The sequence below is a fragment of the Ornithorhynchus anatinus genome, chromosome 6 (genome assembly GCF_004115215.2).
Source record: "Ornithorhynchus anatinus isolate Pmale09 chromosome 6, mOrnAna1.pri.v4, whole genome shotgun sequence".
NCBI lineage: Eukaryota > Metazoa > Chordata > Mammalia > Monotremata > Ornithorhynchidae > Ornithorhynchus > Ornithorhynchus anatinus.
In genome coordinates this window covers 34,874,093-34,978,624 of record NC_041733.1, presented here as the reverse complement: position 1 = coordinate 34,978,624, position 104,532 = coordinate 34,874,093, and the positions used below count along the sequence as shown (strand labels likewise).

The 104,532-nt window shown below is 50.0% G+C and overlaps 3 protein-coding genes across 8 annotated transcripts; 2 read left to right on the top strand and 1 right to left on the bottom strand.

The window, feature by feature from the left end:
* Positions 1-7,835: 7,835 nt before the first annotated feature.
* Positions 7,836-8,799, bottom strand: SOWAHD (sosondowah ankyrin repeat domain family member D). The gene has a single exon (XM_029067209.2). The coding sequence runs from the start codon at positions 8,538-8,540 to the stop codon at positions 7,836-7,838; it is 705 nt and encodes a 234-aa protein (XP_028923042.1). The 5' UTR covers positions 8,541-8,799.
* A 27,913-nt stretch (positions 8,800-36,712) lies between these two features.
* Positions 36,713-84,470, top strand: SEPTIN6 (septin 6). 5 transcript variants are annotated; one of them, XM_007669601.2, is made up of 11 exons: positions 40,086-40,250; positions 49,113-49,227; positions 58,246-58,441; positions 60,044-60,230; positions 60,829-60,990; positions 71,417-71,513; positions 72,186-72,354; positions 73,481-73,613; positions 74,920-75,110; positions 77,273-77,317; positions 83,466-84,470. In XM_007669601.2, the coding sequence occupies exons 1-10, from the start codon at positions 40,101-40,103 to the stop codon at positions 77,274-77,276; spliced, it is 1,404 nt and encodes a 467-aa protein (XP_007667791.2). In that variant the 5' UTR covers positions 40,086-40,100; the 3' UTR covers positions 77,277-77,317; positions 83,466-84,470. The 5 variants fall into 5 exon arrangements, with proteins under 5 accessions (XP_028923252.1, XP_007667791.2, XP_007667792.2 ...); XM_007669602.2 differs by lacking the exon at positions 83,466-84,470 and adding an exon at positions 80,846-81,413; XM_029067419.1 differs by lacking the exons at positions 40,086-40,250; positions 77,273-77,317; positions 83,466-84,470 and adding exons at positions 36,713-36,786; positions 80,846-81,413.
* Positions 84,471-88,831: 4,361 nt separating this feature from the next.
* On the top strand, positions 88,832-103,799 carry LOC100078683 (NF-kappa-B-repressing factor). Of its 2 annotated transcripts, XM_029067549.1 has the most exons (4): positions 88,930-89,010; positions 92,061-92,257; positions 98,601-98,731; positions 101,425-103,799. In XM_029067549.1, exons 3-4 carry the CDS (start codon positions 98,617-98,619, stop codon positions 103,350-103,352), a joined length of 2,043 nt encoding a protein of 680 aa, XP_028923382.1. In that variant the 5' UTR covers positions 88,930-89,010; positions 92,061-92,257; positions 98,601-98,616; the 3' UTR covers positions 103,353-103,799. The 2 variants fall into 2 exon arrangements, with proteins under 2 accessions (XP_028923383.1, XP_028923382.1); XM_029067550.1 differs by lacking the exon at positions 92,061-92,257 and having other exon boundaries at positions 88,832-89,010.
* The last annotated feature ends 733 nt before the right edge of the window (positions 103,800-104,532 follow it).

The window sequence follows — 104,532 nt, the reverse complement described above, 5'->3', positions numbered from 1 at the left end:
TCTAGTAATAGAAGTGGCAGGCAAAGAAAGATATGAAGAGTATCCATAGAGCAGATTATCAGTGAGGATTTTTTCCATTAAAAGGTTTGGATATTGCCCAAAATCTGGATCTTATTCAAGGCAGGTGGTGTGGAGAGAATTGAGGAAAGACTGTCAAGTTCCTGTTCAAGGAACCTGATGGGTCTGTTAACCCGTAACTGCCCTTTGGAGTCAGACTGTGGTCCAGCCAACCCAATAGTCTGTCTTCGGGTGGTTGTACTCAACAAATTTTGCGACTGGTTGGGCCGGTTGAGCAAAATTGGGTTTGGTACTTTGATGACCTGGACTAGCCCAACCTGATGTGAACTAACCAAATTCTGGTAAACAAGTGATTGATCCAGCCCAGGATTCTCAAAAAGGCAAGGGGCTGTTTGGAGAATTTTCCTCCCATAATTCGTCATCCCTCAATTTCTCCAGATCTCAAACTGATTGGTGTTTTATACGCACTTAGCCTCTTGAGGTAGTGTTTTTCCTCTGGTTCCAGATGTGGACAGACCAGGGTTTTATATAGGGGTGAAATTGTATTATCGGTGAGGGGGTTTTATATCTCTTCACCTGGGTGCTTTGCATTTCGATGGTCTTTATGACTGGTGTCCTCACTCAACTAGTGGCTTTAGAGAGCAAATGAGAATGGTCCAGAATCTTCCCAAGAATCGTTACTGAGAGTACGGGGTCCAGTTTGATTTTTCTCAGGGAGCCCTTGGTCATCTTGGAGCTCATTTGTCTTAGCTTTCTACCCAGGCAACTGGGGAGATTTTCCTGCAGTTTGTCCTTATCTGTGTGGCCTTTGACCATTTGGAAGAGGTTAATGTCAACTGGAAATTTTGAGCTTTCACTTTCAGAGTATATAAATGTTAAATATTTATTTGGATGACTGGTTGATGTAGATAATTTGTGTGGATTGCTATTCTGGTATTTAAGTACTTACTATGTGGCAAGGTCCATTCTAAACACCGGGGTAGATACAAGCTAATTGAGTCGAGCCTAGAACCTCTCACCCATGGGGTTCACAGTCTAAATAGGGAGAATTTGCAGTAACACTCCCCATTTTACACAAGTATGTACCCTGTGTCCCACTCTCCCCTTCCAGATCCCAGAAAAATCCAGTCAATTGTATTTACTGAGTAATTACTGTGTGCAGAGCACTGTAGTAAGCGCTTGGGAGAGTACGATATACAGGCATGTTCCATGCCCACAATGAGCTTCTAGTCTAGAAGGGAAGACAGACATTAATACAGATACAGATCTGAACATAAGTACTTCGGGCCTGGGAGGGAAAACGGATAAAGGGAGTGAGTCAGGGCGATGGGAAAGAAGGGAGTGGAAGAAAAGGAAAAGGCCTTAGTCTAGACTGAGGCTCATTGTGGGCAGGGAATGTGTCTTTTATATTGTGCTCTCCCAAGTGCTTACTACAGTGTTCTGCACAATATAAGTGCTCAAAAAGACAACTGACTAGTCAGAGAAGGCCTCTTGGAGATGTGCCTTCAATAAGACTGAAGGGAAGTCTAAGGGATGAGGGGATCTTCATGTAAGCAATATCGAAAAGGAATCAGCGATAAAACTATCGTAGGCTAATTGAGACTAGTGGAAGTAGGGTTCGTAGATATGTAAGCAGAGAACAAGTCATAATAATGACGATGCTATTTGTTTAAGAGCTTACTATATGCCAAGCACTGGGGTAGATAGGAGGTACTCAGGTTGGACACAGTCCCTGTCCCACTTGGGGCTGACAGTCTTCATTCCCATTTTATAGATGAAGCACAGAGAAGTGAATTGACTTGCCCAAGGTCACACCGCAGACAAGTGGCCGAGTGGGAATTAGATCCCATGACCTCCTGACTCCCAGGCACTGTGCACATAAGTGTTAGAGATGGCTAATGGATTTGTGTGGGAATTGACATGGAAGAAGGGTGCTCTCAGTGACCTGAATATTGGGTTTGGGGAGGGAGGTGATTTGAGTTTGAACAGCATGTGTGAGGGAACAGAATCAAGCAAGATGTAGGGGAAGAGCAGAAATGTGAGGTGGGGTGAGTTGGTGAAGAGTCAATTGAGGAGTTTTTGTTTGATGTGGGAGATTTGGAGGAGCAGAGAGATGTATGCCAAGCAGCGCTTTGAAAAGATGACGGACGATTCATGTGGGAAGATTGGAGAAGGGAGAGGTTAGAGGCAGGGAGACCAGGAAGGAGACTAATATAATAAATCTCTGAGTTGTAGCTGTTTGGAGAGGAGAGAACAAATTCTGGAGTTGCATCAGAAGAACTGACAGGATTTGACAGTAGGTTTGAATGTAGGAGTTCATTCATTCAGTCGTATTTATTGAGCACTTACTGTGTGCACAGCACTGTACTAAGCGCTTGGAAAGTACAACTCAGCAACAGAAAGAGACAATCCCTACCCAACAATGGGCTCACAGTCTAGAAGGAGTTGAAGGAGAGCAAGAGGTCCGGGTTAACATTGAGGTTGTGGGTTTCTGTGACGAGCAGGGGCAGGGGTTGGTGGTGGTATTGACTGAGATAGAAAGGCTGGCCGATTGAGGAGGGAGGATGAGTAGTTTGTTTTTGGACATGTGAAGTTGGAGGTGCCAGCCAGCTATCCCAAGAGGAGATTTTCTAGAGGCAAGCGGCGACGGGGTTGGCCGATGGGGGCTAGAGATGGAGATATGTGACCTGTCCACATAGATGTAGTAGCTGTAGCCTTGTGAATGGACAGACCCCTTACGAGGCTTCCAGATGGAAGAATAGGAGACCTGGAACCACCTTGCAGGGCAGCTTAATTAAGGGATCGGAGGCAGAAGCGCCGGCCAACGAAACCGAGTAGGAGAACCAGGTTAGTGCTGTGTCGGCAGAACGTAAGGCCCGATGGTGGTTATTCAAGGAGGACGCAGCAGAGAGATCGAGGTGGATTAGGACAGAAAGTCCCTTGGATTTAGCTATAAAGAGTGCCGTTTCAATGGAGTGAAAGGGTCAGAAGTCAACTGCATTTATATTATCCAGAGCGCTATTAGGAGCTTGGGAGAGTACAGTGCAATAGTTGGTAGACACGATCTCTCCCCACAAGGAGCTTACGGTCCAGAGAAGGAGACAAAGTAAATTATGGATGGGGGGGAGTGTAAGGTTGTGTACTTAAGTGCTATGGGTTGTAGGTCCAAGGACACAGGCGGATAGGGCAAATGAGGGCTTAATCAGGGAAGGCTTCTGGGGGGGAGATGTGATTTTAGGAGGGCTTTAAGAATGGTCATCTTTCAACTATGGCAAGGGAGGGAATTCCACACTAAAGGGAAGACATGGCAAGGGGTCTGGTGAGAATCGAGGTTCAGAAGTCGGTTGGCCTTAGGAGAAAAATGTACAGCCTAAATCGTAGGAGTAAAAGGAAGTGAAGGCAACGTGGCCTGGTGAACAGTCCTGCAAGTCAGGGCCTGGATTCTGATCCTGTCTCTTCTGCCTGCCAGCTGCTTTGTGACCTTGGGCAAATCACTTGTGTGCCTCGGTTTCTTCATCTGTAAAAGGGGGGTTAAAGCCTACCTAGACCGTGAGTTCCATTTGGCTGGGGACTGTCCCCCCTGCTGGGCCCATTGTGAGTGCTTAACAAATACCACCGTTATCATTGTTATGTAAATGACCCATTTCAGGTGTTTGGGTTGGGGTGGAAGCCAGGAGGTGCACTGTTAGCTGGAGAAGGTGGGATCGAGAGGGCTTTTTCCGTATGGGGGAGATGTGGGCATGTTTGAAGGAAGAAGGGAAGAAACCTACAGAGATTGAGGGGTTGAAGAGAGCAGTGAGGGGGGAGAGGGGAGAGGGCTGAGTGTTTTTAGGAGGCAGAGGAAGGGAGGGGTGAATTTAGGGAGTAGGCAGGAGCCTGGCCTGGAAAAGCAGCCGAAAAGTCAGAGAAAGATGAGGGGCGGAGGAAGAGTAATAATAATAATAATAATAATGTTGGTATTTGTTAAGCGCTTACTATGTGCCCAGCACTGTTCTAAGCGCTGGTGTAAGATACAGGGTAATCAGGTCGTCCCACGTGAGGCTCACAGTTAATCCTCAGTTTACAGATGAGGTAACTGAGGCACAGAGAAGTAAAGTGACTTGCCCACAGTCACGCAGCTGACAAGTGGCAGATCAGGATTCGAACTCATGACCTCTGACTTCCAAGCCCGTGCTCTTTCCACTGAGCCACGCTGCTCAGTAGAATGGTGAGGTGATAAAAGTTTGGGAAGCATAAACCATATGCTTTATGGTTTCAAATCTGGCAAAGTTTTGACAGGGTTTAGAGGAGGAAGCTAGGAATGAAGAATTTGGAGAAGTTGATGGGGATGGTGGCGGCGGGGGGGGATGGGGGGGATTCAGCCGGGGAGGAAAAGTCATCGAGCAGAAGAGCTGAGTTTACAGCAGTGAACTTGAAATGGCAGCGGTCGGTCCAGTGCCTGAACCCAGCTTCTTCAATTGAAAGGAATATTTGAGAGAACAAGGTTTTTGTTTTTTGTGTTTTTTGAGTGAGTTTATTTTTCTGCCAAATCTTAAGCAACTTTCCTGTTGATTTGGGCGGTTGCCGTTTGAATGAGAAGTGATTGCAAATCAAGTCAGAGCAGCTTATGAACTGTGGGTTTTTGGACAAAGCATTGAATTTTGGCACAAAACCAAGTCCTTCTTGATGGAGGGCAAGACAGGAGCCAGGGCTGCAATCAATCGCAGTGCAGTTCCTGAGATTAGGAACTCTGTGAATGAATTCATACCCCATACTCCTCCAGAGAAATCAGTATCCTTGCTTTGAGCGTTATCATTACATCAGGGTACCTGTCTTAGGTGAGGCTGACATGCCTCGACAGGTGAGGACTGAAGCAAACTTTCCTAGTAGCGACAGTATTTGGGAACCCCCTGCTGTGTGTGTAGAGCACTAGGAAAGAATATATAGGTTGAAATTGGACATAGAAGAGTATATTTATGGAAAGACATAAAATCCAACCACTTCATCTTCAAAGCCAGTTATACGAGTTCATGACTATAGCTTGGACTCAACACTTGAAAGAGATGGCTGAGAGTTTCGGCAGTGGTGTTTCTAAGCCTAGATGAGGAGTCAAAAATTAGAATGAACTCGGAAGGCTTCGCTGAGCCTCGTGACTTCTTTCCCAGGTTTACTCTTTGGTGCTACGTCCACTCGGACCCATATTCAAGTTTCACCCTGTTGATAGGTCATCCCTGCTAGAAAACATGAGTTAACTACTTGCGAAGTTGCATTTGGATTCTTTTTACTCTCTGTGGGTTAGTACCAGGACAGGGGTATCAGCTATAATGATCCCTTTGATGTCTGTTGCCTTTCTTCCTCAAAGCAGTTTCATCTATTATCTCCTTTTATTCTTCCAAAACTATCCTCTGAGGAAGCAAGGGGATGAGGATGATTATTCCCATTTTACAGATGGGGAAACTAAGGGCTGTGTCCTAGTAGGAATACTTGAACACGGCCTTTGGTTTCTCCACTCGATGCCAGTGCTGTGACAAAAACCTAATTTAAGGTCTGGATTTCATTCTGAGTCAAATACCCCAGTCCTCTTTAGTTAAGTCAAGTACGGTCTAGAGAGATGTGTAATTTCTTGTCTCCTTACTGGACAGCCCAAAATGACGTGGGTCCTCTGTTCACTGATTCTTTAGCATCACTCTCAAGGGATTTGCTTTTTTCCTGGGCCAAGCATCTTAACCATCATCCTTCCTTCAAAAAACACGTCAGAAATACCAACTGCCTGATGTCCGCCGGGGGTTTCGGTGTAGGAGTGTAATGTATAAGCTCTTGCCACCATTGCAGCCGAGCCTCTGTTTTATATTTATTGGAGAGGTAAGCCGTGCACTATGAGAAGCGGGGAAGTTGAATGTCACAGAGAAAAAAAAAACTACAGAAAGCACACATGGCCCAACCTCCCTGAAAATGTTTGTGAGAAAAGCATTCTCACATTGGTGTTGATTTCTTTTGAAGTGGCTTCTTCAGGGGCCAGAAACTCTTAAAGGTGTTTTCACTTTCTCTTTAGAGTTTTAAACTGCACAGCTGCTCTAAGTAGACTCCTTTTCACTAATCCTCAGTGTCACAGATTTCCCCCTGAGCCAGGAGCCTACTCAAAAGGCACCTGCCCCACTGTCATCACCCTAGCAGCTCCCCTCAGCATCCCCTCAGAGTGTGGGGCAGAAGGGTATTTCCAAGTGACTCTAACTAGCCCCCCTTCTCCATCCCTCATTGTGTGCCTAGCCTTTCCTCTCAAGCCCAGCCGCGGCTGTTAGCACCCCTGACACACAGTGGCTTTGACCCCTTGGGAAATGCAGAAATAATACTATCGTGTTGGTTTTCAAACCCCCCAATCCCACCCCTGTACAGGGAGTACTTGGTAAAGGAGAGGTCAGCTTCCCCATACTCGCTGGCTGGCTCCGGGTACAATGAATTGAAAATTATTGGGGACCGCCTTCCTTCCTAAGGGATAACTGTCCCTTTGTTTGGGTTTTCTACTCCTTATCTCTTATCTCTGACCCCTTAATTACTCAGGAGCAGTTCTTGGCATCCTTGAGAGTAAACACCCTAGTTTCATGGATTTTTTTTATGGGGTTCCACCTGAAAGCAACAAATACCACTGCAATTTAGGCATAAAACTTCAACAGTTCTGGTAAGGAAGGGTCTCTCCTTGGTGACAAAAAAAAAACACGTCAAAAAGCAGCAACCGCAGGCCCCACACCCCTGACAGTAGGAGTTGTTATTGATAATACTGCAAGATCTTTCAGATATCTCTTTATTTTCTCTCTGCGGTGGCAACCGACCCAACGCGTTATGGGTACCTAGAGCCTGGGACGGGACAGGAGGAGTCTGGTTCTGCACTGTGTTGATATTTTTTCTTTCCACCCAAAGGAAAGAAGAGGTTTAGTTCGTGGCTCAGTGGAAAGCGCTGGGGCTGGGGAGTCAGAGGTCATGGGTTCAAATCCCTGCTCCACTGCTTGTCAGCTGTGTGACTTGAGGCTAGTCGCTTCACTTCTATGCCTCAGTCACCTCATCTGGAAAATGGACATTAAGACTGTGAGCCCCATGTGGGACAACCTGATTCCCTTGTATCCTCCCCGGCGCTTAGAACAGTGCTTGGCACCTAGCGCTTAACAAATGCCATCATTACTATCCACAGGAAAGAAGAAGTTCAGTTGCGTCCAAAGGAAAGAGGAGGTTCAGTGGCGTCCACAGGAAAGAGGAGGTTCAGTTGCGTCCGAAGGAACGAGGAGGTTCAGTTGCGTCCGAAGGAACGAGGAGGTTCAGTTGCGTCCGAAGGAACGAGGAGGTTCAGTTCCGTCCGAAGGAACGAGGAGGTTCAGTTCCGTCCAAAGGAACGAGGAGGTTCAGTTCCAACCAAAGGAACGAGGAGGTTCAGTTCCATCCAAAGGAAAGAGGAGGTTCAGTTCCATCCAAAGGAAAGAGGAGGTTGAGTTCCATCCAAAGGAAAGAGGAGGTTGAGTTCCATCCAAAGGAAAGAGGAGGTTGAGTTCCATCGTCAGGGAAAGAAGAGGTGAAGGTCCGTTTATCCTGGAGGTGGCCCCCCCAAAATAATCAAGGCGTCAAGGGGGCACCTACTTTTCAGCGCTACCTCTTTCATCCCCACGAGATGTATCGGGTAAGCCTGGTGAAGAACCTCGGAAGGGCAGAGGGGTGGCCAGCCGTCCGGCCCCGGCAGACCCAAGCTGTTCGTTCAGTGGTACTTGCTGAGCGCTTCCTCTGTGCGGAGGAGTGTGCTAGGCGTTTGGGCAACGGAGGCGATCCCTGTCGTGGTGGGGCTCGGGAAGGCCCGGTCAGGGGTCGCGGAAGCGGGCCAAAACTTGGCGCAAGAAGCGGAGGCGGCGGGAGGCGGCGGGGGGCTGGGGGCTGGGGGTCCCGTCCCGCCTCTCCTCGGTGGCGGCGGGGGCGGCGGGGGCGGGTCCGCTGCAGTTGTTGTTGGCGTTCTGGGGTCGGGGCCGTTGGAGGGGGAGGTCCTCGGCCCCGGCCAGGTCTCGGAGGTCGGGGGAGGCGTGGGCGGGCAGGTAGTGGCAGGCGCGGCGGCCTCCGTGGTCGCGGCGGGTGGGGTCGGCGCCCAGCGCGCCCACCAGCACCTTGACGGCCAGCTCGTGGCCCTGGCCGGCCGCCAGGTGCAGCGGGGTCAGCCCGCCGCCGCCCGCCGCGCTGACCCCCAGCTCCGCGCCGCAGCCCTGCGCCCAACGCTGCGCCGCCACCAGCTCCTCGTGGCGACCGTGCTTGGCCAGCCAGTGCAGCGCCGAGTAGCCCGTCACCGGGTCGGGCCGCGCCAGCAGGGCCGGGACCGCCGCGCCCGCCAAGCCCGCCGCCGCCGCCGCCTCCCGCAGCAGGTCCAGCCGGCCCTCGGCGGCCGCCAGCATCCAGCCGTGCTCCCACGGCTCCAGGCCCAGGCGGCCCGACCGAGGACACCGGCCCCGGGGCCCCTCCGCCTCCGCCTCCGCCTCCGCCTCCGGGGGCCGATCCGCCCCCCCGGGGAGCCCGGCCATGCTCCCCGCCGCTCCCGGGAGGCCTCCCTCCCCGAGCAAGGACCGGCCTCCCCCAGCAAGGACCGGCCTCCCCCAGCAAGGACGGGCCTCCCCCAGCAAGGACGGGCCTCCCCCAGCAAGGACGGGCCTCCCCCAGCAAGGACCGGCCTCCCCCAGCAAGGACCGGCCTCCCCCAGCAAGGACGGGCCTCCCCCAGCAAGGACCGGCCTCCCCCCGCGCAAGGACCGGCCTCCCCCAGCAAAGCCCTGCCGCTGGGGAAGGAAGACGCCGCTCTTCTGCAACCACCGGAGGAGGGCCCGACGGCGGCAGCCTCTCACCTTGGACCTCCGCCCCCTCCCCGGCTCCGCCCACCCGCCCTCCCTCCTCCCCTCCATTCAATTCGAGAGTATTTAGTGAGCGTTTACTCTTGTGCCGAGCACTGTACAGTTCGGCCACTGAGATAGTCCCTGCCCATTGACCGGCTCGCAGTCTAATCGATACTGTTTTTTCAGTAGTATCTATGGAGCAATGACGGTGTGCAGAGCACTGTAATAAGCGCTTGGAATGGACAATTCGGCAACAGAGAGAGACGGGCCCTGCCCACTGACGGGCTCACAGTCTAATCGATACTGTTTTTTCAATAGTATCTATGGAACGCTAACGGTGTGCAGAGCACTGTAATAATAATGTTGCTATTAATAATGTTGGTATTTGTTAAGCGCTTACTATGTGCAGAACACTGTTCTAAGCGCTGGGGTAGACACAGGGGAATCAGGTTGTCCCACGTGGGGCTCACAGTCTAATCCCCTTTTTACAGATGAGGTCACTGAGGCACAGAGAAGTGAAGTGACTTGCCCATGGTCACACAGGTGACAAGTGGCAGAACCGGAATTCGAACCCATGACCTCTGACTCCGAAGGCCGGGCTCTTGCCACTGAGCCACGCTGTTGGTATTGGTTAGAGGAGCAGTGTGGCTCACTGGAAAGAGGCCAGGCTTGAGAGTCAGAGGTCGTGGATTCTAATCCCGCCTCCGCTGCTTGCTAGCTGTGGGACTTTGGGCAAGTCACTTCATTCATTCATTCATTCATTAATAGTATTTATTGAGCACTTACTATGTGCAGAGCACTGTACTAAGCGCTTGGAATGGACAAATCGGCAACAGAGAGAGACAGTCCCTGCCCATTGATGGGCTCACAGTCTAATCGACACAGTTTTTTCAATAGTATCTATGGAGCGCTCCTTCCCCTCTGCCTTCAAATATGCCCACGTCTCCCCCATCCTAAAAAAACCCGCTCTTGACCCCACTTCCCCCTCCAGTTATCGTCCTATCTCCCTACTACCCTTCCTTTCCAAAATCCTAGAACGAGTCGTCTACAATCGATGCCTAGAATTCCTTAACTCCCATTCTCTCCTAGACCCCCTCCGATCTGGCTTCCGTCCCCTCCACTCTACCGAGACTGCTCTCTCTAAGGTCACCCGTGACCTCCTTCTTGCCAAATCCAATGGCTCCTACTCCATTCTGATCCTCCTTGACCTCTCTGCTGCCTTTGACACTGTCGACCATCCCCTCCTCCTCCATACCTTATCTCACCTTGGCTTCACGGACTCTGTCCTCTCCCGGTTCTCCTCTTACCTCTCTGGCCGATCATTCTCGGTCTCCTACGCTGGAGCCTCCTCCCCCTCCCATCCTTTAACTGTTGGAGTTCCTCAAGGGTCAGTTCTTGGCCCTCTTCTGTTCTCCATTTACACTCACTCCCTCGGTGAACTCATCCGCTCTCACGGCTTTGACTACCATCTCTACGCAGATGACACGCAGATCTACATCTCCGCCCCTGTCCTCTCCCCTTCCCTTCGGGCTCGCATCTCCTCCCGCCTCCGGGACGTCTCCACCTGGATGTCGGCCCGCCACCTAAAACTCAACATGAGCGAGACCGAGCTCCTCATCTTCCCTCCCAAACCCGGTCCGCTCCCAGACTTCTCTATCACCGTGGATGGCACGACCATCCTTCCCGTCCCGCAGGCCCGCAATCTCGGTGTCATCCTTGACTCGTCCCTCTAGTTCACCCCACACATCCTATCCGTTACCGAGACCTGCCGGTTTCACCTCTACAATATCGCCAAGATACGCCCTTTCCTCTCCACCCAAATGGCTGCCTTACTATTACGGGCTCTCGTTATATCCCGGCTAGACTACCGTGTCGGCCTTCTCTCTGACCTCCCTTCCTCCTCTCTCTCCCCGCTCCGGTCTATTCTTCACTCCGCTGCCCGGCTCATCTTCCTGCAGAAACGATCTGGGCATGTCACTCCCCTTCTTAAACAACTCCAGTGGTTGCCTATCGACCTCCGCTCCAAACAAAAACTCCTCACTCTAGGCTTCGAGGCTCTCCGTCACCTTGCCCCTTCCTACCTCTCCTCCCTTCTCTCTTTCTACCGCCCACCCCGCACGCTCCGCTCCTCCGCCGCCCACCTCCTCGCCGTCCCTCGGTCTCGCCCATCCCGCCGTCGACCCCCGGGTCACGTCCTCCTGCGGTCCCGGAACGCCCTCCCTCCTCACCTCCGCCAAACTGATTCTCTTTCCCTCTTCAAAACCTTACTTAAAAATCACCTCCTCCAAGAGGCGTTCCCAGACTGAGCTCCTCTTCCCCCTCTACTCCCTCTGCCATCCCCCCTTTGCGTCTCCGCAGCTAAAGCCTCATTTTCCCCTTTTCCCTCTGCTCCTCCACCTCTCCCTTCCCATCCCCACAGCACTGTACTTGTCCGCTCAACTGTATATATTTTCGTTACCCTATTTATTTTGTTAATGAATTGTACATCGCCTTGATTCTATTTAGTTGCCATCGGTTTTTACGAGATGTTCTTCCCCTTGACGCTGTTTAGTGCCATCGTTCTCGTCTGTCCGTCTCCCCCGATTAGACCGTAAGCCCGTCAAACGGCAGGGACTGTCTCTATCTGTTGCCGACTTGTTCATCCCAAGCGCTTAGTACAGTGCTCTGCACATAGTAAGCGCTCAATAAATACTATTGAAGAAGAAATACTATTGAAGAAGCGCTGACGGTGTGCAGAGCACTGTAATAATAATAATAATGTTGGTATTGGTTAGAGGAGCAGCGTGGCTCAGGAGAAAGAGGCCGGGCTTGGGAGTCAGAGGTCGTGGATTTTAATCCCACCTCCGCCGCTTGCTAGCTGTGGGACTTTGGGCAAGTCACTTCATTCATTTAATAGTATTTATTGAGCGCTTACTATGTGCAGAGCACTGTACTCAGCGCTGGGGTAGATACGGGGTAATCAGGTTGTCCCACGTGAAGCTCACAATCTTAATCCCCATTTTACAGATGAGGTAACTGAGGCACAGAGAATTTAAGCGACTCGCCCACAGTCACACAGGTGACAAGTCGCAGAGCAGGGATTAGAACCCATGACCTCTGACTCCCAAGCCCAGGCTCTTTCCACTGAGCTACGAGAATCAAGGGTAGGTACACCTCATTAACAAAATAAATAGGGTCATAAATAATATATACAAATGAGCACCGTGCTGAGGAGAGGGAGAGGGGGAGGAGCAGAGGATGGGGTGGGGGGAAGCAGAGGGAAAGGGGGCTCAGCTGCAGGGGGAAGGGGAAGGAGCGGAGGGTGGAGCGGGAGCAGAGGGAAAAGGGGGTAGCTCAGTCTGGGAAGGCCTCTTGGAGGAGGTGAGCTCTCAGTTGGGCTTTGAAGAGGGGAAGAGAGTGAGTTTGGTGGACGTGAGGAGGGAGGGCCTTCCAGGACAGCGGTAGGACTTGGGCCAGAGATTGAAGGCGGGATAGGTGTGAACCGGGGACAGTGAGGAGGTGAGCGGCAGAGGAGTGGAGTGTATGGGGTGGGCTGTAGAAGGAGAAAAGGGAGGTGAGGTAGGAAGGGGCAAGGTGATGGAGAGCTTGGAAGCCAAAAGTGAGGAGTTTCTGTTCTGTGCAGAGGTTGATAGGCAACCACTGGAGGTTTTTAAGGAGCGGAGTGACATAATAATAAAGTTGGTATTTGTTAAGTGTTTACTATGTGCTGAGCACTGTTCTAAGTACCGGGGTAGATACAGGGTAAATAGGTTGTCCCACGTGAGGCTCACAGTCTTAATCCCCATTTTACAGATGAGGTAACTGAGGCACTGAGAAGTTAAGTGACTTGCCCACAGTCACACAGCTCACAGGTGGCAGAGCTGGGAATAGAACCCACAACCTCTGACTCCTAAGCCCGTGCTCTTACCATTGTGCCACGCTGCCCAGAGCATTTCTGTAGGAAGATGATCTGGGCAGCGGAATGAAGAATAGACTGGAGTGGGGAGAGACAGGAGGAAGGGAGATTAGAGAGGAGGCTGACACAATAATCCAGTTGGGATATTATGAGAGTTTGTACCAGCACAATAGCCATTTAGACGGAGAGGAAAGGGTGGATCTTGGCGTTATTGTTAAGGTGAGACCGGCAGGCATTGGTGACAGATTGGATGTGTGGGGTGAATGAGAGAGCCGAGTCAAGGATGACACCAAGGTTGCGGGACTGTGAGACGGGAAGGATGGTGGTGCCGTCCAGTGACAGGGAAGTCAGGGAGAGGACAGGGTTTGGGAGGGAAGATAAGGAGCTCTGTTTTAGACATGTTGAGTGGCCGGCAGACATCCAGATGGAGATGTCCTGGAGGCAGGAGGAGATACGAGCCTGGAGGGGGGCGGAGAGGATGGGGCAGAGATGTAGATCTGTGTGTCATCTGCATAGAGATGATAGTTGAAGCCGTGGGAGTGAATGAGTTCACCAAGGGAGTGAATAGAGATGGAGAACAAAAGAGGGCCAAGAACTGACCCTTGAGGAACCCCTACTGTTAGAGAATGGGAGGGGGAGGAGAAGCCCACAAAGGAGACCGAGAATGAACCTGGGCCAGAAAGATAAGAGGAGAACCAGGAGAGGACGGAGTCCCTGAAGCCAAGGTGAGATAAGGTGAGGAGGAGAAGGGGATGGTTGACGGATGTCAAAGTCAGGTGAGAGGTCAAGGAGGATTAAGATAGAGTAGGAGCCATGGGATTTGGCAAGAAGGAGGTCATGGGTGGCCTTTGAGAGAGCAGTCTCGGTGGGGTGGAGGGGACGGAAACCAAATTGGAGGGGGTCCAGAAAGCGTTGGAGTTGAGGAATTCAAGGCAGCGAGTGTAGACGACTCATTCTAGGAGTTTGGAAAGGAAGGGTAGGAGGGAGATAGGACAATAACTGGAAGGGGAAGTGGGGTCGAGAGTCCTCCCCCTGCCCCCCATCATTGCCCCAGACCAGGGTGGGGGGATCTTCTGCTTTCAGTTTCCTAACTTTAAACTCAACAGTCAGTCAAGCAGCCACTTCCTCTCTCTGGAAATCCCCCAAACCATAAACACCAAACCACCAAAGATTCCAGAACAAGCAAACATCTCCAGCTGTACTTTTTTCTTTCTTCAAAATGCCACTCTGGGAATGCAAGGCTGTGGAACACTTGGCCTGTTCATTTTCCTCACCGAGGAGCAGGCTATCGGTATTAATAAATAATAACTGTGTCCCAGTTTGGAGAATGCGAAGGTACGGCCCTAACTGGCCAGAATGCACTAGGACCCTCCCACTTTCACTCGGTGTCATTCGCAGAATACCGCAGCCCCACCCTAGTCTCACCCCTCCTCACATTGCAACTTCTCTGCTGTTACACCACAAGGGATGTGCCCTGGCCCTACTTAGGCTCTCAGTTGGTTGAATTCACAGGGGCATCTCAGATCTAGGACCTCTCAGAGCTAATCTGGACCTTTCTTTTAAGAATGTGCATGTGTGTGTGTGTGTGTGTGTGTGTGTTGGCTGGGGTTGGGGGTGAAGGCAGAGAATATTGAGAAGGAGATGATAAATGAGATCCTGAAATAGTATCTTATACTTAATTGTAATAACAATAACTCTGAGCACTGGGGTGGTTACAGGATAATCCAGTCAAATACAGTTCCTGTCCCTCATGGAGCTTATAGTCTAAATAGGAAGATGAACACGAGAAGTAGTATAGTCTAGTGGATAGAGCTTGGGCCTGAGAGTCAGAAGGACCTGGGTTCTAATTCTGGCTCCGCTACTTATCTGCTGTGGGACCTCAGGCAAGTCACTTAACTTTTCTGTGCCTCAGTTACCTCATCTGTGACTCCATGTGGGACATGAACTGCGTCCAACCTGATTAGCTGATATCTACCCCAGGGCTTAGAACAGTGCCTGGCACAGAGTAAGTGCTTAACAAATTCCATTTTAAAAAATGCATTTAATCCCCCATTTTACAGATGAGGGAACTGAGGTGGAGAAGTGAAGTGACTTGCCCGGGGTCACCCACCTGGCAAGTGGCACATTAGAACTCAGGTCCTCTGACTCCCACTCCTGTGCTTGTTCTACTAGGCCATGCTGCTCAAAGTGTCTGCCATAACTCTACCCTTGAACCAGAGAATAAGTTCATTATGGGCAGGGAATGTATCTATTATTATATTGTACTCTACCAAGTGCTTAGTACAGTGCTTTGCATAGAGTAAGCACTCAATAAATACGATTGAATGCATGAATGAATGAATGAGTGTGCCAGATCAGAAATGGACAGGATTGTCTCCTTTCAGGGTTTGGTGAGCCACCAGAGACGAGGATCCCCACAGCATGTTGGAAGCCTCAGCTTGTGCCGTTCCACAGGTGAACCAACCTCCGTGGACCCTGGGTCGAGGGGGTTGGGGGTGGGGCAGACTGCGGTCCCGGTCATTCTTCAGCTGCCACCCTTCCTTCTGACAGACCTCCTTTCAAAGGAAGTAAACTCTGGGAACACTTGCCTGGGCAACCCTGGGCGGTGGGGTCAAGGGAGAAGGTGCGCTTTCAAAAGAAGCCACAGTCAGGGCTGTAGAATGATAGGAGGGGCCGGTGGAAAGGGGGAGCTGTGCTGCTGCTGATAATCATTTATTCCCTTTAGTCAATCAATCAATCGTATTTATCAAGCCATTACTGTGTGCAGAGCACTGTAAGTCCATGGGAGAGTACGCTATAACAGAGTTCTTTCATTCAGTCGTATTTATTGAGCGCTTACTGTCTGCAGAGCACTGTACTCAGTGCTGGGGAGAGGGCAGTACAACAATAAACAGGCATAGTCCCTGCCCCCAAGGAGCTTACTGTCCGGGGTGGGGAAGCCAGATGTTAATATAAATAAATGACACAGATATGTCTGTAAGTGCTGTGGGGCTGGGAGACGGGGAGGAACAAAGGGAGCAAGTCAGGACAGTGCAGAAGGGAATGGGCAAAGAGGAAAAGGGGGGTTTAGGGAAGGCCTCTTGGAGGAGATATGCCTTCAATAAGGCTTTGAAGTAGGGGGGAGAGTGGGTAGACATGTTCCCTGTCCACAGAGAGTGAGCTGAGCCTACTCTCTTCACCCCAGAGGGATTGTCGAGGTTAAGGTTCTTAAGCACATTGAGATTCTGGGGAAAGACGCCCTCTCGAACTATGTGGCCTTACGTGGTTATGTTTGTCCATTGAGGACTGTGCTCTTCTAGAGGCTCTGGGAGTGAGTTTTTCCAACCAAAATCTTGCATTCCACCTCTCCAGCTGTCGTCCGTCACTGGGTTTTTTTATTCCCTGGGCTTTAAAACAGTTTGGCTAAGGGAGTCCAGGAAGTTGGCATTTTATTTGTTTCCTGGCTACTGTAGGTGTTCAGAACTGGTGGAAATCCAGGCGGATGTAATATTTGGTATGCTTTCATTATTAAAATCCCCAGCCAATTCAATCTCTGTGAAGATTCAGGCAAGCCCACTGCGTTGGATGGACCAGTTCGGCGGGTTTTGTGCTTTAGACGAGTTTCAGAGGGAATTAATGCCCATGCTGCTTCCGTAACCTCCCTTTAGCTCACCACGGTCACGGTATTTGGGAAATGTGGAGAAGGAAATCGTTTTATCCCGGGCAGTCCTGTGGCGTGCTGCTAACCATTCCAATTCACAGGCTTGGATACAGCGCCCTTCCGAAACGACTGTCTCAAGGAGGAAATTGTAAAGCCCTGGGGAATCATGTGGTTATATTCACCGGGAACGGCATCAGGCGGCTCACGCAGCAAACAGGACTGCGGAGCCTGATCTCTTAAGTCTTGATTTCATTTTTGAAGAAGGGAAATGTAGCAGATTCAGTGGGTGCTTGTCATGCAAAGAGGAGTGTGTACCCATCGTTTTCCCTTCTATAACCGACCCCGATTGTTGGATTTTTGCAGATTCAAGGGGCGCTCCTTAAAATGGCGCTCCAGGCTGCCCCTAAGGTGCTCGCTAAGCCTACCTCTGTGCTATGCTCCCTGACGGTGCCTTCCAGAGAACTGTACCCTGCTCTCCTAGTTTGATTTTTCTCTCCCTGGCTCAATCCCTCCGCTCCCTTCCCATGAAGATGATGAACTAGTGAGAGCAGGAAGGGTAGGCAAATTGGATTCTTTGCAGCTTGCCCTTTGGATACATCTAGTGCTCATTTTTAGGAAAGAGGGCCAAAGAGCTGGCTCTGCCTCTGTGTTTTCCCACCTACCCCTGTGCCTCCGGTCGGCCATGCTTAAACTGCAAAATCGGAACAATCTCTCAGTCATCTCTCTCTGACCTCGTCTTCCTTTTTATTTATGCCCTCAGGGCCACCCTGTTCTTTATGATTCCGCTCCTCCCACTGCTTTTTCCAAGACAAGGTGTACACTTCGGCTGGAATGTAGTAGCAACCAAACACTCTGGGGGATTGGTGATTCTTTTGGAATGAATTATTTCCTCCAGTCCTCACGCTGCTCAGCACCCCACCACCCCACACTTACCCTTCCTTCTTTCCGCATCTGCACAGGACAGTCCTGTTGACTGAGATGCCTTTACGGTCTCTGTACTTATTTTGTGAGCAAAGTAAGTTTGTTTAATCTTTTTAAAAAATTGCAAATTTTAGAAACAGACTAGGTCCTTCAGACTCTTGTCGATTTCAAAAAAGCACATATCTCCTCCGCCATCCAGGTCATCTCCACCTGGATGTCTGTCCGCCACCTAAAACTCAACATGTACAAGACAGAGCTCCTAATCTTCCCCTCTCAAACCCTGTCCTCTTCCTGACTTTCCCGTCACTGTGGATGGCACTACCATCCTTCCTGTCTCACAGGCCTGCAATCTCAGTATCATCCTTGACTCAGCTCTCTCATTCGCCCCACACATCCAATCCGTCACCAACACCTGCCGGTCACACCTTCACAGTATCGCCAAGATCTGCCTTTTTCTCTCCATACAAACTGCTATCGTGCTGGTACAACCTCTCATCATATCCCTACTAGATTATTGCATCAGCCTCCTCTCTGATCTCCTATCCTCCTGTCTCTCCCCACTCCAGTCTATACTTCACTCCGCTGCCCAGATTATCTTTCTACAGAAATGCTCTGGGCATGTCTCTCCTCTCCTCAGAAACCCCCAGTGGTTGCCTATCAATCTTCGTATGAAGCAAAACCTCCTCACTCTTGGCTTCAAAGCTCTCCATCACCTGGCCCCCTCCTACCTCACCTCCCTTCTCTCCTTCTATAGCCCACCCCGTACACTCTGCTCCTCTGCCACAAACTTCCTCACAGTGCCTCCTTCTCACCTGTCCCACCGCTGACCCTTGGCCCACCTCCTCCTGCTGACCTGGAATGCCCTCCCTCCTCACGTCCACCAAACTAACTCTCTTTTCTTCAAAGCCCTACTGAGAGCTCACTTCCTCCAGGAGACCTTCCCAGACTGAGTCCTCCCTTTCCCTTTACCCTTCCTCCCCTTATCATTCCCCCTCCCCCTCCCCCCCAGCACTTGTGTATATTTGTATATGTTATTTTTGCTATTTATTTTATTAATGATGTGTATATATCTATGATTCTATTTATCCATTTTAATAGTATTGATGCCTGTCTGCTTGTTTGGTTTTGCTGTCTGTCTCCCCCTTTTGGACTATGAGCCCATTGTGGGCAGGGATTGTCTCTGTTGCCGAATTGTCCATTCCAAGTGCTTAGTACAGTGCTCCGTACACCCTAAGCACTCAATAAATACGGTTGAATGAATGAATGAAACTGATGAATCTTTACCCTGGAAATGCCACCTGTATTTATCGCATTCCCCTCAGGGCTCAGAAGAAAATTGGCATTAAGAAGGATAGCCTTTGTGTAATTATTGGTATAAGACCCTTTTTGTTCGGAGAGACTCAGTAAACTACAAACACTCATCCATTTATTCCAAGGAGAGAGCCCATTGTACACAGAATAGTATAGATTAGAATAGAATGGCATAGAATCAATGAACTGAGAAATGGCTTCCTCCCTTCCCCTCTTCCTCTCTCCTCCCCCCAACCAGCCCAACCTTAGACAGAGGAATGCTTTATTTTTTTGTAAAGAAATTTAGACATCTCCAATAATGGAGATACCACACGCCCTTCCTTATTCAGCACTGCAGATGGGGAATCTGATTACTGCCACTCAATCGTTTGCTGAAATTTGAAGACTTGAATGGCATCCAAATTGGGGTGGATTTTTCACTAGCAACTTCCTAGTTGATCATCTAAAGAGACCCATTTTTGGATGGGTTGCTTACAAAACTGTTCACGCTCTTAATCTGCCCAGACTCTAAGAGAGAAGGACTATGCAACACCTGATAAAAACCAGATGAATCTCAATGTCTTCAATACAGTCCAGGTTTCTGCCCAATTTATGAAGAAAGGAAGGAGGACTTAGATTCTCAGAAAAGGATGGTGTAAGGTCCACTGTATGGTAGGCCGGTGGCCATTGTCCATCACAAGATGATCTATCCATTGTGCCAATATTGCTTTCCAGGGACCCGGCCACATCTCTGTAAAACATGGAGAAAATCCAGAAGTCCAGAGACCCGTAGGACCTCCTGAGGGGCAAACCAGAGTAATTTAAGCAAACGGAGTCTTCTGTATCCAAAACGAGCTAGTACCTTTCATTAGGTGCAACTGGGTGGAACCTAGAAGGGAGGTCTCCTCTCAACCTCCCCTACCTGCCAACCACAGTTCAGCCAGCCATGGGTCCTGGCTGCCAGAGGCGGCGAGTGGGGAGGCTGAGAAGAGTCACAGCTGCGCTTTCAGGCCGAGGAAGACGGGAGTCTGCCAGGTGCAAATCTCCCCCAAAAGGGGTGAAAGGCAATCTTGGCTAAAGCCGGCAGGTCTGTGAAAAGAGCTATGATTTTTGTAAAAAAATAAATGTCAAAACAAATAATAAGAAATTCTCTTTCCCTTGACCCACCAGCGTTCAAATTTCCCTGAGAAGCTCTTTTTATTTTTAAATGATATTTGGTAAATAACAATAATGGCTTAGTGGAAAGAGCCTGGGCTTGGGGGTCAGAGAACATGGGTTCTAATCCCAGCTCTGCCATTTGTCTGCTGTGTGACCTCAGGCAAGCCTCTTAACTTCTCTGGGCCTCAGTTACCTCATCTGTAAAATGAGGATTAAGACTGTGAGCCCCACGTGGGAACAACCTGATTACCTTGTATCTACCCAAGTGCTTGGAACAGTGTTTGACACATAGTAAGAGCCTAACAAATACCCTCATTATTCTTTGTTAAGCACTTACTATGTGTTAAGCACTGTTCTAAGCACTGGGGTAGATACAAGGTAATCAGGTTGTCCCATGTGGGGCTCACAGTCTTAATCCCCATTTTACAGATGAGGTAACTGAGGTTGCCCAAGGGCGCAGAGCAAACAAGTGGCAGAGCGGGGATTAGAACCCACGTCCTCTGACTCCCAAGCTCGTGCTCTTTCCACAAAGTCACATTGCTTCTCTGCTTAGTCCGTTTCAAACACTGTCCTAGTGGATAGATCACAGGCCTGGGACTCAGAAAGACCTGGGTTCTAATCCCGGCTCTGAGACTTGTCTGCTGTGTGACCTTGGGAACAGCAAGTCATTTCACTTCTCTGTGCCTCAGTTCTCTCATCTGCATAGTGGGGATTAAGACTGTGAGCCCCTTGTGGTAGAGGGACTGGATCCAACCCAGTTATCTTGTATCTACCCCAGCACATAGTACAGTGCCTGGCACACAGTAAGTGCTTAACAAATACCACGTGTTTATTCAACACTTTTCTAAGCGCTGGGGTAGGTACAAGTTAATTCACTCGGACACGGTCCTCATCCTGCATGGGACTCACAGTCTAAGTCAGTGGGGGAACAGGTAGTTAATTTCCATTTTACAGTTGAGGAAGTTGAGGCACAGAGAAGTTAAGTAATTTGTCCAAAGTCACCCAGCAAGCACCTGGCCGAATCGGGATTAGAACCCAGGTCCTTCTGTCTGCCAGGCCTGTGCCCTTTCCACCAGGCCACGCTGCTTCTCAATTTTATCCCTATTTTAGGGAGGTCGAGTGCGGGCCCGGGTCTTGGTGGGGTTAGGCAGGGATCCCCATCGATTAGACTGTAAGCCCGTCAAAGGGCAGGGTCTGTCTCTACCTGTTGCCGAACTGTACATTCCAAGCGCTTAGTACAGTGCTCTGCACATAGTAAGCGCTCAATCAATACTATTGAATGAATGAATCCCCATCAGCCGAAGCGGCGCGGCGCGGCGTTCCGGCAGGGAGAGCCACCAGGGGGCAGCAGCGAGCTGGCGGTCAAACAATTCCCGGCCCCCCAAATCCGCAGAAAGCCATTGATCCAAACCGACAGGAAGATGTAGGGGGAGCAGACCCAGAGAGAATAATAGGGAGGTTCGGGGCACTGGCGGAGATCGCCGTCTGGCTGTCCCCCGAAAGCAAGTTTCCTCCTATTTTTCCCCACCTTTAGGTGTTTAGTTTGAATCCGAGGCAGCTTTGGGTTGCAATTCCAGTCGTTCGGATAATCGACTTGGGTGGGGGGTGACCCCAGGAAGGGCTGGGCCTGCTCCCTGCGAGTGCAGACTCGGGGTGGGTGAGATCTGAGGTCTTGGGAAGACGTTCAAGTCCCTCTGATGGGGCAACAGGAAGAGGGGGAGGTCCCGGCTCTCTCGTCCTCCCCCCATTGGAATCAGCTTTTCCCCAGGGTCAAGGCTTGAGGGATGTTCAAACCACTTCCACCTATTTCCCTTTCCCCTCAACTCCCCCAGCTCCCCGGGCCGTTCTCAGACCCTGTTGATGGAGTCTTCCTTCCCTGTACAGAATCACTCAGAAACCTGTCCCTACCTCCTTCCTCTCTCCCACCCTTCTCAGCACTTAACCAGGAAGCAGTATGGGGCAGAATTTAGAAACAGCAAAAACAAGGGATAAGATAGGTAGATAGGTAAGTAGGTAGGTAGGTAAGTAGGACTGCTCACTTCTTCCCCACCCCTCCCACTCCCTTTCCTTTGACAGATGCTGGAGAGTCAATAGAAGCAGGGAAGACAATAGACTGTCAGCCCCTTTGTGGGCAGGGAATGCGTTTGATGTTATATCGTACTCTCCCAAGTGCTTAGTACAGCACTTTGCATACAGTAAGTGCTCAATAAATACGATTATTATTAATAATATCATTATTATTATGGTATGTGTTAAGGGCTTGCTATGTGCTAATTGCTGCACCAACCACTGGGTAATCCATCAGTGACATTTACTGAGTGCTTACTGTGTGTAGAGCTCTGTCCTAAGGGTTTGAGAGAGTACAGCAGAGTTGGTAGACACTTTCCTTGTCCACAGGGAGCTTACAGTCTAGAGAGGGAGGCAATATAAATAAATTGCAGATATGAAGTAAGCACCGAAGTAGATGCAAGATAGTCAGGTGAGTCCAGGTCCCAAATGGGGCTCATAGTCTAAGTAGGAGGGAGAACAGGTATTGAATTCCTGATTAAAAATAAAAATAATGATGATAATTGTGGTATTTGATAACCATTTATTATGTGCCAAGCACTGTACTAACCAGTGGGGTGGATATAAGCAAATCGAGTTGGACACAGGCCCTGTTCCACATGGGGCTCAGTCTCAATCCCCATTTTATTAATGAAGAAACTGAGACAAAGAAATTAAGTGACTCGTCTAAAGTCCTACAGCAGGCAAGTAGTGGACTGGCAGATTTGGGATTAGAACCCAGGTCCCCTGACTCCCAGATCTGTGCTCTTTCCACTAGGCCACGCTGCATTTGTGTTTTACCTAACTTTATGACAGTGGAATTGTCTTTTGTCTTCTCCATTAGACTGTAGACTCACAGAAATGAAGGATCCTGAGATACGGTACTTGTTAAGTGCTTACTATGTGCCAAGTCCTGTAGTAAGCATTGTGATAGATACAAGTGGATCAGGTTGGCTAAAGTCCCTGTCCACAGTCTAAGTAGAAAGGTGTAGGATTTAACCCCCATTTTACAGATGAGATAACTTTGAGGCACAGAGAAGTGAAGCAACTTGCCCAAGGTCACAGAGCAGTCACGTGTCAGAGCCAGGATTAGAACCCAGGTCCTCCAACTCCCAGACCTGTACTCTTTCCCCTGGGCCACACTGCTTCTCTGCACTGTCCTTTCTTTACAAGTTCCCGCAGGACCTCTGAGAGCATGCTTTGACAGGAAGAGCCGTTCTCTCCTCCTCCTCTCCCTGTGGCCCAGATGTGTGTGTTTTCCAGCCACTGTCACAGTTTCCTTGCCCAACACCCAACACCCATCTCCCAAGACTTTTTGGTTGAGTCCTTTGGCCCACCTTGTCCCATTCCCAACCTCACTCTTTTTTTCTTTTAAAAATGGTATTTGTTCAGCACTTACTATGTGTCAGACACTCTACTAAACACTGTAGTAAATATAAACTAATCAGGTTGGACACAGTCCATGTCCCACATGGGGCTTACAGTCTAAATCCCCATTTTCCCGATGAGGGAACTGAAGTCCAGAGAAGTGAAGTGACTTGCCCAAGGTCACACAGCAGACAAGTGGCAGAGCAGGAATTAGAACCCAGGTCCTTCTGACTCCCAAGTCCATGACCTATCCACTAGATCATGCTGCTTCCCTCTTTAAAATACCTTACGTTCCCTCAGCCGAGACTTGCCATGAAACAAATCGTGTGCCGCAGTGGCATTTAGCCTCCTCGGCTGGGCCTTTTGGAGACTGACTCCTTAGTGTGGGTGGGGAGCCACAGAGACAATCTTATCATCCTCAGGTAGTATTTAGAAAATGTCCTGGTGTCCAACCAAATATCCTTGACCAATCAATGAAGAATGGTAATGATTGACTCTATCTCTCATGGTGCTCTATCTCTGAGATAACCTGAAGAACAAGGGTCAGAATTTTAGAGGGATGGAACAGCTGGTCAAATGACTTCTCACTTTTGTCAGGTCCTGGAAGGGGTAGCTGATGGGCATCTTCAAACATGGATTAGATACTCATCTTTCTGGAGGGGCTCGCAAATCCCCTCTAGATAGAAGACGGCCTTCATGACCTCTGGGGTCCTCTGGGGACCTTTGACTCTCCGATGGTAATTTCTATCACACAGAAATTCCAACATTGGAATTTGCCCCACCCGTCCTTCTATGTGGATGGAGTGGGGGGGGGGGGGGTCTAGATTCAGAGGCACGCTGAAGGCCCCATGAATGTAAAATGGAATCGGCAGAGGATGTCTGAGACATAAAAGTCTAATAATCCTAGCTGTTTCGTTGCGCCTTCTGCCTCACAGAACTTGGCTGGTCCGCCCAGATCCTCTTGATCTCATGACCCCAGAGGAGAACTCAGCTTTCAGAAGTTTCCAAACCGACACAGGGCAAACAGTGGGCGCTTTCATGAATCTGCGGAAAGAAAGCGGGGCCTCCTTTGATGGAGTCCGCTGACCTCTGCCCAGCCGGGATCCTGGTATTCGATCCCCAGCTTTCATCTAAATTAGGAGCAATGCTTAAACGTAATACTAATAATTGATCACCCGAGCTGAGCGGAGCACAAATCAAGCCAGGTTCCTCTTGGTCTGTCTCCGCTCCTGAAAGAGGTCCTCTGTTATTCTCCGGGCAATCCGGGAAGTTAGATTCGTAGACCACAAATGTCTCAAAGAAGGTGAGAGTGGGGGTCTCAGTCTCCTCTCTGACAGCGTCTCCTGATGTTTGGAGTTTACTTCTGGCCCTAACAACCTTCCATATAGGCTGCCCCATCTGAGAGTTTGAGATCTGGGTTAATTGATTAGTAATCCGGGGTTGAAGCAAAGCCACTTTGGACAGTGAGAATTGATTCAGGTCAAGTAGGCTACCCTTCAACTTTTTCACATTTGTGGGTCAATTTACCCAAAATGTCCTAGGTGGAAAGTTTTTGGCTTTCTTAATATTTGTCCCTGCCTCTGCTGCTTTGAAACACAGCAGCAAAGCACTTCAGCGGATGGATTAAAAGGCTATCAGGTTTCCCGATAATTTCCAGGAGGGCCTCTGTGTTTTTTGCCCAAAAGCTATTTTTACCTCTTCCTTCAGCATCAGTCCAGGGAAGCCCAGGGGAGTGTTTTTCTCTCTAAAAGGAAATCCTACTGGGTCCGTGGGGTGGGTCTGGACACCATTATTGGAGGATCTTATCCGATATTCAAGGTTTGGTCTCTGACGTGCCCCGATATCCCATATCTCCCCTTAGAGTGTAAACCCCTGGTGGGGAGGTAATCTGTAGCTTGGTTATTCTGTACCAGATGCCTAGCATAGTGCACACTGCACCAAGTGGACACTCGATCAATGCTACCGCTGCAGTTAATACTACTTCTCCAAGCCTGCCCAAAACTCGCGGCGTCCCCGAAAGTGCCGCGTGAGCTCAGGGTCCCAAAACGACAACCGTGGCCCTAATAATACCCATCTTCACTGATTCATTTAGACAGCACCCTTTTCTGCTGCCAGAGAACCTTACTGCCACTTGGTTGATTAACCCAGGTGATTCAGCTGCGAGAGAGAGCGCCTTGGACAAATGAAATCCTTTTGAAGGCAGGGAGACTAGAGCAAATCAACGGAGCCTCATTGCAAGGCAACTGGAATGTCAACATCTTTATCGCTGCGATTGACTTTGTATCTTTTCAGTCAGTCATATTTATTGAGAACTTACTGTGTTCAGAGCACTGTACTAAGCAGCTAATAGAGTACAATATAACAATAAACAGGCACTTCCTCTGCCCACAATGAGCTTACGGTCTTCTTTGGACCTACCTGGAGTCCTGGCCCTTATTCAGAGCAGGGTTGCTACCACCTTTTCACCTCTGCTCTTCCAGAGTCTGTGTTTTTCCTGGAGCAGGGATAACTCAGTCGGGCGTATTTATTGAGCTAAGGATGGTGTACTTAGCACTTAGGAAAGTACAATAGCGCAGAGTTGGTAGATGCATTCCCTGTTCACAAGGAGCTTAAGGTCTGTGTAATACATTTTCATTCTGTTACTGTAATGATTTGGGGCCAAGTCTGGCTTGATTCCAGAAATGTAGAACTCTAGTTGTTTGAATACTTATTGAAAGCAGCTGAGTCAGGATTAAAACTCAGATCCTCTGACTCCCAGGCCTGTGCTCTTTCCACTAGGCCATGCTGGTCTCCCAACTTGCTTGCAGTACTGATTGCCTTGTCATTAGTGATGCTTGGAGCTGTTTTTACTCTTTCTTTCTTGTCTTACAGATTTTCAACTTGAAAATTTATCTCCAGGAATTGACTTTCAGACTCAAGCTAGAATACAGTGCTGTCTAATCAGTCAATCAGTGGTGTTTACTGAGCGCTTACTGTGTGCAGAGCACTGTACTAAGTGCTTGGGAGAGCACAGTGCAACAGCATTGGTAGTAATGTTCCCTGCCCATAGGGAGTTGACAGTCTAGAGAGGGAGCTAGACATTAATATAAATAAATAATTTACCGTATATAAGCGGTTGTTCCACCGTGGCCTTAAACTATTTCTTCTGTCCTCCGTACATTTAGTTCACCAATTTTTTTTCATCATATGTGGTCCATTCTTTCCACATCCCTGACCCAACCCAGAGCACAGTGTCAGTGCCAGGAGACTGGTGTCATTCTCGGACTTTGTCGTTTTGGATCCTTTCTGGCCACGTGATGTTGAGTGTAGGCCATAGGTTTGTGTAGCTCATGGAACCGGTCAAGGAGTCCATTGTGGCGTCTGCCTGGGAGAGGTCCAGGTGTCTTGGCCTTCGAGCAGTTGGATGGCACTGCATCCCAGTGGGCCTTTAGTTTAGGCTGGAGCCCAACACCAAGCCAGCCGCCACACCCTTGACAGTCTCCCGAAGAATGCTTTGCTTTCTCAATTCTATCTTCTACTTTTGTCTACAGTTTTATCCTTGGCTGCATAAGGAACATTATCAGCTAAGCACTTACTGTGTGCAGAGCTCAGTACTAGGCCTCAGGAAAGTACAGTACAACAGAGTCCAGAGACATGTTTCCTGCCCACAAAGCCACTTAGGGTCTACAGGGGGAGACCGACATTAAATTACATTAGGGAGGGGAGATAGTAGAGTATCAGAGGTGTGGGGCTGGGGTGAGTATCAAGGTGTTTAAGGGGTTCCCAGCCAAGTTCAGAGTCAATGCAGTGGAGAAGGCGGATGGGGAAATAAAGGGCTCAGTCTGGGAAGGCCTCTTGGAGGAGAATGTGTTTTTTAGGAGGATTTTGAAGGTCTACTGTTGGATTTGAAGAGGAAGCAGTTCCAAGTATCAGGGAGAAATGTGGGTGAGGGGTTGTGGCAAGAGAGACAAGACTGAGTTACAAAGAGTGAGTTGATGTTTAGAAGAACCCTCCATGTGTGGGTTAGGTTGTAATAGATCAGCAAGCTTAGCTTAGGTAGGAGCGGACACGGGGGGGAGGGAGAGAGAGAGAGAGAGAGAGAATGAGAATGAATTTGAGTGGAGAGGGGGATTAATTTGGAGGTAGATGGGCAGTGTGGAAACACAATGGTCAAGTTTTTCTTTCACAGCAGCCATTGGAGGGTCTCAGGAGTGGGGAAACTTGGACTGAGTGGTTTTTCAAAAAATTGATCTGGGCAGCAGGGTGAAGTAAGGATTGGAGAGGAGAGAGGCAGGAGGCATGGAGGTCAGTGAGGACTTTTTTTTGAGGAAACTTCCAATTGACAGTCAGTTAATCCATGGTATTTATTGAATGCTGTGGTATGCAGAGCACTGTACTAAGCACTTGGGAGGGTACACTAAAGCAGCAAGATAGATGAGATCAAGGTACAGTGAGAAGATTAGCATAAGGGAAGTGAAGTGTGCAGGCTGGTTTGTAGTAGGAAAGTAGTGAGGTGAGGTAGGACAGAGCAAGGTGATGGAGGGCTTAAAAGCCGACGGTAAGGAGTTTCTATTTGATGCGGAGGTGGATGGGCAACCACTGGAGGTTCTTGAGGAGTGGGGAAACCGTGGCCTGAATTGTTTTGTCGAAAAATGATCCAGGCAGCCAGAAGGAAAGTATGGACTGGAGTGGGGAGAGACAGAAAGAGGGAGGTCAGCGAAGAGGCTGTTAGATTAATTAAATTGGGAGAGAATAAGTGCTGGATTAAAATGGTAGCAGTTTGGATGGAGAGGAAAGGGCAAATTTTAGCGTTGTGAAGGTCCAACTGACAGGATTTAGTGATGGATTGAATATGTGGGTTGAACAAGAGAGAGGAGACAAGGATAACGTCAAGGTTACGGGCTTGTGAGACAGGAAGGATGGTGGTGCTGTCTACGGTGATGGGAAACTCAGGGGAAGGACAGGGTTTGGTTGGGAAGATAAGGAGTTCTGTTTAGACATGTTAAGCTTGAGGTGACGGGAGGACATGCAAGTAAAGATGTCTTGAAGGCAAGAGGAAATGCGAGACTGCAGAGAGGGAGAGAGATAAGGGCTGGGACTGTAGATTTGGGAATTGTCCGCATAGAGGTGGTAGTTGGAGCCATGCGAGTGAATGAGTTCTCCAAGGGAGTGAGTGAAGATGGAGAATAGAAGGGGATCCAGAACTGAACCTTGAAGGCACCCAAAGTTAGGGGGTGGGTGAGAGGCAGAGGAGAATCCTGCCAAAGAGACTGAGATGGAGCAGCCAGCCCCATGCTTAATCCATTCGGTCATGCTGCTCCTCTGCTGTAGAAAGCGCAGCTGCAGTGGAATGTAATCAGGGTTAGACTCTTGGAAACACTAAACAAGGAGAGGAAAGTCAGGGTTGACCCTCAGAAATTGGACTGGAGCATGAGCTCCAAGTATATACAGGCCAATATACAATGCAGTGCCAACAATGGGACTCTGGAGTCTGTCCAGTTTGAAATTAGAGTCTAGATGGTTTATTCAGGGCATGTAGATGAGTCTCAGAGATATGGGCCAGTGATGGACAGTCACTCCGTGGCCTAGGTGAATTTACTTTCTCCGGCTTCTAGTCTGCTGCTTTTCATATGGAGTAGGGAGGGGAGAGAGGAAAGGTGGCAAGGTTTTGGGCTGAGCGATGGGGATGGGATGTGTGAGGAACAAACTGACCTTAAAGATTAGAAACACCCACGTTTGGGTCTTTTAAATTCCTCTTGGAAACTCTTGGGCCTTTTCAGCCTTCCTCGGGAGGGCTGAGTTGAACCAGAGTGAGTCCCAAAGCATTACGGGGGTGGAACAATAGTTTTGCCTTCACAGCTAGAAACTCATGGTAGGGGAGTGGCGACAGCTCCAACGAGTTGATATTGCAGCTGCAATCCTCCTTTTGAGGTGTTTTTCCCAGAGATTAAATTGTTAAAAAAGAAAGAAGAGAAGCTGCATGAACTAATGGATAGAGCATGGACCTGGAAGTCAGAGGACCTGAGGTCTAACCCCGTCTCCACCACTTGTCTGCTGTGTGGCCTCAGGCAAGTCACTTAACTTCTCTGTGCCCCAGTTACCTCATCTGTAAAATGGGGATGAAGATTGTGAGCCCTCTGTGGGACATGGATTGTGTCTAACCTGATTACCTTGTATCTACCCGAGCGCTTAATTCATTGCCTGGCACATAGTACATGCTCAACAAATACTACTAAAAAAAAAACCCAAAAAACCCAGAAGTGGACTCTTCTCTTTCCCATTATGGGAATGGTTACAGCAAGTTGGGCAAGTAGAGTCACCTAAAAGAAAAATCCTGCTCTCAGACCTCCGTATCGGGAGACCCCACAACCCCCTATTTGCATTCCTTCAGCGTTTCCCCTTGGATGCCTCTGGGCTCCGTGATTTCTTCACATCCAGTTGATCAGTTTGGGATGGTTACCAAAATTTGCCCCTCAACCAATAAATCTATCATATATGTTGAGCTCAACTATGTGTGGAGTACCTTGATTTCATCGATCTCATCGCCGACCTCTCGTCCACATCCTACGTCTGGCCTGGAACTCTCTCCCTCTTCATATCAGACAGACAATTGCTCTCCCCCACTTCAAAACCTTATTGAAGGCACATCTTCTCCAAGAAGCCTTCCTTGACTAAGCCTTCCTCTCCTCTTCTCCCATTTTGTTCTGCGCCACTCTTACTTACTCCTTCATTCATCCTCCCTCTCATCCCCACAGCACATATGTATATATCTGTGCATATAACTATATCTGTAATTTATTTATCTAATTATTTATATTACTATCCATCTCCCCCTCTAGACTGTGAGATTGCTGTGGGCAGGAATGTGTCTGTTGTTAAATTGTTCTCTCCCAAGTGCTTAGTAATAATAATGTTGGTATTTGTTAAGCGCTTACTATGTGCCGAGCACTGTTCTAAGCGCTGGGGTAGACACAGGGGAATCAGGGTGTCCCACGTGGGGCTCACAGTCTGCACCCCCATTTTACAGATGAGGTAACTGAGGCAGCGAGAAGTTAAGTGACTTGCCCAAAGTCACACAGCTGACAAGTGACCGAGCCGGGATTCGAACCCATGACCTCTGACTCCAAAGCCCGTGCTCTTTCCACTGAGCCACGCTGCTTCTCAAAGTACAGTGCTTTGCACACAGTAAGCACTCAATAAATATGATTGAATGAATGGAATAGTGTAATAACAATAATAATAATAATGATGATGGTATTTGTTAAGCGCTTGCTATGCGCCAAGCACTGTTCTAAGTGCCGGGATAGATGCCAGGTAATCAGGTTGTCCCACGTGGCGCCCACAGTCTTAATCCCCATTTTACAGATGAGGTAACTGAGGCACAGAGAATTTAAGTGACTTGCCCACAGTCACACAGCTGATCAGTGTTGGGGAGACTACAATACTGCTCCCCAACTCTGCCCAGAAGCAACCATCCTTTGGGGAGCCCCCACTGCCTCCTCCCCTGTGCTCTGACTAGAGGTGAATGATCCTTCCCCCAGCCCCCCACCCCGGGCAACATTGCCCTTGTTCTCACTGTGTTACTTTTAGCTGCTACTTGCGCCCACACCTACTCACCCCGGCCATGTTGCTTGCTTATCTCCTCCTCTCCCCCTGAGTTTCCTCTCCTCTGTCCCCCACAACAGCTCCACCCTTCTCCAAATCGGCCATCCACAGGGCTCCCTCTGCCGCCTTGGAGACATTTGGGCCACGAGCCTCAGGACTCTCCTTGCCGCTAGCCTTTTGATTTAGATTTGATAGACTCATGGATAAGTCAACATTCGACCCTGGGCATCACCCGCTTATTAATAATATATTGTATCATATTATTATATTATTGCTATCACATGTTAATTGTTAACTTTTCTCAGTGCTGTCACTTACCTCACTGACTTCACCATGACCTTCCGACCCCCTTCCTCCCATCTGCCTTTCCCAATTCTCACCTTCCCCTTCCCCTCTCCCGCCCAGCTCTTTCCCTCACTTTTCACTGCCTCCTGCCCTCCTCCCCACCCCCTCCCTAGAATCACACTTTACCAGTGCCAACCCTCATCCCCCGCCAACCCTCATCCCCCTCTCCTTGCTTTCTTCCCCACCGAACCCCCTCCTCCCACCCCCTTCTTCCCTTCCTTCTTCCCCGCTCACACCCCATCCCAGTTCTCCTGTCCCGTCGCCACCCCTCATCCCCCTCTCCCCGCCCAGGCCGCCACCATCTCATTCCCATCCAAACCCTCCCCTCCCCCAGCTCCCCCTCTCCTCTGCCCCCACAGCTGCTGCCAAGTGTGGCCTATGGAACCCCTGCTTCATTATAGGTAAGCTCCCTTTCATCCTTGACCTTTTCCTTTCTCACTCTCTCCTCCTCCTCACCCTTACGGAAACCTGTCTTACCCCTGAGGTCACGGTCTCTTCTGCTGCTCTCTCCAGCGGAGGCCTCTCCTTCTCCCACTCCCCCAGACTCACTGGGAAAGGAGGAGGCATTGGCTTCCTTCTCGCACCCCAATGCTGCTTCCGCACTATTCCTCCTCCCCCTTCCCTCTCCTTCACCTCCTTTGAAGCCCATATCATTCGCCTCTAACACCCCCTCCAGATTCTTGTGGCTGTCATCTACCGCCCCCCTGCTCCCACCTCCAACTTCTTTAACCACCTTGACCCCTTTCTCACCTTCCTTATCTCCTTCTCCCTACCCACTCTGATCCTCGGAGACTTCGACATCCACCTGAATGTACTTGGTGACAACTCTGCCGCCCTCCTGCTATCGCTCCTCGACTGCCAACCTCCGGCTCCACCACACCTCGCCCACTCACCAACTTGGTCACACCCTCGATCGCATCATCTCTCACCGCTGCACTATCTCCACCCTCACCAACTCCAAAATCCCTCTCTCAGTCCATAACCTTCTCACCTGCCTCCTCTCTCACATTCCCTCCTTCTGCAAATCTGTACTATTCCCCCACAGAGACCTCTGCTCTTTTGACTCCATCCATTTCTCCCAAAGCATCACAAACCCCCCCTTGCCTCCCTATCCTGTCTTCCCACTCCCGATGATCAGATTACTGCTCTCAACTCCACCCTCTCTACTCAACTCAACTCGCTCGCTCCTCTTTCCCTCTGCCACTCTCGCTCCACTAACCCGCAGCCCTGGATCTCCGCCTCTGTCCGCCTCCTTCACTCTTATACTCGAGCTGCTGAGCGCTGCTGGTGAAAGTCTAAGCACCAAGCCAACCTTATTCACTTCAAATGTATCCTTTCCTGCCTTAACTCTGCCCTCTCCTCTGCCAGGCAAAACTACTTCTCTTCTCTCATTGATGCCCATGCCCATCACTCCCGCCAGTTGTTCTGGACTTTTAACTCTCTCCTCAGGCCCCCGTTCTTCCCCCTCCCCCCTCCCTCCTCCCTCAACCCCAACGATCTAGCCACTTACTTCATCACGAAAATTAACACAATCAGGTCTGAGTTCCCCAAAGTCACCCCTCCCTCTTCTCCATCTCCCTGGCTCCCAACTCTCTCCCCTACTTTCCCATCCTTCCCTGCAGTATCCTCAGAGGAGATCTCCTCCCTCCTCGCAAGTGCCGCCCCCTCCATCTGTGATTCGGACCCCATTCCTGCTCACCTTATAAAAACTCTCACCCCTTCCCTCCTCCCCTCCTTGACTTCTATCTTTAACAACTCACTCTCCAAAGACTTCCCTTCTGGATGTCTTCACTTGGATGTCTGCCCGCCACCTAAATCTCAACTTGTCTAAGACAGAGCTCCTTATCTTCCCGCCCAAACCCTGCCCGCTCCCTGACTTCCCTGTCCCTGTGGACAGCACGACCATCCTTCCGTCTCACTGGCCCGCAACCTCGATGTCATCCTTGACTCTGCTCTCTCATTCACCCCACACATCCAATTTCTCACCAAAACCTTCCAATCTCACCTTCACAACATCGCCAAGATCCGCCTTTTCCTCTTCATCCTAACGACTATCGTACTGGTACAAGCTCCCATCATATCCCGACTGGATTATTGTGTCAGCCTCCTTTCGGATCTCCCTTCCTCCTGTCTCTCCCCACTCCAGTCTATTCTTCATTCTGCTGCCCGGATCATCTTCCTATAGAAATGGTCTGGGCATGTCACTCCCCTCCTCAAAAACCTCCAGTGGTTGCCTGTCAGCCTTCACACGAAACAAAAACTCCTCACTCTTGGCTTCAGAGTTCTCCATTACCTTGCCCCCTCCTACCTCACCTCCCTTCTCTCTTTCTACTGCCCATCCTGTGTACTCCACTCCTCTGCCACTCACCTCCTCACGGTCCCCCATTCAGCCCTATCCTGCCATCGACCCCTGGCCCGTGTCCTACTGCTGTCCTGGAATGCCCTCCCTCCTCACCTCTGCCAAACTAACTTTCTTCCCCTCTTCAAAGCCCTACTGAGAGCTCACCTCCTCCAGGAGACCTTCCTAGACTGAGCCCCCTTTCCCTCTGCTCCTCCTCCCCTTCCCATTCCCCCTCCCATCCTCTGCTCATCCCCTCCCCTCAGCACTGTGCATATTTGTATATATTATCTATTACCCTATTTATTTTAATGAGGTGTATATCTCCATGATTCTATTTATCTTGATGATGTTGTTTTGTTCTGTTTTGCTTTGCCGTCTCCCCCGTTTAGACTGTGAGCCCATCCTTGGGTAGAAATTGTCTTTATTTGTTGCCGAATTGTACATTCCAAGTGCTTAGTACAGTGCTCTGCACATAGTAAGCACTCAATAAATACTATTGAATGAATGAATGGTAGGCATGGTCCCTGCCTACAAGGAGTTTAGAGTCTAGGAGGGGAGACAGACATTATTATAGATGCATTAGAGAGATGAAGTAAATGCTATGTGGCTGAAGCAGGGGGGAATAAAGGGTGCAAACCCAAGTGCAAGGGTGACACAGGAGAGGGAGTAGAGGAAATAAGGGCTTAATCAGGGAAGGCCTTTTGGTGAAGATGTGTTTTTAATAAGGCTCTCAACGTAGGGTGAGTGAGTGTCTTTTGGATATGAAGAGGAGGGGGTGTGCCGGGCCAGAGGCAGGACGTGGGCTAGGGGCTGGAGGTGGTAGATGTGATCCAGATAAATGAGTAGGGTGGCAGTAGAGGAGCCAAGTGTTTGGACTGGGTTGTAGTAGGAGAGCAGCGAGGTAAGATAGGAGGGGGTAAGGTGACTGAGTGCTTTAAAGCCAGTGGCAAGGAGTTTCTGTTTGATGCTGCTGTTCTTTTTATCTGTTTGATCCAAAGGAAAAAAAAAATGTTTAGGTGGAGTCGTTCTCTAGTATCTTCCTTAATCAAGACTCAACAGAAGAATTCACTGAGCCTCTTGGCTCTGACTTTGAATCCCTGAGGGCACCTTTTAACCCATGATCTCATCCAGTGGCCCCACTGAATCCCTTGCCACCTTCTGGCTTCTGATTTATGGGAAGACTATTTTGTTATTAGCTTTGGCATCTCCTGGAAGATATTCTGCAAACTCCTTTGTGACCTGCCTAATTTCCTGTTTGCTCCTGACTGCCCCTCTTTTTGAATGGGTTTTCCAGTTCCTTCTCACTTGGGTGAGCTTTCCATTTTTGAAAGGATGACCTTTTCCTTCTGGTCATCTCCCAGTTGGCCATACAGGGAAGAAAGGCGATAAATGGAAGAACTTCATTCGTTCATTCATATTTATTGAGTGTTTACTGGGTGCAGAGCACTGTACTAAGCACTTGGAATGTACAATTTGGCAACAGATAGAGACAATCAATCCCTGCCCCACAATGGGCTTGATAAATTCCTAGCAAATGCACCAATTTTCTGAGTGGCACATCCTGGGGTTTGGTCCTCGGGGGCGGTAAGGGGGGCGGAGGGGGCGATTTTTTGTGGGGGGGAAGGTTTTGAAGGAGGGAAGCTTAGCCGAGCAGAGCCTGGTGGCTTTGGTAGGCAGAGGTAAAGGTTTCAGCTGTGGTTTGGAAGTCAGAGAGTTGGAAGTGGGGGCAGTTGATGTTGGCTTGGGACACGCGGATCCAGGCTGGGGCTGGAGCTGTGGCTGGACAAGGGCCCGGGAGGCTGGAAAAGGAAGGGCCAGGGCTTGGGTTTGAGGCCCGAGAGCCTCGATAGTCCCCCTGCGGCCCCCCGGGGCCGGGGGGAGGGTGGTGCTGCCTCTGAACGAGGGCACAGGGGGCACAAGGGGCACCGGAGGTGGACAGGTGGCGGCTTGGGCAGGGCTGTGTATGATGTAGTGGATAGAGCCCGGAGTAAGAAGGACTTGGGTTCTAATCCCGGCTCCACCACTTATCAGCTTTGTGACCTTGAGCAAGTCACTTCACTTTTCTGGGCCTCAGTTCCCCTCTCTGTAAAATGGGAATTGAAAATGTGAGCCCCATATGGGACAGGGACTGTGTCCAACCCCGTTTGCTTGTCTCCACCCCAGGCTTAATACAGTGCCTGGCATCTAGTAAGCGCTTAACAAATAGTATCATTATTATTCTCAGCCCCCAGAGCCCCGGGGGGCCCCGGGGTCAGCCCTGCCCTCAGGGGTCCCCTCCCTCCCTCCCCTTCGGTCCTTCCGGCGGTCCCTGGGGTCGGGGGTTGGGGGACCCGGGGGTCAGGGCTGGGGGGTTAGGGCATTGGGGGACCCAGGGGTCAGGGCCGAGGGACTAGGGGTCTCGGGGGTCAGAGCTGGGGGGCTGGGGGATCTCGGGGTCAGGGGTGGGGTCCTGGGAGTTGGAGGTCCCGGGGGTCAGGGCCGGGGGTCCTGGGAATTGGGGGTCCCGGGGGTCATGGCCTGGGGGATGGAGATTGGGGGTCCCAGGGTCAGGGCCAGGGGGCTGAGGGTTGGGGGTCCTGGAATTGGGGGTCCCGGGGGTCAGGGCCTGGGGAATGGAGATTGGGGGTCCCAGGGTCAGGGCCAGGGGACTGAGGGTTGGGGGTCCTGGGGGTCAGGGCCTGGGGGCTGGAGGTTGGGGGTCCCAGGGCCGGGCCGGGGGGCTGAGGGTTGGGGGTCTCGGAGGTCAGGGCCGGGGGACTGGGGGCTGAGGGTTGGGGGTCCCGGGGTCAGGGCCGGGGGGCTGGGGGTCCCGGGGGGTCAGGGCTCAGGGCGGGGGGGGGGGGGGATGAGGTGGCCAGTTGGGCGAGGAGCGAGGCCAGTAGCAGGGGGCGGCGGCGGGAGAGAGGACCCCTTCCCTGCCCCTCTGCCCCTCCGGGAGGTTTTGGGGGCTGCGGGGCTGACGGCGGGGGAAGGAGGAGGAGGAAGGGGAGGGGAGGGGAGGGCCGCCCCCCCCGCCCCGTCCGCCGGCTGCGGATGTGAGAGAGGGTCAGGGGGCGTCCTCGTCCTCCCCGCCCAGCAGCCTTTGGTCGCGCCCAAAGTCTAACACTTTCTTTCTCTTTGTCGGCGGGGCTCGGGCTCGGGCTCAGGCTCGGGCTCCGGCTCCGGCTCCGGCTCCGCCTCGGCCCCGCGCTTCCTCTGCAGCCGCCACGCCGGCCCTGCCCCAACCCCGCGCAGCCGGACCCCCCATCCCCCCCGATCCCCCCCCGATCCCCCCCGATCCCCCCCGAGCCCCTCCATCCCGATCCCCCCCGGCCCCCAAGACGATGGCGGCGACGGAGATCGCCCGGCAGGCGGTGAGTGCGGTGCGGGCCCGCACGCCCGGTGGGGGGGGGGGGGGGCGGGAATCGGGGGGTCCGGCTGCGGGGGCTGCGGGGGGAGGGAGGGGCCCAGGCCCGGGTCCGGGGAGGCCCGACCCCCGGGGGACACCCGCGCTGCAGCCCCCGCAGCCCGCAGCCCGAGCCCCGCAGCCCCGCAGCCCCGCAGCCCCGGTCGGCGCTGGGGCGTTGCCGAGAGAAAGGCCCCCTTGGGGTCCATCGCGCCCCCCGTCCCCCTGTCCCCCCGACCTCGGGCAGCCCCCGGACACACTGACCGAACCCCGGGAGGACGGACAGACAGACCCACCCCCGGACAGACAGACCCACCCCGGGCAGACAGACAGACAGACCCTCCGACAGGCCACCCCCGACACCAGCCACCCTCCGGACAGACCCACCCCCGGACAGACCCACCCCTGGACAGACAGACCGACCCCCAGACAGACCGAACCCCGGACAGACAGATGGAACCCCGGGCAGACAGATCGAACCCCGGACAGGCCACCCCCAGACAAGCGACCCTCCGGACAGGCCCACCCCCGGACACACCGACCCCTGGGCCTCTGGACAGACCCCCCACCCCCGGCCAAGCGACCCCAGATAGGCCAGTCCTCGGACAGGTGACCCCCGGACAGACGGACCCCAGACAAGCGACCCTCTGGACCAACCACCCTGCCTCCCTGGATGTATGGCACCCGGTCATACGGACCCCCACATGTGGCCCGCAGACAGTCAGAGGGTCCCCGGACAGGTGACCCCACAGGCCAGCAGCCCCCAGACGGATGATGACCCCAGCGGGGACCTGAGCGGGCTGGGCCCTGCCACTGACCACCTGGGCTGGGCTGGGCTGGACGCTCCGGGCCTGGGGCTTGTATGGCCCCCTGACAGCCAGCCAGTCTGGCTCTAGGGGCATGTCTGGGTAAGCATCCTACTGCTTCCTAGATGTTTGCCTCCTCTTCTGGGTGTGGGTGATTTGGGGCACAGTATTATATGTGTCGTGTGTCTCTGGCAGTGTATGTACACCTCTACATGTGTGTGCACCGCACGTGTGCTTGTGGGACCCTGTTAGAATAGGCGGATGAATTTCTGACTCCTAGCGATGCTGATTCTTTATGCCTGTAAAGCATCAGTGTTCCCTTCCTAGAGGGCTGACGTCCATAAGGGCTTCTGTGAACGGATGCTTCTGGGTGCATGCTCAGCCTCATATATGTGTGAGCTACTTTGAATGTGCCTGGATGCTTTGTCCTGGTTGGGGAGGGGGAGAGGAGTGTGTGTGTGTGTGTGTGTGTGTGTGTGTGTGTGTGTGTGTGTGTGTGTGTGTGTGTGTGTGTGTGTGTGTGCGCACACATACACACAGGCAGGGGTGCTGGTTCAGCCTTAGAGAAAAAAGTCTTTCCAGAGGGTTGCAAACTGTGTATGTCTCTTATTGTTGGCACTGCCCCCGGAAAAATCTCCACGTTCCAACCAGAGTTTTCCAGCCTAGGACAGGCACAAAAATGTTTAAAAATGACCCAGGGCCTTTAACTCCTAGGGTCCAGATTAAAGTTTGGTGGAAAGGGAGAGAAGGCTTCAGTATTTGGGGTAGAACCTCCTTGTTCTTGTGAACAAGTAGAAGGTAGATGGAAATCAATCGTGTCCACTAGAGTGGAGTAGATGCGGGTGAGGAGGGAAATGAGATAAGAATCAGGAAATTCACTTCTGACTCTGTGTGTGTTTGAGTCCCCGCATGCCTGCAATCGTGTGTGCAAGTGTGCGGGGGAGAGGGGTTCTGGATGAATACTTGACGATTTTCATGATGTCTGCTCCCTAATCAGAGAAACAGAATTTAAGAGACATTGCCATTGTTAGCAGGGAAATGCCACAAAATATGATAATTTTGGGGGTTGACAATTTCTCAAGGAGAGCTGTTGTTTAGGTTTTTGCCTTGACTTTAACCATATGGCGCTTATGGGATAAATGGCTGGGGACACTTGATTGCTATGGATTAGATTTCCCTTCCTTCCCTGGGGCTAAATGATAGGTGGGATGAGGATAGTAATCTCTCTGTAGGTAGAGATTGCATCTACCAACTGTACCAACTCGTTTGTACCCTTTCAAGTGTTTCATATGGTGCTCTCACACAGTAAGCGCTCAACAAATACCATTGATTGATTGAAACACAGAGAAGGGAAGTGACTGAGCTCCCACACAATGACTGGGACAAAACCAGAATTAGAATCTATATCAAACGGCAGAGTTCATCTTGTCAAGGAGCCGTCAGTGCTACAGTGTGTGATCTTCTCTAGAAGTTGCAAAATAAACACTCACACACATGTTTATTTTTAGGATTAGAAATGATAGTGAACTAGATCCATGGGCATTTGCATGGCCAAAAAAGGCCATGGTGGGATTTACATCCCTAATTAATCAGTGGTATTTATTGAGCATCTACTGTATACAGAGTACTATACAAAAAGCACTTGGGAGAGTAAAACAGTTAGTAAACATGAATTGTTTTGTTTTGTTTTGTTTTGTTGTCTGTCTCCTCCATTTAGACTGTGAGCCCATTGTTGGGGAGGGATCGTCTCTATCTGTGCCGAATAGTACGTTCCAAGCACTTAGTATAGTGCTCTGTACATAGTAAGCACTCAATAAATACTATTGAATGAATGAATGAATTCTGTCCTCGAAGGACTTACAGCCTAGGGGAGGAAAAGAACAACAACTGCAAAAGTGACCATATAAGAGGAAGAGGGAAGAGGGGATATATGCATGAGTTGGTACCTACGAAAAAAGGCATGAAAGATATGTTCAGAAGTAGCAGTGCTATTTTTTTAAGTGCTTACTATGTGCAGAGCACTGATACTAAACACTGGGAAAGAACATATAGGTGAGAATTAGATGGGAAGCCTCCCTCAGGGGGCTCTCAGAATACACCTACTGAGAGGGTGAAGAAGCTATGAGGTATCAGTTGAGGTAATGTATTCCAGGGGAGATTAGAAATTAATTAGGGAAGGCCTCCTGGAGGAGGGCTTTGAAGATGAGGAGAGCTTTGTTTTGCCTGATTGACTGGGAAGTTACCTCCAAGGGAAGGGTGTGAGGAAGATGCCAGTGGTGGGAGAGACAGGCACAGTGAGTAGATTAGCTGGAGAGGAGCAAAAAGTGCAAGCCATGGTGTAATGGGAGAAGAGAGTGGATGAACAATGGAGATGGAGGTGACCGAATGCTTTCAAGCCAGTGGTTGAAGTGGGGAATGGTTAGGAATTTCTGCTTGATACAGAGAGGTATGGGCAGCCATTGGAAGTGTTTGAGGAATGGGGAGACAATTGACAGGGTTTATTGAGAGCGTGGCAGTCAAACTGGGCTGTGACAAGTGCCTGGACTATCACAGAGGCTGTTTGTCTGGAGAGGATCTTGGAAACAAGGAGGAAAATCCAGCTGGATTTAGATACGATGCACTTCAGGTACACACCAAGATGAACTTTTTTGTGTTAATAGGTTTGCTGTTGGCAACGCCTGATGCTATTTTCTGTTTTTGTTTTGACCTCCTCTGACAGTGCTGTTCTACAGGCTCATGTTGTGTTCACTCGTAGCTCTCGCCTCCTGAATCAGGACGGTTTTCACGAATGGGTCAAGAAAATGGTTACCCCAGGCAGATCTGTGGCTGGAAGGGGACCTTCAACATGAAGTTGGGGGGCTTCTTTTCAGTCTTACTGTTGACTCCCAATTCCTTCTCCCCAACTTCCCAACTGTGACTGTTGCTCTGGGCTAAAAATAAACTAGGCGGTTGTGGGGATGAGGGGAGAAAGGAAGTGCCTAGTGGAAGGGGAACATGCATTCTAGGGGGGTCAAGGAAGGGGCAAATGTGGACCTGGGACTCTCAGGTTTCCCCTGATTTGGCCCTCCTGAACCTTGATTTTGTCCTCCTGGGTATTTGCACACCCCTGGATCAAGCCATGGTATGAGGAATTCAGGGGGCAAGCTCTGATTGGGAACGGATGTCAGTTTGGTCACTTGTAAAGTAGGCTTTTGTGCCAGCTTACGTTCCTGGCCCTTCCCCAAAGCCCGGCTCACTCTGTTCATTTGCTGTGCCTGCTCGGCATTAGTGCATTAATTTGAGGCTCGGCTTCTCCCTCTAATTCAGAAGGAGTCAGTCAGTCAGAAGTATTTATTGAGCGTCTCTCTGCCGCAGGGAAGAATGAATTGGATGCAATGTTGCCAAATCCCTGAATGGGCTTTACAACTAGCTACAATAACCGGATGTAAAGGAGGCGAGGAGACCCGAGCAATTTAGTTGCAAGTTACTTTTTCCTGGAAACGAGTTAAGTGGTCCACTGCAGAACGGGGGCTCTTAAGCGAGGTGAGCGAAGAGCAACATGCAGGTCTGCCCCGGCTCTGCGGAGCATGCAGGAGGGTGACTCAGATTCGTCTCATGCTCTGTGTGCGATGGGAGCCACTGAAAAGTCAGGTGGAGGGCAAATCATCCTCCCAGGCATCTGTCACATTTTCGAAGCCATCTCATAATAGAAATAGGATGAAAATGACAGTTGGCTTGATATGGCGCCTTACTCCTGAAGGCTTTCCCCACTCACCGCCTGGTTCACCCATGCATCGGTAGGGAGGGGGGGTGTTGATTGATCCATTGAAGCCCTCATGGGGCGGGTGTCCTCATGACCGTAGCAGAGAGGAGTGCTCGTTTTGTGGCCGAGCCACCTGCCTCGTTGCAGGTAGGCCGGCCAACCCCTCTTGCTTCAGCAAAGCCGTAAGAGGACTATTCGCCTTCCCTGCTGTGTTGCTTCTGCCACCTGATCGTACCCCTTAAGCACCAGCTCTTTGCCCCATTTCCATCCCCGCAGCACTTGTGTACATATCTCTACACTCTCCCATTTCCCCTATCTGTAATTTATTTCAATGTCTGACTGCCCTTCTAGACTGGAAGCTCCTTGTGGTCAGGGATCATTTCTACCACCTCTACCGTGTCATCTTCTCCCAAGAGGTTAAATGTGCAGTGCTCTGCCCACAGTTTGTGCTCAATGAATACCATTGCTCGATTGATTGAGAAGGGAAGCCGCAAGCTGGGAGGAGGAGAGAAAGTCTGGGAGTAGAGGGTGGTGAGCTCAGCCCTGCAGAGCGGGGAGTGAGGGTGAGGGTGTTGGGTGTTATTTTTGGGGAGGGATGGGAGGATGGAAGAGGGTAATCTGAGGACTAGATGTGGTGGGTGACCTATGGGCCTAGGTTTGCTAGTCAGAGCCAAAATGTTTAAGAAGCTGTGAACCAGGCCGAGCTGGTTTTTTTTTTTTTTTTTTACTTCCTTGAAATATTTTTGCTTCAGGTTAGGGTATCTGGGTGGGGCTTGCCCTAAGTGTGGTTCCAAAATATCCACCCATCTCTTCCTCTCCCCTCTGCTCCCCTGCCCACCCCATTGCTGCAAGTTCCTCTGCTATGGTTGGGCCCCTGCTGGGTGTGCCGGGCCAGACCAGACCGCGGGGCCGAAATGCCACGGCCAAGCAGTGGGGGATGGTGAACCCCATTTTTGCGCCATAGTTGCACACAGCTCCATGTTGCTGCCACACTCTGCCCTGAGTGTTTCTTGGCTGTGTTGTCTTAGAAACGGAGTCCATGTCCTAGAAAGTGCTACCGGTGCTGCAAGGCTCTCATGTGGCAGAGGCAGAAAACACTTCTCTTCTTCCCCCATATCCTCTTCCTCTCACAACCCCCCACCCCTACCCCGCCCCCCGGCAATGGCCTTTTTTTCTGAGGACCACCCTAAAAGTGTAACATTCCTCCCTTACCTCAGACTGGTATATCAGGAAGGAGTCTAAGGAGATGGCAGCGAATGGGGGAAATATGTGCACAAAAATATATTTAAACATAGCACAGTCATGGGTTATGTGGGACTTTTTTTCTTTAAATATCTCAGATCCACCATCCATCTAATGATGGATTATTTTCAGTAGCAACTGGAGAGGAAGAATAATTAGAAACACAGACCCTTCCAGTTGGCAGGAAAAATAGTGAAGTGTTGGTTTCTTCCCGACCTGCGTAATGAAAGGGGGACCATAGACTTGTAACCATGCAAAGTAAAAATATTATCTTCCTCTTTAGTGGCTTCTCATAAGAGATATCTGTCTGCTGATTTAAACATCCAGCTCCAAGGCAGCCTGGTGTTTGGACAGTGAGGTGGGATCATTGTTCTCACTTCAAGGTGACCCGGAAAAGACGTTTAACCTTCTGAATGACAGAGGTCACCGCTTTGTATTTCTCCTGGGAGATGGCCCTTCTGACCCCTCCAGTGGCCCAGGGAGAGTCTTGCCTCTGCTGTGCAGCTGGTGGAGGTGGTGATGTTTATCAGGACCTCCGAGCCCCCTTCTTAATGTGAGAATCGTTCTCTGTTCCCCAGTGAATAGGGCCAGCTTGAAGCAGGGAGAGGCGTTGGTTGGCCTAAGGTCTCACGATGTCTTCCCCAGAGTCTGTTTGGATCAAGTGAGCCTAACTCTAGCCTGAATAAAAAGCCGGGGCCTGGCGGGAGAGAGGGGAGGTGTTTCTGCCTGGGCTTTGTTGCTATTTTTGGTGAGGCAGATGGAGATCAGAGCTGTTTGCTGGGCGGGACGGGTCTCTGTTATCCTTGACTCCTCTCTCTCTCTGTCATTCAACCCACATACTCAATCCAACAGCAAATCCTGTGGGTTCCACCTTCACAACATCACTAAAATCTGCCCTTTCCTTTCCATCGAAACTGCTACCGCGTTAACCCAATTTTTCCTATCCTGCATTGATTACTACATCAGCCTCCCTGCTGCTGACCTCCCGGCCTCCTGTCTCTCCTCACTCCAGTCCAGGCTTCACTCTGCTGGCCGGATAATTTTTCTACAGAAACTTCCAGGACATGTTTCCCCTCTTCTCAAGAACCTCCAGTGGTTGTCTATCCACGACCACATCAAACAGAAGCTACTTACATTGGCATTAAAGCACTCAATCACCTTGCCCCCTCCTACTATGCCTCGCTACTCTCCTACTATAACCCAGTCCCTACACTTCGCTTCTCTAATGCTACCCTTCTCACAATACCTCGATCTTGTCTATCTCACTGCCAACCTCTCACCCACGTCCTGCCTCCAGCCTTGAACGCCCTCCCTCCTCATATCCGACAGATATATTACTCTCCCTTCCTTCAAAGCCTTATTGAAAGCACATCTCCTCCAAGAAGGCTTCCTTGACTAAGCCTCCTTTCCTCTTCTCCCACTGCCTTCTGCCTTGCCCTGACCTGCTCCCTTTATTTGTCACCCCATCCCAACCCCATAGCATTGACGTGCCTATCTGTAATTTATTTATTTATATTAATATCTGTCTCCCCCTCTAGGCTATAAGCTCACTGTGGGCAGGGAATGTGTCTGTTTATTGTGGTAGTGTTCTCTCCCAAGCGCTTAGCGCAGTGCTCTGCACACAGTAAGCACTCAGTAAATACGATTGACTGACGACTGACTGGGCCTCTGGGTCTCAACCTGCCGCCCAGCAAGAAGCTGAGGTTCAGTCAATTAGAAACTAAATTTGTGTGTTTTCTTGGAAGGGGGAGGGGCATTCGCTCAGCCGCCAACAGAGATATGACATGTGGTGTAACTGTTCTCAGAAACCACAGGTGATGGGAAGGAGAAAACAGGAAGTGAGACAGGGTCTTGACACCCGCCCTACTCTCAGGCTTTTTCCTTAACTGTTTCTGCTTTCTGTTGACCGCTTCACCTGCAGGTCGTGCTATCCTGGTTAGCAAGAGCTGGGATATTGAGTCTAGCACATTGAGTGGCGAATCGCTCTCCTCTCTCTGGCTGTCGACCACCTACTCATGCCTGATCATAATAATTGTGGTCTTCGTTATATGCTTACTACTTGCCAAGCGCTCTGCTAAGCACTTGGGGTAGAGATACAGTACCATCGGATCAGGCCCAGACCCTGTTCCACTGGGGTCGCGCAGTCTAGGAGGGTGGGAAAACAGGTGCTTAATCCCCATTCTACAGATAAGGAGGCCGAAGCCTAGAGAAGTTTTGTCACTGGCTCACCGTCACATAGCAGGAGAGGGGCAGAGTTGGGATTTGAACCATGGTCTCCTGAGTCTCGGTCCTGTGCCCTTTTCAGTGGGCCACAGTGCTTCTGTCTTGCGTGGAACTCCCTCCCCCTTCATATCTGGCACACCAACAGTCTCTCTGTCTTCAAAGCCCTGTCGAAATCACATCTCTTCCAGGAAGCCTTACTTGACTAATCTCTCATCTCCCTATCCTCTTTCCCCCACTAATGCATCAAATCCTCACCTCCTAAGCTCTTAGGTATTCTTCTCACCCTCTCCCCCCCAAGGGACTTCTGCACATATCTTTAAACTCTGTTGCTTTCCCTACTTCATTTAACATCTGCTTCTTCCCGCTAGATAGTAAAATCTTGAGAGCAGGGTGCCCTGCTGACTGACTCTATCGCATTCTCCCAAGTGCTTAGTACAGTGCTGTACACAGAATATGCCCTCAGTATATTATTGGGGTTTTTTGTTTGTTTGCTTTTATGGTATTTGCTAAATGCTTACTATGTGTCAGGCACTGTGCTAAATGCTGAAGTAGTTACAAGCTAATCAAGTTGGACACAGTCCACGACCCACAGTGGGACTCACAGTCTTAATCCCCATTTTACAGATTAGGTAACTGAGGCACAGAGAAGATAAGTGACTTGCCCAAGGCCACACAGCAGACAAATGGCAGAGCCGGGTTTAGAATCCAGGTCCTCTGGCTCCCAGGCCTGTGCCGTTTCCACCAGGCCATGCTTCTTCCCTGTTGATTAAATTGGTGGCTGAGATAAGGAAAGAAAGATGGGATAGGCTCATTTCCATTTTTGGGATTAGCTGTGGACTGAATTATTATGGGTGTTTCTCTCTATGTGGGAAGAAGATGCCTTCATTTTCCATTTTATTTCAATCGCCTCTTACGCAGGTTCCTGAATGTGCTGAGGGCCCCTCTCATATATAGCATGAGGTTATTTTTTCTTTATTCCTCATTGGCCCAGAGTACTTGTTTTAGTGGTGGAAAAGCCAGACATGTTTTCCAGATTTTTTCCATCTAGTTTCCTTCCGTCTACTAAACAGATTGTAAACTTCTCAATTTACTATGGTATTTATCAAGAGTTTTTCCTTATGCCAAGCACGCTGATGAGTGGGCATAAATGCAGGATAATTAAGTCACCCCCCCCCCCAATTTATAGATGAGGAAACAGGCCTAGTGAGATGAGGTCACCACCCCAAGGGCAGAGGAGGGACATGAATTCAGGGAAACTGTCTTTTACTTCTACCGAATTCTTACTGGAGTGCCCTGCACCCAATCAGGGCTCAAAAAACCCTATTAATTTTGAGGAAGACCAGTGGTCTGGTGGTTAAGTCAGGAGATTCAGGCTAAGGTCCCATTTCCACTTTGAGTAAGAAGCCTAGGGAGCAGTGTGGCCTAGTGGAAAGAGCATGGACCTGTAAGCCAGAGGCCCTGTGTTCTAATTCCAGTTCCACCACTTACCTGCTATGTGACTTTGGGCAGGTCACTTAACTTCTCTGTGCCTCAGTTCCTTCACCTGAAAAATAGGGATTCGGTAACCGTTCTTCCTGTTTACACAGTGGGACCTGATTATCTTGTATCAGCGTTTAGAACAGTGCGTGGCATATAGTGAATGCCTAACAATTATTCTTGCACAAATCCTTCTGGATCTGTTGTCCCCTTCACTAACCTGCTCTGCCAATCTGGAGCCCCAAGCAGAGCTTCATTTTGTTCAGACAGCTAGAAACTCACCCACCTCTATTCCTCTGCCTGGCACCTCCCACTCACTCCTTTGACTTCTTGTGGGGAGAGCGACACTTCTTTGTAGCCAGGGGAGGAGGGGAGGCAAGTTTACTCTTTGATTTATATGCGGAATACAATCACCAATTGGGAGCCCTTTGAGATCCTTGGATCTCTGTCTGTCAACTTGTAGATTCCCAGGCAAGCGTGGTGAATGTCATGGGGTGACATCCTTGAAGGACTCAGTCCTGATGTCTCCAGTGGGAACAGGGAGTCACCCCACCCTCCTCCCTCTTGCTGTTCAGCTGAGAGGTTGAGTGTCCACCTTGGGAAAGCAGCGTGGCCCAGTGGAAAGAGCATGGGCCTGGAAGTTGGAGAACCTGGGCTCTCATCCTGGCTCCGCCACCTGTAAACTGTGTGACCTTGGACAAGTCACTTCTCTGTACCTCAGCTTCCTCAACTGTAAAATGGGATTCAAGACCAATTCTCCCTCCTACTTAGACTGTGAGCCCCATGTGGGAAAAGGACTGGTTCTGACCTGATTAACTTATATGTACCCCAGCACATAGGACAGTGCTTGACATACAGTAAGCACTTAACAAATACCATTATTATTACTAACTTCTCGGTGCCTCAGTTACCTCATCTGTAAAATGGGGATGAAGACTGTGAGCCCCACGTGGGACAACCTGCTTCCCCTGTGTCTACCCCAGCGCTTAGAACAGTGCTCGGCACATAGTAAGCGCTTAACAAATACCAACATTATTATTATTATTATTATTATTATTATTATTACATGGTGGGCCACTGGCTGACCAGGAACTGAGGAGCAGCCGGGACGGGGTTGCAGAGGGTAGTGGTAGAGAGCAGGAATGGAGTGTGTGTGAGGGGTGGTCAGGAGAGAGGCTGGCTCGGCAGAGAGCCAGGCACAGGCCTGCCTAGAGGAGTTTCCTCAGGCTCTCTCCCCACAATAAGAAGTCTCTTCCAAAGAAACGAGGTCCTCCCTGCAATTGGCAGTTCTTCCATTGGTCAACTCGTGGCTCAGGCCTGCGATGTTTGAAGAGCCGCGGTGCCGGCTATGGCTGAGAACAGGAAGAAACAGCCCGAGGTGATAAAACATGGTTCAGGAAAGCCCTTCCTGGGCTGTTCACGTGGCGGATGACTGCTGAGGAAGAAAATACAGTTGCTACTCAGTCCTTCCTTCCCTGCCAGGTCAGGAGAGAAGGGGCCCACAATGGAAATTGAATGGCTTTGTTTTCATCGGTGAAAAATGAGTGTTGGAGAATCAGGCCCCGAGAACACAGGATTGGGTTAGCATTGCAGTTTGCCCTCCAGGGCCCTTCCACAGCAGCTAAAACTGTGTCCTGGCCTCATCTAGTAGGGTCCCCTGGGTTTCCAATCAGGGCTGAGCAAAGTCTCGAGGGCTCTGGGGAGAGAAAGGCTGTTTAAACGGAGGCAAGTGGGCTCCTCGCTGATGCCGAAGGCCTTTATCCTAGAGGTTGCCTGTCAAAACGGCCCTTCTGTGGGACTGTGTGGAGAGAAGGGGGAGAGGAGAGGAAGAGGGAGAGAACAGCACATGGATGGAGTGAAGTCAACTAGACGAGGGTAATTCAGAAAAATCGAATGCTGGCATCAGCCCTGCCGCTCGAAGGAATCCCAACTGTGCCAGTTGGTGCCTGCCTTCCAAGTCCCCCGTACTAAATTGGGAATGCGATCTGTGACACAGAACTGCATGCACAGGATTGCTAAAAATTTGGCAAGAAGCATGTTGGCGGCCCGGTGGATTTTTACCACTCCCCCAACCCAGTCTCCTTACAGAATCAGTACAAATAATGCAGATATGGGCAGATCTTTGCCTTGATTGAAAAGGCTATGCAGCAGCCTGCATTTCCAGCGCTGCTCTGGGTGGGGAATGTGTCTGTTATATTGTACTCTCCCAAGCACTTAGTACAGTGCTCTGCACACAGTGAGTGCTCAATAAATACAGTTGATTCTAGTGTACTTTCCCTAGCACTTAATGCAGTGCTCTGCACACAGTAAGTGCTCAATAAATACAACCTATCGATTCTGTTATACTCTCCCAAGCGCTTAGTACCATGCTCTCTGCACATAGTACCCGCTCAATAAATACGATTGATGGGTGAATTGATTGACCGATTGATTGATTGAGATAAAGGAAACCCGGCCCCCCAGGGCAGGGAGCCTTTTGGCTGCCCCTAGGAGGAGGAGAAACTGGGGAACAGATGGCCCCTACGATTTAGGAGGCAACGACCTCAGGCTTATGCCCACTCCTGTCATCTTGCAGATCGGCCTCTCTGGGGCCGGGCTAGAAAAACAGGCCCGCCACTCGCTCCTCAGGGACGTTTTGTTTTCATCGTCTGGAGCCATCGTAAGCCTCGTGAAGCCGAGGGGGAGGTCTGCAGCCGAGGCGCTGAGATTTACGAGCTCACGCTCCGATCCAGGGGCCCGGAGGGGCGGCGAGGGGGGTGAGAGCCGGACGGTGACGTGACACATCTCTCTTGTTTTCTCATTCAGGGCGAAGGTTGCCGAACTGCCCCCCTCTCGGGACATGTGGGATTTGACAGTTTGCCTGACCAGCTGGTGAATAAATCAGTAAACCATGGCTTCTGCTTCAACATCCTGTGTGTGGGTGAGTATTTCCATATCGGGGAACGTCTATTATTGACTCTGGGTACTTAATAGTTGGAGGGAGCTTGGAGGTAATTAGGTTAAATAGAACGTCGTCGTTTGGATCTATTTAGTGTGTCATCTGTTGCTCTTGTTTTTGAGGACATCTGGTCCATTTTTTGGCAGTAATTAAATTATTTTGGCCAGCCCTAGCCATCGGCGTGAGAGGATATGGAACTGTATCGAGTGAGATCTCTGGACTCTGAATGTCCGAGCAGCCGGGTTGGGTGCTGGGCCTCCAAGCTATTTTTATTGCAGCTCTCCTTTTAGAGAATGGAAGCCACGCAAGCTGGAGCACAAGTTAATTGGCTTAGATCTCTCAGAAGAGCTAAGGAGCACTGTGGCTGGTGGGAAGAACACGGGCCTGGGAGTCAGAGGACTCGGGTTCTAATCCCAGCTCTGCTGCTTGCATGCTGTGGGATCTCGGGCAAGACACTTAAATTCTCTGTGCCTCAGGCTTCTCCTCCATGAAATGGGGATCAATACCTGCCCTTCCTCCTCCTTAGACTGTGAGGCCAAGGTGGGAGAGGGGCTGGGTCCGAGTTGATGATCTTGTAGCTAACCCAAGGTGTGGTTCGGTGCTTGGCATATAGTAAGCACTTAACAAACACCATAATTTTTGTTCAAGGAACAGGGAACCCTGTCTCCCTGTCCGTGGAGGCAGCAAGCTGGGTTTTCCTGAACGTTTTCTTTGTTTCCACTTTGGAATTCTTTTCCTGGTTAGGCCAGAAGTGAAGCAAAACCCATATCAAGTCGTGTCCCCCCAACCCTGTCTCCTCCTCGGCTCTTCCAGATTCCTCTGGCCCAATCTTTTGGAGAGTCAACAGCTGAGAACAGCAGCTGGGCCTGATGAGGCTCAGGTTGTATAGAGTGACTTCACCGTTCATCCAAGGCCAGGACAAAGCAGGAGCCCTGCCTTATCCAGCCCACCCTCAGCTTCCATTTCCAGCAGTTACTCTTGGAGTCATCTATGGCTTTGTGGACAATGAATCTTTTTTCTTATCGGTCTTTACAAATTCCCTAGTTTTGTGCGTCACTTGCACTCCACCACGTAAACAATTCCACCTGAGGCGGAGACATTTTTACCTAGCAAAGTTATTTCACTGGAACATCTTTCTAATGGTGCAGCCCACAGGTGAAAATCGTGGCAGTTAGTTTTCAAAGAAAGCCCTTTTCTCAGTGTTGCAGAGCAAAATGAACTACATGCCCTGGTCATTCTTTGGGAAGGCCAGGTGGCATGCCGGTGGCCAGCTGGTTTCAGCCAAAGCCAGTTGATTTTGCTTTCCCTTTCACAGAAGGGGCTTTGGAGAGAAAACAGTGATTGTAACTAAGCCAGCAAAGGTGTTGCTTACAGCATACTCGGAATGCTGATGTATACTAACCCCAGCTTGGGGTTGGAGGTGTCTTGAAAGTCCAGATGTAGGTGGAGAGCCCATTGAATTTGATATTTGAGTAACAGGAAACCTCTCAGGAGAGAGGGCTAGAGAGAGCAGCACCCGTCGCCCCAGGTAAGCTTGATCTCCTCCTCATTCACCTCCCCGGGAGGGAGGAATCCTAGAATAAATAACAGGCCTGGGTGGGACTTCCCAAAGGCATTTGGGTTTTCTGCTACCCTTAGGGCCGCACTGCAGCTCACCTGTCCTGGACAGATGGAGACCTGGTGAGGCTGCTTTGGCTGCCCACAGGTCTCTGTAGGTGAAATCAAGCCCTGTGGGTTGTGGAGTGTGAGAACAAGGGAGAAAAATGTAGGTTTCTGTTTGGCCCCATGGAGACCTCACATCTTTGATTGTCTTGTTGTCCTGTAACTCCTGCACTGCTCAGGGCAGCACACTAGGCCTGAGGAATGGTTAGTCCACTGACACCCTTGATTGACTCTCTGTGCACTGCACGTCCAGCCGAGGGTGGCAGCGGGAGTCAGCCGGCCAGGTGGGAGGCAGGAGGTTGCCCGGGTCTGGGCTCTCCATCTCTGCCAGAGACAAGAGTTCATCTGACTGATCACCTCCCCCAGGGATAGTTCCAGCAAAGCTATTGCTTGAGCTGCAGGGGTTAGAGCTGTCAATCAGCCAGCCCATCAGTGGCATTTGTTGAGCACTTATTGTACCAAGCATTTGGGCGGGTACAGTGCAGTGGAGTAGGTAGTCACAATCCCTGCCCACCAGGAGTTTACAGACTAGAGGGAAAGACAGACATCAAAGTAAATTACAGATGGGTATGTACACAGTACTCCGGGGTTGAATATCAGTGGATTGAGCACGGCCCTGGGTGTCAGAAGAACCTGGGTTCTAATCCTGGCTCTGCCACTTGTCTGCTGTGGGACCTTGGGCAAATTGCTTCACATCTTGGTGCCTTAATTACCTTCTCTGTAAAATGGGGATTAAGACTGTGAGGCCTAAGTAGCAACCCAATTTGCTTGTACCCCAGCACTTAGTACAGTGCCTGTCATATAGTAAGCACTTAATAAATACCATGATTATTATTATAGAGACCCAAGTACACAGGCAATGCAGAAAGGAGGCCTTAGGTAGGAAAATGAGGGCATAGTCAGTGAAGGCCTCTTGTAAGAGTTGTGATTTTATGAGGGCTTTGAAGGGGGAGGTGGACATGGTGGTCTGACGGATGTGGGGGGGTGGTGTTGCAGGCCACAGGGAGGGTGTGGGCATGGGGTCGGCAGTGAAATAGATGAGAGGGAGGTCAAGAGAATAAATTGGGTTAGAGGAGCCAGGTGTGTGGTTTGGACTATATTAGGAGATAAGCGAGGTAAGGTAGGAGGGGGCAAGATGATTGAGTGCTTTAAAGCCAGTGGTGAGTAGTTTCTGTGTGACTTGGAGGTGGATGGGCCACCACTTTAGGTTCTTGAAGAGTGGGGAATCATGGACAACAATTTTGCAGAAAAATGATCTGGGCAGCAAAGTGAAGTGTGGAAGGGAGGTCAGTGAGGTGGCTGGTGCAATAGTCAAGGTAGGATGTGATAAGGGCTTGGATCATTGTGGTAGCAGTTTGGGTCGAGAGGAAGGGTTGGGTTCTAGGGTTGTTGTGAAAGTAGAATTGACAGGATTTGATGCGGGTTGAATGAGAGCGGTGAGTCAGGGATAATGCCAAGATTTTGGCTTGTGAGATGGAGAGGATGGTGGTGTTTTCTAGAGTTTTGGGAAAGACTGTGAGAGGAGAGGGTTGGGTGGGAAGATGAGGAGTTCTGTTTTGAACATGTTAAGTCTGAGGTTTCAGTGGGACATCCAAATAGAGATGTCCCGAAGGCAAGAGGATATGTGAGTGTGCAGAGGAGAGAAGTCAGGGCTGGAGATGGAGATTGGGGAATCAGTTGTGTCAGGATGGTACAGTCAGTCACTGGGGCTTTCCAGCACCCGCTTAAGTCAAAGAAATCCCGAGTTCCTTCAATGAATGTTTAAGCATTTTGTCTTTAATATAAGCATCATTTCTCAGTTTTGTCCAAACAATCTCCTGGAACTCATGCCTGCTTGATCCTAAGAGGAGCAGAGGGTGGCCTACATCTGACCACCCTGCAGAGCTTATTCAGATTTGGAGGCGGCTCCACAGTGGCCTGGCTGGTCCCATCCACTGCCCTCCCTGCCACCTCCCCTTGGGGTCAAGCAGGGAGCCCGAGGAGGCCTGGGTCTCTTCAGTTTATTCTTTGCCGCCGTCCTGGAGGGTGCAACCAGAGATGTGGATGTAGGCATTAGAATGTGCTTCCACCCCTCTGGGAGATGCTACCAAGTCGGCATACTTGGAGCATCATCCAGAGTCCAAGAGACAGACGTTCTTTGAACAACTGACACCCAGCCCCCCGGCAACTGAATGCCCCCTACAGCCACGCACCCAAGGAGATGTTTGGCTGATTGTAGCCTGCTTTTGCTGCACTGGCCAGGCTCACGGGAGATTGGGAGGAAACTGAAGTATTGTATCCACCTGGACCAGGAAAGCAAAAATCTCTACTGGTAGCATAATAATAATAATAATAATAATAGCAATAGTAATGATAACTGTGGTACTTGTTAAGCACCAAGTATGTGCTAAGCACTAGATTAAGCACTGGGGGAGATGCAGTACAATCAGGTCGGACGCAGTCCTTGTCCCAAATAGGGCTCCACAATCTAACTAGGAGGGCGTAGGATTTAAGCCCCATTTTATAGATGAGGAAACTGAGTTACAAAGAAGTGAAGTGACTTGTCCAAGGTCACACAGCAGGCAAGTGGGGGAGCTAGGATTAGAACCCAGGTCCTCTGACTCTCAGGTCCATCCTCTTTCCACTGGCCACAGTGTTTGTAATACCTAGACATCACACACGCGCCATATTTGACTCCTAGAGCAGTTTCATCAGCAACCCTTACGGGCTGTGCTCAATAGCAATGGTTGGGGCAGAATCATAAATGGTAAAGTCTTAGAGCAGAGTCACTGGTCTAGCACTGAAGCTCTTCTCACCGCCACACATCTGGCCAGGGTGAGATGTGTGAGGAGAACGAATGACAGCAGGGAATGTGGCTGTTCTATTGTTATATTTTATTCTCCCAAATGCTTAATACAGTGCTCTGCACACAGTAAGCTCTCAGTAAATACAATGGACTCACTGACTGACAGGATACCCAAGCAGTGGCTAATCAGGTGTGATGGACATTGGGAAATCGAAAGCAAGGAGGCCAGAGGAAATGTTTTAAGGGTTTAGTCTGACAAAACCTCAGGCAATGCTGTATCCCAGATGAAAATTGGAAATCCATTGCTACAGAGGGACCATCACAGCATGCTGCTGTTGAGGAAGAAAGAAGTGACTGTTTGTTGAGCTGCAGCTCTGTAACGATGGTGAGACGGGGAGGCAGAAGAGAATATAGGAGAGAGAGAGAGAGAGCCTGTGTGTGTGTATGTATGGTGACTGGCACACAGGGTCCCACTTTGGCCTTTGTAGCCAAATATGCACCTGAAGGTGAATTTCACCTTCAGCAGTGACTTCTTTGAGTATGAAGGTCCTACTCGTGTGTGTGTGTGTTATTTGGGTAGATTTGTGTCTACACATGCAGTGGCAGTAAGTGCCCTGCCATAGAAGCTGTGCTCTGCCCTGCTGTTTGGAGACCAGAGGGTTGTTCCAGCCAGTCCTACAACATCACCTCACCTCGAGGGTTGGATCCCAGAGGATTCTGCCTGTCTTTCCAGGCACGTGCCACCGGAAGTGGATGGGCATTTTATTGTCTGCCGAGGCGTTGAGGGACCCGGGAGTGGCAGCTGCCGGGTTGGAGGTTGTGTGGGGATGCGGTCCTCCCTCAGGGGTTGGGGTGGAGGCTGGGGCAAGGCCCTAGACTGAGCAAGTCAACTAGCCAAAGCCATCACGCTAATGGAAAATTGGAAACGGGGACAGCCACCAGCTATGTGCTTGCTGCTTGTTCTACTTTTTCAAATGCTGCATGCATTAAGATTCCCCCGAGTCAGGCCTCGTTTCTTGTTTCCGGGTTGGCTAGTGTTTAGCATTTGATGTCCAGAACACTCCCCTTGGCAGCCATTTAGAGCTCACCTTCCCCACTGCTCCTCCCTGCAGCCCCGAGTAGAACCCCGGTCTCCCTTTGTGCAGCTGGGAAAAGCGAGATATCAGGATGGGGAGTGAGGGCCAGTTGCTAAGTGGGCAACCCTCCAGCCACCCCCCGGCCCCGGCCACCCCATCCATCCCTCAGGGAGAAACTTAGGGCTGACTGCCTCTGGCTGCTGGCTCCTCCAGTCATATTCTCTCTTTTGCCGGCTTGCCTCAAATTTCAAATATTTTCTGTCCCTGCAGAGGAAGCGTGGTCTCTGCTTTTTGCTGGGAACGAATTTCGCAGGCTCTAGTGGGAAACAGAGTCTTCCTGGCCGGGAGCCGTGGGAGCTGCTGGGCGTCTGGCGGCCGGGCCCAGCTGAGCGGGACCAGCAGGAGGCAGCCGGAGCAGCCTCTGCATGTGGCCGGGACCTGGGACCCCGGAGATGGGGCCACTGGCTTCGCCTGGTCCCTGGAGTTGGGACGTGGGGGAAACCTGCGTCAGTCAGTTGAGCTGAGAGTAGCTGAGAGGGGCTCCAGGAGCCCTGGGCTCAGCCAGTGCCCTTGTCCCACCTTGAGGCAGGGGGGATTGAGGCTTGGCTGTTGGGCCCAACTGAAGTGGTTTGATCCTCAATCCTGGGTCATGTCTTGGTCACTGCTGTAAAACCTTCCCGTTTCCTCTCAGAAAGTCAGAGTGAAGCAGCGTGGCTCAGTGGAAAGAGCACAGGCTTGGGAGTCAGAGATCATGGGTTCAAATCCCAGCTCAGCCACTTGTCAGCTGTGTGACTTTGGGCAAGTCACTTAACTTCTCTGTGCCTCAGTTACCCCATCTGTCAAATGGGGATAAAGACTGTTAGCCCCACGCGGGACAACCTGATCACCTTATATCCTCTCCAGCACTTAGAACAGTGCTTTGCACATAGTAAGTGCTTAATAAATGCCATCATTATTATTACTATGTCTCTCTTTCCTTCCTTCCTTGCCCCTCCCTCCCTTCCTCCAAAGGGATGGATCAGCACCTCTCTAGAGCCAGGAGAACAGCTTCTCCAGTCTCACCCGATGGCACACCGGAGGGGATGGGGAGGTGGTGGGGATGTGTGTGTGTCTGTGTGTCTGTGTGTGTGATGAGGGAAGGCCTCCTGGAGGAAATGGTCTTGCAGAAGGGCTGTGAAAATGGAAAGATCTCAGATCTGTCAGATATGAAGGAGGAGGGAGTCCCAGGCTGGGCAATGGCATGAGCAAGAGGTTGGTATGGTGAGAGAGTTGAGATTGAGGCCCATTGAGCGGATTGGCTTGAGAGAAATGCAGTGTGAGCTAAGGGAAAGTGGGACAAGACAGTAGATGGGTAAGAAGGCAAGAGCTACTTGAAGGCCTGTGAACTAGTGCCTGGATGTTTCTGATTGACGTGGGGAGGATCGGACAGCTCTTTGAGATTTGAGGGGGGAGACATAAGTAGAACAGTGTTTTAGAAAAATGCCCTGAGTAGCAGCGTGAGGCATTGACTGGAGAGGGGAGAGATAAGATTGGAGTCGGGGACCTCAGTGTGGAGGCCGATATGCTGGCTGTTGGGAAGGAGAGGAAGGGATGGGCCCTGGAGAAGTTTTGGAGAAAAAAAATGATAGTTTGCCCAACCTGGGATGATCCTATTGGAGCTCCATTGGGTTGACAGTTTGGGGCCTGGGCCCCGGCCCTGGGCTACTGGGGCTCCTCCCGGCTCAGGGGAGGCTGAAAGTGTGCCCAGGGAGCAGTGCAGCTCGGAGACCAGTGGGCATCCAAGGCCTTCCCATCATGTGCCGTGCTGTGCACCAAAGTGGTCATAGAATGACATCGCAGCTGTCCCGGACAGGGGAGGGCCAAAGTCATTCGGCTCGGCTTGGAGCCCCCGCTGGCCCGAGGGCCGGACTAAGCCGGAGCTCTGGCTCAGGCCCGAATGTATATCCTGGGGTCAGAGTCCTCCCAAAACTCTGAGCATCCCTCTGGATCTCGTCACACTGTGGGAAATGAACAGTTTCCTGATTCTGGCTTGCTTATGTAGGGTGCCAGCTTTTCTCTTTGAGGGTGGGGTCCCAGGAGTTGAACTAGGGAACAAATGAGAAGTATAGACACACAAGGGGTGAAGAGATACATGCAGATACACATGTACACTAAAAATACTGGCTGTAGCACCATACCTCCAGCCTCCCCACATCAGGCCACCTTAGTCCTGTGCCCCCAACTTGCCCCAGGCTAGCAGGCCTGCAAGGGACTAAGCAGAGGCCATGAGTTCTCCATAGATTTAGAAAATCGGGACGGTTTCAGTTGTGACTGGACACTGGGCACCAGCACTGTGAACCCTCTGTCCGGCTCTCTTCCACCTGACCTGTTGGATTTTGAGCCCAAGGGAGCTGGAAACTCTACCCCTCTAACCAGTGCCCTGTTGCTCTCCTCTTTACTGTGGGCCCTGCCTTAAAAATTGGAATTTTTATTGTTTCATTGTTATGTCAGAGACCCCTTGCCCTTATTCTGTTCTTAGATTGGGAGCCCTGTGGGGGTCAGGGACCTTGTCTAACACAGAAGCCATGGGGCTGATGGTTGCTACTGTCCCGCCGCCAACCACCCTGGTCCCCTCTGGGGTTAGTGTCCTTGGTCTTATGAATCCATTTTGTTTTCTCCAATAGTAATAGGCGTTGCAGCCATGTTTATTGAGCACCCCCTTGGGGAAGTGAACTTTACTAAGTGCTTGGGAAGTTTGGACAACTCAGTGGCACATTCTCTGCTCACATATAATAATAATAATTATGGTATTTGTTAAGCACTTACCCTGTGCCAAGCACTGTTCTAAGCACTGGGGTAGATACAAGGTAATCAGGGTGTCCCACGTGGGGCTCACAGTCTTAATCTCCATTTTACTGATGAGGTAACTGAGGCACAGAGAAGTTAATTGACTTGCCCAAAGTCACACAACTGATAAGTGGCAGAGTCGGGATTAGAACCCATGACCTCTGACTCTCCAGCCTGCACTCTTTCCACTAAGCCATCTGCACAAAGAGCTTAGACTCTAATGGGGGAGACAAAAATAGAGATAATATTTAAAGCTAGAGGGCTCAAAATAAATGAATTGAGCAGGCATGAATGTCCCCTGGTGTTTTATGAATGGGGTCTGCCCTGACTCTCCCATTGACAATCAGCTCTGCGAAGGCCCAAAAGGTGTCCTGTTCTTTCTTTGCGACTCCCCGCAGTCTCTAGGGCATTGTTCTTTTTTCAGTGAATGCTCCAGGCAGGGTCTGGTGATCCATTGAGGAGCCCGTCCAATTCCCGAGCAGGATATGTACACATCCCAGGGGAGATGCTCAAAGTCAGCAAAAGGGAGCGGGTGGGGAAGTGAATAGGCCGGATGATCCACTGACTAATTCTAACCCAGATTTGTCCCACTGTGGGCCGTGGCTGAGGGGGGCTGGGAAGCTTTCTAACCCATGGCCTCTTGACTTTCAGGGGAAACGGGGCTGGGCAAATCGACACTCATGGACACCCTGTTCAACACCAAGTTTGAAGGGGAACCGGCCTCCCACTCGCAGCCCGGGGTCCAGCTCAAGTCCAGCACCTATGACCTTCAGGAGAGTAACGTGAGCCTGAAGCTGACCGTTGTGAGCACGGTGGGCTTTGGGGACCAGATCAATAAGGAAGACAGGTGAGTGAGACTAACGCGTTATTGTCTACTTGGCTGTTCCAGGAGAAACCACTTTGGCTTTTGTCCTTTTTTGTTTTTTTCATTTTCCAACCTGGAAAAAAAAATATATATATATATATATTACAGATATGTACATTTCCAGATATACACACACACATATATATATATATATATATATATACATATATATATATACACACACACATATATATGTGTGTGTGTGTATATCTGGAAATGTACATATCTGTAATTTATTTATTTATCTATTTATTTATCTATTATCTATCTATTTATCTATTTATTTTATTAATGTTTGTCTCTCCCTCTAGACTGTGACCTTGTTGTGGACAGGGAATGTGTCTGATGCTTTGCACACAGTAAGCACTCAATAAATATAATTGAATTGAGATAATTGGAGAGCAAAAGGAAGGATGTAGTTTTATGGGCTTCTTTTCCTATAAAAATTCCAACCAGACCCCAACAAAAGCTTTAGTTTCTGAAAATAGCTTTTTCTTCATACCTCCTTTTTTTCTCCTGTGAAAGGGAACTCCTTCAAAGCCTAGGCTAGTCGAGGGTCCCAGGCTCAACTCATCCTTTAGTCATGCCCTTCCGGCATGGAGCTGAAAGCCATGCTGTTGAGCGACGTGGACATAGCACTGCTGTGACATTACATTTACCTGGTGTCTGCCAAGGGATGAGGGACAGAAACACCTGGGGCAACCTCAGGGGCTGAGGAAGCAAAGGAAGGTGGGAAGCGTGTCTTCCTTCCTGCAAGAAGATGGGGTAGCTGGCCCCCAGCTCCTTGCTCTGGGGCCTTTGGGAGGATTATACCCAACACTCAGATATCTGTTGCCAAATTTACATTCCAAGCGCTTAGTACAGTGTTCTGCACATAGTAAGTGTTCAATAAATACTAATGAATGAATGAATGAAAGAATCTAGCCATCATTTATATTAACACCTGGTCTCCCCGTCTAGACCATACGTTCCTTGTGGGCAGGGAATGTGTCTACACACCCTGTTACATTGTATTTTCCCAAGCACTAAGTTTAGTGGTCTGCATACAGTAAGCACTCCATAAGTACAACTGATTGATTGGTAATTATGATTGATTGAAAAGTCCCAGGGGTCGTGCATCATGAGAAAGAGCCTAATGCTGTGACCTTTTTGGGGCCCAGCCCAGAGCCAGCCTTAAGTACCTGACAGATGGACCAATTTAGCAGTCTGGAGCTGGGCAGATCTACCCCAGCTGGGTGTTGCCCAGCTTCGAGGACACAGAAAAGTTGAGTGACTTGCCTAAGGTCACCCAGCAGACACATGGCAGAGCTGGGATTCGGTGTAATCCGATGAGATGGGGGTCCTGGGCCACAGTAGGGTTTCGGGCCTGATGCCTGGGCCTCTTAAGTTGCATGGCAGTGATGGATGCCAGGCCTGTCGACCATCCAGAGACCTGGGTTTGCCTCTGAAGAGCTACAGTTGCTGCGGGAACTCATACCTGCTGCCCTCCTCCAGCGACAACTGGTTCTTGAAAGACCAAAACATCCAGACCAGTAGTGCTCCTGGGCTACCTCTGAAGTGTTCTTCCTGTTTTGTGTCCTCAAGCTACAAGCCCATTGTGGAGTTCATCGACGCCCAGTTTGAGACTTATCTCCAGGAAGAGCTAAAGATCAGACGGGTCTTGCACAGTTACCACGACTCCCGCATCCATGCCTGTTTGTACTTCATTGCTCCCACTGGCCACTCCCTGAAATCGCTGGACTTGGTGACCATGAAGAAGCTGGACAGCAAGGTACGCCTTGTGGTGTAGGCCCAGGGATAATCCCCAGGACTCTCCTTTCTCTGGAGGGAATTCTTGGAGGGGAAGGGGGAGGGAATGCAGGTGGAGGGAGGGGCATCGTTGGAGGAGGCGAGAAAGCGCAGCTGAGTTCCTGCTCGTACTGTGATGGAGCAAGGATGTGTTATGGTCTCTCCTCCACCCCGCTTTTTAAAATAAAAGAAAATTAAATGGTATTTGTTAAGCACTTAAAATGTGCCAGGCATTGTACTAAGCACTAGAGTAGATACAAGATAATCAGGTTGGGCATATTTAGTTGTACCGGACCAAGGACTTGGGGAACTACAATTCAAAAGATTTGTTAGACTCATTTCCTACCCGTGAGGAGCTTCTAGTCTAGAGCCGGGTATTGGGCTTGTGTGTTTTGATTGTCTTGATGGTATTTATTGAGCATCTATTGTCAACGAGAACTGCATTAAATGTTTGGAAAAATGCAGTACAACAGAGTCGGTAGATGTAATCCCTGCCCACAAGGAGCTGACAGCCAACGGCAGGATCTGTGCAGACGAATGGACACTATCCTCACTTCATTAATGTCTCTTTCCTCTCGTAGGTCAACATCATTCCCATCATTGCCAAGTCCGATGCCATTTCCAAGAGTGAACTGACAAAATTCAAAATTAAAATCACCAGCGAGCTTGTCAGCAACGGGGTCCTTATCTATCAGTTTCCTACCGATGATGAGTCCGTGGCGGAGATCAATGGGAACATGAATGTGAGTCAGCCAAAGGAATTTCAGCCAAACTCTGCTAAAAACCTTTTTTTTCGGGGGGGCAGAGAATGGTCAAGGAGTTTGTCGTGGACTCTATATCCTCCAGTCTCTGACAATGGGCCTTTCAGTCTTGATTTTCCAAGTCAGGGGTTAGTTTTAGTTCAGGAAAAGTTGGAGTGAATTGAATAGTGTACAGCTATTCTTTCCCCCACCTCCGTCCTTCCAGAAGTGTGAGTAATTCATGAGCCGGAGAGCGAAGCCTCTGGTTCTGCTCATTCACAGTTTACCGATGCCGCTACCGAAAAGTCCTTATTGTTGTGGCTTCGAAGAGGCACTTAGTGGCTTTCAGAAAGAGGGGTTTCTTCCCTCAGCAGAGATGCATCAGTTTTTCCTAATGACATAATGACCGGGTTGCTCCCCACTTAGGAAATTCCCAGTAATTAAAAAAAAACAAAAAACATTTTTCAAGTTCTCCCTGCCCTTTCCTGCCTCCACAGGCCAAGTGTTTCATTGCAGCGCCAACATTGTCTCCCCACAGACGGCAGGCAAATCAATCAATCAATCAATCAATCAATCCTTTAATCAGTGGGATTTATTGAGCACTTACTGCATGCAGAGCACTGTTATTAAGCTCTTGGGAGAGTACAGAGAGGCAGCGTGGCTTAGTGAATAGAACAGGGGCCTGGGAGTCAGAAGGACCTGGGTTCTAATTCTGGCTCCATCACATGTCTGCTCTGTGACCGTGGGCAAGTCACATTTCTCTGGGCCTCAGTTGCCTCATCTGTCAAATGAGGATTAAGACTGTGAGTCGCATTTGGGACATGGACTGTGTCCAACCCGATTAGCTAGTACCTACCCCAGTACTTAGTACAGTGCCTGTAATATAGTAAGTGCTTAACCAATACCTTAAAAAATGAAAGAGAGTGATCCAGCTTCTGTGTCCCCTCAAGAAGGGACCTTCTAAGGGCTGGGACTCACAGCAGTGGCCGTTTGTGCCTCCCTCCTTGCCCGAAGCAATTGGTCTGGGTAGTTGATGGAAGCTTCAGGAGGTAGGGCTGCCAAGAAGCCAGGCAAACATCCATTTGGGGGATCATTGTAGATTGTAAGTTTGCTGGGAATCAAAGGGTGGAGATGGTCTCTTCAGTCCCCATTGCGAAGTACATGAAATGGAGAGAGGGAGATCATAGTTGGCGGGGCTTATGAAAACTAATGGCCACATTGAGGTGGGGGAATTCAATCTGGTCTGGTTCCTTTATCAGACGAGGGGAAGAGCTGTCTTAATATTGTCCGGTTCGCCAATCCCAGGAGATGAATGGCCTGTGGTTCCAGCGGAGGCTGAGGCAGAGCTGAGCTGGGTCGGAATGAATGGCCCTAACTGGATTGGGGATTTCTGCCTTTAAAAAAAAAACAACAAAAAAACTCAAGGCAAAGGTGGTCCGGGTCTGTTGTAAAAACTGCCATCCCGTTAACCGAGAAGCTTCTCCTCATCGTCTTTCAAATTTTCTCCCTCCTCTCCTCTCCTTGCCATTATGCTACTCCCGCCCTGGTCAGTGTATGGAGCCGGATGGGGGAGGTGCACAGAGCTCACATGCGCACCGCAGCCTCTTCTGAGGGCCTGAGGGCTCGGTGGTCCTTAAACCCACTTTAGACTGTAAACTCATTGTGGCCAAGGAATGTGTCGGATACAGTGTATATTGTACTCTCCCAAGCACTTAGTGCAGTCCTCTGCACACAGTGAGCGCTCAATAAATACGATTGCCTGAGCGGGGAACAGTTTCCACTGTGATGACTTGGTGTCGAAACACCAAGAAGAAGAGACACAGGGTGACGCCAAACATCGGTCAATGGTATTTATTGAGCTCTTACTGTATGTTGAGCAGTGTACTAGGTGCTTTGGAGAATACAATAAGGTAGAGTCAAGGACACTTTCCCTACCCACAAGGAGTTTACAGTCTAAAGAAGAAGCATGGCCTGGTTGAAAGAGTGCAAGTCTAGGAGTCAGAGGACCGGCATCTAATCCCAGCTCTGTCACATGCCTGCTGTGTGACCTTGGGTAAATCACTTCACTTCTCTGTGCCTCAGTTGCCTTATCTGTAAAATAGGGATTAAACCCTTCTCTCTCCAATTTAGATTGGAGCCCCATTTAGGACAGGGACTGTGTCCAACTTGTTTATCTTGTATCTACTTTAGTGCTTAGTTCAGTGCTTGGCACATAGTAAGCACATAACAGATGCCCCAATTATTATCATCATCATTAGTATAAGTATTTGTGCCTGGCCCATAGTATGTGCTATCCAAGTACCATATCAAAAAAGGTGGGGATGGAGTGGGGAGAAAGGCGAGAAAGGGAGAAAGAGAAATTAATGTAAACTACAGCTAGGGGAAATAGGAGAATATAAGGATATGTGGATAATTGTTGTGGGACTGGGGGTGAAGACAATATCAAAGGGTGCAGATGCAAGTGTACAGTGACACCGAAGAGAGGGCGAATAGGGGAAATGACTCTGGTAGATCTGGGATTCGAAACCAGGTCCTTCTGACTCCCAGGCCCATACTCTATCCACTAGGCCATGCTGCTTCTCCGATTTCTACAATTTGGGACTTTTCAACTCTTCAAAAGGGACCTCCCAGCCCAAAGTAATGGGGTTTCAAAGACTTACCTGAGGATTTCCACCAGCTTGGGTTTATTTAGTCTGGAGCAAAGAAAACTGAGAGCAGTGTACTAATTCCGGGGATTTAAAACTGCATGGCTTAGTGGATAGAACACAGGCCTGGGAGTCCGAAGATCTGGTTTCTAGTCCCGGCTCTGCTACTTGTCTGCTGTGTGGCCTTGAGCAAATCACTTGACTTCTCTGCGCCTCATTTACCTCGTCTGTAAAATGTGGATTAAGACTGTCAGCACTTTGTGGCATAGGGACCCTGTCCAAACCATTTTGATTGTATCCATCCCAGTGCTTAGTTTGGTGCCTGGCACATAGTAAGCACTTAACAAATACCACAAGTATTATTATTATTATTTGAAGCGTTTTAAGAAAGCCCAGTCTAAAAAGGTAGGGTAAAGTCTCAACAAACAATTTGGTATGAAAAAGAAGTTCCTGACGATATAGGGAGTGAAATATTACTTGGGGAGGGGAGGGCTGGAGACCTTTGAAACTAGGATAGATAACTGCCTTGACCGGATTAGGAGCGGTTTGGCCTAGAGGCAGGGTGCTGGATTAGATGACCGCTTGTGGTCCCTTCCAGCTCGAAGATTCTGTGAGATCCGTGAGCGCCAGGGTAAGGGTGAAGGATAAGGATATAAGTGGGTGTGAGCTCCTTGGCGTTTTCCTGCCCCATTCTGTTCCTCATCATTGACATCTTGTCCTGGAAATCTGAAAAGGGAAAAAGAGGCCAGAGCCGGGCTCCGCTCCCTGACCTACCCTCCCTCGGGAACCCTGCATTTCCATTTCCTGCCCTTCACAGTTAGCTGGCTCCCAGCAGATGTCATTTGGCCCGGGGACCGATCAGCTGCTGTTCACTGGCTGCTGTGGGCCTGAGTTTGTGGTGGGAGGAAGGGATGGAAGCCAAACTGTCCTCAGTGCTGCCCTGTGGGGTGGGGAACTGCCAGACCCTGCATAACCACGTGGAACTCGCTTCCTCCACCACCACCCCAAATGCCCTGTAGCCTGATCTGACCCTGGCTGGCAGAGAGAGAGAGTGAGTTTGAGAGAAGCAGACTGCCCTGTGCCTCCAGTTAAAAGAAAAGGGCCATTAAGGTATAAACCTCTCTTTTTGGATGACTGTCATCTCTCTCATTCAACCTATATATTCAGTCTGCCACCGAATCCTGTCAGTTCTACCTTCACAACATCCCTAAAATCCTCCTCTTCCTCTCCATCCAAACTGCCACCACATTGATCTAAACACTTACCTCATCTAATGCATCAGCCACCTCACTTAGCTAGCTGCCTCATGCCTGTCCCCACTCAAGTATGTTCAATTGTATTTATTGAGCGCTTACATTGTGCAGAGCACTTTAATAAGTGCTTGGAAATTACAACACAGCAGTAAAGAGAGACAATCCCTGTCCACAGTGGGCCCACAGTTTAGAGGGGGAGGAGACAGACATCAATACAAGTAAACAGGCATCGATGTAAATAAATAGAATTATATATATATACACATATATTTGCATATATATATATGAGGCCGGGGGGGGGGGAGAGCAAAGGGAGCGAATCGTGATGCGGAAGGGAGGGGGAGCTGAGGAAGAGCAGGGCTTAGTCTGGGAAGACCTCTTCGAGGAGGTGTGCCTTCAGTAGTGCTTTGAAGGGGGAAAGAGTGATTGTTTAGCAGATTTGAGGAGGAAGGGTGTTTCAGGCCAGAGGTAGGACATGGGCCAGGGGTTCACTCTGCTGCCGGATCATGTTTCTAAAGAGTCCTTCAGTTCAGTCTCCCGGCACCCATCCACCTCTGCATCAAACAGAAGCTCTTTACCATTGGCTTTGAAGTATTCAGTCATCTGGTCCACCATTCTCCCCATCCTCAAAGCCTTATTAAAATCACATTCTCCAAGAGACCTTCTCCGACTAAGCCCCCATTTCCTTTACTCCCTCTCCCTTCAGCCTCATCCTTGCTTCTGGCTCTTTGGCTCAACCCAACAGGATTTACGTACATATTTGTAATTTATTTTCACATCTGTCTCCTCCTCTAGGCTGTAAGCTCCTTGTGGGCAGGGAACATGTCTGTGGTATTATGCTCTTCTAAGTGCTTAGTACAGTGCTGTGCACACAGTAAGCTCTTAATAAAGACCATTGATTGATTGATTGATCAATTGATGTCCAAGGGTCTGTGCAGCCAGCATAGCTTCTGGTAAAACCAGGTTAAGCTGACCCTCAAAGCCATGGGAGAAGAGTGCTGGGAGCCATGAGATGCATGGCCAGGCATGTGGATGCTGATAAACCCACCATCTCTTAGCGATCAGATTGACAGGCCAAGATACCTGTGTTCTAATTCTGGCTCCATCACTTGTTTGCTGTGCCACCTTGGGCAAGTCACTTCACTTCTCTGTGACTCAGTTACCTCATCTGTAAAGTGGGGATTTAAGAGTGTGAGCCTCATGTGGGACATGGACTGTGTTCAATCTGAAAAGTTTAGGGTTACCCCAGCATTTAGAACAGTGTTTGGCACATGGTAAGCACTCCCTCCCTTCGGCCCCTCCCCGCCCCAAAAGACTCAGGTGTGAAAAAAAGGGTCGGTTGGACGATCAACAGACTCTGGCTGGGATTTGAGCATGGCAGAGGCGAGTGTAGGCGGTGGGTGTAAAAGCCTGGAGGGTCAGAAGAGCTGGAGTCTACTTTTGTGTGGGGACTTTGAGGTCATCAGCAACTCCCTGAAACATGGGTCTCTACTACTGCTAATAATAATTGTGATATTGGTTAAGCATTTACTATGTGCCAGGCACCATACTAAGCTCTGGTGTAGATACAGACTAATCAGGTTGGACACAGTTCCTTGTCCCACGTGGGGCTCCCAGTCTTAATCCCCATTTTACAGATGAGGGAACTGAGGCACAGAGAAGTGAAGTGGTTTGCCTAAGGTCACACAGTAGACAAGTGGCAGAGCTGGGATTAGAACCCAGGTCCTTCTGACTCCCAGGCCCGTGCTCTGCCCACTAGGCCATGCTGTTTCTCAATGGCAAAGAAGCTTTTCTGAACCTTTATCTACATTGTTGCCTATTAGATTATTACTGGTAATAATAGTAATAACAACAATAATTGTAATATTATATCCTTTCTATCTTCTCAGACCTGGAGTAGATACAAGATAATCAGGTCAGAAGCAGTTCCCGGGGCCTCAAAGTGTAAGTAGGAGAGAGAGCAGGTATTGACTCTCCATTTTGCAGTTGAGGAAATGAAGGCACAGAGAAGTGAAATGACTTGCCCAAGATCACACAGCAGGCAAGTGGCAGAGCTGGGAATAGAACCTAAGATCTCTGACTCCCAGACCCGTGGAACTTCCCTCTGCTGGTTAGGAAGTCCCTTCTGCCTCAACTCTGGGTCCTAAGGGGCATCACCCATTGGAGTGTAATGCTGGGCAGCAGTGCTGCTTCTGAGGTTCTGGGGTGCCTGAAAATCCATCTGCCAGGATTTTCCCCTGTGTTTTTTAGGGTGGTCCAAAAATGGCACCGGACATGTGGGAATCAGACTGGCTTGCCCTAGGCCCCACCCCGTCCCTCTCCCCAGAGATTCTCTCTTCTGGAAGGGAATGACCCGCCCATTCCAAATCATTTCCAGGGCCGTGCTGCACACTCTGGATCCCAAATGGCATGATCGAGCAGAGGCTGGGAGGGCAATCCTCCACCGTCTCAAAGAAAGATCAGTGGGGCCGGGGCCTGGCAGAATCATCAGGCTGAAAATGCAAAAAAACACTGGTCCCTGGAGGCAGGTGATTGCCAGTTCCAAATGACCCCCATTTTATTTTATATGGTATTTAAGTGCTAAGTGCCAGACATTGTACTAATCTCTGGGGTAGATACACAGTCCACGTCCCACCTGGGGCTCACAGTCTTTTTCTCCATTTTACACCTGAGGTAACAGGCCCACAGAAGTGAAGTATCTTACCTAAGGTCACCCAACAGACATTTGGCAGAGCTGGGATTAGAACACAGGTCCTTTGACTCCTAGACCCATGGTCTTTTCACTAGGCCATGCTGCTTCCAGCTCTGGTCACGGGTCCCACACATGGAGCATGTCGTTTCTCCACGAAATGAGCGGGTGGGAGATCTCTTGGTTAGTGCAAGAATTGAGTTTGAGCGCCATTAGAAAGGAGTGGGCACAGAGAGAGAGAGAGAGAGCATGGAAGATTACTGAAGTCAGTTGGGTTGGGGCTGGGCTCTGGTCAGTGGGTGGGAAGTTCTAGTCATGAAATTACAGTAATTGGAAAAAGTGAGCAACTCGTCATCTTCACCGGCACTGCGGCTCAGATATAAAAATAACCGAAACACTTCCCGGGATTTTTCTGATCCCAAAGGACCGTACTGAATTTTGCCAGGGTTCCATTCCTTTGGCCTGTCTGTTGCTGTGTTCTCGCCAAAGGGCGGGGGGATCTGCAGCTGGCCGCAGCTGGACCTACCACCGACGCAGTCAGTGGCAGCCAGAGTCCAGCCTTCCTGCATCCCCACCGGATGTCTGGGCTGTCCAGGCTGGTAGCCCCCAGGCTAATTGATCGATCAATGGCATTGACTGTGTGCTCGCTGTCTGCAGAGCACTATAGTTAGCATGTGGGAGGATACAAATCAAAGAGTTTATGAGCACTTTCCCCACCCACGAACCGAGGCAAAGTCACCGGGATCCTGGAGCACCTTGATGGGCTCAGACATCGCGGCTACCCAGACCTTCCCATTCAGTGCCCGCTGCTCCTGGCCGGACCTCCTGGCTCCCCTGAGGGTTGGGGTGGTCCGATGGCAGGGATGCAGGAGGAGGCCTGGGAGGAAAGTGGGGCTGTTACAGGGAGAGGCGGGTGGCTGTGTGGCTGGGGTCCCAGGCCTGCTGTCAGGAGGAGGCCTGGACTGAGGCTGTGATCTACAGAGAGTCTCTGGGGACCGTCTGGGCCCCCGACACTTGAGATTATATCAGACCAAACTCAGTTTAGCTGTGGAATTTCTCTCACAGACCCTGTGTGTGCAGCTATTCTGACTCTGATTCTGATCCCCTGCAGGGTGGGCCTAGAAGGAAGCTAATATTTAGACAGTCTCTTATATGGTATGATGATAGTGACGATGATAATAACTGTGGTATGTATTAAGCATTTTCAGAGTACCGGCTACTTTGCTAAGGGTCAGATTCACAGTCCAGTCAAATCAGACACAGTCCCTGTCCCACATGGGGCTCACAGTCTAAATGGGGTGCTACAGGGAAGGGATGTTTAATTCCCATTTACAAGATGAGGAAATTGTGGCATAGAGAAGTTAAAATGACTTGCCCAAGGGCACCCAACAGGCAAGTGAAAGAGTCGAGATTAAAGCTCAGGTTTCAGGAGTGTGCTCTTGTGCTCTTTCCATGAGGGCTCGCTACTTTGCGAGGTAGGCATGTTATTTCTCTTGGTTACTGTGGATTGGTAGAATGGGATGAGTTAGGATGGCAGTGGCTATTTGGAAGAAGCAACTTGGTCTAGTGGAAAGAACAAAGACCTGGGAATCAGAGTACCTGGGTTGCAATCCCGGCTCTGCCACTTCCCTGCTATGTGACCTTGGACAAGTCACTTCATTGCTCTGTGCCTCGCTTATCTGTAAAATGAGGATTAAATCCTCCTCCTTCCAATTTTGGCTGTGAGCCCTATGTGGGACGTCGACTCTGTCCAACCAGATTAGCTTGTATCTACTCCAGCACACTCCATGCCCGCCACATATTATGCGCTTAATGAGTACTATAAAAAAAAAAGAAGCTCAGTTCTTCTAGTCACGAGACCACACTCCAAGCCTGTATGTACATTATAGTTAGTTTCCTTTCATTCATAAGTGTATATGATGACTAACCCCCTCAGATTGTTATTGGCACATGGGATTCTGGGCTGAACCAGACCTGCTTTCAAGTGGACTTTTCCTTCAGGAGAGTCTGTCACCAATTTGCCTCCCTAGAAACCACCAAGTGGACTAGCCCAGTGATGGTCTCTGCCTGTCTCAGACTGGGCAGGCCCTGGGAATGAGGGTGGGGACCCGCAGAACTAGATGAGAACCTGACTGAACTGGCCGCGATCCAGAGCTCCCTGGGTGGTTGTTGCCCAGATGCAGTTGTGTCCCAAGAAGGCAGCCCTCAGAGCCCTCCCAAGTGAGGTCTGGTCTACTTTGGTGTGACTCAGCTCTCTTTCAGCTTGTCCATGGCATGCCCCCCTCACCGCACCCCCAGGTGCCTGAGATGGAGGGTCCACTGAGGCCCGAGAGCCTTGGGGCTGCCTTGTGAGGATGTGCTGGGCCCCAGCACAAGCCAAACTAACTGGTCTTGGAGGGAAGGGCAGGGAATGTGTCTGTGAAATTGCTTTATTGGACTCTCCCAAGCACTTAGTACAGTGCATACAGTAAGCGGCTCAATGCATACGATTGATTGCAAGAGCCCCTGACCTTTTCTAGTGTCCTCTCTCGGTTCGACAGGGCTTCCTGTTTGCAGAATTCAGGCTCAGCTGGCATTTGTGTCCGGCACTTCTTGCTGCCGATTTCATCTTCCTGCTCCTCTCTCTGCATTTTCAGTTTTTTGGCCAGCTGGAGGAGGGGGTAGGAGGAGGCTCGAGATGCAGCTGTGGCTGTAAGGAGGCCTGGAGCGAGACGCTGCTCCCTGGGCAGCACTGCCAGAGATGGCTGCAATTCTGTCGAATGACAGGGTTCAGTCCAGGTCACCGCTAAATCGGGGGTGGGAACTGGGGGTGGTGGAAGAAAGAGAGAGACAGAGGGAGACGGAGAGAGAGAGAGAGTTCCCCAGCTACCTGCATACAATGGGAAGGCATTTTCTTTTTTATGGTATTTGTTAAATGCTTTTTTGTGCCAGGTATGGCCCTAAGCGCTGGGGTAGATACCAGCTAATCAGGTCAGACACAGTCCACGTTCCCCTTGGGGCTCATAGGGTTCACCCCCGTTTTACAGATGAGGGAACTGAGGCACAGAGAAGCCAACTGACTTGCCCAAGATCACACAGCAGACTAGTGGCAGAGCAGGTATTAAATAATGTTGGTATTTGTTAAGCGCTTACTATGTGCAGAGCACTGTTCTAAGCACTGGGGTAGATACAGGGTCATCAGGTTGTCCCACGTGAGGCTCACAGTTAATCCCCATTTTACAGATGAGGTAACTGAGGCACAGAGAAGTTAAGTGACTCGCCCACAGTCACAAGCCCAGGTCCTTCTAACTCACAGGCCCATGTGCTGTCCACGAGACCACACTGCTTCTCATTTAGGCATTAGGAGCTGGGGGTGCCCCTGAGATTTCAGAGGCAAGGGGGGCATGAGGGGAAATTATTATTATTATTATTGTTATTATTATGAGTCAAGAAGTGCCCCCCCCCATACATTCAGCCTGCATGGGAGCTCTTTGGTGCCCCCTTCTGGAATGAGCACCCTCACACAGAGGCCCTGAATTGCAGGATGAATGTATGTCTCGGCCCCGCAGTCTCCTAAATTCCACAATTTCCTGCACATCACACAACTAAGGGGGACCCTGGGGTGGTCTCTTGACCAGAGGAACCCGATGTCCACACTCATGGAGCTGGGTTTGCAGACCGAGCGAGAAGCCGGCACCCGGCTAGTCAGGGCCAAAGTGGCCCAAGGGTCGGAGGTCCAAGAGACGGTCTGGATCCAAATGGAAGGTCCAGACTCATGGAAGGAGGAGGAATTGGGCATGAGCGGGCATGAGCATGGTGCCCCTGAGCAGAAACACCGAACCCTCGTTTGAATTATTTTCCAGGCCCATTTGCCGTTCGCCGTCATCGGCAGCACAGAGGAGCTGAAGATTGGCAACAAAATGATGAAGGCCCGGCAGTACCCTTGGGGCACCGTGCAGGGTGAGCGAGAGCCAGGGAGCATGGTGGCCAGCCCCTTGTGCACCTCCCCTGCCAGCCCCGTCCCTCCCATCCAGTCTCCGCGCCCTGGATGGCACCCCGGGTGCAAGCCACCAAGTCTCGTTATGTCGCTCCCTCCCCCCATCCTCTGCACCCCACAGCCTCTGACCAAGAATCTGACATCTACAAGACCAATGAGCCGCCTGTCCTCAGTCTCCCCCTTCTGCCTCAAAATGAGCAGCTGCTCTTGTTTGCCAGGGAAGGAGATGTGATTGAAAGAAGGCTGTGGAGAGGTTTGGGAGAAAGGCAAAAGGAAAGCAAGTGTGTGTGTGTCTGTGTGTGTGTGTGTCTGTGTGTGTGTGTGTACACATACACATGTGAGTGCGTGTGCTTTAGGTGGTTCATGGGCAGGAGGGTTCCTGGTCCTTTGAGACATCCAGGATGGGAGGATGTAAGAGGTCATTAAGCAGGGCCCCCCCCCCCGGCCCATGCTGGGCAGTTGACGATGGACCCTGAGGTGGCCACAGTGGTAGATCGCTGTGGGGATGCCCCTCACCCCATGTCCCAGGACTGGTGTGCGTTCTGGCTGAGGAGGGGCGTGGGCCAGAGACCTTGGGGACCAGCGCTCTGCCAGCGCTGCCACCTCCCCACCGACCCCCGACCTCCTCCTTGCAGTTGAAAACGAGTCCCACTGTGACTTTGTGAAGCTGCGGGAGATGCTGATCCGCGTGAACATGGAGGACCTGCGGGAGCAGACCCACGCCCGCCACTACGAGCTCTACCGGCGCTGCAAGCTGGAGGAGATGGGCTTCAAGGACACAGACCCAGACAGCAAACCCTTCAGGTAGAGACCCCTATGCAATCTCCTCCAGGGCAGGTGGGCGGCATGGACCACCTGCTGGACTCAAAACCCTGACACTGGGTGCCAGCTCAAGATCTGGCCCATTCTTCTCCCTGTGTTGTTATGTTTTGGTTTTTTGGTTTTTTTAAATGGTATTTGTTAAGCACTTACTATGGTCCAGGCATTGGATAAATACAAGCTAATCAGGTTGGACACAGTCCATGTCCCACATTGGACCCCCAGTCTTAATCCTCATTTTACAGATGAGGGAACTGAGGCACAGAGAGGTGAAATGACTTGCCCAAGGTCACACAGCAGACAAGTGGCCAAGCTGGGATTAGAACCTAGGTCCTCTGACTCTTAGACCTGAGCTCTTTCCACTGGGTCCTGCTGCTACTTTAGTTTATGGGATCCAGCGTGTCCTGCTTTAAATCAAATCTAGTCCATGACTACTCCTTTCCATGTGAACTACCTATATTCATGGACCCACCACCTCACCCTCTGCCTCCTTTACAGGTTGGGCAGAGAGCAGGTAATAATAATGTTGGTATTTGTTAAGCGCTTACTATGTGCCGAACACTGTTCTAAGCGCTGGGGTAGACACAAGGGAATCAGGTTGTCCCACGTGGGGCTCACAGTCTTAATCCCCATTTTACAGATGAGGTAACTGAGGCACAGAGAAGTTAAGTGACTTGCCCACAGTCACACAGCTGACAAGTGGCAGAGCGGAGATTCGAACCCATAACCTCTGACTCCAAAGCCCGGGCTCTTTCCAGTGAGCCACGCTGCTTTGCAGACCACAGTTTGTCTATTTGAAAGATTAGTCAATCAGAGTGGCTATTGAGCGCTTACTGTGTGCAGCTCACTGTTCTAAGCAGTTAGCAGAGTATGATACAACAGAGGCAGTAGAGGTGATGGGTTTGAACCCCTTGCCCCCACCAAGCCCTGTCATGATTTTTATGGAAAGAGTGGGGAAGTGTAAATGGTGCCATCGATGCCACTGGTCAACCAGTGGGGCTGGGGGGGTCTCTCAGAATCCAGCCTGAGCTGGGAGGGTCTCTGGAGACGGCTTTCAACAGATCGGGGTCCTATGGGGACACAGGGAATGATAATCCGGTTTTATCTGTAGTTTACAGGAGACGTATGAGGCTAAAAGGAATGAATTCCTGGGTGAGCTGCAAAAAAAGGAGGAGGAAATGAGACAGATGTTTGTCCAGAGAGTAAAAGAGAAGGAAGCGGAGCTCAAAGAGGCAGAGAAAGAGGTAACGATGGGGCCAGATTCTGGCTGGGTGGGGAAGGCGACTGGGGGCCGAGGTTGGGGGGTGGCGAGATGAGGGGGAAGGTGAAACCACCAGGACCCTCCCCTCATTCCTCCTCTCCTACAGTGCCTTCTCCATTCCTTCCCTCCTTCCCCTCCTCTGGCTATCCCACTTCAGCTGCCCCAGAGCAGGGCACATTCTCTAGGATCTGGCAGCCTCTGGCCATGGCCAGGGGGAATGGACACCAGCTCCCAACTGGGGAACCCTGGGGTGGTTTCTGAAAACTCAGACTCCAGTGTTGGACAAGCTTGATTTTCCTGTTTTCTTTTGACTCCTTTCTGTGGTCCCCGAAAATCTCGGGCTCTTTGGTCTGCTGCTTTCTTGATTGATGAATTAGGGGTTCAGAGGTGGAAAGGACACTCATGCTCCACACCCCAACCTTGGTGGGCTTCATCCCACTAAAAAATGTTGGTATTTGTTTGTTAATCGCTTACTATTTGCAGACCACTGTTCTAAGCGCTGGGGTAGATGTAGGGTAATCAGGTTGTCCCACATGAGGCTCACAGTTAATCTGCATTTTACAGATGAGGTAACTGAGGCACAGAGGAGTTAAGTGACTTGCCCACAATCACACAGCTGACAAGTGGCAGAGCTGGGAGTCAAACCCATGACCTCTGACTCCGAAGCCCAGGCTCTTTCCACTGAGCCACACTGCTTCCCACTAGTATTCCTTCTTCACACAATCCAAGGTCCGTTAGCCAGAACACTAGAACAGTTACCAGAGATGTAGTCTGACTGTTCTGGACATCACCCGCCAAATATAAAAAGGCAGAAGAATAAAATCATAGGCCTTGAATTTTCAGAGAGCGGTAATAATATTTATTGTTCGCTTACTCTATGCAGAGTGCTTTACTAAGCTCTGGGGAGGAATACACATCGGGGAATTAGGCATGCTCCTTGTCCCTCAGGGGGACTCATAATGCCACTTGTCTGCTGTGTGACCTTGGAAAAGTCACTTCACTTCTCTGTGCCTTAGTTACCTCATCTGTAAAATGGGGATTAAGACTGTGAGTCTCATGTGGGACAGGGACTGTGTCCAACCTGATTTGCTTGAATTTGCTTCTAATACAGTGAACGCTTAACAAATACCACAATTATTATTATTGTTATTATTGTTCAACAGGGGTAGAGGTTCGTTCCCTGCCCACAACAAGCTTACTTTCCTCCTCCTCTCCCTCTCCCTGCCACCTGGTAGGGCTTTGCCCAGGGCTGTGGGGGTTCCGCCCAATCACCCGACCCTCTTTTTCAGCTGCATGAGAAATTTGACCGCCTGAAGAAGCTGCACCAAGATGAGAAGAAGAAGCTGGAAGATAAGAAGAAGTCACTAGACGATGAAATGAACACATTCAAGCAGCGGAAGACAGCGGCAGAGCTGCAGTACTGCCAGGGTCAGCAAGCGGGTGGATCACAGACCCTGAAAAGAGAGAAAGAGAGGAAGAAGTAAGTGGAGGTGGGGGTGGAGTGTTGGGGTGAAGGAGGGACTTTGTCTCTGCCTCCTCATTGAGCTTCCCAAGGAGCATGCTTGGGGGGGTGAGTCTGTCCTGGCCAGGTGCTGGCTCCCTGGCTTCCCTCCTTTGGAACTGGCAGAACTCCTAGTAGTGAGAGAGGTCATCCCAGCCAGCCTCCTTCCAGGAAGCTGCAAGGTACTGGAGCTCTGGGGGGGACCCAAGCGTATCAGGTGTCGGGGACACCTAGGCCCCTCTGAGGACACACCTCTTGACAATGGCGGTGGATGGAGACCAAAGATAGCTGATCCCCTAGTGTGGACAAGGCCCAGCAGAATGTAGCCAGGAGCAGAGAGGCTGCCCTCTCTATAGACACATTGAATTTTCCTTCAGCCACTACTGGCCGTTGGTAGGCGTGTGTGTGGCTGTGCCACTGGGGGAGCAACTCTCCGTCTCAGACGGCACACCCGGGAAGGTGGCCTGAGCTTTGGTCACAGCCAGCCAAGCGTGACTGCAGCCTTGGCCGCCAAGGCTCCCTGTCTTTCATCCTGGCTTCAGAGCCCTCAGGAATGGGAGAATCTTCAGAGCTTGCTCAGCCAAAGGGCGGGAATGGGGTCACTAGTTCTTGGTCACTAGTTCTTTTAGATCCCCCTCACCCTGCCCCCCACCACAGTCTGAAAGAGCTTACTGAATGGGATTGCTTTTTGGCTTGGGGACTCTAACTGCTTCCAACTGACTCATCTGGGGCATTTTTCACTGGGCAAGAAGGGAGGATTGGCTCCTCCTCCCGGAAACGATGGTGCTAGGGATTTCTAAGGGAAGATTGAAGTCTGTCTTCTCCAGCCCGCTGATCCCACTCATAGATCATCCCTGTGTTCTGTCAGAGTGTTTGACCTGTCTCAGGAGCGGTCTGAGACCAAGTTTCATGTTCTGGACTGCTTTCCCTCCAGGCTCCTCTGAGGAATTTGCAGACCCAGAGGGAGTTCTGTCCTCATTTCATTCCTGAGATAGCTTTACGAGTTCTTCAGAACTAAAAGGGAACCCAGCATGATAACTGAGAGGGAATCTTAGGGAAGCAGCATGGCCTAGTGGATAGAATCCGGGTCTGGGAATCAGAGGATCCGGGTTCCGATTCTGGCTCCTCCAGGGTTCTGCTTTGTGACCTTGGGCAAGTCACTTAACTTCTCTGTGCTTCAGTTCCCTCATCTACAGAATGGGGATTCAATGCCTGTTTTCCCTCCTTCTTAGACTGTGAGCTCCACGTGGGACTGATTATTTACCCTAGTGCCTAGAACAGTCTGTGGCACATAGTGAGAACTTAACAAATATCACTATTATCATTATTATTAATATGATCATTGTTATAATTATGATCTTGAGAAGGAGAAGGAGAGGTTTCATCTTAGCCACCCTCCATATACTGTCTTCTGGGCAAACAGTGACTTCTGAAAGTCAGTGTTCTATAGGCATCCCTCATCGAGGACAATTCGAGATAAGTAAAATCGATAGTAATGGAATTTTGACCTGTCTCTGAAGGGGGTGAATGCTCCATTCTCTCTCCTCTGGAGAGGTTTCCCCAACCCTCAGCTGAGGCTCACGGTAACTCTTCCCTTCTTCACACCTTCCTGGCTTGGCAGATCCCTTGGAAAAGAGAACATTAGGAGCGGTGGAGGGAAGAGGTCAGAATTAAAACTCATGGCCTCTGAGACCCAAGGGGCTTTGAATATCTGTGGCTCAAAGGATAAACAACAGGCTGAAAGCCCCAAGGGTTTGAGTTCTCAGCCCCGCCCTCGCTCCTCCCGTTTCCTTCTGTGGACAGTTGTGAAGATCTGTCCCACTCCAGAGGATGTGTAAGTGGCATGCCCATTAGATTTCACCTGGAAAATTAGGGATAGCTAGGCAGAATTACACATTACGGGAAACTTTTCAGGAGTGAGTCTGTCCCGTGGATCGACCCTGAACCCTTCTCAAAAGTGGCCTCGAGATACATGGTACATGGGTGGACAGGGTTTGGCTCAGATGAATCCCTCAGAGGGACCAAGGATGCACAGCCCCCATCTGCTCCCCTGACTTCTACCTCGGCCACTTGCGGTTGCTCGTGATGATTTGTGTGCCCTTGTCGTCACTTCATCTTCATCGGCTCTTACTGTTTTACAGTTAACCCTGCTGTTTGCTGCATGCTGCATGAACCCCAGTGCCCCGGTAAGCTTCATTAACTCGTGTAGAATCGGCAGTGGGAAGCAAGACGCAATTTTTATATTTCTCTCCGAGAAAGGGAGCCTCCTTCTGGCTCCTTCGGGGGTCATCTCTGGGGCTGATAGCAAAGACAGGGGTAGGGAATGGATGTTTGGCTGAAGTGTGAATGAGCCTGGCTTGGAGACAGCTGGTTACTGGAAGAGTCGATTCAGCTGAGGTACACTCCTGTTGGCAAACAGATCTGGTCAGTTAGCCTGGGTTTTTAGTCAGATTGAATCCAAGGCTCATGCAACCCTGTTTCCAGACTGTCACCCCCAACAGTCCCTGTGGGCTTCTGCAGTCAGGGCAACAGCCACAGTGCACTCTTGGGGGCTTGACAGGGCCTGGTCCATATGCTCAGGTCCTAGATCTCCTCGGCCATTTGCAGATGGAAACTGGGAAAATAAGCTTGCTTTGGCTCTGTCCCAAGGGTACATCAGAGTGTGACTAATCTGAAAGGTCAAGTCTAGAAACTCAACTAGTCTCCTGACTCCTAAAAGCCAGGAAGGTGGGAAACTACAGCCTGGTGGGAGCTGAACCACCTGAGAGAACTTTGGAAAGGTTCAATTTCTAGTTTGCCAGAAACACCAAAGAGTGAATGATCAAAAGCAAAGTTGGGCCTTATAACCTCCATCCAGAATGCAGGGTGCAGGATGAATCCTCTAGAGGGATTGAGAAGCAGCATGGCCTAATGGATAGAGCACAGGCCTGGGAGTCAGAAGGACCTGGGTTCCGATCCTGGCTCTGCCACTTGTCTGCTGAGACCTTGGGCAAGTCACTTCACTTCTCTTTGCCTCAGTTACCTCATCTGTAAAATGGGAGATAAGATTGTGAGTCCCCTGTGGGACATGGACTGTGTCAAACCTGATTAGCTTGTATATACCCCAGTGCTAGTATAGTACCTGACACATAGTAAGTGCTTAACAAATTCCATTTAAAAAAAAGAGAGAGCAGTTTCAGAGTGGGCATGCTCACTGTATATGGCTCTCTTCAGGGTCTGAGAGAACAGTTCTCTTCTGTTTCCAGGGAGACATTAGGGGAAATGAGGGAAACTCACAGAACCTGGTTTCCCAGCCTGTCCTTTGGACTCAATCCCTTCACGGGGCAGTGGGTTGGAAACTAGTTTCCCTGGGATTCTCAGAGTAAGTAGTAGTCTCATCTCCAGCCAAACCGTCAAGAAGCTGTAGCTCAGTGTTTGGTGCCTCTCGCTGCCCAAGGAATCACGCAGAAAACTATCAGTCAGCCCCTTCATGGGGTTGGAGGGGTAGTCACTGAGCCTGCCGCCCTGAGGAGGGACGGCGCTGTCTGGCTGACAGCGATGATGTGAGGTGAAGCAGAGGAAGCAGATGTTGGGCTGTCAGCCCCCAACCTAATGGCACTCATTCAGAAACTGGGGGGGGGGCAGGTGACAGAGGACACCCCAGAAGATTATTGTTCACTGTTGTTTTTGGATGGCTTCAGCCACTCCTGGTAGCTGTACACTGGGCTCAGAGTCAAAGAAAGTTTTTGTTCACAGCAAACAATTGCAGGCAGTGCCTCTGAAGGGTCATTTTTGCTAATGGAATGTGTATGTCTCTATTAGAGATAGAGAGAAAATGTACGTGGCTATCAACATTTATTTGTGAGTTATATACAGATACAGAGATATGCCCACAAATAAGTAAGGAAAAAAGGTTTGTCCATTTAATCTATTTCCCTCCCAAGAAAAAAAACTCCACCTCATTTTGATGAATATCAACCCAGACCCATAACAACAGTCATGCGTGTGCTTTTTGAGCCTTTAAAATCTGACCTAGAGGTATTTAGCAGCTGCTATTTAACGGGGATAGATCTGGCTCTGGAAATGAAAAATCTAAGTGTGATACTAAAGCTGTACCCCAGCTGTTTGCTCCAGGTGAACCCCTCGCTTCCCCAAATTGCTTTCATACCTCCCCAGGATGAGTGGCAGGGGCAGAAAAGGAAATGCAAAAGTCCTACTTTTTCAATCATATCTATAAGCCCCAGGGAGGAAGGATTCCAGAGTGGGTGGCCTAAGCAGGGAGGAAATGAAAGCTTTTCTTTAAGGGGGGCATTGAGGGGATTGTGGTGTTGGCTCCTTTTGTGTGTGTGTGTGTGTGTGTGTGTGTGTTGTACAAGAGTACTGGTCCCAAAAAACTGATTAATCAGCAATCACCTTTTTATTTGCTTATTCATTAGTGACTGTGGTTTTTTTGTTTGTTTTTTTACGCTTTTTTCAGTTCATCCATCCAATCATTAACCCAGCTTCTCTTTTCATTTTCAGTTTGGGCTTCCTGTAGACCCCTCCCCTCCTCACCAGATCCGGCCCCTCACCCCTTCCTTCCCCACATCCCTGCTACCTTGCCACATGTGGTTCCTGGGTTTTCCTCGCACCTTCCCTGCCCTGCCTCGGGCCGAGTGCCAGAGCCCAAGGGTGGGTCCAGCCAGGGGCAAGGCATCCAGCCGTTACCCCTTTGGTCTGGGCCTCTCCCCTCCCCAGCCTGGCCTGGCCCTCCCGCCGCACTGCACTCTCTAACCAGTGCAGTATCCTTCTGGCCCCAGCCCCGGCCCAGCCTCCATGCTGCTCTGAAGGAAATACTTGCCTCCCCACAGCCTGGGAGTTGCTCATGGGACCCCTGCAGCCTCCTTCACGTCTCACTCAGGCCGGATCACTCCAAGGAGCGGGGCCTCCGGCCACGGGGACCTAGGCCCCGGACTTCCTTGCATGGAACCTGCCTCGATTTCCAAAGCGCCTTAAGGGTCTGCTTCCCAGCTGCTCTGCCTAGGAGGCAGGGTGTGTCTAACGAACGTTCCATTTTTTATTAGTCTTATTATTATCCGTAATAATAATAAATACCATTATGAGTTGGAGCCCCTTTCTTCTGAAATGCTCAAGCCCCTCTCCTTGGTGATCTCAATAGTTTTTATTGAGTGCTTACTGTGTGCAGAGCACTGTACTCAGTGCTTGGAAGAGTACAATCCAACAGAGTTAGCAGACACATAACGAGCATTTGTCCTCTGATTGCCTTCTGATTCGGGTCAGGGTTGGCTTGTATGGTCTGCTTTTTTATTTTCAGAGACACAGGTGAGGCTTGGGGTTTTATATCTGCTCCGGGGACTTTGAAGTTTAGGTTTTTGATATTTTTTTCCAGAACATCTTCCTATTTAAAGACTCGTGGGTCTCAAAGGGCCCACAGAATGAGCACTATTTGTTTTAAATGTGCAGGTTCCAAGAAAGTCATTTGCTTTGAAGGGGCCTCGCAAAGACCTGAAGATATTTATTTTGGGGCACCTTCCGAATGTAACGTGGTTTGGGGATCTGGTTTTAAATAGACTGTTTTTGCAGAGTGTATTTGTACTGGGAGACATTTTAATGGCTGGAGGCATCCTCTATTGGAAAATGTGAAAAATAATTTTATCTTTTGTCAGGGAATTGAAAGAATTCTACGTGTCAATGAACTGTGGTTAACATGGCATCTCTCTGCCCTTCCTTTGCAGTAACCCATGGCTCTGTACTGAATAGTGTTTTTGCTACAGCGGGCTGGAACGGACCTACCCTCAGCCCTTTAAAAGCCGACGTTCCAATTTTAACTGATCGCCTCTTGTAGCGGGCCAGCCGCAGAATCGCTCCTAGGCACACCTCTTCTCCTCGGCCCCTTTCCCAGCCCCCTCAGCCCATCCTCGCTGCCCGCCACCAACCATTTTGCTCTTTGAAAAATCATGTCAGACAAGGCTGCTTGGAATTTTCAGGCACTGCAACTATTTTCCCCGTCCCCCTTTTTTAACTTCTCTACAGCTCAGAACAATTGACATATTAGAAGAAGACAGATGAAAGCAAGCAAAGGGAATGTGAAGAATATTTTTTTTTTCCTTTTTCCGTTGACGGAATGAGAGTGCCGTCTGAATGCGTATTTATTCGTGAGTTGATAAGGACACATGCCTTTTTGGTTCAGTGGGTGGGGGGCAGTTGTGACGAGAGGCAGAAACCAGAAGAGCAAGAGCCTGGGACTTGGAGGACCTGGGTTCTAATCTTGCCTCTGCCACTTATCAGCTGTGTGACTTTGGGCAAGGCACCTCACTTCTCTGTGCCCCAGTTTCCTCATCTGTAAAATGGGGATTCAATCCTACTCCCTTCTACTTAGATTGTGAGCCCCACATGGGGCAAGGGCTGTCCAACCTGATTATCTTGTTTCTACCCCAGTGCTCAGTACAGTGCTTGACACAAAATAAATGCTTAACAAGTAGCATTTTTTTAAAAAGCGCTACACTAGGTAGACATTGATGAATGTGGTAAAACGTTCCTCGGCCTGGTGGACAGACAGATCCGTTCAAAGCGTCTCATAGCTTCAGGAGGGGCTTGTCCCGACTGACATTGACAACAGGGATAATAATAATTGTGGTAACTGTTAAGTGGTTACTTGGTGCCAAACTCTCTGCCAAGTGCTGGGGCGGCTACAATACAAAGGGAGACCGGACACAGTCTCTGTCCCACATGGGGCTCATAGCCCAAGGAGGAGGGAGCCCAAGTATTTAATCCCCATTTCACTCATTCACTCAATCGTATTTATTAAGCGCTTGGGAAAGTACAGCACAATGTAAACGGTGACATTCCCTGCCCACAATAAGCTCACAGCCTAGAACGGGGGAGACATACATCAATATAAATAAATAAAATAAAATCTGGGGCTGGGGATGTGGGGGGAAAGACAAAGGGAGCAAGTCAGGATGACACATTTTAGAGATGAGAAAGATGAGGCACAGAGAAGTTAAGTGATCTGCCCAAGGTCTTACAGTTAGGCGGATGGCAGGGCTGGGCTTTGAACCCAGGTCTGCCGAATCCCAGTCCTGTGCTCTCGCTGCCAGGTCACGGTGCCTCCTTAGGGTTGGTTACCTTAGAAAGGTTAAATGTCAACTGGGGGAGATGGCTCCAGAACAGGCGTTCCCCCATCTGGCTCCCAGCAAGCAGAGAGAGATCATCTCTGGCTAGATCAGCTCCAGCCTGTGGCTCTGCTTTTCCTCCATGCATTATCTGGTCCTGAGCCATGCTTCCCCCTACATCCCAAAACTCGAGAAGAGGTAGCTAGTATGTCCTTTCTGAAGTGGGAACAAAGATGGGATCGATTGAGATGAATTTAGTGGAGGTTGACCTGCCAGCCCCTGCTGCCGAACTGCCAGGGACCCCAAGGGAGGGTCTTCTGCTTGTGTATTCCCGAGAACACAGAGGGCATGGTGCCCGCAGGGTTTGTCCAGGGCCATGTGGGGCCCAGCAGATCTCAGGTGATCAACAGTACGGCTGGGTCTGTTCCTCCATGACATAGGAAAGGCTCCGTTCTTGTCACCCAAGCACTGTCTCTCTCTTCCTCTTGAGAGGAATTAGCTGGGATGACAGGTCCGCAGGATCTTGTGTGGCTTAGGATGAGCCAGAGGTGCTGAGATCAGGTTTTCCCGCAACCCCCAACCCACCCACCAACCCATGAGGGAGTCCAGGCCGGATCTTGTGTCAGAATTCACTCTCACAACTTTTAAAGTATCCGTAAAAGCATATTTATTGTCTCAGGTTTTCTCTCGCACTGTAAAGAGCCAAAGGAATATTTTCTTTTCCTTTAATGGAAAAGCTTTTTTAATGATATTATAGCTATTCCCTTTTTTAAAAAAAAACAAACCGAAGTCCTCTGTGTATTGGTCTCTGCCTCCAGTCAGACAGACGTCACCGTCTTGAAAATGGTCCGTGCTTTACCTTCTGCCTGGACCGGTTGAGATTTCGCCAGAGTTTTTTTTTTTTTTTTTTTGTGGGGGGGGGGTTTTGTTTTTTCTTTTTTTGCTTTCACTTGCCAAATTGCAGGTCGTTGTTTTGATCGTCAAAACTTTAAATGCTATTTGAAAAGTGTGTGCGTGTGTTTTGTAATTAAAGAAAAGAAAGTTCTCAATGGATGTGTGGTTTTCTTAAGCAGCAGCTTCTGTCCGATGGCCCGGTTCTGCCGGAAGGGCACAGTTCCTGGCCCGACCTCTCATTACAGGCACAGTTCCCTCTCTTTCTTGCTTTGAATGTCTTTTTCCTTTTGATAATTTCATGTTTTCTTTCCCTCTCTCTCTCTGTCTCTCTCTCGCCCTTCTCTAGCTTTTTTTAACCTTGTCTTCGGCAACCATGCTGAGTCTAAAGAAGACTGTTGCGGTAGAAGAATTAGGGGTCTTATATTGTCTGAAAACAAAACCAAGCCTCTACCCCCACGCCCCCCTCCAAAACTCGTCAATGTTCATGTCTCGGCCAGAAGCTTTCTCCTGACTTGCATGGTATTTTAAGTGGAAGCATCCTGTCTTCATGTAACAAGGCAGATCACTGGGGAGACCTCCTGCTTTCTGTGCCCATAAAACTTGGAGGAGCGACAGAACGTACTAAGAGAAACAAGGTACCCTTATGCACCCTTGTAAGCCTTCAGGCTGGAGCTGGGCCCAATCGATCCTGGGTCTGGAGGTCCCAGATAGAAGAAGTAGTAGTCCCCCCGCTCATGGTTCCTCGGACTAAAATGCCATGGCCGCTTTCAGACTTTTCTAAATTTGAAAGAAGTCTTTAAAGGCAATGGTCCTACCTCCTGCGGCATCCAGGAAAAGCAACGGTGTCCCCTTGCTACCTGCTGACCAGGTGAGCAGGTGAACCGAGGAAGTGGGTTCAGTTGGCTAAGACACTTGTGAGTCATTCAACTTCCTTGGGCCTTTTGGAATGAAAGGAGAGTGAATTTCTTTTTAGGCCAGGAGATTCAGGGGAGAGCCAACGATAGCTGGTAAATCCATCCTGAAGCGTTCGTTTGACTGCCATCAAAATACCATGTGAGTGGACTCCCTGGTTCCTGTCACAGTCCCTCCCCGCCCTCCACCCTCTATTCTATCCTGTTTTGCTTGTCTGGTTGTCTCTCTTGAAAGAGCCCTTCTGCATGTTTTCCCAAATCTGTATTTGTTTTTCCTTTCTTTTCCCTTTCCGTGTCCCTTTTTGCCTGTGAAGATGTGACCCGTCAGGGCACCGTGCCCTCATCCCCCCGAGAAATCTCACACAACCAGCACTGTTCAGCATCAAGCCTTTCTAATGTCTGTCAGTTTTCAATAAAAAAAATAAATGCAAAAATCAAAATCTGGTCTGTTCCACTTAATGCTCTGAGTACCATTGATGACAGGTTCCTTCTCACCCCAACCTCTGCGTCCCCCTTTCACTTGGATCTGCACCCTTTATTCCCCTCTTCTTCATCCCCAAGGCACATATGTACATGTCCATAATTTATTTATTTATATCCATGCTTGTCTCGCCCTCGAGACTGTAAGCCTGTTGTGGGAGGGGACTGTGTGCCAACTCTGTTGCTGTGTATTCAACCAAGTGCTTAGTACAGTGCTCTGCACAGGGTAAGTGCTCAATTAAATGCCATTGCTTGATTGATCCGCTTCTTTGACCAAAGATGCAGTTTTGAGAAAGGGCTAGAAGTAAACGAGTGGCATCTAACACAAGGCAATCCTGGAGGAAGACAAAGGTGAAGCCCCTATCGAGTCCTCGAGAAGTCTTCTTTTTCAGTGACTGTGGCAAAGAAAAAGCAAAAACCCTCCCCCTTATGTGGAACTCAACTATTGACATCATCAACTCAGCTATTGACATCATCATTTTAGGACCCAGTCGGAGCCAAACCAAAATGTTCCTTAGCTCAGCCTGTAAGCCTGCAAAATCTGACTCCAGGTAATAATTATGGTATTCGTTAAGCTCTTCGGATCGGACTCAGCCCCTGTCGACGTGGGGTTCATAGGAGAATGGGTATTCAATCCCCAGGTTATAGGTGAGGAAACTGAGGCACAGAGAAGTTAAGTGCTTTGCCCAAGGTCACCCAGCAGTCAAGTAGCAGAATTTGGATGCGAACCCAGGTCTCCCGATTCCCAGGCCCAAGTTCTTTCCACTAGACCACCGCTGCTTCTCCGCCCTCCCCGCCCCGGCACATATAAGAAATATCCTTCTCTTCGGTTGCTTTACCCCTGCCTGTAATTTATTTTGTTCTTATCCCCCCTGCTAGCCTTTAAGCTCCTTAAGGTCAGGGATCATGTCTACTAATTCTATCCAACTATCCCAAGTACTCTGCATACTCAAGGTGCTCAATCAATACTGTGGATCGATTGGATTGATCGAACTTCCCTGGGGACCAGCTGGCACGTCAAACTGAACGTGTGCCAAATTGAATACTCCTCTCCTGTCCCCTCCAACCCCCTTTCTTCCTAACCCACTTCTCCAAGTGCTTCTGCCTTCTCCCGCTCCTTTAAGTGTGGCTTCTAAGGTTCACTCTGGGCATGGTTAGAGCTGACTGGTCACTGCCTTCAATTCTCCTGAGGAGAAGCGTGGTATAAAAGGCCTACAAGTAAGTTCAGAGGGGCAGGGGTCTGGAGGCCCGTGTAATAATAATAATGATGGTATTTGTTAAGTGCTTACTCTCAGTTACCTCATCTGTAAAAATGGGGATTAAAAAAATGTGAGCCCCACGTGGGACAACCTGATTACCCTGTATCTACTCCAGCGCTTAGAACAGTGCTCTGCACATAGTAAACGCTTAACAAATACCACAATAATAATATGTGCCAAACACTGTTCTAAGCACTGGGGTAGACACAAGGTGATCAGGGTGTCCCACGTGGGGCTCACCGTCTTCACCCCCATTTTACAAATGAGGGAACTGAGGCATAGAGAAGTGAAGTGACTTGCCTAAGTCACACAGCTGACAAGTAATAATAATAACAATAATAATGATGTTGGTAATTGTTTAGCGCTTACTATGTGCCAAGCACTGTTCTAAGCGCTGCGGTAGGTACAAGGTGATGAAGTCCCACATGGGGCTCAGAGTCTTCATTCCCATTTTACAGATGAGGGAACTGAGGCACAGAGAAGTGAAGTGATTTGCCCAAGTCACTCAGCTGACAAGTAATAGTAATAATAACAATAATAATGTTGGTATTTGTTAAGCACTTACTATGTGTCAAGAACTGTTCTAAATGCTGGGGTAGACACAAGGTGATGAGGTTGTCCCACGTGGGGCTCACCGTCTTCATCCCCATTTTCCAGATGAGGGAACTGAGGCCCAGAACAGTGAAGTGACTTGCCCAAGTCAGTCCGCTGACAAATAATAATAATAATAATGTTGGTATTTCTTAAGCGCTTGCTATGTGCCAAGCACTGTTCTAAGCACTGGGGTAGACACAAGGTGATGAGGTTGTCCCACGTGGGGCTTACTGTCTTTATCCCCATTTTCCAGATGAGGGAACTGAGGCCCAGAGAAGTGACATGATTTGCTCAAGTCACACAGCTGACAAGTAATAGTAATAATAATAATAATGTTGGTATTTGTTAAGTGCTTACTATATGCCAAGCACTGTTCTAAGCGCTGGGGTAGACACAAGGTGATGAGATTGTCCCACGTGAGGCTCACTGTCTTGAGAAGCAGTGTGGCTCAGTGGAAAGAGCATGGGCTTTGGAGTCAGAGGTCATGGGTTCAAATCCCCATTTGGCCACTTGTCAGCTGTGTGACTTTGGGCAAGTCACTTAACTTCTCAGTGCCTCAGTGACCTCATCTGTAAAATGGGGATTAAAGATTGTGAGCCCTAAGTGGGACAACCTGATTCCCCTGTGTCTACCCCAGAGCTTAGAACACTGCTCGGCACATAGTAAGCGCTTAACAAATACCAACATTATTATTATTATTATTATTTATCCCCATTTTACAGATGAGGGAACTGAGGCATAGAAAAGTGACGTGACTTGCCGAAGGTCACCCATCTGACAAGTAATAATAATGTTGGTATTTGTTAAGCGCTTACTATGTGCCAAACACTGTTCTAAGCGCTGGGGGAGATACAATAATAATGTCGGTATTAGTAAAGCACTTACTATGTGTCAAGAACTGTTGTAAGTGCTGGGGTAGACACAAGGTGATGAGGTTGTCCCACGTGGGGCTCACCGTCTTCATCCCCATTTTGCAGACGAGGAAACAGAGGCCCAGAGAAGTGAAGTGATTTGCCCAAGTCACACAGCTGACAAGTAATAGTAATAATAATAATAATAATAATGTTGGTATTTGTTAAGCGCTTGCTATGTGCCGAGCACTGTTGTAAGCGCTGGGGGAGACACAAGGCGATGAGGTTGTCCCACGTGGGGCTCATCGTCTTCATCCCCATTTTCCAGACAAGGGAACTGAGGCCCAGAGAAGTGAAGTGATTTGCCCAAGTCACACAGCTGACAAGTAATAGTAATAATAATAATAATGTTGGTATTTGTTAAGCACTTGCTATGTGCCAAGCACTGTTGTAAGCGCTGGGGGAGACACAAGGCGATGAGGTTGTCCCACGTGGGGCTCATCGTCTTCATCCCCATTTTCCAGACAAGGGAACTGAGGCCCAGAGAAGTGAAGTGATTTGCCCAAGTCACACGGCTGACAGGTAATAGTAATAATGATAATAATAATGTTGGTATTTGTTAAGCGCTTGCTATGTGCCGAGCACTGTTGTAAGCGCTGGGGGAGACACAAGGCGATGAGGTTGTCCCCCGTGGGGCTCACCGTCTTCATCCCCATTTTGCAGACGAGGCCCAGAGAAGTGAGGTGGCTTGCCGAAGGTCACCCAGCTGACCAGGGGCGGAGGCGGGATTAGAACCCACGTCCTGCGCCTCCCCGGGCCCGTCCCCCTGAGGCGGCCGTGGCTCCGGCGCGTGGCCGCTAGGGGGCGGTGTCGCCGGCTTTATCCCCGGCCGGGATTCCCTCTTCCCGCCCGTGTCCTGCCGCACTGCGCGTCATCGGCCCAGTCCCGCCCCCCCCTCCCAGCGGGCGCAAGTCTCGCGAGACGTGAGGGAGCGCGGCGGCGCATGCGCGGCGGGGCCTGGGCCGGCACGAGGGGCGGCGAGCGGAGCGTGTAGAGGGGGGTGGGAGCTGCCTTCTCTCCCGTGTCCGCGCCCTCGGCCTCGCACAGGAGGCGGCTGGTGCTCGTCCCGGTTTTTTTTTCCTTCTTTCTTCCCCTCAGGCCGCCGGCGGCGGGGGTGGTTTTTCCTCGGCGCGGCTGAGGGGGCCGGTCCTGCCGGTCCCGGCCGGTCCTTGCCGGTCCCGGCCGGTCCTTGCCGGTCCCGGCCGGTCCTTGCCGGTCCCGCCCGGTCCTTGCCGGTCCGGTCCGGTCCGGTCCGGTCCTCCGTCGGTCCCTCCCTGCCTCACCATCCCGCTCCGCGCCGCCGCGGTGGGCGGCCCCGGCCCCGGCCCGGGGCCCGGGGTTCCGTCGTCGGGAGGACGCCGCCGCCGCCGCCGAGGCGAGGAGGAGGAGGAGGAGGAGGAGAAGAAGAAGAAGATGTCCGGCAAGCGGCCGCGCCCGGGGGGCGACTTCTTGTCGTCGCCGCCGCCGCCGCCGCCGCCGCCGCCGCTGCCCCCCGTGCCGCCGCCGCCGCCGCCGCCGCTGCCGCCCGCCTCGCCGCCCCCGCCGCCCCCGCCGCCCCCCGAGCCGGTGCCCGAGCCGGTGCTGGAGCAGTGGCGCTACGGCCACGAGAGCGACTGGCAGTGGGGGCTGCGCCGCACCTTCATCTGCCGCCACCTGCACAGCTACCCGGGGGCCGCGCTCGACCAGCTCCTGGCCCTCTCCGCCGCCTGGACCAACCACGTCTTCATGGGCTGCAGGTGACGGGCCCGGGGAGAGGCCACATGGCGGGGGGACCGGGACAGCGAGGGGGAGGGGCCGCCCCGCCCGCCCCATCCCCGCCCACCTCTGTCCTTCCCTCTGCCCCTTCATCCCTCCGCCCTAACTCTCTTTTCCTCCATTCCCCCCTCTGGCCCTCAGCTTTTCCGTCCATCCCTCTGGCCCTGCATTCCCCCTCCCGTCCCTCTGTCTCTCCGTGTCCCCATCCGTTCCTCTGTGTCTCCATTCCTCTATCCGTCCCTCTGGCCTTCCATTCCTCCGTCCGTCCGTCCCTCTGGCCCGCCATTCCCCCTTCCATCCATCCCTCTGTCTCTCCATTTCCCCGACCATCCCACTGGCCCTGCAGTCCTCCATCCGTCCCTCTGTCTCTCCATTCCTCCATCCGTTCCTCTGTCTCTCCATTCCTCCGTCCGTTCCTCTGTCCCTACATTCCTCCGTCCGTTCCTCTGTCCCTACATTCCTCCGTCCGTTCCTCCGTCCCTACATTCCTCCGTCCGTTCCTCTGTCCCTACATTCCTCCATACGTTCCTCTGTCCCTACATTCCTCCATACGTTCCTCTGTCCCTACATTCCTCCATACGTTCCTCTGTCCCTACATTCCTCCATACGTTCCTCTGTCCCTACATTCCGCCATACGTTCCTCTGTCCCTCCATTCCTCCATACGTCCCTCTGGCTCTCCATTCCTCCATCCATCCCTCTGGCCCTCCATTCCTCCGTCCGTTCCTCTGTCCCTCCATTCTTCCATACATCCCTCTGGCCCTCCATTCCTCCTTCCGTTCCTCTGTCCCTCCATTCCTCCATACATCCTTCTGGCCCTCCACTCCCCCATCCGTTCCTCTGGCCCTCCACTCCCCCATCCATCCCTCTGTCTCTACATTCCAACATCCATTCCTCTGTCTCTCCATTCCTCCGTCTGTTCCTCTGTCTTCATTCTTCCATCAGTCCCTCTGTCTCTCCACTCCCCCATCCATCCCATTGGCCCTCCATTCCCCCATCCGTCCCTCTGGCTCTCCATTCCCCCATCCGTCCCTCTGGCCCTCCATTCCCCCATCCGTCCCTCTGGCCCTCCATTCCCTCATCCGTTCCTCTGGCCTCCATTCCTCCATCCGTCCCTCTGTCTCTCCATTCCTCCGTTCCTCCATTCCTCCATCCCTCCATCTGTTGTTCTATTCCTCCACCCACTCCTCCGTCTGTCCTTCTATTTCTCCAGCCATCCTTCCATCTGTCCCTCCATCCATCCCTACATCTGTCCCTCATTCCTCTACCCATCCCTTCATCTGTCCCCCCATCTGTCTCTCCATTCCTCTGTTCCTCCATTCCTCCATCCCTCTGTCCATTCCAGTACCCATCCCTCTGCTCCTCCACTCCTCCATCCATCCCTCTGTCCCTCCATCCCTCTGTCCATTCCACTACCCATCCCTCTGTTCCTCCAGTCCTCCGTCCATCCCTCTGTCCCTTCATTCATCCATCTATCCCTCTACTCCTCCATCCTTCCCTCTGCTACTTGGCCCGGGCCTGGAGTGTTATCCGTGGGCCGGGCTGGGAAGGGGCCATCCGCAATCCTCCCCCCCGTGCCCAAGTGTGTCTGTGCCTCATCTCCTCGATGACCGAGAAACCGGAGGGCATCCACTGACTGCCCCAGCATCCAAAGTGATGCTGCTTTTTGCCCCCAAAAGAATGTGCTGCCCCAAAGTAGGAGGTCCCCCTCTTCTTCTTTAGGGAAAGAGGGTGCCATTCAAAAGGGCTTCTCTCTCGGTCCTTTGGTACTCAGCGGAATCTGCGATAGACGGTCAGATCGGCCCTTACTGCCTTCAGGTGCATCAGAGGGCTTGCCCAGATGTTATCGCCAGTTCCCTGTGGGGCCAGTCGCTTCCACTCCCTCCAGAAGCCGCCAGTGTGCCCTGTTGCCTGTGCGAGCCAAGCCAAGGCCAGCAGGCCAGCCTAACGTTACCAGGTTAGGATTCCAGCAGCGTAGATTAGACCTCATTTTCAAAGGACTCTACCTGAGTTCATGCCGCTTCGCCTTAAAAACCTAGAGCCAGCGTAAGTGCTCCCAGATTCCTAATGACAGAAGACATTGTGTTGCGGGGCATGGCAGCCTCCTAGCCATAGAAAAATTCAGTTCCATCTGATGCCAGTTGCCCCAGGACCTGCTGCCCGTGGAGAGAATTAATGGCAGACTGACGTGTGAAGATGTAACCATCAAATTTTAATATGGCAGACGCACGGTGTTTCGTTAATAAGGTGGATCGGTCTGCTTTAAAATGGCCAGGCAGAGAGACTTCCAATTGTTTACATGTAAAATAATAATTAGCTCCGAGTGGGGCGGGATGGAAAAGGATGAACCACATGGCAACACTGAAAGCGTACCCCGGGCACGTAGAAATGGTGAGCTGGCCTCGCCTTAGAGGAGAGCTCGATGGCTCCAAAGTTAAGTTGGACATTTTTGTTAGAGTCCAGCTTTTCTGTCGGTGGAGGCGTCCAACTCCAGTAGAGATGGTGGGCAGTATACCTGAAAATAGGAGCGTGGCCTCAGAATTCCACCGAAAACAAGTACTCTTATTGCATTTCCGAAGTCACTTGATCATCTGTTGGATTTTTGCAGGGGGAAGGACTTAGAATCTTGGAAACTAGGGTCTGGATGGTGGGACCTTGAAGTCATCGATCATCCCCATGGCCTAATGGAAAGAGCATGGGCGGGAAGGCAGAGACCTGGCTTCTAGCCCTGGTTCTGAGTGCTCCATGACCTTGGGCGAGACAGTGAACCTCTCTGTGCCTCAGTGCCTTCAGCTCCACAGTGGAGATGAGGGACCGGCTCTCTCTCCCCGTTAAGCCGTCAGCCCTGTGCGGGATTGAGGTCTGTGTCTGATCTCATCGTCCTCGCGTCTGCCCCAGTGCTCGGCACGTACGTAACGAGCCCTCAGTAGATACCATCATTATCCCCCGCTCTAGTCTGTCGGTGCCTTATAGCTAACTTTTAATTTCTCCTGCCCATTTTAAGACTATTTCTTCCTCTTGTTCTCTACTCAGTGGAGATGGAGAAAACTGACATTCCTGGATCAAGTTGAGGACATAGAGGAAGAGAAGCTATGCAGCTCATGCCCTTTAAGGAAGACTTCTCATCTCCTTACTTGAAGATGAGACCCAGTGCTGATAATCCCTTCCAAGTTCCAAGCGTTGAGGCGAAGCTAGCAGAGTCCGAAGTCCAGTACCAGGGAGCTAGAAGTGTACGCCAACTTGGTAGTAGCTGTGATTTGTGTGAAACGGTGCTGGATGCTTTCCTCTGAATCTTATCTGGAAGAGTAGGCAAGGCTTCCCAAATGGATGATTGAGCCTCTTGGGGCCAGCTTTGTGTTCTTTTTAGCCGTAAACTTTTGGAATGTAACGGATCTCTCAGGATTTCGGGGCCGGGGGTAGACGGTGGGGAGAGGGAGAGAGAGAGATTAACTAACCAGTAGACCCAGCAGATTTTAAGCACAATCCAAATGGTAGCATTCGGCCATTTGGCTTCCAACACCACGCCACATCGTGGCCAGCCCGATTGCCTTCTACGAGAAACGCATAGCAAAACCATAGTTTTGCCTCAGAGTTGTAGACTTCTTGGTGGAATGCAGAATTGGGTAAATGAGTGTGTCATCTCACTTCCCTTGAGGGCAGGGCCCATGTCCCAGTCACTTGTATTTATGGAGCGCTTACTCTGTGCAGAGCACTGTCCTAAGTGCTCGGGAGAGTACAGTATAACAGACGTGTTCCCAGCTTACAGTGTCTCGAGTTTCTCTTCCTCACTCAAGTGCCAAAACTCCAAAGCCATGAATACCATAAATGCCATTAATGCTTATTAAAATGTAGTTTTGGTAGGTAAGAGTACTGGGTTTAGGAGGGGAGAAAAGATCTAAAACGAATAGCCACGGTCCCCACCCTCACTGTTACAGGGCGGTGCACAGTGGTAGAGACTGGAGGAAGCAGCCCAAGATGGGTGGCATGTAGAAAATACCGGGGGAACCCATCGATGGATCAGTCAACCAACCAGTTGTATTTATGGAATGCTTATTGTGGGCAGAGCACTGTACTGAGTGCTAGTAATAAGACAGCAGTCACTAGGGAGGCAGTGTGAAAAGAACGGTGTCCATCAGACAGTCTTTTCAGGGGGAATTAGATGTCCCTGCCGTGTTAGGGCTCGCCCTTAAAACGTAGAGGACATCGGCAGATGAAAACATTGTCTGCGGCAATTTATCTTCTGCCTCCCCCACTAGTCCTAAGGTGATGGGAGGCTGGATCGTGCTGGGTCGGTGGCCGGGGGAGATGAGCCCGTCGTAGTGCAGAGCGTGTGAGACACCTGGTAGTAGTGTGTGAATAGGAAACCCTTGTGAAATAGTTTCTTTCCTTTTCAGATGTGAACTTGGTGGGCCATCCCAGAAGGGGAGTCTTGGGGTTCTCTGCGACGCAGAAGGTCCATTTGATCATTCTGCCATGTGCCGTTTCAATAAGTACGGCGGTAATTGGTTAAGAGCTTACTGTGCGTCGAGCCCTCGGGTAGATGCTTGTTCATCGGGACGGACGCGGTCTCGGTCCCACTTGGGGCTCATGGTCGAAATAGGAGGGGGGGGGGTCTTATTTTAACAGCGGGGGCCACGGTGGTTTGATTTCTGACGTGAGGCGTCTTGTACATTAAGGTGCTGATGAAGTAATTCTGTCAGTGCGAATCCCTGTCAGTCCATGCCCAATTTTCAAGTGCTAGTTTTCTTTCTCTCGAACTGAATCCTTGGAACAACTTATTGTCCTTCCTACTTTGCTTTAAACCTGCAGTTTTACACCTTGACTATGCTTCCTGTTCCTTTGAATTTAATTTCTGTCTACATGTACTGAAAATAATTGGAGAATTGGAGGTAGTGTTACAACTTTATAACCATCGAATTTTAAATAGTCAGCATAGCTCACATTTTATACCCTGAACGAATTCTGTTTGCGAAGCATTATCGATTGCTTAGATTATCTAGAGGAACGAAGCATGTGGGTTAAAAAAATGAAAGAGCGAGTACACTGTGTCTACCATTTGTCAGAATGTCCATTGTTTTCTGTTTTATTAAAGTGAAGCTCCTTGAAAGCAGGGGGCATGTGCTTTTGCCAGTCAGATATTTTAATGACTACATCGCCCATCACTAGTGTTTATTGGGCCCTTATTCAGTGCAAGTCATTTTTATTTAGTTCTTGGCAGAGTAGCGTAGAGTCAGTATTCATTCAATCGTAATTATTTATTAAGTCTGTGTGCAAAGCACTGTACTAAGAACTTGGGAGAGTACAGTGTAACAATAAACAGATGCATTCCCCGCCCACAGACATGATCTTTATCTTCTTCAGCACAGTATCTAGCACCCAGGGGTGACCTAACTGTTGATGGTTTAATAATGGAATGCTGATTCACTTGTGAAAATCAGCCAGTGGTATTTATTGAGCGCTTACTATATGCAGAGCACTGGTACCACGCACTTGGGAGAGCACACTGCAGAAGAGTTAGTGGAGCCCATTCCCCTGCCAAAACGAGCTTTCACATTTGACTCTTGCACGTTTATCTGTATCGGCAGCTTGCATGGTGTGGAAGGAAATTATTATTTCAGGGGAAATGTCCAGGTGTGTTTTGGATCAGAAATGGGACTCTATGATGTCACGTATAGAAGTTCAGAACGTGGAGGGTGGGCGAGCCTGGGGCTGTGAGCCTGGGGTGGCCATTACTCCCAGGCCCGGTCTGGGCCTCGGATAGGGTCCGGTGAGCCTTGCTGACCCAAGCCTCTGCATCATGGTGAAAGCCTGGGAGGCCTGGGTTCTCACGATTACCTGTAGTAGCAAGAGGCAAAAAGGGTGCATGTGGGAGCCCAGAAACTTAGTGGAGGATGAATTCAAAATTTGAGTGGTAATTAGGGAAGCAAAGGAAGTTTTCTGTTACACCCTGGAGTTCTTTGCGTGAAAATGGACTTAAACCTGAAAGCGGAGGGCCTACCATTAACCACCTGGAGGATTTCTCTTTGTCTAATAATAAAGAAATAAATAATAATAATGGCCTAGTGGCTAGAGCTCAGTCTTGGGATTCAGAAGGACCTGGTTGCTAATCCTGAATCCACCACTTGTCTGCTGTGTGACCTTGGGCGAGCCACTTAATTTCTCTGAAACTTAGTTGTTACATCTTTTAAATGGGGATTAAGACTGTGCGTCCCATGTGGGACTTGAACTGTGTCCAACCTGATTTTGGTTTTCCTAGAGAGCAGTGAGGGAACCTCAGGACTCAAAAATGGATGGGATCCGATCCCAGCAGGGGATCTTGGGGCAGCGGAACAGCACTGTGACGCCATGAGACAGGGCTGTCTTCATCAGCACCATCCATTGCTTTAACTTCAAGATTAATCAATCAGGCCACGGTATTGACGACTGGGTTCAGTTCCAGGTCGCGAGTCTTTCAAATCATCCCAGCAGGCTTGGCGGATGGTGGGCCAGTGAGGAAGGATTATTCCCAGCAAAGGAGTGAAATGGTTCATTAGAAATGTATCTAGTTGACTCTTGGGCAAAGGGTGGCCGGTGCCCATGGAACAGTGGGCAAAGCAGGGCTGACGAACGCATGGACTGATGAACTGCGCTGCCAAAATGCATTTCTTGGAAAAGAGCTTGCTTGCGTCATTAGCAAAAGATAGTGGACCAGTTTCTGCGGAGAGGGATTTATTTTCAAGCTCTTGGTAGGCTTTTTGTCTGCAGCCTTCTCCTAGTCCAGCCTTAGTTCCCTAATGCCGGTAAGTTACTACATCAAGAGAGTCTGTTTTTATGGAATCGAAAGAGCTTGGTTTTACAGCCTTGGACTAAAATAGCCTTCTGGAAGTAAGGTGATGGTTCGACTCAACATTAATACGTGACTTTTTAAGAGCGAGTGGGGAAAGGTCCTCATTACGGAAGTTACTGCTCGGGGACACCACCAAGACGTTGAAGAATGCCAAGTCTGCTGGTAGTTTTTGAACGAAGGAGGGGTCTGGGTTTTGTCATCATCGTTGCTTGCCTAAGAAATCAGGTTTAAACCCTGAAGGGGAGGGCCAGTGTGCCCAAGATCTGGTCTGCATGGCCTGTTTTAGAGCAAATAGGATTCACATTTCTACACCGCTGTGGAAGTAAATGGGTCACTTGCTTAGGTAGCACCTACTGTGTGTCTAGCTGTCTGTCTGTACACTGCCCCGTAGGTGAATTCCCTGTGAAAAGCAGCCATGGTTTCATTAATTATAATTCATTATAGTAATTGTAATTCATTATAATATATACTATAAATCATTGTATTACATATTTCATGGTAGTAATGGTATTTGTTATGCGCTTACTGTGTGCCAGGCACTATACTAAGCGCTGGGATAGATACAAAGCAAATTGGGTCGGACACAGTCCCTGTTCTACATTGGGCTCACAGTCTTAATCCCCTCTTTACAGATGAGGTAACTGAGGCACAGAGATGTGAAATGATTCGCCCAAGGTCCCACAGCAGAAAAGTGGAGGTGCGGGGATTAGAACCCTTCTGATTCCCTGGCCTATCCACTAGGCCACGGTGGTAGGGCCAGAAACGGGAATTGCCCTGACAAGTAATGAAAACCAAAGTGGACCTGTGGGAAGTGAATGGTTGGTGTTGCTGCCGCTCTTCTTGATTCCAGAGGCAAGACCAATCTGAAAGTGCCAGCTGGCTTTTCGGTATTACCCATAGTGCCACCCCTGGTGCCCACTGAAGTGGAGAGGCCACAGGCTCTTTCTCCCATCCCTTAGCCCATTTGGCATCACGGGGGGGCGGGGGCGTTGGAGGACTGGGGAAGGGCACGGTAGCTTTTCATGGTTCAATTGGAGCTCCCCCCTTTTTTTTTCCTGCAAACAATTTGACCATTTCCAGTTCCTCTCTCTGCAGCTGTTGTTCATCTTCTGGGCCTTCTTCCCTTCCCCTTCCCTCCCCCATAAGGTGTCAGCCAGCTTTTCCAGGAAAGTAGTTGCTCTTACTCATGTTTTGGGAGGACAGATACATGCTGAACTATTCAAACTTGGAGCATTTTCGAAAACTCCAGATTGGCGGGCTCCCTGCCCTGTTGGTCCTTGGGCCATAGTTGCCGAAAGCAGCAGGGGCCCCAAGCGGAAGGCGCTGTCACTGACTTTGCCTGGGTTCCTGCCGTGCATCGTTTCTGGCTACTCTACAATGCAGGCATCCATGGCATCCATTTTTAACTGGCACATGGTCATTAGAGACCCCCTCCCCACCCAGGTTAGAGAGTTGCTCTGGATTTACAAGCATAGTAGAGCTGTTTGTGTTTTGTTTTCATGTTTCATCACTCCTGATGTGTTGGTCACCAATCCCTCCTCCACACTTAAATTCTCAGATTGTGAGCTTCTCCCACCAAGGGACAGGGCCATGTCTAATTCCCGCTCATCTTATCCCACCATGACTACTAGAAGCAGCGTGGCTCAGTGGAAAGAGCACTGGCTTTGGAGTCAGAGGTCATGGGTTCGAATCCCTGCTCGGCCACATGTCAGCTGTGTGACTTTGGGCAAGTCGCTTAACTTCTCGGTGCCTCAGTTACCTCATCTGTAAAATGGGGATTAAGACTGTGAGCCCCACTTGGGACAACCTGATTCCCCTGTGTCTACCCCAGCGCTTAGAACAGTGCTCGGCACATAGTAAGTGCTTAACAAATACCAACATTATTATTATTATTACTGCGTCAGCCTTCTTGCTGACCTCCCTGCCTCTTGTCTCTCCCCACTCCAGTCGTATTTCACCCTGCTGCCCGGATCATTTTTCTAGAAAACCGTTCAATCCATGTTTCCCCATCCTCCGGAGTCTCCAATGGTCACCCGTCCCCCTCAGGAACAAACGGGAACACCTTACCATCGACTTGAAAGCACTCAGTCACCTTGCCCCCTCCTACCTTACCTCTCTGGTTTCTTACTACAACCCAGCCCACACACCTTGCTCCTCTAATGCCAACCTACTGACTATACCTCGATCTCATCTATCTCATCGCCTATCCCTCACCCATGTTCCACCTCTCGCCTGGAACTCTCTCTATCTTCCCCCTTCCCCCGGTATCCAACAGCCAGTCATTTTCCTCACCTTCAAAGCACACCTCCTCCAAGAGGTTTTCCCCAACTAAGCCCTCATTTCCTCTTCTCACACTCCTTCCTGCATTGCCCTTGCACCCTTTATTCATCTCACCTTCAGTCCCACTGCACTTAGGTGTGCATCTATAATTTATATTAATATCTGTCTCTCCCTCTAGACTAACCTCCTTGCGGGCAGGGAATGTATATACCAGCTCTCTTATAGTGTACTCTCCCAAGTGCTTAATGCAGTGCTCTGCACACAGTAAGCGCTCAATAAATACCATTGATTGCTTGGTTTGATCTGTTTGGTTGATTTGCTTAGTACAGTGCCTGGCACACAGTAAATATGTTTAGAATTATGAGCAGAACTGAAATATTACAGGATTAACCACCTATTTAAAAACTGTTTTAGGCTTTAATTTTTTTTTGTTTTCCATTTTTAACATAAATTTTTTTGAAACATAGGTATAGCCCACGGTTGATGGAAAAAATTCTCCAGATGGCTGAAGGTATTGATATCGGGGAGATGCCTTCATATGAGCTGGTGCTACCTGATCCTCCCAAGGCTCCTAAACGACCCCTGTCTCCACTTGCAGGTGAGTACATTTCTGTTCCCTTGCCAAGGCAAGATCCTTTTCTGCCATGGCCGATGTTACCTCAGTTTCCCAGCGCACTTAGTACGATTGACCTCATATTATCAAAGTGTTAGTTATTTCCAACCCTGATCATTGAAAGGGTAAAGGTAATAGAACTCTGGCATTTTGGTGTTCTTCTCTGGTTTTGAAGGAAATGGGTCATGAAATATAATTTTCCATTATATAGAATTCTCTCCCTGCTCTTGATTTCCATTTATCCTTTTGTCTAACATGGCTGTGCCTGTATTCTTTTCCTCCAAGGGTAGGGGAAAGTTTTTAAAAAATTTCAGCATAGCTTTTAGTCTCTACCTTTTTAGATTCATTGTCACAGGAAAAGAGATGTTAAAAGTGACAGTGACCGTAAAGACCACTGGGGACTTGTGTTGCAGACTGTGATATGCACCTGGTGTTGGAAAGAAATTGATTTTTGCTCTTAAATCTGCCGCCTGAGCCTCTTGCTGTAGGCAGCCACCCAAAATGCACAGGCCCTAGACATGATTGGTCAGTGGCTTACTGGAGACTTGAATGAAGTTTTTTTTTAAATCCGATCTCCTGATATTTTTCCAAATGTGAAAATGACAACATTAAACACTGGAACGTAGTTTGAATATTTTGACAACAACATTTACATTCTGTACAGTAAAAGCTCTCATCATAAATAAAACTAGCCAATATTAGAAAATACCTGGTTCAGTGTTGTTGAATCTTGTAGACATGTAGTATCTTTTTCTGCAGGACTTGAGAATTGTATTAGAGGCAGATGACTAGTGTTCAGAAAAGATTCGCCACCCTAAGTCAGCATCTTAGACTTCAGTATTCAGGTTTTTGAAGGAGTCGCACATTAGGTCTCAAAGCACGCCTTTTTATTTTCCGAGTCACAGCTACACAGAGGCTCCATTATTATAATAGTAGTAATAATTGTGGTATTTTCTTAAGTGTTTACTATGTGCCAAGCACTGTTCTAAGTGCTGGGGTAGATATAGGGTAATCAGGTTGGGCCCAGTCCATGTCACTCATGAGGCTCACAGTCTTAATTCCCATTTTACAGGTGAGGTAAGTGAGGCATTAGACAGTGAAGTGACTTGCCCAAGGTTACACAGCAGATCTGTGGCGGAGCTGGGATTAGAACCCATGCCCTCTGACTTTCAGGCCCAAGCTCTTTCCATTAGGCCACACTGCTTCTCATTTTGCTTTTCTCACACGGTCATCTTAGTTACAAGCACGTATTTTTGGTAGCGGGGACGTTGAGGGTGAAGGATGATCAAAGGGAGAAAGGGAGTGAGAGAGCTGGTGCCGTTACCGGGAGATATGCTACAGTTGCACGATTAGACAGAACAAGGTCATTGCGTGTCTGAATGCTACTTTTTCTTCCCCATCGGTTTGAAGAGGACCTCTGGATACTCTAGTTGAGAACCAGTGAACTCAACTGTCCTGGAGCTCTCTAGAGTTTTAATGGTTGTCATCCCTTCAGGCGACCATTTAAAGTTACTTTAATTGGTGATATGAGCTAACAAAGAAAGCAAGAAAGTTATTTAAAATAGTTTTTGATTGATTAAGGTTTGAACCTGCTGAGATAAATGTACTTAAATTTGGTCATCTGAGGACAGTTGGGTCGTTAGACCAAGATCGTTTCTAAGAAAATGGGGTTGGGGGGCCGCAAAAAAAAAAAGTACCGGAGCAGATGAGCCTTCTGTCTTCAAGAAGTATATGATCTAGTGATAGAAAAATGATTTTGTTGGAAAGCATCGTTTTGAACCGAGGCCAGTCAGAGACTGAAAAAGCTCTGACAATATAAGTGATGGGCTTAAATGTCACTCTTATTCCTGAATTTTTTCAAGAATTAAGTCTCAATTTTGAAATTGGTTCCTTATTTATAATTTGTCATATATGTTTCATTTAGAAATCTGAAGGTATGCTACTGTTCTAAAGTCTGCGTGGTCAGAGGACATTCATTTTTAATATCGAGAAGTCCATTTGAGTTACCCATTTCTCCTTGTATGCAAAGTGAATTATTTTCATTTACCTCTAATTATGTTGGCACTGATTTATACTGGATTATTCATCTGAAAACACATCAGCTGTGTTGCCTTTCAGTGGTGATGTATGATTCACCCGAGATGAAGCAAATCTTTTATCCATCTTTAACGTGCATGGTGAAGTTCACATACGATACTAACATGCATTTTGACCAGATTTTCCCTTCATCCATACGAGGGGCCCCAGGCCAGGGAATGTTGGGAATTGAACTGCCACTTCCCCCCGTCCATACTCGCTTCTAGACCACCGCACAACCGGTGACTCCCCGAAAGAGAGGGCGGTGAGGGCATAGTTTAATATCATCCCCCAGAGGCCGAAGGAAGAAGCCCTCCCCTGCGCTCCAAGAAGCGACTCCAGCGCTTAGTACAATGCTTTGCATACAGTAAGCACTCAATAAATACGAGTAAATGAATGAAGGGACTCTGATTTCAACTTGTGTTGCGGTTCCTCCAATGTGTTTGAATGTCCATCTTTACAAACAGCCTGTTAATGGCTGCATTAAGTCTGTTTTGGGGAAAACAGACTTAGGTTTGGGTGGCTAATGCCTGTCTGTGTTTCCCCGTTGGTTTGAAATGCCCTCTTTTTGGTAATGTGACATACATTTCATCACCCTACAGGTCAGAATCCTCCCAAGAGGCAAGCTTCCTCCAGGTTCCGTGGGCGACCCCGTTTTGAGCCCGTCCACTTTGTCGCTAGCAGTAATAAGGACGAAAGAAGGGAAGATCCTTCAGATGCTCAGACAAAGGAGTTGAGCGAACCGGTCAACTCCGCCGGCGTGTCGTCCGACAGCTATCCGGATTGCGTTCCCAACAACCTCGGTGGCCGAGAAGGGAATGCTCAGTATCCGGAGGGGGAGTGTTCTTTCCCCGGTAACCGGCCGGCGACGACCGGTGTGTTGTCTGATAGCGCGGAGACGGGTCAGCCCCTGTCATCCGAAACCTTTCCGGATGTGGTGGTGGCGGGGAAGCAGTACTTCATTGAGAGACTTGCCGCTGCTGTCAGGAAAAGCCTTTCCAATCCAGAGAAGAATTCAGGGTCTGATAAAATTAACTATACCTATTTGTTAACACGCTGCATACAGGCCTGCAAGACGAATCCCGAATACATCTATGCTTCCTTGAAAGAAATCCCCCCGGCCGACATCCCCAAAAACAAGAAACTTCTGACGGACGGGTACGCCTGCGAAGTCCGGTGCCAAAACGTCTACCTGACCACCGGCTACGCCGGCAGCAAAAACGGGTCGAGGGATCGAGCCACCGAGCTGGCCGTCAGGCTCCTGCAGAAACCCGTTGAAGTTCGGGTCATCCAGCGCAGGTTCAGACGTACCTGTCGGGATGACCTGGTGGTGTGTCAGGTGGGCGTTTCTTCCTACGATTTTCCTCCGGCTCTAAAAGCCCCCGAAGAGCTGCTGCCTGCCCGAGATCTGTCCGGGCTGCTGAGCTCCAACTCCGCCCAGGGTTCTGGCTCGTCCAAACACTGGACTAATTTCATTCTCATAGAAAATGCGAGCGATGCCATAGGGATCCTCAATAATTCTGCCTCGTTCAACAAGATGTCAGTCGAGTACAAGTACGACCTGATGCCAAACCGCACGTGGCGCTGCAGGGTGTACCTGCAGGACCACTGCTTGGCCGAAGGCTACGGGAGCAAGAAAACCAGCAAACACGCAGCTGCCGATGAAGCTCTGAGAATCCTTCAGAAGACCCAATCCAACATCCCGACCGTGAAGAGCACCCAGGTCCAGACGGTGGCCTACTCGCCCAGGGGCTGCAGCAAGAAGAAGGATCTGAAGGATCTCGTCGTGTACGAGAGCTCCTCGAATCCGGTGTGCACGCTCAACGACACTGCCCAGTTCAACAGGATGACGGTGGAGTACGTCTTCGAGAGGATGACGGGTCTCCGGTGGAAGTGCAAGGTGATCCTGGAGAACGAGTTTATCGCCGAAGCGGTGGGGATCAAGAAGAGCGTCAAACACGAGGCCGCGGAGGAGGCGGTGAAGATCCTGAAGAAGACCCAGCCGACCGTCATCAACAACTTGAAGAAAGGCACCGTCGAGGACGTGATCTCCAGAAACGAGATCCGGGGCCGCTCGGCCGACGAAGCTTACAAGCAGCAGATCAAAGAGGACAACATCGGGAATCAGCTTTTGCGAAAGATGGGCTGGACCGGCGGCGGTCTGGGCAAGTCCGGCGAAGGCATACGGGAACCCATCTCGGTCAAAGAGCAGCATAAGAGGGAAGGGCTGGGGCTGGACGTGGAGCGAGTCAATAAGATCGCCAAGAGGGACATCGAACAGATCATCCGAAACTACGCCCGCTCGGATAGCCATACCGATTTGACTTTCTCCACCGAACTGACCAACGACGAGAGGAAGCAGATCCATCAGATCGCCCAGAAGTATGGTCTGAAGAGTAAATCCCACGGAATCGGCCACGATCGGTTTCTGGTGGTAGGGCGGAAGAGGCGTAAGGAAGACCTGCTCGATCAGCTGAAACAAGAAGGCCAGGTCGGACACTATGAGCTCGTCATGCCCCAGGCCAATTAAGGCCCAGAACTGCTGTTCCTTTTCCCTCGCAAACACTTACCGGGACAGGTTGGTGATCTATGAATTAAAGAGAGAGATGCTGCATTTTCTGGTTGCAGGATATATTCATTTGAAGATTTTACTTTGCTCATTTAATTTCTAACGCTTGATTAGGCCAAGTTGGAACTCGAGAAGTTCCATCCCGTCGTACTAGCGTAATCCCCGAAGACGAGATAGTGCAGTTACTGTGTGTCTTTGATATTACTTGTCCCTTCATATTTTAATAGTTTGTGATAGCCGAAACACATGACCAACTCGAAAGGAATTCGACGTCATTTGAAATATGGTTCCCTTGTCTTTTGCCCCGGGAAAGGCATTTGCCATTTTTTTGAGCAGAGCGATTTGACAAAAGATATATATGTAAAGTTGGTATTAATGACAATAAAAGTTCGATTTTATTTCCAGAAATATGGGAAATGCCACATTATTTTGTATCAGATCCTTAATCTGTGTGAACCTCAGTATTCTAGACTGTCTAATGAAGTAAAATTGTCCCTTCTGTGTTGTGTATGCGTGTGTAAAGAAAGTTCTTTAATAGTCCCACAATATAATACTTTTCACGAAGTAATTTTTAGTATTACAGTTTAACTTCTACCACATGGCTTCAAGAGTTCTGAGTGATGGACAACCTTGAGCACATCCGGTTTCCAGCTTTGAATGATGCTCTTGTAACTCAGTCTGATTGGTAAGTGACAGTCGAGACTAATTCCAAACGCTTCACTGTTTTGTTTTTTACCTCTAGTTTATTATCTTACTGGTAAGACTACTGGAGAACTGTCTTTGCGGAATTGTAGTTGATATTTTTGTTGGGAGGATAATTGACATGGTCATGTTGAAATTGTGAAAAAGCTGAAAATTTGACTTATTACTACCTATTAGCTAATGTGGCTACATTAGCTCCACCTGCAGCCACATTTCCCCTTTGCACATGGTAGTTAGCTTCATTGGAATTGTACTTTCATTACCTTTGTTTACTGGAACCAGAACACTATTGGTAAAGTGGAAATTTTCCTTGCATAAATGTGCTTCCTGCCCTCCTTCTCTATTGTGTTCTTTGTCTGTCCTTAATCCTGATCGGAAGAAAGGTAAAAGGTAGGCTTGTGCCATTTTGATGGGTATTTCCTGTCTTGTTTTTTGTAGG

Coding starts and splice junctions, on each gene's coding strand:
- SOWAHD (XM_029067209.2), bottom strand. CDS start 8,540: ATGGCCGGGCTCCCCGGGGGGGCGGATCGGCCCCCGGAGGCGGAGGCG.
- SEPTIN6 (XM_029067418.1), top strand. CDS start 40,101: ATGGGGAGACAATTGACAGGGTTTATTGAGAGCGTGGCAGTCAAACTG. Junction 40,251..49,112: donor TTAGATACGATGCACTTCAG/GTACACACCAAG, acceptor TTTCTCATTCAG/GGCGAAGGTTGCCGAACTGC. Junction 60,231..60,828: donor TGAAGAAGCTGGACAGCAAG/GTACGCCTTGTG, acceptor TTCCTCTCGTAG/GTCAACATCATTCCCATCAT.
- LOC100078683 (XM_029067550.1), top strand. Junction 98,732..101,424: donor ACCCCTGTCTCCACTTGCAG/GTGAGTACATTT, acceptor ATCACCCTACAG/GTCAGAATCCTCCCAAGAGG.